Here is a 144,179-nt window from a genome sequence, read left to right on the forward strand (position 1 = left end):
AAGTGGGAGAAGAGGAGGGGGGAGGAAAGAATGAGGGATCAGAAAGACTGAGTCAGGGGAGGAACAGAGGAGAGCAAGAAAAGAGATATCTTAATAGATGGTGCCAATATGGGTGTAAAGAGAAATTTGGCACTAGGGAAATGTTCAGAGATCTACAAAGATGACCCAAAATAAGAATCTAGGCAATAGTTGAGAGGCTGCCTTTGATGCCCTTCCCATAGGAGATTGATGACTACCTTAATTGTCATCCTAGAGCCTTCATCCAGTAGCTGATGGAAGCAGAAGTAGAGATCCACAGCTAAGCACTCAGCTATATTCCTGGAATCCACCTTTAGAGAGGGAGGGGGAATGAGCAAAGCAGTCAAGACTGTTCTGGAAAAACCTACAGAAACAGCTGACCTGACCTAGTGAGAGCACACTGACCCCAGTCATAAAGCTTGGGAACCAGCATTAGACCGAAACAAGTCCTCTGAAGGTGGGTGCCAGTTAGGAGGCCTGGGCAGTCTATGGGAACTCTGATAGTTGAACCAGTGTTTATCCCTAATGCATAAATCGACTTTGGGTGCCCATTCCCTGTGGAAGGATACTATTTCAGTCCAGATACCCAGAGGAGAACCTAGACCCTCCCCCAAATGATGAGACACATTTTTATGATTCCCCCATCGAAGGCCTCACTATCCCTGGGGAGTGGGTGGGGGTGGGTTATCGGGGTCAGTGGAGGTATGGGAAGTTGGGAGGGAGAGGGAATGGGTGGATTGCTATATAAAATAAGATTGTTTCTAAATAAAAGAAAATCATAATAAAAAAATGAAAGCAGACTGAGCAAGTCAGTAAACATCACCACTATACATATTGCTCCATGTTCTCTAGATTAGCTCCTGCCTCCAGATTCCTGCACTGTTTGAGTTCCTGTCCTGACTTCCTTTGATGGTATAAACCAAATAATTGCTTTCCTTCCCAACTTACTTGTGATTATGGTGTTACATCATAATAATAGTAATAGTATCTATTAATAGGACAATAATTTTAGCACTTTTATAGAAATTGCCAAACTGTCTCCCAATGCCATCAATTCATACCATAAAAATTGCTTTAAACATGTTTCTTTTGTGAATAATTATAGGTTTGGAACACTAAGTTAAATCTTTCAAAATATATTTAAATATTGCACAAAGTTCATACACATCTGTTGATGGTATATTGTTATGAGTTGGGAAAAGAGCAATAAATATTTTTTTCTGAGAACAAAAATTCCTATCTCTACAAATCTTTCACATACCACTGTTTTTTCTTTATTATTAACAAGGAGGGCTGAAGGGTATTGGCCGGGATGGATGACTCTCTCTGGGAAGGGGAAATAGAACAGACATCTTAGGTGAATGGGTAGGGGGATTTGAACAGAAGGGATTTGGTACAGGGTTGGGGGAATCACTAGAAGACACCACTGAAAGGAGGGGGGGCATTTCAGGGTGAAGTATAAACCTAGTGCAATGGAAACTCCCAGGAATCTACAAAGGTGACCTTACCTAAGACTCCTAGCAAAAGGGGATACATAGACTGAACTGGCCATCTCCTATAACCAGACAAGACTTCCAGTGGAGGGCCTGGGACATCTACCAAGCCATATAACCTTCAACTGACAATCTGTCCTGCCTACAAGATGTGCTTGGGTAAAGGTCACACAAATTATAGGAGTGGCCCACCAAGGACTGGTTCAACCTGAGACCCATGCCATAAGAGGAAGCCTACCCCAGACACTGCCTGGAGAGCCAGGATCCAGAGGCTGGATATCCCAGACACCTAGGATAGAACCAGACACAACTGGCAAAAAAGTCAATATAATAATGCCTCATTATAGTCTGCTATACTAATAGATTGCTGTCTAGCACAATTGCCATCAAAAGGTTTCAGAATCAGAGAATCAGAGAAACACACAGCCAAACATTAGAAGAAGCCTGGGAAATCCTGTGGAAAAAGGGTGAAGAAGGATTGCAGGAGCCAGAGGGGTCAAGGACACAACAAGAAGTTACAGAATCAAATACTATGGGCTTAGAGATGACCCACAGAGACTGAACCACGAACAAGAGAGCCTTCATGGGACTGAATCTAGACCTTCTGCATATATGTTACAGTTGTATAGGTTGGTCTTCTTGTGGGACTCCTAACAGTAGGAGTAGGGTCTGTCTCTGACTCTTTTTGCCTGATTTGGGGACCCAATTCCTTCTATTGGGTTGTCTTGTCCAGCCATAACATGAAGGGACACATCTAGTCTTACTGTAGCTTAATATACCATGATTTGTTAATAATCATGACAGCCCTTCCCTCTTCTGGAGAGAAAGGAGGAGGAGGTGTGGGGAAGGGCAGAGGGGAGATTGGTGGGGATTGGAAGGAGAGAAGGGAGGGGAAACTGATCACTATGTAAAAAATATAAAAAACAAATAAAATAACAGGCAGGATAGGACTGTTAAGAAAAAAATAACACAGCCATGAGACAATTGCAAATTAAATTTGAATTTATTTTTTCCAGGGATAAGGATAGTAATTATAAATTTCATTGGTATAAGGCTTTTTATTTTCAAACTACCTTCATAAACATTATTTTCTCTATGAAGTTATATAACATTAGTCTATCACACTGCTAAGGAAGATCCCAATATTCATTGCAAAAAATAGAAAGAAAAAGAACACTACCAAGCTGATTCTATGAAGATATTACTGCAAAGGAAAAAAAAAAAAAAAAGGACAAGGACACACAGCAATAAACTACAGACAAATTTCCCCGACGAAAAAAACTACAAAAGCTTGAGCAAAGGGTTTGCTAAGTGATTTCTAGAACATGTTAAGAAGACCATACATCATGATCAAGTTTTATTATAGAAATCAAAAGATAGATCAATTATTGATTTTTGAATCAATTATTATTGAATGATTATTGAATTGATTGTGGAAATTTTGACTACAGTAAGATGAAATTTCAAAGTAGTTTTAATTTCCATCATAGCTAAGGATTTTGGGTATTTTTTAAATGGTTCTCAGTCATTTGTATTTTATTTTTTGAGAATTTTCTGTTTAGTCTGCATTCTATTTTTTAATTGGACTATTTGTTTTCTAGATGGTCAATTTTTTAGCTCTTCATGTATTCTAGATTTTAACCCCCTATCAATGCATAATTAGTAAAGATACTTACCCATTCTGCCACTTTGCCTAAATGATGGTGTCTTTTTCACGCATAAACTTTGATAAGGTTCTATTAATTAATTGTTGATCTTACTATCTATGCCTTGGTGTTCTATTTAGAAAGTCCTTTCTTGGCTATTCCCCATTTTTCTTCTATAAGATTCTAGGTATCAGGTCTTATGTTGAGGTCCTAGACATATCTGAGGATGACTGTTGTGCTCTGGATGTATTTTCATTATTCTACACGCAGTGACAAGAGTTAGACCAACACCAAATGATGAAGATGCTATCTTTTCTCCAATGCATATTTTTTATCTGTTTGTAAAAAATCAGGTGTCTGTAGGTGTTGGGAGCCATACAGCTTGGCATGAACCTTTAGGCCAAACTTGGCAAGCCACACATTTATAGAACTGTCTTTGATTATAAATGGCTTCTAGAAGCATGAGCACCCAGAAGGAACAATATTACCCAGATGTCAATTATTTGTTCCAACCACAGGCCCACTTACCTAAGCACCCCTCCCTCACCCCACCATCCATGAACTTTTTACCCTGCCAACATCCTCCTTCTATAGTTTTCTGACATCCTGCTTGAACCAACACCTGGCTCTTGGCCTCTTCTCCCCCTCCCCTTTACCCCACTCTATTGACTATATAAGCTAGCCTGGGAAACATAACTTGATCAGAATTCTGTCTTGTGGTCATTCTCCCCGTGTCTCTTGTCCCCATTCTCCTCCCTGGATATCTTGCCCTAGGTTGCTGTCCCGAAGGTTGGGACAACTACATGTTAGGTGTGTTGAATTACTTCTATGTCTTCAATTCGATTCCATTGATCAATGTGTTTGTTTTTATGTTAATATCTTAAATTCTTTTTTGTTATTTTTGTTTTTCAAGACAGGGTTTCTCTGCGGCTTTGGAGGCTGTCCTGGAACTAGCTGTTGTAGACCAGGCTGGTCTGGAACTCACAAGAGATCCACCTGCCTCTGACTCCTGAGTGCTGGGATTAAAGGTGTGCGCCACCACAGCCTGGCCAGTATTTTAAATTCTTAATACATGGTTGTTTTTAAAATCACTAAGCAAAACCAAAAGCACTTGCAAAGAAAATGTGGTAAAAGTATTACTTAAATCAAATATTCATAAAATTCTTAACTATACTTTCCATCTGGAAATATACACAAGAGGAAACATAACATTTAAAAGTCCATAAAATCAACTATATATTTTAAATTCCTTTATTGAGTTATTAATAAAACAACATTAAATAATTAATAAGACAATTAAAAAGAATGAAGTAGATCTGTCAACACTGAGTGTGATAATATTGAGAGACCTCTTATAAAATTAGGAAAATCAAATTACAAACTAAGAAATGTATACATTTACATAATATGTTTGCTGCATACATGGTTACATGCCTAGTGTGCAAATAGGTGAGAAGAAGGCATCAGATTCCATGGAACTTGAGTTATGTATGGTTGTGAGAACATGTAGGTGATGGGAACCACAGCTGGGTTCACTACAAAAGCATCTTTTATCTGCCGAGTCTCCTCGCCAGCCCCAATAAACTCTTTTAAAAGAGTAATTCATACTTTTTAATGTAGTTGCCAATTCCCTAAAAATGCAATAAAATGGCCATGAAGTGGGATGGAATGAGAAAGGGATTCAAGTCTGTCACTAGGAAAAAATATTCATAACAAAGATGAGTAAACTGTACTGTATGATCAGGTTTGGATTTGGAAGTAGTGGTGAACTTGCCATTTCTCTATATACTACCAACATAAAATAAGCACAGGAAAATATGCAAGGATCTAAATATGTGCAAGTACACACACACACACACACACACACACACACACACACACACACACACACACCAACATATACCCATATTCTTCTTATCTCTGTCTACTAATAGGACCTAAAGAAGAGAAACTCCAGTAGTAATAAACATAGCAGGTGCTCCAATCTTTACTTTTAAATACTTCTGTCAATTAAAGGGAATATCTCTGTAGAGAAGTAGTTATCAGGGCTGTGACAGGATAAGCAGATTGGAGAGCAGTGCATACTGTTGCATGGATGAAGAAGAAGGTTTTCAAACAATAATGTAGAGAGGCAAAAGAAAGTCTGTCTAATAAAAATTTCACTGGCTGAATAAGGGGCAATTTAATCCTCAGAATAAATGATGGTCACAGAATAAAATTGAAAAATTACATAAATAAATAACAATTTGATATTGTTATCAAATTGTTAACAAATAAAAATTTGATAAGAGAAATGCTTTATGGCATGCTGATCACACAATATAGTTTAATCTTTGTTATAGATTCGTTTTCCAGTGACAAACTTGAGTCCCATTAGCCAGGCAATGGTGGCGCACACTTTTAATCCCAGCACTCGGGAGGCAGAGGCAGGTGGATCTCTGTGAGTTCGAGGCCAGCCTGGTCTCCAGAGCGAGTGCCAGGATAGGCTCCAAAGCTACACAGAGAAACCCTGTCTCGAAAAACCAAAAAAAAAAAAAAACCAAAAAAAAAAAAAACCCAACACACACACACACACAGAGAGAGAGAGAGAGAGACAGAGAGACAGACAGAGACAGAGAGTCCCATTATCTTTAGCATATTTAGTTATTAATCATTTTCCCCAAGTGTAGTTAGTCTGTACTTTCTACCTTCTCCTGTTTAGTCATCAGTATTTTCCCATGAGCCCTTTTATCACTTTCTTTTTGTAGTAAAAGGATAAAAGGGTCCCTTACATCCCACTTACTTGGAAGGGTAAGGACATAAAAGTATAAACTGGTATTTAAAAATATTTTATTGAGGCTACAGAGGTGGCTCAGCAGGTAAAAGATGCTCTTATTGTAAACCCAGGTTTGGTTCCCAGTATCCACATGGCAACTCTTATTTTGTTCCTTAAAAAGATGCTTATCAGTTACAAGCAGATAAAAATGTAACATCACATTGCAGTTAGAAAACAGAAAATGTCACCTTAATGAAATGGTTAGAGTGAATATGATGTCATGGAGAGTGTGCCAACCAGATAGTATGCAGCATACACACTCACTTGTTTCATGTTCTTGCCAGTCAATCCTGTGCATAGTTTAGTCACAGGATCCGTGGGGGGGGGGGATCTAAGACTTTGATGATCATTCTTCAAAAGTGCTAAGATCATAAACATATAAGAAAAAGAAATCAAGTAAACTTTAGATCAAAGTATAACATGTGATGCCGAACTAGTACTTTTTCCATAAAAATCAGAGAAGCACTTGCGATTATATAGTGAGATAGGTAGTTTTATGTCAACTTGACTGGGCCATGGAATGCCCATAATATGGTTAAACATTTTTATGGGTGTTTTGATTTTGATAATTTGCCCCCACCAAATTTGTGTTGGGAGCTCAGTGCCTAGGGCTGTGCCAGTGGTAAGTGGTGATAGAAAATTTAATAGACAGGGCCTAGTGGAAGGTTGTCAGGCAACAAGGACATGTACTCAAAACATTTAGTTATTTCTTATGGGATCCTGGTTATTTCTCCAGTGGATTGTTATAGAAATTTCAATATGCCTTCACCCAGTCTGTCTGGTGATGTGATCATATATTCTTCCAAGTGTCCCTGTGCCATAATGTGCATGGTACAATGAGCCCTCAAAAAGATATGAAATGGTTCTCATGCAGTGAATACCCAAATCCAGAAGCTAAATGAATCTTGCTTAAGGTATTTTGTTAAAATGATGAAACCCTGCTTTATTCACTTTGTGTATCTAGGAGGGTGCTTTCTGAAGTGAAGGACTGAAGGAAGCAGATGGCCTCCCCCAAATAGGTAGGATTCACCAATCTGTTGAGGAACTAAATGGAACAGAAGGAAAACAGAATTTATTTTACATCTGACTGCTTGCAATAGAATCTTCTGTTCTTCATTCTCTTGATTCTCAGAAATTCCAACTCAAAGTAAAATACAAGAGAGCACACCAACAACTTTCCAGCTCCAACAATCAGGTACCCAAATTATGCCACTTGCTTTCTTCAGTTTCCAGCTTGTAGACAATGATTGATCATAATAAACTTAGATGATATTTTCAATATATATATATGCATATATATAATTGATACTATTTCTATGACTTAATACAGATAACTTTAGTAATTGATTTTGATTACGTGATTTAGCAACAAAAACTTTAACTAAGAAAAATATCTTCACTGAGTGGATAATACTCCCCCCCCCCCAGGTGCAAGAGCTTATTAAATAAAAATCTAGGTGCTAGATGTGGAAAATTCCCCTTTGAGTTATTCATCAAGAAGAGACAAGAGTTTCCCCAAACAATAGAGGCTGATGCTGTTGCTCTTGAAAATATGGAGTTTTAGATAATTAATAGTTGTATTTTGGAAGGATAGGTAATATCTTGTTTATGATTTAAAACATCTCTCTAATGAGTGAGGGAAAGAGAAAGAAGATAACATGGAAAAGGAGAAAAAGGGGGAGAGAGGAGAGGATAAGATAAAGAAGTATTAATGTAAAAACTTCAAGAAATAAAAAAGAATATCATTAACGCATAGAATTTCCTTTTGGTAACTTAAGGTTCTATGTCCTATATGTCCATATTGCTTGGAGGCAAGAGGATGGTTTGGGAGATCTTAGGCTAATTTGAAAAAGAATGTTATTAAGCTCGGGGGTACCCAAAGGCTTTGGCCAACATCTGCTCTAGCATACAGCTGACCCATTATGGTAAATTAAGTGTCGTACTTCATACTAAAAGCAAAAAAAAGTGAATTTCTGAGCTGTCCCATCTAAGCAATGACTCACTCCTACTTCGGCAAAAGGCTCACAGCTTTGCTATGAGGGAATTAATGCCCTTTCCCAGAAAAACTATTCTATTCTACCTTACTTCACTGCCAGGGACTGCCAACAGGTTTAATGAGTCTTATCAAGAAAAAAAGCAACTAAAAATAAATTTTGTTAGAAAGCAAACTGTAACACAAATGCTAATGGGTCTTACTAATAAAATACCCAGAGTCAGATATTAGGTGGGGAATGTTGAAAGATCAGAGAAGCAAAACTGCCAGCCACTAATTCTTACTGTTACTGAATCCTCTGACCAAAGGGGCAATAATAAAATCCCAGAGATAGGGGCTCAAGCTGAAAGATCAGAGAAGCAAAGCAGCCAACCACTAGAGAGCTCTTACCTCTAAGAAATCTTCAGACCGGAAAAAAAAAAGAAAGTCTGAGTTCCTGCGTCATCCCATCTTATATCCTTCTCTAGTGCTGGTATTAAAGGTGTGCACCAGCCCCAACCCACCCCTATGGCTAACTAGTGTGGCTACTTGGATTAAAGGTGTGAGCCACCACTGCCTGGCCTCTATGGCTGACTAGTGTGGCTAGCTTTGCACTCTGATATTCAGGAAGGTTTATATGTCAGATCATAAACAAAATACCACCGTATTTGAATGTTCATAATATTTCATCAGTCATAAGGGTATACATAAGAGTTAAGTATCAACTCCAAATCAAGACTAAAAAGTATAAAATACTTTCCTCATGTAGGTTATTTATTCATCGTTCTTGGCTTTATACGTTCACCATTTTGAACATGTTAAAAAGTTTACTGATACACTTATGACTTTTCTTCTTAATAACCAAATACAATTTGCTTATGAATAGCAGAAAACAACACACTACAATAAATAAGCCCCATTATATCACCTGAAGACATTATGCTTTTCATATTTCTCTCATGTATATTTTATTTGATATAGGTACATATATATGATTTGCTTACATCTCCTTTATGAATTATTCATCAGGATAATTTAATTAAAAATCTTTTCCCTTGCAGAATCCACATATTACAAGATAATTTCTACACTTTATTTTCTGCAAATGTGACTGGAGTATTCATTTCCATAAATGGTGTTTGCAGCTCATGTATCTCATGGATTCTCCCTAGATATTCTTACTGTTTTACCAACCCAGAATTAAATCTTGTTTCATTTATGACAACTGGGAAAAATTATATACAATAAATATAGGTCTTCTCTCCCAAAATTCTATTGCTTCTTTCATACATTCTACACCTTAAATAATAAACAATAGTTTCCTGAGTCTGATAGAATGTATTACTAAGGATATTTATTTTTATTTTATTTATTTATTTATTTATTTATTGGTTCTTGTATCAGACCAAAGGAAAAAAAGGACATTTATTGTATTTTTTTGGTCTATAAAGAATTCTTTCCTATACATGATTTGTAAAAAGGTTTCTTGTGAGAAATAAATATAGAATTTTTGTTCAATTAAATTAAATGATCATGGTGTTTAGGTTACCTTTTCGTGTGATATAGAACCATTATTCTAATGAGTTAGAATCCTCAGTTAATCTTTGGTTACTGTGGTGGTTTGAATGAGATGGACACCTATAGGATCAAAGATTTGATCACTATTTGAAATGATTAGGAAGTGTGGTCTTGTTGGAGGAAATGTGTCACTGAGGTTTCACTCTGAGGATTCAAAAGCCTAAGCAAAACCCAGAGTCTCTCTTCATACTTCCTGGGAATCCTGATGTAGAACTCTCAGCTCCCACTCCAGCACCATGTCTGTTTGTGTGCTACCATGCTCTTCACCATGATGATAACAGACTGGACCTCTGAAACAAGCTTCAGTGAAATGCTTTCTTTTATAAGAGTTGCTGTGGACACGGTGTCTCTTCACAGCAATAAAACACCAACTAACACAGCTAGCTACTAATTTTCTTCTTATTACAAATTTCAAGCTGTTAGCAATTTATTCAGGACCCTAATACTGAAGACAAAAGTCTATGAATCTCAGTTGTGAGGTATTCTCTTAGTTAAGCGGAAAAAGAGACTGGGAGCCAGTATTTATTAGGTAACTGATTTTGCTAGGACATTAAATGAGCATCTTCCACACACTTCACTTATAGCCATGCATTTCTCTGCACATTATCTAGTTATATGATCATTACCTAGTAATCTAATTCATATTAGTACTTGCTACCCTTATTTGTTTCAGTTCACCTGTTATATGAAACAACAGTCTAGAATGTTGGGGATAATCCCCACATAAGGTTATCCTACTTGTAGGCCTCTAAAAAAGAGTTATTTATTGCATATTTAATTTACAAACAATGTATTTCAATCATGTCCATTCAGTGTTCCCATACAGCTCTTCCTGTAACCTTTACTATTAGTCCCACCCCTTCCCAAATTCATTTTGTCTCATTTCTTTTAAAAAAATAACCCACTAAGTCCTATTTGTACTATCTTCATGATGCATGGGTAGAGGTTATCACTCACTGGAGAGTGGACAAACCGACTATGTGCAATAGTGCTGAAGAAAACTGTCCTGCTCCCAGTGGCTCATGACTCCACAGCTAGGATTGGGATCTTATCCCCAGCTGCTTTGAAGACTGAGATAAGAACTCCTTCAGGGGGAACTCCTGTTCTGGGGTCTGCAGGCAGGTTTTCTCAGCCCTGAGGACCACCAACCCTGAGTCTGCTGAGATTGCTGGTTTACTCCCGCCACCAATGGACCCAACATCCACCTACCCACTCTGGGAACTCCTTTCCTGGGGTCTGTAGGCAGGTCGACTTGGCCCCCGAGGACCAAGCAACCCTGAGCCTGCTGTGCTAGTTTTGCTCTCACCCACCTGGAGAGGGAGTGCCTCAGACACTCCTGCACCGACTGAGAGACCCATCAGAGTATCTGACCCTCTTGCACCAACCAGAATAGAACCTTGGATTCATACACACCAGGAGAAGAAGAGACACCACCTGTACCCACTGGAAGAAGAGATGGGAAGACGACAATATAAGAACATATCCAAAGCCAGAAAAACAAATATGTCACTACCAGAGTCTAGGGACTCTACATCAGCAACACCTCAACATCCCAACACAGATGAAGCAGAAGAGAATGACCTTAAAAACAACTTCATGCAGATGATAGAGACCATAGAGAGAGAGGAAATGAGAAAATCTTTCAAAGAAATGGAAGAAAAGACAAACCAAAAAATTGCAAAACACAATTCAAGCAGTGCAAGCTTTGAAAACTGAGACAGAGACAAAAACAAACAAACAAACAAACAAAAAAAACCCCACAGTCTGAGGGAATGCTGGAATTAGAAAAGATGAGTAAACTATCAAGAACTAGAGATGCAAGCATAAGCAAGAGAATACAACAGATGGAAGAAAGAATCTCAGGTGTTGTAGATACACTAGGAGAAATAGATTCTTGACCAAAGAAAATCTTAAGTCCAACAAATCCCTAACATGAAATATCCAGGAAATAAGGAACACTGTGAAAAGGTCAAACCTGAGAATAAAAGGTATAAAAGAAGGTGAAGAAACCCAACTCAAAGGTGCAGAAAACATATTCAACATAATCATAAAAAAACTTTATCAACTTAAAGAAAGACATGCCAATGAAAGTACTAGAAGCCTACAGAACACCAAAAGGAGTGAACCACAAAAAAGTTCCCTCGTCACATGATAATTAAAACACTAAACATACAGAATAAAGAAAGAATATTAAGAGCAGCAAAGGAAAAAGGCCAAGCAACATACAAAGGCAAATCTATCAGAATTACACCTGACTTTTCCATGGAAACTCTGAAAGCCAGAAAGTCCAGGATAGATATTCTACCTACAAAAAGAGACCACGGAAGCCAACCCAGACTATTATACCCAGCAAAGCTTTCAATCACTATAGATGGAGAAAACAAGATATTCCATGCCAAAACCAGATTTAAACAATATGAAATCACTAATCCAGCCCTACAGAAAGTACTGGAAGGAAAACAGCAACCTAAGGAAATTAACTACACTCACAAAAACATAGGCAATAGATAATCCCACTTTACCAAAAGCCTAAAGAAAAAGCAGGGTAAATCCACACACAATACCACCACCAACAGCAAATCCAAAACAAATAAGAATAAGCACTCAAGGATCCTCAATTTCCCTCAATATTAGTGGTCTTAACTCACCTATATAAAGACACAGGCTAACAGAATGGATAGGAAGACAGAATCCATCCTTCTGCTGCATACAAGAAACACACCTTAACGTCAAGACAGACATTACCTCAGGTTGAGATAAGATATTCTGATCAAATGGACCCAAGAAACAAGCTAGGGTAGCTATCCTAGTATCTAACAAATTAGACTTCAAACTAAAATCAATCAAAAGAGATAAAGAAGGTCATTTCATATTCATCACAGGAAAAATCCATTAGGAAGAAGTCTCAATTCTGAACATCTATGCCCCAACTACAAAGGCACACACATTTTAAAAGAAACATTGCTAAACTTCAAATCACACATAAGACCTCAAACACTTATAGTGTGAGACTTCAACATCACACTCTCATCACTGGACAGGAACACCAGACAGAAAAATAACAAAGAGACAAAAGAACTAACAGAAGTTATAACCCAATTGGGATTAACAGACATCCAAACACAAAAGAATATACCTTCTTTTCAGCACCACATGGAACTGTCTCTAAAATCGACGAAATACTCAGCAACATAGCAAACCTCAACAGGTACAAAAGTAAATTGGAATACCCCACTGGGTATTATCAGACCACCATACTTTAAAGTTGGAATTCAAAAACAACACAAATTACAGAAAACCAACCAACTCATGGAAACTGAAGAATGCACAATTGCACAATTGCTGGGTAAAGGAAGAAACAAAGAAAAAAATTAAAGACTTCCTAGAATTCAAAGAAAATGAAGTCACAACATACCCAAACTCATGGGACACTTTAAAAGCAGTACTAAGAGATCATAGCTCGCTTCCTTCCCTTTCCACCGACTCATCACAGACCAGACCAGGTGAGCGACCCCCTGCCTTTACCCAACTTCTGTCCTAAGCGCCATTCACCCAGATCCCTCCAGGTTTGTCCCTGCTTGAAACAGACACGCCCAGGCAGGGAGGAGCTCCCTGAATCTGGGTACAGGCCACTCTTCCTTCCATTCCTGGCGACTGATCCGCCAGGAGAGTAACAAGAGGAGATAGAGAGATCCTACCTGCATTCACTGGAAAAAGATATGGGAAGAAGACAGAATAAGAACTCGCTCAACAACAAAAAAGACCAATATGACACCACCAGAATCTAGGGACTCCACTCCAGCAAGACCTGAAAAGCCCAACATAGTGCATGAAGAAGAGATGGACCTCAAAAATTATCTCAGCAAGATGATAGAGACCTTCAAAGAGGAAACAAGAAAATCACTTAAAGAAATAGAAGAAAAAGCAAGCAAAAAATTACATGAAATGGAGGAAAAATTACATGAAATGGAGGAAATTAGGAGAAGAAATAAAGAAATCTCTTAAAGAAGCTAAAGAAACCCAAGATAAAACAACCAAACAAGTGAAGGAAGCTCTTGAAACAAAGCATGAAAGCTGAATTAGACACAATAAAGAAAACACAGAATGAGGCGATGCTGGAAATGGAAAGACTGGATAAACGATCAGGATCTATAGACGTGAGTGTAACGAATAGAATCCAAGAGACAGAAGAATCTCAGCTATTGAAGACTGGCTAGAGGATATACATTCATCAACCAAAGAAAACCTCAAGTCCAACAAATCCCTAACACAAAATATCCAGGAAATATGGGACACCGTGAAAAGACCAAACCTAAGAATAATAGGTGTAGAAGAAGATGAAGAAACACTGCTCAAAGGTACAGAAAACATATTCAACAAAATCATAGAAGAAAACTTCCCCAACCTGCAGAAGGATATGCCTATGAAAGTACAAGAAGCTTATAGGACACCAAACAGACTGGACCACAAAAAGAAGTCCCCCCGACACATAATAATCAAAACTCCAAATCTACAGAATAAAGAGAAAATATTAAGAGCTGCATAGGAAAAAGGCCAAATAACATTTAAAGGCAAACCAATTAGAATCACACCTGACTTCTCAATGGAAACTCTGAAAGCCAGAAGGTCTTGGATAGATACCCTACAAGCACTAAGGGGGCATGGATGTCAACCCAGACTACTGTACCCAGCAAAACTTTCAATCATTATAGATGGAGAAAACAAGATATTTCATGACAAAAACAGATTTAAACAATACATATCCACAAATCCAGCACTACAGAAGGTTCTGGAAGGAAAACTCCAACCCAAGGAACATAACTACATGCACAAAAACACAGGCAATAGATAATCTAATTGTGCCAAACACAAAAAGAAGCAGGAGGGCAAAATCCACACACAATGACACCACTAACAATAAATCCAAAACAAACAAGAACCAACGAACAATGGACATTAATATCCCTAAATGTCATAAAAAGATATAGGCTAACAGAATGGATACGAAGACAGAATCCATCCTTCTGCTGTTTACAAGAAACACACCTCAACTTCAAAGACAGGCGATACCTCAGTGTAAAAGGATGGGAAAAGATTTTCCAATCAAATGGCCTCAAGAAAAAAGCTGGTGTAGCAATCCTAATATGTAACAAATTGGACTTTAAACTAAAATCAATCAAAAGAGATGAAGAAGGGCATTTCTTACTCATCACAGGAAAAGTCCATCAAGATGAAATCTCAATCCTGAACATCTATGCTCCAAATACGAAGGCACCCACATTTGTGAAAGAAACATTACTAAAGCTCAAACCACACATAAAACCACACACACTTATAGTAGGAGACTTCAACACCCCCCTTACACCACTAGACAGGACCACCACACATAAACTTAACAAAGAAACAAAGGACCTGAAAGAAGTTATGACCCAACTGGGGTTAACGGATATCTATAGAGCATTCCATCCAAACTCAAAAGAATATACCTTCTTCTCAGCACCACATGGCACCTTCTCTAAAATTGACCACATACTTGGCAACAAAGCAAACCTCCACAGTTACAAAAGTATTGAAATACCCCCTGTATCTTATCAAACCACCATGCATTAAAGCTAGAATTCAGCAACAATACAAATGGCAGAAAACCTGCAACCTTTTGGAAAATGAATAACACCCAATTGCACCATTTCTGGGTTGAGGAAGAAATAAAAAAAACAAATTAAAGACTTCCTAGAATCTAATGAGAATGCAGACACAACATACCCAAACTTATGGGACACTCTGAAAGCAGTGCTAAGAGGGAAGTTCATGGCACTAAGTGCCCACTTGAAGAAACTAGAGAAAAGTCACATTAGAGAACTGACAGAACAACTGAAAGCACTAGAGCAAAAAGAAGCAAACTCACCAAGGAGGAGTAGACGCCAGGAAATAATCAACCTGAGAGCTGAAATCAATAAAGTAGAAACTAGGAAAACATTACAAAGAATCAATGAAACAAAGAGTTGGTTCTTTGAGAAGATCAACAAGATAGACAAACCTCTAGCCAAACTAACCAAAAGGCAGAGAGAGAGCACACTAATTAACAAAATCAGAAACGAAAAGGGGGATATAACAACGGACACTGTGGAAATCCAGAGAATCTTTAGGTCATACTTTGAAAATCTGTACTCCACAAAATTCGAAAACCTAATGGAAATGGACAGTTTCCTGGATAAATATCACTTACCAAAATTAAATCAAGGTCAGATAAACAGTTTAAATCGACCCATAACCCCTAATGAAATAGAAGAAGTCATCAAAAGCCTCCCAACCAAAAAAAGCCCAGGACCAGATGGCTTCACTACAGAATTCTACCAGAAATTCAAACAAGAGCTGATACCAGTACTCCTCAAACTGTTCCGCACAATAGAAGCAGATGGGATATTGCCAAACTCTTTCTACGAGGCTACAATCACTTTGATACCCAAGCCACACAAAGATAAGACTAAGAAAGAGAACTACAGACCGATATCCCTCATGAACATTGATGCTAAAATACTCAATAAAATATTGGCTAATCGAATCCAAGAACATATCAGAAAAATCATCCACCACGATCAAGTAGGCTTCATCCCAGGGATGCAAGAATGGTTCAACATACGAAAAACCATTAATGTAATCCACCAAATAAACAAACTGAAAAAGAAAAACCACATGATCATCTCACTAGATGCTGAAAAAGCCTTTGACAAAATCCAACATCCCTTCATGATAAAGATCTTGGAGAGAACAGGAATAACAGGAACATATCTAAACATGATAAACGCGATATACACCAAACCAATAGCCAACATCAAACTAAATGGAGAGAAACTCGAAGCTTTTCCTCTAAAATCAGGAACAAGACAAGGATGTCCACTCTCTCCATACCTCTTCAATATTGTACTTGAAGTTCTAGCTAGAGCAATAAGACAAGAACAGGGGATCAAAGGGATACAAATTGGAAAGGACGAAGTCAAACTTTCACTATTTGCAGATGACATGATAGTCTACATAAGTGACCCGAAAAACTCTACCAGGAAACTCCTACAGCTGATAAACACCTTCAGCAAGGTAGCAGGATACAAAATTAACTCAAAGAAATCAGTAGCCCTACTGTATACAGATGATAAACTCAATGAGAATGAAATCATGGAAACATCACCTTTCACAATATCCACCAGCAACATAAAATATCTGGGGGTAACACTAACCAAAAAAGTGAAAGACCTGTACAATAAGAACTTTGAGACTTAAAAGAAAGAAATTAAAGAAGATATCAGAAAGTGGAAAGATCGCCCATGCTCTTGGATAGGCAGAATTAACATAGTAAAAATGGCAATCCTACCAAAAGCAATCTACAGATTCAACGCAATCCCCATCAAAATTCCAACACAGTTTTTCATAGACATTGAAAGAACAATACTCAACTTTATATGGAAAAATAAACAACCCAGGATAGCCAAAACAACTCTTTACAATAAAAGATCTTCTGATCACCATCCCTGACTTCAAGCTCTACTATAGAGCCATAGTTCTGAAAACAGCTTGGTATTGGCACAAGAATAGACAGATAGACCAATGGAATCGAATTGAAGACCCAGATATTAACCCACGCACCCACAAACACCTTATTTTTGACAAAGGTGCTAAATCCATACAATGGAAAAAAGATAGCATCTTCAACAAATGGTGCTGGCACAACTGGATTCGGACATGCAGAAAATTTCAGATTGATCCATACCTGTCACCATGCACGAAACTTAAGTGCAAATGGATCAAAGATCTCTCCATAAATCCAGCCACACTGAATCTTCTAGAAGAGAAAGTGGGAATAACCCTTGAACAAATTGGCACAGGAGAACGATTCCTGAACATCACGCCAGAAGCACAGACACTGAGGTCTGCAATCAATAAATGGGACCTCCTGAAACTGAGAAGCTTCTGTAAGGCAAAGGACACAGTCAGTAAGACAAAACGACCACCCACAGAATGGGAAAAGATCTTCACCAGCCCCACATCTGACAGAGGACTGATTTCCAAAATATACAAGGAGCTCAAGAAGCTAGCCACCAAAACACCATACAATGAAATTAAAAAGTGGGGTGCAGAACTAAACAGAGATTTTTCAACAGAGGAATCTGAAATGGCTGAAAGACACTTAAGAAAGTGCTCAAAATCCTTGGCCATCAGAGAAATGCAACTCAAAACAACTCTGAGATACCACCTCACACCTGTCAGAATGGCTAAAATCAAAAATACCAATGACAACCTATGCTGGAGAGGTTGCGGAGAAGGAACACTCCTCCATTGCTGGTGGGAGTGTGAACTTGTAAGACCACTTTGGAAATCAGTATGGCGGTTGCTCAGAAAAATGGGAATCAGTCTACCTCAAGATCCAGCCATTCCTCTCTTGGGTATATACCCAAATACTTCATGTCCATACAACAAGGACATATGTTCAACCATGTTCATAGCAGCATTGTTTGTAATAGCCAGAACCTGGAAGCAACCTAGATTCCCCTCAACGGAAGAATGGAAAGAGAAAATGTGGTACATTTATACAATGGAGTACTACTCAGCAGAAAAATGCAATGGAATCTTGAAATTCGCAGGCAAATGGATGGAACTAGAAGAAACCATCCTGAGTGAGGTAACCCAATCACAAAAAGACAAACATGGTATGTACTCACTCATATATGATTTTTAGACATAGAGCAAAGGTTTACCAGCCTATAATCCTCTTCCCCAAAGAAACTAGAAATCATGAATGACTCTAAGGGATAAATGGTCCCCAGGAATGGGAAGTGGCATGAACTCCCGAGCTAATTGAGAGCATGAGGGTAGGGGAGTGGGTGCTGCCACAATAAGAGCACAAGAAGAAGAGGAGAAGAAATGGAGCAGCAGATATATTGAGTTGGGAGAAGAATAGAGGAGAGAGAGCAAGATGAGAGATACCATATCAGAGGGAGCCACTATAGGTCTGAGAAGAGATCTGGAACTAGGAAGATCTCCAGAGACCTACAAGGATGACACGATCTGACAGTCCAGGCAGTGGAGAAGAGGATGGCCTAGAAGCCCTTCCCCTAGAATGAGATTGATGACTACTCCCTATGCTATCCTAGAGTCCTCATCCAGTGGCTGATGGAAGCAGAGACAGACATCCACAGAAATACACTGAGCTGAAATCTGGAACCTCGTTGAAGAGAGGGAGGAATGAAGATCGAAGGGGTCTGTACCAGGTTGGAGAATCCCACAGAAACAGTTGGCGTGAAAAAGGGAAAGCACATCGACCCCAGACGCTATTTGGGAGGCCAGTACGGGACTAATCCAGCCCCCTGATCATGGATGCCAATGGGGAGGCCCCTGCACTCCTGGGAGCCTCCGGAGGTGGACTGGCGTTTTGCCCTGGTGTGTGTGGGGGACTTCGAGAGCCCATCCCACTTTAAGGGATGAACTCTGTCTCTGAACACATGGGGAGGGACCCAGGCCCAGCACAGGAAGATTTGGTGGACTTGGTAGAGCCCCAGTTGGGGGCCCTACCCTGCCTGGGGAGTGGTGGGTGGATGGGGTGGGGGGTAGGTTGGAGGTGGGGGAGAAGGAATGGGGGTAAGGGGAGGGAGAGGGAGAGGGGAATTACATGTGAAACAAGCCTGTTCCCTAACTTGAATTAATAATAATAATAATAATAAAAAGAAAAAAAAGGAGTTCATAGCTCTAAGTGCTCACATGAAGATACTAGAGAATAGTCACACCAGAGAATTGACAGCACAACTGAAAGCTCTAGAACAAATAGAAGCAAATTCACCCTGGAGGAGTAGACACCAGGAAATAATCAAACTGAGGGCAGAAATCAATAGAGTTGAAACAAAGGAAACAATTCAAATAATCAATGTAACAAAGAGTTGGTTCTTCAAGAAAGTCAAGATAGACAAACCTTTATCCAAACTAACCAAAAGGCAGGGAGAACATGTATATTAACAAAATCAGAAATGAAAAGGGGGATGTAACAACAGACACTGAGTAAATCCAGAGAATCTTCAGTTCCTTCTTTGAAAACCTGTACTCTACAAAATTCGAAAATTTAAAGAAAATGGACAAATTTCTGGACAGATATCACTTACCAAAATTGAATCAAGAACAGATAAGTGGTTTAAATAAACCTATAATTCCTAATTAAATAGAAGCAGTTATCAAAAGTCTCCCAACCAAAAAAACCCCAGGACCAGGAGGCTTCAGTGCAGAATTCTACCAGAAATTCAAAGAAGAGTTAGTATCAATACTCCTCAAATTGTTCTACATAATAGAAGGAGAAGGTTCATTGACAAACTCTTTTTATGAGGCTACAATTACTTTGGTACCCAAGCCACACAAAGACACAACTAAGAAAGAAAACTACAGACCAATATCCCTCAAGAACATTGATGTAAAAATACTCAATAAATACTGGCAAATCGAATCCAAGAACATATCAGAAAAATCATCCACCATGAGGAAATAGGCTTCATCCCAGGAATGCAGGGTTGGATCAACATATGAATTTCTATTAATGTAATCAAACTGCTAAAGAAAAACCACATGATAATCTCACTAGATGTTGAAAAAGCCTTTGGCAAAATCCAGCACCCCTTCATGAAAAAGGTCCTGGAGAGATCAGAGATAACAGGAACATACATGAATATAATAAAAATAATAGACAGTAAACCAACAACCAACATCAAACTAACTAGAGAGAAACTCAATGTGATTCCTGTAAAATCAGGAACAGGACAAGGCTGCCCACTCTCTCTCCATATCTTCAAAATTGTACTTGAAGTTCTAGCTAGAACAATAAGACAACAAAAGGAGATCAAAGGGATACTAATTGGAAAGGAAGAAGGATAAGATAGTTTATATAAGTAACCCCAAAAAACTCTACCAGGGAGCTCCTACAGCTGATAGTCACCTTCAGCAAAGTGGCAAGATACAAAATTAACTCCCCCAAACCAGTAGCCCTACTATATACAAATGATGAATGGGCTGAGGCGGCTATCAGGGAAACATCACCTTTTACAATAGCCACAAACAACAAGAAATACCTTGGGGTAACACTAACCAAACAAGTGAAAGACCTGTATAGCAGGAACTTTGAGTCTTTAAAGAAAGAAATTAAAGAAGATAACAGAAAATGGAAAGATCTCCCATGCTGTTGGATAGGTAGGATCAACGCAGTAAAAATGGTAACCTTGCCAAAAGCAATCTAAAGAGTCCATGTAATAATCCCCATCAAAATACCAGCACAATTCTTCACAGACCTTGGAAGAACAACACTCAACTTTATATGGAAAAACAAAAGACCCAGAATAGCAAAAACAACCCTATACAAGAACTTCTACGAACACCTGATTTCTGACAAAGAAGCTAAAGTTATACAATGGAATAAAGAAAGCATCTTCAACAAATGGTGCTGGCATAACTGGATGCTGGCATGTAGAAGACTGTAGATAGATCCATGTCTATCGCCATGTACAAAATGTAAATGGATCAAAGACCTCAACATAAATCCAGCCACACTGAACCTATTAAAAGAGAAAGGGGAAGTATCCTTGAATGAATTGGTACAGGAGACCACTTCCTGAACATTACACCAGTAGCACAGACACTGAGATCCACAATTAATAAATGGGACCTCCTGAAACTGAGAAGATTCTGTAAGGCAAAGGACACAGTCAACAAGACAAAATGACAGCCAATGGATTGGGAAAAGATATTCACCAACCCCACATCCGACAGAGGGCTGATCTCCAAAATTTACAAAGAACTCAAGAAGCTATTCTCCAAAACACCAAATAATCCAATTAAAAAGTGGGGTAGAGAACTAGAGAATTCTCCATAGAGGAGTCTAAAATGGCTGAAAGATACACAGGAAAGTGCTCAACATCCTTAGCCATCAGGGAAATGCAAATCAAAACAACTCCGAGATACTGTCTTACTCCTGTCATAATGGCTAAAATCAAAAACACCAATGACAGGTTATGCTGGAGAGGATGTGAAGAAAGCAGAACACTCATCCACTGCTTGTGGGAGTGCCAACTGCTTTGGAAATCAGTATGGCGATTCCTAAGGAAAATGGGAATCAGTTTACCACAAGATCCAACAATTCCACTCTTAGGCATATACCCAAAAGAAGCACATTCATACAATAAGGACATCTGTTCACTGATGTCCATAGCAGCATTATTTGTTATAGAACCTGGAAGCAACCTAGATGCCCCTCAAATGAAGAATGGGTAGAGAAAACATGGTACATTTATTTACACAATGGAGTACTACTCAGCAGAAAAAAACAAAAAAAGCAATAGAATCTTGAAATTCGTAGTCAAATGGATGGAACTACAAGAAACCATTCTGAGAGAGGTAACCCAGTCACAAATAGACAAACATGGCATGTACTCACTCTTACATGGATTTTAGGTATAGAGCAAAGGATGAACTGCCTATAATCCACACCTCCACAGAAGCTAGGAAACAAGGAGGACTCTTAAGAGAACAGGGGAATGGGACAAGATCTCCTGTACAAATTGGGAGCATGGGGGGAGGGGAGAAGGAGCTAGGAGAATGAGAAGGGGAGAAGAGGAGGGGTGAGGAAACATGAGGGAGCAGGGAGGTTGAGTTGGGGGAGCAATAGAGGAGAGCAAGATAAGAGATACAATAAAAGAGGGAGCCATTATAGGTTTAAAGAGAAATCAGGCAGTAGGGAAATGCCAGGAGATCTACAAAGATGACACCAACTAACAATCTAAGCAACAGAGGAGAGGCTACCTTAAATGCCCTCCCCTGATAATGAGATTGGTGACTAATTTATATGCCATCCTAGAGCCTTTATCCTGCAGCTGGTGGAAGTAGAAGCAGATACCCACAGCTAAACACTGAACTGAACTGAAATCCAAAGCAGGGAAGGAGTGATGAGCAAAGGGGTCCAGATCAGGCTGGTGAAACCCACAGAAACAGCTGACCTGAACAACGGGGAGCTCTTAGTCCCCAGACTGATCACTGAGAAACCAGTATGGAACTTATCCAGGCCCCATGAATGTGGGTGTGAGTATGGAGGCCTTGGAAATCTATGGGGCCTCTTGTAGTAGATCAATACTTATACCTAGCATAGGAATGGACTTCAGGAGCCCATTTCACATAGAGGGATACTCCTTTAGCCTAGACACACTGGGGAAGACCTAGGCCCTTTCCCAAAGGATATGACAGACTCTCAAGACCACCCCTATGGAAGGCCTCACCCTCCCTTGGGAGCAGAAAGGGTATGGGATCGGTAGGGTGTTAGTGGGAGGGGGGGAACTGGGATTGACAGGTAAAACAATCTCATTTCTAATTTAAATTAAAAAATGGAGAGAAAAAAAAAAAGAACTCCTTTAGACCAAGAGTTTGAAACTAACCTCTAACCTCAGCAACATAGCAATACTCTTGAGACCTCAACTCATAAAAGGAGTATCTCTCACACAAAAACATAGCTTATTGGAACCACTGTCTTCTTTTACCCCAGAGGCTTCACACTGCTCCACTTATGAACACTCTCTTCTCTGGCTAGCAATGAAACAATGTGATGTATATCCTATACCCTTACTTCACCATTCACCTATCTTACTTTATTTACATTCATCCGTTTTATATCTATTCCCCCAGACAGCTACAACATCTCATCAAGCATAGCTGAGTGGCTTTCTATTATTGTAGGTTTCATTTAACTTGTATACTGATTCTGCTAAATATTTGTTATCTATTCCTTGTCCATTTTTGTATTCATATTTTTCTCACATTGCTACACATACAACTGTAAGTGTCATGAACCAATGTTAAAGCTTGTGCTTTTAAGGTTATATGGGTCATTTAAGTTCTACCAATTGAGACTGAAGATTTATGATTAAAAATACTTACCAATTAAAACTCAGTTTAATAATTAGTAAGAAATTTTCATGACTATGCATAAAAAAGAAATGTGCATTTCTACTTCTGTCCTCTCTGTCTCCCTTTGTCCTTGCCTAGTTTCTTTCTAATAAATATTTATTTGTATTCTAATATCATAGTAAGCCAGCTTTCACTCCTGTAGTTTATTACTTACTGCCAGGTTTTTAAACAGTCAGTTTACTAAACTCAGATTCATTTTGATAAATTTAGACAAATTCTCAGTTTTTGGAACTATGATAATATCTTTAAAAATCCGTATCTACATAATAGGAGCAAATCATTAAATAAGAATTTTTGGATCATTTTTACCACATATATCCTCACATAGATACTGGTGAGATAGCAAGCTTATTTTTCTAACTCAAAAATCAATTATGTCTAGGTTTAGGTGTCCACAAATTCCATCTTTTCTCTATGAATATTCTCATTTCTAAAGTTCATTATAGAATTAATATGCCTACCCAATGAGAAATCACTCTGCACACTTAAGAGAATAAAGAAAAAAACTCTTTAACAATATTGCCCAATTAATAGCTTAGAGTTACCCTCATTCCACAAACACTGTAATCAATAAGTCTCCTACAGGTTCTGGCCTCCAGTTACACTCTGAACAATTTGAGATGGTAATTTGTCAAGCCTAGCCCTGTCATCACATGGCAGATTTACATAGCAATTATATTGCCAGAATTATTATTATTATTTTTTAAGCACAGCAGTGTTGTTCTTTTCAAACAGTTGTTACCTATGGTCAGTTTGCCTACCTGGCAGAACTATGCCTTTCCTGGTAAAAGCAGAGGGGACTTAATGGCAGGTCAGGATTTAATGATAGTTGTGACTCTGCACAGCCTCCTTGAGTTGCCCATTATAAGCATGTTCTCTGATATGAGATTGGGCCTAATGCAGCAGTTCTGAAGCTGTGGGTCATAACTCCTTTGAAGTCACATATCATATATCCTGCATACTAGATATTTACATTGATTCAAAACAGTAGCAAATTTACAGTCATGAAGTAGCAATGAAATAACTTTACGGTTTTGGGTTACCACAACATAATGTACTAAAAGGGTCATAGCATTAGGAAGATGGAAAACAACTGGCCAAAAGGTAGCCTAAAGTCAGGGTTGTCTCCTGTTGTTACTGGATTGGAGGTCAATCTTTATAAACAAACACTAGCAGAAGCTTTTCCTCAGAAATCCTAATCTTCAATTATTGTACAAAATTTTCTCTCTTACAGATTATAACAAGCTTGGTTAGAATACTAATCTTCTTGTCATATTGGAGGCAATGCTCCTTTCTGTAACTTAGTACACCCTAAGCAAGTTAATTAGTAAGTCCTTTATAGGAGCAATTTTATTACTTCAGTTTCTCCTGCATCACTATTCCAATTATTTCTTTGGAAATACCAATTATGAAAACAATAGATTTCAGCCGGACGTTGGTGGTGCATGCCTTTAATCCCAGCACTTGGGAGGCAGAGGCAGGAGGATCTCTGTGAGTTCGAGGCCAGCCTGGTCTCCAGAGCAAGTGCCAGGATAGGCTCCAAAGCTACACAGAGAAACCCTGTCTCAAAAAAACAAAAAAAGAATAGATTTCATCATCTGCAAACTCTTGGCCTCCAAATTCATGAGGCCACCCAGATTTTATTCTCTGCTATCAGTTACTTCTAAGTTTACTAAAATCTTCCAATTTAGCAAAATGTGGCAAAGACAAATCTTTTCCACTCCCAGCTTATATTAATCATTGTAATGGAGGAGCTGGAGAGGTGGCTCAGAGGTAATGAGCACTGACTGTTCTTCCAGAGGTCCTGAGTTCAATTCCCAGCAATCACATGGTGGCTGGCAACCATCTGTAATGAGACCTGGTGCCCTCTCCTGGCATGCAGGCATAAATGCAGGCATAATACTGTATACATAATAAATAAATCTTAAAAAAAATAAATAAAATTGTAATGGAACACGATCAAACCAACTATTCATGTATTGGCTATAAGCTGTATTCATGCTATCATGACATGGTTAAGCATGAGAGTCATCAAGCTTTAAAATGTTTACTGTCTTATCCTTTACAAAATAAGTTTGTTTACCTCTGCTTCAGACTTATCACCCATCCTTTGGCCCTGAACATACAATATCACGAGAGACATACATGATTAAAAAAGAGTCTAATACCAACTTGGTATCAAAAAACCAAAACCAAAAACAAAAACAAAAACCCAAAACTGCTTTTTCATCTATTTATTTGTTTAATGTGCTATAAGGCAATTTTTCTGTCTGGAACCTAACAGGGATATTTGAACTTTCAGTAGCAGTGGGATGATAGCCAAGTGCTTGCCTACAAGAGTGCTATCAGAAGTGCTACATTTACAGGTCAAAGGATTGGTGGCAATGGAGAGCAGCAGGAATGAGTTCTCATCTGAAGCTACAGTATAGAGTATAGGTTGTTGCAGGACCCAGAGGTCATATCTTGTAGACTAAAATAGTAGGTATCTGTCTGGAGGCAGCAGCTAAGAACATTCTTGTGGCATTTGAAGGCAGTCTTCCTATTCTTCCATCTCTGGTAAGCTATGAAATGGGTGTACCTATCTACAACTCACATACCTTGCTATATAGAGACAGGAGGACCTCCATTGGCTTAGTCTATGTAGATTTAAATGCAGTATAAAATTCAAATAATCAAGAAAGAGCTGCCAAATCTAAAGGGAAGAGAAGCTGATCCCATCCAAAGAATTTTATTCATGTCTGGGTTTCATTTCTCTTCCTGCAATGGTAGTAGAGGAGAGAAGCAGGTTGGCAGCTATCAAATGGACATAATAGGTTTGTAGGCACCCAGGAGTTTGTGCTGGTTACCAGTTGCTAAAGTGATGTTTTTATTACTTTTCCAACAGGAGCTATTGCTGTGTGATTTGATTGGAGCTGTCTTGCTGCTATCTTGGCCTACTCCAAAAGATGATCAATTTGGTCATCAATATGGCAGTCCAATCATTGATCACCATTGTAGGCTGATAAATGCAGGCTGGTCTGCCCTGATTGCATTCAGAATCTGCATCAATTTCAGTTCATCCTAGAGTTTTGTGACTCATTGCCAGCTGTGTTGTGATGACAACTAGTGCCCCTCCTATCTCAACTAACATCTATATCTTCCTGACTTTGTGTTACCACTTTCAAATCTCATCTAAAATATCAAAGCAGAGTGTTCCATTGGATGAAGGTTCATTCCAAATTGCTTTAAAGAAAAAGAAAATAATCCAAATCTAAACTGAGTCAATAGCAAGAAGCAATAAAAATCAGAGAAGTCAATGATATAGATACAAAGAAAATACTACAAATAGTTAACAAATGAAGAGCTGATTCTTTGAAAAGATAAACTAGAATGACAGACTCTTGGCCAAACCTTGGTGGTTTGAACAGAATGGCTCCTAAAGGTAATGGCACTATTAGGAGGTGTGGTCTTGTTGGAGAAAGTGTCACTTGGAGACAGGCTTTGAGGTCTAGTATATGCTCAAGGGAGAGAGATCACTTCCTGTTACCTGCAAGATGAAGGATTCTCAGCTACTTCTCCATGACCACATCTGCCTGCATACCACCACTTCCCACCACAATAATAATGAACTGAACCACTGAACTGTATGTAAGCATGCCAGCCCAATTATGTTTTCCATATAAGAGTTACTGCCATGTCATGGTGTCTCTTCATAACAATAGAAACACTAGGACAAGTTGGTACCAGGGACTAGGGTATTGCTGTGATAGGCCTAACAATGTTTTATTTGGAGGAATTTGGACTTTGGTACTTTGGATTAGGAAGCAGTGGGATGCTTTAAGTACTGATTAATGGGCCATATCAGTAGGAGCATGGAAGACTGTGGTGCTAAGAGTGACATGAATTTTAGGGGGCTGGCTCAAGAGGTTTCAGAGAAGAATTTTAGTATGATGCATAGAAACCATTCTTGTGATTTTTGTGGGAAAATGTGTCTGCTTTGGCCCTTGTCTGGCTGAGGCTAAAGTGGAGAGTTTCGGATTAATTCCATTGGCAGAGGAAATCTCAAAAGAGTATAATATTGACTTGGTTGTGTAGTTATTAGTGGTAACTCTAATGAAGACTTATAATGAAAAGGTGCAAGCTGAGCAAATAAGAATGAAAAATGTACAAATTGAGAAAAGAGGAACCAGGCAATGAAATAGAGCAAAATCCTGCATTCAGGGACATAAATGGATTAAGAAATAGAATAAAGGAAACAGTGATCTTAGGGCAAGATCCTACCCAGATAAATTTCCAACAAGCAAAAGGAAATTAAAAAAAAAAATCTTAGGCTGGAGGATCTCTGAGTTTGAAGCCAACCTGGTCTACAGATCCAGTTTCAGGTCAGGCAAGCTTAGGCAGTGATAGACAGAAAGCTGGTGAAGATGTAATTGAATGACAGAACCATGTTCCAGCCCCAGCAAGCAGCAGAACTTGGCAGGTTTGGCCAAGTTTTGAAGTTAAGGATAGAAGAAAGGAGTTACACAATCTGCCCCTACAACTAAGGAAAGCCACTGAGGCCAAGCATGTTTCAGGGGTGTCCTTGAATGAAGGCCTTGAGAGGCCATGGTATGTAGCTATGAAGGAGAAGCCTGGATTGCCATGGAGACCCCAAGATGTTGGAGAAGCCAGAGTCATGGGACATCTGCCAAGGACAGCTGCTAATCAGCCCAAGAGAAGTAAGTATATTACAATAAACAAAGCTGAAATGAGTTGGAAATCTGAAGAGCATTTTGGCATTTGACACTGAGATGCAGTTTCCAAATTGTTCAGATGGCTTTCGGTCTTGTTTTCTCACTTGCTCCTTTCCCTATGTTTTGGAACTGTAATGTATATCATGTGCCATTATATGTTGGAAGTATTTGGTCTGCTTTATGATTTTGATTTTATAGGGGATTAAAATTAAGAGGCTGTATAAATCTCAGAAGAGAAATTAAACTTTGGACTATAAAATAAGTTTGAGACTGTTGGATTATGGAGACTTTTGAAGTTGAACTGAATGTATTTTTGGAATATGATATAGCTACAAGCCTTTGGGGGCCAGCGAATGAAATGTGGTGCTTTGAAAGAAAATGGCCCCCAAAGGTGGTGGCACTATTAGGAGGTGTGGCCTTCTTGAATTACTTATGGCCTTGTTGGAGGAAGTATGTCATTGTGGAGGCAGGCTTTTGATGGGGGAGGTACTTCTGTGTATATGTTTGTCTTAGTAGTTAATAAACAAAGCACTGTTGGCCAATACGGAAGCAAGTTAGGTGGGACTAGGAATCAAGGAGGATTCTGGGAAATGTAGTAAAGAGAAGAGTCGCCATGTGATCCTGTGAAGAGAGGACACATGCCACTGGTGTCCTAGTTAAGTCTTTATAAAATATATAGATTAATGATTATAGTTGATACTTAAGACAGAGGTAGCAAATAAGAAATCCTAGTTATTGGCCAGCAACATGTAACCAATATTAATCTCTGTGTGTTATTTGGGGTCCCTAACGTGGCAGTGGAACTCAGGCAGCTGGCGGAAAGAATTACGGTTACAGGTTCTGAAATCTCAGAGATGGTGAAGCCATATCCAGTGTTTTAGTCTACTCCCTTATGCCTGGATATAAACATGTAGCAGCTCTTTCTCAAGCACCTGCAGGTCACCATGCTCCCCACTGTGATGATAATGGACTAAACCTCTGAAACTGTAATCTGCCACCTTATCTAAATGTTTTCCTTTATAAGTGTTCGCATGGTCATGGTGTCCCTTCACAACAACAGAAGCTCTAAGACACCAACTAACCAAAAGAAACAAAGAGAGGACTCAATCGAACAGAATCAGGAATAAATAGGGAAATATTACAGCTGATGTTGTGGCTTTCAAATCCACTGAGAGAAATCAGAAACTCAGACTCAATTCAGATTTAGATTAATTTATTCCTGCTACTAGAAGAAGGACAGCAGCTTTAAAGCCAAAGAGCATTCCCTGAGTAAGAGTAGTTAAGGTAGGATTTTAAGGCAGACATCAGAAAGGCTTCCATTATAACTTCCCATGGAATCCACAGCTGGGCAGGAAAACTGTTTTCACTCAGTTGTTTCTTACTTTCCCACTACATGTAATAAAAAGACCATTGCATCCCTTTTCTATAGCAATAGTGAGTGTACAGATTCAAAGGCAGATGGTAACACCTCACAGCCCATTATCAAATTCTTATATCACCTGCAGGCTACTAGGATCTCCCAGGCACCTGGCTCTATATTACATTTATTTAGTCTGAGCACTTGAATAGCTGGGATAGAGCAGTTCATTTCTAGGTAAAACACTGTGACATCAGGTTAAGGCTGGCTGTCATGTTCTCACATAGAGAAGAAAGGAATTCAGAAAGTGATAAGGAAATCCATTAAAAACCAGCACTCCATTAAGTTGGAAAACCAAAAAGTAATAGATAATTTTCTAAATTCAGTCAAATGATCAAAATGAAACTAAGCAGAAGCCAACAACCTATATAGACTCACAATAATAAGGAGATAGAAATACTAATAAAAAGCCTCCAAGTTAAAAAAAAAAAAGTTCAGGTCCAGATGGATTCGTGGAATTAGAGTAGACTTTCAAATATCTACAAGCACATACACACACACACACACACACACACACACACACACACACACACACACACACACACACACACTGGAGTATTCCCAAAGTCTTTCAATGAAGCCACTATTACTCTATCACCAAATGCATGTAAAGACACAACAACCACAAAAAACTAGAGGTAAACATTCCCAGTAAACAGATTTTAAAATGTTTAACATAATGCTTGCAAAAATATTACAGATATATATCAAAAAGATTCTCCACCATGACCAAGTGGGTTTTCTCTTGAAATTCAAGGATGGTTCATCAGATCAAGTCAATAAATGTAGTAAACCGGATAAACATACTTAAGGACAAAAAGCACTTGACCATCTCAACAGATGTAGAAAAAGTGTTTACAAAAGCCAACATGCTTTCATAATAAAAGTCCTAGAAAATGTAGGTACAGAAGAAACATACATCAACACAATAAAAGCCATATATGGGAAATTCACAGCCAACATCTTCCTAAATGGAGAAAAACTTGAATGAATCTTCTTAGGGTCAGGAACCTCAAAGAACTAGTTTGGAGCATTAGGAAAGAAAAAGAAATTGAAGATTTACAAAATAAGAAAAATTCAAACATTCTCTATTTGCAGATGGCATGATGTTACGCATTAGAGAACATAAAAATTCTACTAGAAAAATTCTATTAATGATACATTCAGCAATGTGGCAGGACATAAATCAACTTACACAAATCAATAGCTTTTCTATACACCAACAAGCATACAAAAAAAAAAAAAAAAAAAAGAGAGATCATGGGATATTCCCATTCACAGTAGCCACAAAGATAATAAGATATCTAGGGGAAAAAAAAAAAAAACTAACCAAGAAGTGAAAGATGTTTACAATAAAAATTTTATGAAAGAAAGAGAAATAAACTAGAAAATGGAAAGATATCCTATGGTCATGATTGGTAGAATTAATGTTGTGAAAATTATTATTTTACCAAATGCTATTTACAGAGTCACTGCAATTCCAATCAAAATTCTTATCTCACTTTTTGAAAGAAGTAGAAAAAAAAAAACTATCTTAAAATTCATAGGGAATTCCCAAAGACTCTGAATAGCCAAAACAATCCTGAACAAAAAGAACAATGCTAGAGTTACCATTTCACTTCTCAAGATTCATAAGAGATTCATAGTAACAAAACCAGTAAGGCATTGGCAGAAAAACAGGCATGTTGGCCAATGTGACAAAACAGAAGACTCAAACATGAGTACATATAATTTCAGCCATTTATTACTTGACACAGATGTCAAAAACATACACTTATGATAAACAATACCTTTCACAAATTATGCTAGGAAAACTGGCTATCCACATGCAGAAGTCTGACATTAGACCTGTACCTAACAGCCTGCACAAAAATTCAACTTCAAATGATCAAGTATCTCAATGTGAAATCTTTAATCCTGACAATGCCAGAAGGAAACACAGGCAGCTTTCTACATTATATATGAGTAGGAAAGGCCGGTCTGGGTCAGACTTCATTCGCCCAGGAATTAAGGTCATGAACCACAGGTGGGACTTCTTAAAATTTAAAAGCTTCTTCACAATTTAGGAAACAATAAACCAGATGAAGAGGAAACCCACAGGATGGGAAAGAATCTTTGTTACCTATGCATCTGACAGAGGATTAATATTCAAACTATAAAAAGAACTAAAAAAAAAAAAAAGTCAAAACAACACCAGAAACCAAAAATGTTTATCACCCCTAGCAAGCAGAGAAATACAAACAAAAATAACTTTGAGATTTCATCTTACCCCAGTCAGAATGACAGAGTTCAACACAACAACAAAACAAATGGTGGAGGATGATAGTGGAGGGGCAGGCACTGTTAGTGGGATTGCAAACAGGTCTAGACACTCTGGAAATCAGTGCGGAAAATTCTCAAAAAGTTAAAAGTAAATCTACCATATGACCCAGCTACTCCAATCCTTGGCATAAGCCTCAAAATTCTATAAACACTAATTCAGCCATCCTCACTGTTGGTCTAGACATAATACCTAGGACATGGAAACATCCTTAATGATCTTCAACCAAATGGATGATGAAAATGTGGCACATATATATTCTGAAATACTACTCAGCTATAAGGAAAACTAGTTCATGTAATTTGCATGTAAATGGATGGTTCTGTAATAGGTCATACTGAATGAGATAGGGAAGACCCAGAAAGAGGAAGGCACATGTTCTCTCATTTAACTGTGAGAATACATCTTGGAGTAACTGTTGCAACCAGGAAGGTTAAAAAGGGACCAGTGTTGTGGTAGGGGAGCAACAGAAACAGCAGTAGCATGGTACAAGTTATCCGATAGGGAAATGAGGCAGAGTTGGGAGGGGCTCTGATTAGGGAGTAGCAGGGAGATAAATACAAAATGAGGGAGAAAGGTAAAACAACAGCAAAGATATCTGAATAAACAATAATAATATTAACTACCTAAAAATACATTAACTATATATAAACACATATATATGGTTTAAAAGAGTTTATGTGAGCTGACAATTCTCTCTATCCAAGATCCAAAGACCCTCTTACAAAAAAAATTAGCACCTGGCATGAGAAGTCCTCTTTTGAGTTGTTCATCAGGGTTTTCCAATATACTCCCAAAACACTATAATACAGTAGTTTTCAACTCTCCTAATGCCACAGTCCTTTAACATAGTGCCACATGCTGTGGTGACCCTGAACTAACTGTAAATTCATTTTCTTTGCTACTTCACAATATAACAATTTGCTAATGTTATAAATCATAATGTAAATACCTGTGTGTTCTGATGATCTTAGGTGACCCTGGAAAGGGTTATTCTCCATCCCCAAAGCGGTTGTGATACACAGGTTGAAAACTACTGCTATATTACACACACTCTAATAGCCATTGCTATTGCCCTTGGTTATCCCCCAGAGTTGAAATTAAGTCTCTATTGTTGGTAACATCATTTACTCCAGACAAAGAGCCCAAAGGAACCTGAGCTGGAACTGACCTAGATAAATGCCTTCTTCCTGAGGAATAGTTTTCAAATTAGAAAACTTACACAACTGCTCAGGGTTAATGAGATAGATGTTGAAGAAAGTACAGTCATCACTTTATAAAACCAGCATAAACCATAACTACTTTCTAAACATTTGTCCTTATACCCACAGGTTAAGTGTAATCTTTACCTCTCATCAAGGAAACTTCTCTTTCAAACAGACTTGGAGACTCTTAAAGCAAACCACAACTAATACCCGCCCCCCCCCTGCCATAATAAGTTTCTCTACACAGTAAGGCAGATCAAACAGAATTGGAAAAATGTAACAACTCTTATATTGAGCAAAACTACACTGGAGAATAAGGCCAGAGAAGTTGTGCATGTGAGCCAAAGAATGAACATTTTTTCCCTTTCTTCCTCTCTTTTTTAAAATTTAAATTAGAAACAATCTTGTTTTACAATCCCAGTTCCCTCTCCCTGACCTCCTACCATGCACCCCACCAACCCTCTGTCCAGTCCCCTTTTTGCTCCACAGGGAGGGCGAGGCCTTCCATGGGGGATCTTCAAAGTCTGTCACATCTTTTGGAGCAGGGCCTACAGGGAATAGACATTTTATAGATTGCAGGTGAGGGGTAATGACTTGTCTGCCACAATCTGGGTTTGTGCCTATGTATGGTCAAAAGGCAAGTGCTTAGGCAGGGACTTGGGTGAATGGCCCCAACAAGGGATGAAGCTTCAATAGCTACCAATAATGTGGAACTGGGTTTTTGGTCTATCTCCATTGTCCAAAGACTCTCTAAGCAGGTCAGGTTTGGAAAAAGAGACAGAAATGGGGCTTCCTGGACAGTGCAAGGGTGAGCCAGAGACTCCAACTGAACAACAACCAATCAAGATGCAGTTGTAGATTCCAGTCTGAAGAGATACATCTACAATACAACTAGAGCATCTAAGGCTGAGGAATCGTGGTTCAAGAGGGAGGTGGAAAATTGTTACGAGCCAGAGGATCAAGGAAGTTGCTGTGAGATTGTATGTTCTAGAAATATCAGAAGTTAGAGCCACTAAATCTCACCAACAAGACTGCTTAGGCAAGAGCTGAAAAAGAACAGCAACAGACATGTTAATGTGGTTCATGTTGGATGGGATGGGGGTAGGAGTGGAGCCCTGAATGCCTCAACCCTAACACACACACACACACACACACACACACACACACACACACACACACACAGAAAAAAAACAAAACAAAACAAAAAACTACTGAAACTATGGAATGCTGAGAGCAGGAGAAATTTCTTCAACCAGGAAGAGCACTCCAATTGGTTATTCAAAACCAAATGGTCAGCCCTGAAAATGTCTATATCACATAGATGTAACATCATACAGATTAAGTAGGCTATTTTTATGTATTCATGAGACACCCCCCATTCCAACTAACCCCTCTCCCCCCCACACATATGTATCAACAATTCATGGAAAAGCAAGTCAGGAATTTGATAAACAGCAAGGAGATTTTTAAGTGACTAAAGGGAAGGGAAAGATGTAATAATAACTATAATCTCAAAAAACAAATGATTTTTAAAATAAGTGTGAACAAAGAAAATACTACTCTTGGTCCTTTAGGACTCCACTGAGGTAGCAGATAACAGAACATTAATCGCAACATTCTCAAGCAGGCTGACTGCAGCAGTGGATGAGTGAAAGGCTCTTTTGAGTTCATTTTTGAGTCTGCATTCCAACCTCTCTATATTATTTGATTATACTTGCACAGAAAAAGTTCTATTTTATAATCCTAATAAGAATTTGGTATATGTGCATATATCTGCACAGGTGTTGGGTATGTGGAGGTTTCCCATGGTGTCCTTCTAGCTGACACCATGACCACAACTATTAAGCACTTTCTTACTCTCAGTGAGTTGGTTTAGGAATGAATATGCTGCCTATGCCTGCCTTTTAACACAGTAAACATTTAAAACTGTCAAAAATACAAGCTTCCCTGTGTAGAAGACATATAGTATGTAAAATTTAAATTTTCATGTTAAAGCAGTACAATAAAGCAGACATTTTGAGAAGACTCGAATAAACCCAAACAACCAAATGAATTCTGAATAAGTAGTAACAATTTTATTTAAACTCAACGTGCTGAAACACAAAATCTATTTCCAACATCAAGACACAAATAGTATGTATCTCATCATAAAACACCAATTGATTAAATAAAGGCCGAAAAGTTAAATGTTTATATATCTGAATCTTGAAGTCAACTTCCTGCAGAACTAATAATTAAATAATTTTAGCAGAACTTTGTTTCCATAAATGGGCTCAACTTCATTTTTAAGCAATGCAAAATTAACTATATTATAGTATACAATAAGCTTTACTAACAGGAAAATATTTAAATATAAGTATTCCTTCTCAGACATAAAGTTCACATACAACATCAGAAGATACAGTGTGATTTCATTCCTAGTGAAGAAGTCTTGCATTTGAGGCACTCAGTATTTGTTCAGCTAGACCTAACATTTACATCATTTCATGAACACTTAAACTGGAGCTCACAATCTCTATATAAAAAGGTTTGCAAAATACTCGCATGTGTGCTGAAAGTGCTGTATTTATACTCTGAGAACACTGAAACAACTCACTCATCCACCCACCTAAGACTAGGCATGTCCAAGTCAGGCTAGTTTACCTCTTCATGAATGTGGCTTTTAGTAAATCTTGCTGGTTGGATTTTCATAAAACTTATAGTCTTTGCTATATTTTTTCTAACAATAAATACTATCTTTGATTCCCCATTTTTTGGTATGTTTTGGTGGATCCAACCTAGGAATCACAAATGTTGATAAGTACTCTATCACTGAGCCACTCTCAAAGCCCTTATCTCTAACTGTATATATATAAAAATTCATCTAGAATTTATATGAGAAATTATAAACGGGCAAATTAATATTTTTAACAATTTAAACTTTCAATTGGATCTAGTTAAAAATAAAACAATAATGCTCATGACACTTTTAAGATATTTAAAGCAATTATTTTAAAACTTAATTATACTTGATATCCTAAAACAGCACTGTTTTCCTATTTTATCATGCAGAATGCTGGTCACATTTTTGAGGATTACACTGTCTTCTGGCAATCCATTGTCTTCTCAAACAAAGCACACTTAAATGAGATACATCAATTAATCTGAACTTTCAGCACATTTAACTAATTCCTATTTTCATAAATTCATTCTTAAACAGATTACACACAGCCCAAGGGAATATAGACACAATCACATACATACCTCACACAAATGACATTTCATTCAAGGTTCTCCATAACTATTTGAAGACAGTGACACAGAAGTATTTAAGGAGGTAACATCAGCAAGCCATATTATGGCACCTTCATATTTGTGCTCAAATATCAAAACACATTAAAAGTAATAAATGAAAAAGGCACAAATAACAGTGTTTCTAAATCTCAGTCTAAAGAACAGTTTTCCAATGGCTACCTTTGTGAATTGTAATATTTAAAACCACTTCTTGTGTTGTGAGGAGAGCTTTCTTTAGGTGACTGGAAGGTAGTAAGAGCAAACTGGTAACTTAAAAGGCAGAGATTGAATCAGACAGAATTCGTACCTATTTGGACCAAGTTTTATATAGTTTAAAAATGGGGGGGTAGGTGGGGAAAATACTATTATGCTCTGCAATAAGAATGGGTTAACAGCCTTTTATCACTGACTCAAGAACCTATACTACTAAAATACACATAAAAAAATAAGACATTGTATGATTCTGTGAGTATAATGATGGGTATTGTATCATCAGAAAAAGTGGGCATTTCAGATAACACTGATAGTTTTAGAGATCAGCATTTTGGGTAGAAAATATGTTAGCAAAATAAAAACAAAAATCTTTATAGGAAAATCCTTAGGATTATCAATAAACATTAATAATGGCCACTATATATAACAAAATCAGGTATTACTACTGATTTCACTGTGTTTAGAAATGTAGACCAAATTAATGAGAATCAGTTTACAATGTGTGGTATATAGACCAGTGTTTTTATGATATGTGACAATGTATGCCACAGCTCAGTTGAAACTTTGTTTTATAGTAAGATCATGGGAAAATCTTGTATGAAAACGCATATAAGTGTATATATGTATATGTGTGTGTGTGTGCGTGTGCACATGCGTGCACTCGCATGAATGTTTTAAAATTTTACAATGTTAATGTAATGGGCTTCAAATAATGGTGAAATTAAGGGAATATTTCCTTGTCATGATTCTCTTATACAAGGTGAAGCCCACTGCCTGTTAAAAACTTTTCTTCTATCACAAATAATTCGTTCCATTTTAACTCAACACAACAAAAACTCAAAACTCAAATATTTAGAAATACAATCTTTGCTCTGCAGAACTATGCTTCTTTGACAGTATTTTCGCAATGTATTTATTTTAGGACTGCTTCATTTAACATCCAATAAAGCTATAGTAAAATTAAAGTCTATTTTAAAACCATAAGCTTAATTTTTTGTCCTGAATTTAAGACTAAATAAACATATTACACAAAATTGTAATCTGGGGATAAAGCTATATATGCAAACACACAGGCTTATGCACCTGTTTTTCCAGTAATGTGTTCTGTCTTTACCTGGAAAGCACACTTCTGCTTCTGTAGGACAATGAATCAAAATATATCTCACAACAACTATCAACTTCCAAACATTTGTGTGTTTAAAGCTAAACTCATAATAAAGAACTGGCTCATGAAAAACAGTTGATATCATTTATCCTGCTCACATTATGCAAAATTTCATCAGTCTACGGTTAGTTAGTAAATGAGCCACCAAGGAGAGAACAAGGGGAAATAAAGTTTCCTAGTGTGGCTGTCTCTTTCAGAAGGTTCTCTACTTTCTCATGCATCTCCCACAGGCTAATATTATCAACCCATTCTTTAAAAGGAAGCAGATTGTATAGGACTCATTTGTTGTTAGGTGCCTTTTCCAAGGTGTGATAAATCAGTAATAAATTCTATAATGACTATTTGAAATCCAAATCAATTTATCTATAACCAAGCATATTTTTATCTATTATTACAAACATCCAAGTTGGCTCCATGTGTCATATAAACTTTTTTAAAATGCTAAAACATAATTATACCTTATTAATCCCCTCAAAAGGAAGAAAATATATATGTACCATTCATCATAGAAAAATTACACATTAAAAGTGCATATATATGTGTGTGTATCTTTCTTAATTGGCCCACTCATGAAATGTACATTTGGTCATCTTGACTTTAACATCTACTGAATTATTCTTTCAAATGTAAGTCATTATAAATTTAAAACATTAGCAAAAACCATGCTTTCTTTTACTGAAATCTTAACTTCAAATCATTTCTCAATCATTGAAAATGAACATAAACCCAGTTTCTTGAGCAGATAATATACAGATAAACACCAAAAATTTTACGAAGTTTAGGCCAACTCATTGCTTATCTGCTCTATAAAATGAAAAATAAATTAATCAGAGCAGTGTATGGCCATCACTTACCTCAACAGTAACAGGCTCTTTAAGTATCTACAGAACTGAGACTAGAGCCACCTCTGGCAATCTCCAAATCCAGGAGAACCTAGTTTTAAACTTGGAGAATGCATAGAACAAAACCTATAAAATTCTTTTGTTTCCAAAATAATGGAAGATCCTTTTTAAACTCAGTATCTTCATTTATCAATATTACTGCATTGTGGAGCTAGTGCAATCCTGCATAGCCTTGGCAAACTGACAAGGCACAATAAAAAAATTAAACTACTATACGAACAAGAGAAGTCACTGAAGATAATTTAAGGCCTTAAAGTGAATTAATCAGTCTGATTTAAAGCTGAAGTATAAACCATAAATTTATCCACCTGAAAGCAATCAATATGCTTTTCTAGCTTCTGTTCTGTGGACAAGAGACAGAAACAACTGTTGCTTATGGTTTGTATTGGAATCCTTCTGGACCTGGGGAGTAAAGGCAATCAATTTTCCTACTGTCCATGGAAGACTCAAGACTGCTTTAGCCGTTTTCGTGGAATACCAAACTGTGGACACTGTGCAGATGCTAGTGCTCGGAAGGCTTCTGCCACTAAATGAGGATGAGACTGAATCATGGACTTCCAGCCTGATGTTTCCATGATGTCAGTTGCTTGACTGAAAAAGAAGATATTAAGTGATGTTTATTAGAATGCATCTCAACTACACTCTTGAGTTATCAGTTTGCTTTTTTTAATTTGAGGATTTTGAAGTTTTAGATACTGCTCTACCTCTTGCCATACATTCATTTGAAGTTTTTAAAAACCTTATCCTTATGATATTAGCATGTTTGTCAAAATTGTTCTGCAAGTTTGAACCTGGCACGTGTGCAGTTGTTCTCATAGCTCTCCTCTCACTATTCGGACTGAGTACTCCATCTGTTTTCCCTTCTTCCCTCCTACAGGGTTTCTCCAGAGTTCCAATTTTTCACTCACACTCTTCTTTCACTAGACTATGCATTTAATCTTACCTGTTTGTCACATTTCTAATCCTGGTGGCCAGTAGTTAGCTACTGATAAATTAAATCCTAGTGCTTCCCCACAAGATTCACCACGACTCATTTGCTCTTTTCATTTGAATGAGTCTCAAGTCTCACAAATACAGCCTCCATGACATGAGAACTTATCATCTTTCTCCTTAAGTCTCAAATTGTTTGTCTTTCATTTTGGCTGAAGCTTTCACCTTTGCCCAGTGACTTAATTTAAGTATCTGGAAGTCATGCTAGAACCAGCCCTCTAAGCATCAAAGTCCCATTTTAATTCTAAAAGTCAACAAAAACCCATAAATTAATCCTTATAATCTTAAAATTGGATCATTATCAAATTCTTCTAATTTGTCTTTAATCTTAGATGTTGTTTCTCTTACTGCAGCTTCTATGACGCTGCTGTAGTGACAGGAATATGACTATATTATACTGTACTCCACTTTTTCCTTTCCCTACATTTTAAAAACGAGAAATGTGGGTCCATCTTCTTTATTGCTTTCCATTCCCACTTCTATGTTCCAATTACTCTGCTACTATTTTTCTTACTGTGTCCTATATGTATAACATGCTCTCAATAAGCAATCAGAGTCATATTAGTTCTTTATCCTTTCTTCCTCTCCTCTGTACCTTCTATTTACCTGAATTTAATCTTGTTTCACAAATACCAACATTATTCCAGTTTTCCAGCTCCCATTTATCAGCCTGCTAAGAATGGAAGACTTGTCTTGTTCATTCAGAGGCTAATATTAACCACTACTGGAGAATCATTGTTCTTCACTTCATTGTCAAAAGTCCTAATGCTGCATGGTTTTCAGAATCTGATCTTTGCTTGCTTTCTCCAGCTTTTATGTGTTATCCATCTACTTTACACACCCTTTATTCTGCTTTTCTGTAATATAAATGAAACTAGATTCCCTAATTCATTGCAATTACTTGTTTAGTCAATCTTCTGTACACCATAAACTACTTGTATAGAGGGGAACCTGCTATGCTTATACTATATTCTCTGTACTGAGCAATAGTATTCTGCAAACTCAGTAAACAAATAACTATACACCTCTACACACTATGTATTGTTTCATGCAATCCCTTTCAGTCCATCATGTCTGCTATTTCCTTTTTACTACTTCTGCTCCCTCTTATTCATGTTTTGAAATGAAGTTCAGCCTGATCTGTGAAGCCATTCCTAAATTCCAGGGCTTAGTCAAGTACCTGTACATATCCTTTTCTATCGTCACCATTTTAAAATAAAAGGGTACATGGTATATCTATCTTCATTATATCAATTTCTTAAAAAGAAAGACAATTCATCAAATGTCATTTTATATGCAGTACCTTAGGGAAGTGCTCAAAATATAATGAAAGTTAAGTACAGTGAGCTAAATAGTAGATGATATTAACAAAATAATATTCTTTGCCCAGCATCACTACTATGCCATCATTGCTTAAAATTTTAACTATTGTTTAAGATCACATTGCCACTTATTAATTTACTTTAACCTTTTCTTTTACTGATTCAGTGGGTATTTATTGAATGTCTGCCCATATAACACACAAGTATAGAATTAAATCATATTTTAATACAAGAAAAGTTGTCTGAAGTATTTTCTTAACAGAGTAAATACATCTCAAAAAAAATAAATAAAACTAAAGCTAAAACTAAAGTTAAATTCACACCCTGATAACCCTGTGGCACTGGTCAATAAACAGGACTCCCACAGATTTAAAAGCAGTAAAATGCTTTAGTTTTAGATAACAAAGTTTACAAACAAATATAAAACCAACAGATAAATGCAATGGAAAGAAGTGAACAATTGTCTTTAATACTGCCTCCTTTTTAAATTTTCTTTTATCAACCATCCCCTGCCATACACAACAATGTGTTTTGTTTTAGACATCCCACAGTGACTTGTAACTCAATATGTCAACTTTTGATAATTTTCAAAAGCAGCAAAATTTAGAGGTTTATAGGTAAAACTAATCAAAATGTTACAAAAAATTATCATTTTACAAACAATTATAAACAATACTCTAAAACAGAAGGAAAAAGGTAGAAAATCACTTCCAATACTTTGAATATAAAGATCTAGAATCAGCAGGACTTAGCAATGTTCCAATCTCTTAGCAAATAGCACACTCTACAACATTAGGCATCTTAATGTATAATTCGAGGTGTTTCGCTGATCTAAATAGTAGTGAGTTAGCTCTTATGGTAGAACAGGAAGTCTCTGAGCTTGATGACAGTCTAGAATACACAGCAAGGCCTAGACTCAAAAACAAACAAACCAATAAGCTCAACAAGCAAAAATAAATGAGTTTCATGGATGTGTGAAGTCCTAGTTTGTAATCTTCACTATTTAAGAGACTAGGGGCAAGAAGAATCAAATCTGAAGCTATCCTAGAAAACCTACCAAGCTCTTGCCTCAAAATTAAGTTTCAAAAAGGGTTAAGATTCAGGTAGCTCTGTGGTAGAGTCTCTGCATAACACGTGAAATCCATGGTTCAATCAATAGACATTATCAAAATCAACAAGAACAAGAACAAAATTAGAGACTTCCAAGGCAAATCTTAACGACGTAGCCTTCTTTAATGTTTCTGAAGGGACAGAGGCCAGATTTGTAGCAACCTTTTAATGCCTTTACTCAGCTGTATACTATGAAATGAGTGCATGTATTGAAGAAATTCATAGCACCATCCCAGTTTGTATGAAAGGCCACACACTACAAGGAATCCACTAAAATCAGTCAAAATATTACTTTTTAAATAACTGGCAGTTAGCTTCATCAGGAGCTACACTTATTGTTCATGAGCAGAAGGCTTTACAAATACTTCTTTGAACTAATGCAGAGTAAAACTAATGCCATCTTACTTGTTATTCCAGTTTTTCCCATCCTTACACCCAAGTTGTCGAAGTACACTGCACCTGCATTGAAGATTTAAAAAGGGATTAAGAAAAGTCCAGTGAAAAACATGTTAAAGGTGTTATATCCAATGAAACGCAAGCATAGCTTACCTATTAATAAAGTCTATTGCCTGGGCTTTCAACTGTTCTGCACTGTGCAAATCTGCAAGGACAAGGGTATCAGCAACATTTTCTACTGAGAGGCTACTACACAAAGCTTCTTCACACATGACCTTCAGCCGTTCCAGTGCATACTACCCAAAAGAAAAACAATCATTAAATATTTATTCCAGTTATTTAGGATGTAAGTACCTGATATTTGTAACTTAGCGGATGAAGCTCAAGAAAATTTGTTTTGAACTAATGTTATCTTAAATCAATAAGCTGTTGCTTTAGCTAATGAAGAAACTGTAAATGAATGCATTTAGGAGAAATACTAATTTGCTTACAAAATCATTAAGTACAAAATATTGTGGATTTTAAAGTAGGATTTATGGAAGACAGCTATCTTATTACTCAGTTATCCTAAAAAGTACATTGTCAAGTAAATATTTATCTCAGTTCCTGTCTTTTCAAAAGGAATTCAGATGAGAAAAAATTTAAGCTGTATTTTATTTAGTAAAAGAAAGGGAAGTAATGAGCACATTTCAAAGAGAGACCTGAGTGGGCTTGTATTTAAGTAGTAGAAGCATAGCCAACAGTTTGCAGGATTTTGTATTATGCATTTTTTGATGTTTTTACAACCCTATCTCTTACAACATCCTTTTTAACTTTCTCCTTCTAAATAGCATCTTCATTTCATCTCACTGCAGTATTCATGGTCTGGAGTCAGGATGCCCTCGTTTTAAATTCCCTGCTTATTAAATCTTCACTGGCGAGTATGTGTACCATTGTGAAAAGCACCCTAAAATCTCAATTTCTCATTTGGTGGGAAGAACCCAAGCCCAGTTTCAAGAATGTCAGGCCACAGAAGGGCATCCAGACTACAAGGAGGCAATAGTTACCAAGCTACAGCTTAGCTAGGTCCCTGCCAACTCAGTGTAAATGTACCAAACTGCAGAAGTGGTGGTTAACCAGAACATTCTTCTCCCTCCTGCTCACATGTGCCACCAGTTACCTACTCTAACAATTCATTTGCTTTTCTACTATTTCATACTTAGGATTATCACACTGTATTTATTTTGTCACTATTCAATCTTGAGTGATTTAACTGAAAGCTAAGTAAATATTAATAATCAATAATTTTGCATTTATTAATATGAAGCTGCAATATCAGTAGCTGTACTAAGGTTTAATGACATAAAATAAACAGCATCCATTTAAAGATTTTACTTGGTGTTTTAATACCCACAGTAAACAAACCATCATACACCCAAAATAATAAATATACCTTTTAAAGTCTTTCTTCTCCATACCATTCCAAGCGATATTTGTGATGTGCTGCTGAGAAACTAGCTTGCATTTTCTGAAATTATTTTTACAAACATAATCACATAGTATGTATTCATCATCTAACACTGTTACTCGGTGTGACTATTTTCAGATTCATGCACATCATTGCTTATGGTTCAACCCTTCTTAATGCTAGGTAATAGGTCATTAACTATGAGTATTCCCCTGTCTCCCTCTCACTCTGAATATGTGTGTGCACGCACTCAGACACATGGGCATGCCAGCTACCTACCATAACAATTCATTTTCATTTCTAGTACTTTACAATTGGCATTTACCACACACTACATTTACTTTGCCAATATTTATTCTTGAATAATGACCATTGAAAGCTAAGTAAATGTTAATAACCACCAATTTTTTGCAGCTAAATATATATACATGAATGCATTCACCAATTGATGAATATATATACATGAATGCATTCACCAATTGATGAATATTTGTATTAGTTGAAAGTTCTTAGCTATTATAGTGGCAGATACTCAAATAAATCTCAAATTAGTATAATATGGGTTTCTTTTGGTAGGGGAATATAAGGGATACAATCCTCAAAGTAAGTTTAATGGAGTATATGGTAAGTTTATATTTAACTTCAAAAGAAACTGTTAATTTTCCAAGGTGGCTGTACCATTCCATACTCCTATTAGAAGTATCTGAGAAGACTAATTTTTCCACATCACTGGTAAGTCTTATATAATCCTTGTAATTTTAGCCATTATGATTGATGTGCAGTGGTTTATCATGCTGCTTTTAATCTCCATTTCTTTAAGGATACTGGGCATCTTTACTTAATGAACTTCATCGGTTTTACTTGGGAAGTATCTGTGTGTGTGTGTGTGTGTGTGTGTGTGTGTGTGTGTGTGTGTGTGTGTGTGTGTGTGTGTGTGTCATGAGAATGTCTTTAGGATTGAGAAGCATAGCATTCAAAACTTTTCTGACATTTCTGCAGTTTCTCTGTGTTCAAAAAGACAAAATCTATTTACAACAGAAAATAATAAAATTATGAATAATTTCCAATTCTATACTATCATTAAAAGAAATTGACTAAGAGAGTAAAATAAATTATGTTGGGTTTTTCATTTTGTTTTTTTGGTTTTTTTTCGAGACAGGGTTTCTCTGTGTAGCTTTGTAGCCTATCGTTGCACTCGCTCTGGAGACCGGGCTGGCCTCAAACTCACAGAGATCCGCCTGCCTCTGTCTCTGCCTCCCTAGTGCTGGGATTGCAGGTGTGTGCCACCAACACCTGGCTGTTTTTTTTTGTTTGTTTGTTTGTTTGTTTGTTTTTTAACATGAAAACTTTCCTCTTGAATAATATGTGCTGTAGACTTTTACTTCCCTGACCTCTACTCCATTTGTTGCAGGCTAGATCATTGTCCTCCAAAATTATACTGTTTCTAAAAAAACCAAAGAGTATGCAGTATATCTATTTTTTGTTTTGTTTTAGTTTTTAGTTTTTTGGTTTTGTTTTATTTTTTCGAGACAGGGTTTCTCTGTGTAGCTTTGGAGCCTATCCTGGCACTCACTCTGGAGACCAGGCTGGCCTCGAACTCACAGAGATCCACCTGCCTCTGCCTCCGAAGTGCTGGGATTAAAGGCGTGCACCACCAATGCCTGGTTTATGCAGTGTATCTTAAGACTAAGAACATCTGCAAGTTTCAATATGCTTTATATGCAGCTATATATTGTATTTACTCTAGAAATTATTAAACTTGTAATTTTATCTTCCATGAGAAAAATCTAAGCCCCTCATACTTTCCCATCATGTTGATCTTTTAGACAATTTTATTTTCATAGTATTCTACTTCATGTATGCTATTTCATAAAACTCTTTAAGCTATCTACAAATAGCATAAATTAAGCATAAATTATGTCAAAAGTTATTTGTAGTTTTTACATATGATAGTTTCTATAAATGTCAAGTTTGAGGGGTTGCATTTTGTTTTTGTCTGTTTCTTTTTCGGTCCTTTAAAACCCTATTACTTACTTTGTCTGCAGCTGCTAACAAGTTGTCAGCCATTTTATCAAGATTTGGTGCTTTTCCTGTGTAAACGAATCTCATCATTTCTTTAAAAACCTCAGGGTCTAAATCATTTATTTCCACTCGATTCTAATATAGAAAGTAACACACAAAAAAATTAGGAAGAGGTACATATATGTGAGTCTACAAAGTTTATTATTTTCACTCAATTCTATTATTGAAAACAACGCACACACAAATAGGAACAGGCACACACGTGAATCCACGACTCTTCGCCAGTAATTAAAAATATACATTAACATGTCCAAACTATTTTAAAATCACAGTTCAGTAAATCTGTACTAACTTAATCATCCAAACCACAGTATAGGTAATTCTGAGAATGAAAGCATACTTTTATACTTTTTTTTTTTTCTTGGTAAAAAGCTATGATCAACCAGAAAGTAAATACACGGATAATGAGACATGTTAAGTATTACCATGTATTACCATAATTTAAAGAGACAAATAAAATATTGTAGCCCAAATAAAATTCATCTGTGGTCAGTTTCTGATCACAGCTTCAGAGAACAGTTACTGACTTTTCCCTGGTTGAATTAGAACCTAATATAATACCTAAACCCTATAACCAACAAATTATATTCACAGTTATCAATTGTAAGAGTCTGTATGTAATTTTGATCAGAGCTCACTAGCCGAAAACACTTGCTTTTGCAAAAATGTCATGTAATATTATTTACTGGTCCTTCTATGCTTATTTGAGATATACTCCAGTTCAAGCAAGACCAGTTGCTTTCATACTTTGCAGCCTTATATCCAATTATCTTCTAAGATAAGGAAGCAAGTGTCAAAATCTCAGAAAGCATTTTGGGTCACTTTTGTGAAGTCAAGATGTTAGGAATATAAGTAAGATCATTTTGTGTAACTTAAAAACAATTTAGTGTGACCTGTTATAATGTGGTACCTAAACTTGCCCCTAGGCTGCTCTGATAGAGATAGGCTTCAGAAGACAGTTCAGATTAGTATGAAGCACAGGACAAGCCTTGATTTGCTAATGAACTAATCCCAAGGTGGTGGTGGTGATATGATGTCGAAGCAGCCCTAAATGAACAAAGCTACCATTCAATGAAATGATTCAAAAATTGGAATTTTGGGGGGAACGGTCTCTGGGATCCCACTATTATTCTCCAAAGAAAGGTTTCTCTAGCCTATGTTTATATTCATCTGCAAGAACATGTGAGACTGTGTGGCCCTGGCTTCAGCAAACATTGAACTTTCCAGTGCTGTCCAACATCCGGGCTGTTACTGGGCTCACATATGCCCGAAAGTCAGTTAATATAGCACTTGCCTATGCTCCTAAGGTCCTCCTGGGACCTCCACCACTGCCATTCTCCCAGCCTTTTTACCATGGATAAGGGCTGAGCCTCCAAGCTTCTGAAGCATCCCTACTGGAGAAGATTCCCCAGTGGAATCCCACAACATTTTCTTCCCAGTCAACTGTTCCCCACTTGGAGATAAGTCTGCTTCATTTTTAAATTAATATACTATCATAAGGAATGCTTATATGAATAAATGAGGCATACTTGAAAGAAAAATCTTGTGTGAATATCCTAATTGCTGATCACCTCACAGCCCATTGGCCACTGCTCTCCACATAAGGCATGGGCTGATATTCAGATCCCAGCCTGTTACCATTTCCAAACTTCAGGTCTAGAATCAGGTACACAACCTGTATGCTGACCTAGTCTGGTAACCAACCAAAAACCTGGTACACTTATGCCAACACAATCCCAGGTAGAGCTGAGGCAGCAGTTTCCATGCTATACCAATCAGAATTAGCCATTTTTTTTCTATCTGCATGTTTTTTTATCACTGAACTGTAATCATCCCCATTCCTCCAATCCAAAACCAACACTGAGCATATGGAGACTGACCTAGCAACTATGCAAACTGGATCTCAAGCAACAAAATGTGGGCACCAACAAAATCAAAATCAAACTTCTATTCAACAGAAGCAATCTACAATTCCATATCAGGCACACAACTAATCAAAGAAGCCCATATGCCCAGGTCTCCTCTCAAAATCACAAACAATATAAATGATCAAGACACTATTCTGTATCCACAAATCTACCATCCCTAGAGAAATTAGCTAGAAATACTTCACTAAACAAAACTCAAAGAAAAAATAATAAACTTTACCAAATAATTCAAAAAGTTTAATTAACCGACCAAATAATAAACAAAACTTATCAATGAACTTACAGAGAATAGCAACAGATGGTTGAATAATGCAAAAAAAACCCCACAAAGACATAACTGAACAAAATAATGAAGACAATCCAGAATTTGAAGATGGAATTCAGTAAGATACAATTATTGAAGAGAACTGAAGCTGAAACAAAGATGGAATTGAATTGAAAATCTCAACAACCCACTTAGAAAACTGATGGGAGTGTGTGTGTGTGTGGGGGGGGATCTTACAATAAGAACAGATAAAATACAAGGTAGAACATAAAGACCCAAAGATAAAGTAGAAAAATTAGAAAAAAAAAGCAAAAACTATGTATTAAAAAGAAAATCAGGAAAGGAGAGGTACTGTGGGACACCAGGAAAAGGCCAAATCTTCAAATTATGGGCATAGATGACTTAGAAGAACACTTGATTAGTGTCATAGGCCAGATGTTTTAAAATTGAGGAAAGCCTTACCCACAAAGTTGCAAGCAACACACAGAATACCAAATAGACTGAACAAGAAAAGAAACTCTCTCGTTGTTAAAAATTAAACATACAAAACAAAGGAAAAATACCGCATGCTGCAAGAGATAAAACATGATCACAAGAAAAGTCCATCTGACTAAAAGCTGTTTCTTAATGGAAACTTTAAAAGCTAGAAGCCTGGAGCAATGTACTCCAAGATCTAAAAGACCGCAGATGTCAACATAGAGTACTAACTGCCATAGATAAGGCAACGGAAAAACATTCCATGAATTAAATAGGCTAAAATAATCCATGCCACCCATACAAAGAATACTGGAAGTTACAAACAAAAATTAATCATTAGAAATAAAAGTGAACACTGTATTCCAAATCTAAGTCAACATTCCTATGTTAAACATGTTCATGAAACACTTGTACACTCAACTTCATAGAAAGTGTACTACAGAAATTAAAGACAAAAGCTAATATCAACCTATTAGATGATTTTATTTTTTTCTAGTATTATTTTTTATTTGAATTAGAAAAAAGATTGTTTAACATGACAATCCCAGTTCCCTTCTCCCTCCCGTCCTCCCCTACCACCCCGCCAACTAAAACCCGATGTATCACATAGCCTTTCTGCTCCCCATGGATGGTGAGGCCTTCCATGGGGGGGGGGGTCATCAGAGTCTATAGTATCTATTAAGTGATTTTAATACTCCATTTTCTGTAATAGAAAGGTCATCTGGACAAAAAACAAAACAAGAGAACTAAATGGCATCCCACATCATATGGGCCTAACAGAAGTCTACAGAACATTCCATCCCAGCACCAGAGAACATGCATTCTACTCAGCAGTCCAAGGAAGCATCTATGAAACCAACTACAAACTCCGACAGAAAACAAAGCTCAACAAACTTACAAAAACTAAAATAATACTGTGTATCAAATCTGACCAAATGGAATAAAATTTAATACCAACAGCAAGTAATTATAAACCTCATGAAGTAATTATAAAACTCATGGAGATGAAATAAACACAATCATGAATGATAAAAAACAAAGAAATCAAGAGAGGAATTTTAAATATATACAGAATTAAATGAAAGTGTAAGGAATACAACAAAACCTTCGAAATCCACTGTAAACTGTTTGAAGAGAAAACTTTATAGCTCTACATTCCTATATTAAATATTTAGAAAGAGCAGAAATCAAATGTTTCAGCAAAGTGACAGGATACAAAACTAACTTAAAAAATCTGAAGCCTTCCTTCCTATATACTAACAATAAACACACTTAAAAAGATCACAGGCATGCTCCCATTCACAGCCTCAAAGAAAAGAAAGTTCCCAGGAATAACCTAAACAAGTTGGAAAAAAGGCTGCTGCAATGAAAACTTGAGATCCCTGTAGAAATTGACAGAAGACACTAGATAATAGAAAGCCCTCCAATGCTCATGGGTTGGTAGAATTCATATTGTGAAAATGATCACTCTGCCAAAAGTAATTTACACATTTACTGTAATCCTTATCAGAATCTCCACAATATTTCTCTCAGAAATACTTTTAAAGACCCTAAAATACATAAAGAACGATAAAAGACCGAGGACAGCCAAAGCAATCTTGACAAAGAGGACACTACTAAAGGGATTATCATTTCAGATTTCAGGACACACATAATGCCATAGTAATATATACAATGTGATACCAGAACAAAAACAGACATTCAAACTAGTGGGACAAAACCCAAAACCTGAACACAAGGGTGTGTAACTACAGTCATCTGATATTTGGTAAAGATGGTAAGAACATACACTGGAGTACAGCATCTTCACAAAATGGCATCACAATAACTGGATGTTCACATGCAGAATAAAATTTACAATTGTGTCTACTACTCTTTACAAAAATAAACTCCAAAAAGATTCAAAGACCTTGATGTCAAATATTAAAATCTGAGAATACTAGAAGAAAACAAAAGATACAGGACACAAGAGTAGGAAATGCCTCCCTGAATAGGCTCTATCTGCTCAGGAATTAATATCAAGAGACATGGAAACTCATAAAACTAAAAAGATTCTAAACAGCAAAAGAAACAATCCAGTGAACATCCAGACCCAGAAAGACTGGGTTGTTGTATGCTGTCTCTTATCTATAGTTCCTACCTACAAATCTTACGATGTAAGTACATAGCTGGATCATCATCATAAAAAGGGATGCAAAAAGCAACCATGATGTCTGGGGCTCTAAAGGAGAAACAAGCAGGATACACATACTATGACAGAAGACACGGGAAAAATGCACGGGGCTTTAAATTGGAGAGAGGTAGGGAGCAAGAGGAAAAGGTGGACATAAGTAGCCCTAAGGATCTTTGAAAAAGCCACAGAAATACATTTTGTTACTTAAAAATGCCTTTAAAATATATGTGCATATACGTATGTGTGTGTGGGGGGGGCATTTTCTTTTTAGAGGTGTCATTCCACCAAATGGGTGGGTAATGTATAACACAGAAGCCAGAAGTTACCCAACAATAATCCCAGTGTGGTTCCTTTGCCTGCCTCTCTCTCACTAGGGATGAAACCCAAGACTTTCTGCATGGAGGCAAGCACTCTAGCAATGAGAACATCAAGATAGCTGTTATTTAGAATGTTCAGTGAGCATTCATATTGAAAGACACCTACTGTTTATTTCAGAACACAATTCCCCCCAGTTCTATGGTTTCTAAAGTTTTTCTCTGTTATAACTTGAGAACAAGAATATGAGCAGATATTTTAAATATGTGCATTCTATCTTTATACATGTATACAAATTAAATAATAGTAAGCCTTTTAACAACATTTACCTTTTTGCATTCTTCCATTTCATGTTCAAACATTGCATTAAAAACTGGGGATCGAGCTACAAGAAGAATAAGCACCATTACTTAATGTACAAATCTATTTTAAAAAATATTATATTATCCAAAGGAGAAGATACCTGCAAGCACAGACTTATGAGCTTTGAATTCTTTTCCTCTCACAAAAAAGCAGCAATCTGTAAATCTTGTGTTTTCCCAGAGATTCCCTAAGTCTTCTGCTAATCGACATTCTGGCACCTTCAAAGTGTTTGTATTAGTATGTCCTGATACATTTACTGAATCTTGAACCACACTCACCTAACAAAGAAGACAACAAGGAAAACATTTTCATACAGTATTCTAAATGAGCAGTTACTATGTGTACATTAAATTGTTTTTAACTTAAAATACCCTGGTTAATTCAATGTATTGCTGATCAAAAATCCTAGTACACTCCTAAACAAGTTAATGTGAGAGAAATAGCATAGAAACTTAGAAATTACCTAATCATTTTTGATAGTGACACTTTTTATAAACAAATGACTTATCAATTGATTAAAATGCTCAATTATCACAATCACAAAATTATTTCCTAAGAAACTCCACAATGTCAACAAACTTGAAAAGTTGACATTTCTGCAGAGTAATTTTTGCTGTTGTTCTTCACTTATAGTTCATACCTATTAACATTTCACTTTTATTACACATACAATTTGTATAGTTTTCAGAGACATAAAACTATTATCATATAAAATTGGAAACTTGAGGCTGGAGAAATAGCTCAAGAGTTAAGAGCACTACCTCCTTTTCCAAAGGACCTAGGTTTGGTTTCCAGCACTGACATGGGAGTTCTCAAACATTTGTAACTCCATGGGGGATCCAACACTGTTTTCTGGACTGCCTAGGCACTAGACACTCTGGTAGTACAGAGACATAGATGCAAAAATACCCACACAAATATAAAAAAGAAAATTTGGAACTTAATTATTATTCCTAGAAGTTTCAATATCAGTAGAATTTATGTAAATATCTGCCAAACTTGATTTACAATTTTAAGTACAAGAATTCCCACAAAGTGACTGCAATTATCAAAGTTTACAATATTTTACAGAAAGTCAAAAGTGAATTCACTACAAATGTACTTTGTTTCAATTAGCAGACACTTCATTTATCTGGGAAATGACAAGTAAGAGTTGGGATAACTATGACACTGCTTTTACATAGACTCCATTAAAGATTACTGTTTACTGAATCAAATCTTGTAACTTTCACATCATCTTTAAAAGAAAGCCCTCCATTACATTACATTGGAAATTTCATATTACAATAAACAGGAACAAAAAATAACTCAGAGCAAATGAACAATCTTTAAAAATTAAATTACATATGCTCTATTAGTTATGTTTTTGAGTGCTAAACATTGGGAACATCTGTTATAAAGCAATAGATAAATGAATTCACTCCGTGAAAGTATAATGAAAGGATACACACTGGGCTTGGGAGATGACTTAGTTGGTAAACTGCCTGCTGACAAACATGAGGACCAGAATTTTATCTCAGCACCCATGTGGAAAAAAACAATTATGGCAACAGGTATAATTGTAACACTGGGCAAGCAGAGAGGATTAATCCTGGTGTTTGTATTTCCTTATAACAATTATGATCACAAGTATTTATTGTAATAATCTTATGAGATGGTATTATAAATGTGGAGGCCAAGATATTATCATATAAAGCCATCAATAAAGGTTCTACCTTAAGATTTCCATCATTCAAATTATCTAAAATTCAGTAACTTCAAAGAGAAGAAAATACTTCCCTGATCTTTACTTGATGGTCCTATTTTACGATATATCAGAAGTCAATGATACACAAATGGGATGTGCTTATGTAAATAAATACTCAGGGTTTATTTAAGAACCATTTTTTAGTATATGATATATTTAATTGCTTATGTTAAGCATTATTCTTGAAATTTTTTATAGAGGGAACTGAATCTGTTTATTAACCTGCATAAAATACCTAGTAATTATAAAAAAGTATGGTATCTTAAATTATATGTGTTGTCTCTAAGCAAGATAATATATTCATGTGTGTGCATTTGCGTGTGTGTGCTGCAAATGCACAAGTGTCATACTACCAATGTGGAGGTCAGAGAAAACTTTGAGATGTCAGTTTTCTCCTTCCACCTTGTTTCTGAGGTTTTCTGTCTCATTGCTGTCATGTTATATCGAGCTAGACCACAAGTTTCTGTTTGATTCTTCTGTCTCAGACTCTCAATTTCATAGCAATGCTGGATTGCAGGTACTTGCTTTGGTGTTTGGCTTTTTACTTGGGTTCTGGTCATCAGGCATGTGCATGGCGAGTGATTTTACCCACTGAATCATCTCCTTGGGCCCCAAGAAAATATATTTAATGTAAAAACTTGGAAGAAAACACACAATAAATGAATGAATAAATAGATACATAAATGACAGTGGAAAAAATAAACATTTTCATTACAGTTGTGAAGCACAGCTGCATTCAGTATAAGCAATCATAATTTAAAGGACTTGTCTTCCTCTCATACCTATCTAGTGCTATCAAAGCAACCACACATTGCAATTCAGATGGAAATCAATCACCTAATTAAAACTGAGAAGTGATGGGTTCATTGTTTTGATATCTATAATTTGAGATGATAAAAATATTGAGAACAGGTAATGAACAACTTTTTTTTATGGAACCTAGAGAGAAAAATTCAGGAAGAAGGCTGAGATTTCCTGCTGACTTAACACACAGGACAGTTCTCTTATTAAACTTGCCACTGATTTACCCTATGGATGTAGCTTAAATGAAGAAGAACATTTCAGGGGTGTAACTGAACATGCATCTAGCTAACAAGTTTGGTTCTTGTCTTCTTGGGATTGAAGACGGCACTGGTTCTAACTCTTAAAAACCTCAACCCTCCAAAACCATCCTAAAACCACAAAGGATTACAATGTTATCTCTCTATAATCAACTACTTGATTAACTTCTCAACTAACTCCAAAGGCAGAAACCTTGAAAAGTCCAGCTTTTTGGATCTCCTAATAAAGGGAGTTAATGAGAGTTTGAAGCTTTCAATATACCATCTTAAAAGTTCTGGTGACATCAACAGGGTTGTCAAGTTTTCGTTTCCCATATTCCACTCATTACCATAAGTGTTTTAAATAGCCAAGTCAATCTGATACCTTATCAAAAGGAAAATGTTTTGTTGGTTTTTTTTTTTTTTTTTTTTTTTTGTATGTCCTTAAGAAAGAATGAGTTTAGCTTTATAAAAAGCTTCTCATATATTTTCTCTATACATATATAGTTTTCTGTTTATCAAGGAATGTCATAGAGCGGTAGACTATCAAGACTATTTAAAATTTTTAAGGTTTCAAAAGATGAGTGACTGACCAGTGTTCCCTTTCTCGAACTTATGCTCATTCTTGTTTGCTGCATCACTTTGGAGAAAGGAAGCAGAACTATTTGAACGGTTAGAAATTCTTATCTAACTCTTGCTACTTGAGCCACTACATAGACTGCAAGACTAAACTATGTCTTGCATAAAAAGGGTAACACCCAGCTGCCTTACCTGTCTACAGCACCACTTGCAGTGGAGGGGGAGGTGCCAGTTCCTTAGGGAGGGCAGTGCAATGCTTCCTCCTCTTCTGCAAGCAGTGTTGGAGATGCTGTAGAAGGAAGGGCATCCATGAGAGGAGTGGAAGAATGATGGAGGGCACAAAGAATGCTGTTTAAAGGTGATTTTTTGCCCACCTATGCTAAGGACAGTGTCCAAAAGATAATGTTTGGGCTAGTGAAAGGTACATTTCAAGTTCTAAAAATGGGTTCTGATCATTACCAACTTATAAACTTGTCATAATACATTCTGTGAGTCACGAGATGTATTATTTCACACATGGATACCAAACAAACTCCAAAACGCATATTTGAATAATCCTAAAATTAATTTCAGCCTTAATTCTGAATTTATTGATTGTCTAGGTTCCAGTACATATACCCAGGAGAATATCTATTAACAAACACTATTTCAGTTCTATAATGCAGATTATTTAGATTATTTTCTTAAAAAGACTCATTCACTACTCAAGACTGTCAGGTTGTTGTTTGTTTGTTTGTTTGTTTTTTTAATACATTACTCAAATAATCTTTAAGGGCTAATTAAACTCTAAGATGACAGATAAAAAACAAACATTTCAAATTAAGATAAATTCTAAACTTCTGGAAGAGTACACATTAAAGGTAAAAACTTAGTATAACCTCCTATCTATTTAAAATACTATTGAAATATCTGCTTATTGCAGACAAATGCTTCAGTTTTTTTCCCTTGAAATCATGAGAAACTAAACAAATAATTATATTAATAACAAATGAATTATACAGTTCATTTATGCAAGTATTTCTTAGTGGTCCTATTTCAGTCCAAAACATACTTCAGTATGATACAATACAATGGCATACAGTTGGTAATTTTAAAATGAATCTCATGATTTTATATAAATAAACCTACCCAATGATAAAAATGACAGAAGCAAACCCAAACCTGAAGATAACACAAATCATAAGAGTAAATTCCTGATAGAGGAAATACTCATAATTTTAAAAACAATGTTTTATGGGTAGAAATTAAGAATGTATATTTGCCAAAATATGTGGGCATATCATTAAAACCTCAGATTTGTTTCTTAGAATATTAGCACCTATTGACTATGCTAATCCAATAGCTTGAAGGACTAGGAGGTTTCCCATTTTTTCCCACATGCTTTTTCATTCAAACTAACAAACTATGAGTAATAAAATGGAATCAGATTTACCTAAAAAACTGGCTAGTTATATCAGAGTAACTTAGAATGAAGAGATTAAATAAACACAAAAATATACATATATATACATATATATCTAAATATATATATGTATATTCAGATTCTTCAGTAAGAATGATTTAGTATGTGATAGGTATAACTATGCAAAAAAAACTAGAGATATGATAAAAATATAGAACACCACATTGATTTGTAAGATACTTTTAGTCAGCTTTTTCTGCTGAATTTACAAAAGAACCTATGAAATATACCAATCACTTTAATTTTAAAAGTATATTCAATATTAATCTAGTTCATACTTTTGCCACATCACCAAATAAACTACGGAATTCTTTATTAGTAAAAACATACCCACCTCACAGAATAATGTAAGCTTGTCATCTGGTAAGAGACCATTGGCTTCATCAAGTAAAAAATCCCTTCTAATGAATTTTTTAAATCCCCAGTCCTTCCCCTGTACAAATCGATAAGCTCTTTGGCTTTCTGGTGGAAAACAGAAGTTCAAATAAAACAAGTATCAGAGATACTTTTTTTTTCTTAATGGTAAAAAATAATAGATGTACAGGATATAAACAGACTACCCACTGTGATGCATTTGCCATGTGTGTAAATAAGGTATCTGAAGAAATGTTTCAAGGGGAATCAAACCACTTATTGTTGCTCAAAAGTTTGTCCACAGTCAATGAACTTAAATTAAGATTTCTGACCCCCTTAAGCAAAGCCATTAAGTCAGCTAGAAAGACACATACAGACACACATTCTCATTCTCTCTCTCTCTCTCTCTCTCTCTCTCTCTCTCTCTCTCTCTCTCATACACACACAACACACACACACACACACACACACACACACACACACACACCTGCCCCTAAATGAAATAAATTCAAAACAAATTGACATAGGAGTAAGTAGTCATCATCTAATGTCACAACTTTATTAGAAAATATCTTATTTCCTCTTCTTCCCCTTAAAACTAAGTGCTGCAGTTCATAAGAAATTGTTTAAGCTCTGCTGGTGAATCCATCCGATTGGTGAGAATGCTAAAAGGCCGCTTATCATTCAAAAGATTTTAATAAATACCTAAGATGTTTCAAATATCTTGGTGCTCTACTGTATACTGTGAAATACACAAGATTCTCAAAGAAAGTATTCGTTATATATTATTATATATACAATCAGGATGTAACTTTAACTAAAATAGTCTATTTTAAATGTCACATAATATGAAAACGCAAATATTACAAAGTGTGTGTGTGTACTGAAGTCACTTTTAGAAAGTATTTACAATTCAGTGTGGCAGTTTACAGGCTATTACCCTATTAAACACATTGTAAGTATTCTCTAACATTCTTCTATTAATTATGAAGTGCTGATTAAAGCGTTTCCACTAGGGATAATAGACTCTGAATATAATAAAAGTTGATTTTCTTTCATTTAGTGCTAGTTAACTGGTTAAAAAAAATTCTAGCAACAAAGCATGAGGCCATTCCACCTCCTCTGCATTGCTGTGCAGCAAGAAGGCAAGGGAAGAGAAATTTTCTCATGACATATACCAGCAACCCTGTTTTAGCAGCAACTATTTTTCCAAGTGACAAGTGAAATGTCACTTTAGGACATGATGCAATTAAAATTTAATATTATTTTAAGTACTATGGAAGCTACAATGTATGAAAAGACTTTAGCTAGGAGAGACGCAAAATTAAATAATGGCAACATATAAAAATTTTGGACTAAGAAAATTTGAGGGAGGAAAATAATCCAAAACTTTTCTAGATAAAGTCACTGTATGTAGATAAAGAGACTTCTTCATCCAGTTTGCCAATCACTTACCCATTGCTTTTGTTTCTTCCCTTTTAGCATTCAGGAGGGAAAATTTGAATTTTGCTCGAACCTCACTTTTTGGGCAGCTGACTAAAAGCAAATATAAGGACAAGTAGTCTTTACTTTCATCATCTAATCCCTTTGGGTTTACCCTCAGGCACCTAAAATAAAACAATAGGTCACTTAGAGGAATTTAGTATTTGACATTAACAAAAAAGACAGGTGATAATAAAATCACCTGCAAATTAATATCACAATAGTACTCCTGCAATAACTGCATGGTTTTTTTCAATTTTTCCATTTTAGTGGTAACTAATTACTAATTTAATGTAAAATTATACTAACACCCATAGGACCAACAACAACAATAAACCCCAAGTAAGAAAAATTACAGTTAAAAATATAATAATAATGCTTACCATTTCATTTTATCATTTGGGCCGGAAGAAAATGTTGAACTCTTTAACACTTCACCCATTTCTTCTCGACAAAAACTGAAGTTATTAATAGTCCACATGTAGGAAAATTTCACTACTTTAACCTATGAGATCAGAAAGCCACTTTTTATACTCATGACTTAATAATCTCATTTTTCATAAGTCAAATATTCATTCTAATCCTCCTAGTGGTGGTGCCACACTGTTTTACAATTTTACAATAATAATTGTCATGACTAGAAGATTTATGAGAAAAGCATCAAATGCATTTGAAATAGCATGTACCTGTGTGTAGCACCAGCTTTCTGCAACAGGACTAGGAGACATCTCTCCAGGCAGAGGTGGAGTAGGTTCCCGAGACATTGCCACTTTACAGGCTTAAGATTCCTATAATATTCCACGGACTTGAGTAATTTAGCTAGAAGAAAAGAAAATAAATGCATCGATCAACCTTTGAGAAAATTAGGAGAGAGAATATATTTAAAGTAGAGGAAGGAAAATTACTACTAAAATTAGATTCGAGAGAATACATAGTGTTCAAATAATTTTAGAAATTTTTAAAAATTGAAACCATAAAAATCTATCAACCAAACATTTGAAATCCAAACAAGCTCAATATTTATATATGACACTATTTCTCAAAATACCACAAATCAAAAATATCCATATAGCATAACACAATATAGAAACTTAATGACATTCATGTCTTCTGACATCACTTTCTAAAATCCAATGGGCCATGAACAAGTTATCACAGTGACTACCTGTCATCACCTGCCAGTTCTCAATTCTTACCAAAGAACATAGACTTCAACAAAAGCCTACAGAGAATTCAGACAACCTGGCTGTGTCATAAGACTGTATCTCTGTCATAGTATCTCTTTCGCAGTTGTATTAAATCATATATTTCTTTTCTAGTTATATGTTCCTACACCAAATCAATATGGATGCATAATTAACAACCTATATGGATATTGTTGAACAGCATTTGTTTGAGATGCTCTCCTTTCTCCAATGAGTATTTCTGCAAAAATCAGTTGGTTGTAGTCACATGGGAGAACTTTAATATACTAAAGCAATATATTTTGTTATGTGGACTGTGTTCAGCTCTTCAGTATTCTCACTTTCTGTTCTCTTCTCCTTCTCTGACTGCCATTGTTGATGTTGTTGAATATACTGTACTTTGCAAGAGCAATGAGAATCTACTTTTGATTTAAGAACTGATAAAGAGATCACATAAATCCTATGGAGGGATAAACTTGGGAGAAGACAAATCGTTCAATAAAAAGAGACACAATTTTCTGTAAAACTACAGAACAGTAGTGTAAGATGAGAAAAGGAAGATTGAAGTAAGGCACCTGAAAGATAGAGAAAGAAATAAAGCTTTAATTCACAGCAAATAAAACTGTGAATGAGGAAGCACTTTAAAACTCTGCAACAGAGATATGAACAGGATCCAGGAGCCACTACGCAGACCTGGAGACCTAGGTAGAGAGCAGTAGGATGAGGGAAACATAGCCTGGTCTATGGAAAATTCACAAGGATCTACTGGAGATAGTAGGCCAGCCTAGTGTACAAGGCGAATTTCAGCCTCCTGTCTCAAAAGTAAAACAAAGAAAACAGAAAAGAGGAGAAAAGGGAGAAGTAGTAAGGGGGTGGTGGTGGTGGTAAGAGAGTGAGAGAGAAGAAAGTTGGGGGAAGAGGAGAGAACAATAGGAAGAAAGAAGGAGAATGGGAGGTAAGGAAACTGAAGAGAAGAACACAGTCAACAGTAATGAAAAATATTACTTTAGTATAGTAAAGTTCTCCTATTCAACCACAACCAGGGACTTTCCACCTTGCCCATATATTATAAAGACATATGGGTTACCTGAATTCCCCTTGCCAGCTCTCTTCCATCCATTCAGGTCACTTACAAGCCCCATAATGGATTTCCAGGAACATTACTTCCTCATAATCTCTCTTCCTTCCTTTGGGATTCCACAGTTCCAGCCTGCTCCCCACAAAGCATTGTCTAGTCATGGCTGGAGAAACCCAGTTAACCCCTTCCCTTCACAACAGAGCATTGGCAGCTGCCTGCCTGAGATCCTCAGCTGCCTTAACCAGCCTTGACACCCAGTACATACGACCAAGGGACACTTGTTCCAGTGACTTGATTTCACAAAAGGCCCCAGACTATAGCTGAGAAACAGATGAGCCATAGTCTCCAATATCAGACCAATGGGGAACATAAGACATCCCAACCTTGCTATGAACTTCCTTCTGAACACTATTAAATACTCATGCTGAAAGATGATCAGAACAAAAAAAGAAAGAAAATTTAACTAGCTATACAAACACACAAATCCAAACACAGAAATAAAAACATGAAAAAAAAAATCTCGTTCAAAAAGTAAAATTCCATAATGGTCCTTACTGGAAATAAGCTGGAAAAACTCCCAGACACAGAATTCAAAAGAATGATTGTAAATATGGTTAAACAACTCAAAGAATATAAGATAAAGAAATGGGTGAAATAAGGAGGTCAATGCAAAACAGGAAAATAGTCTTTGAGTCTATGAAGAAAACCCAAGCTTTAATAATGCTTGAAATGAAAAACCCAGTAAGCCAAATAAAAGCCTCAGTGGAAAAGCCTCATCAACAGAACTGATGACTTTAAAAACAGAAGAATGGAAACACCTGGTAAACACCAAGGAAAAGTTTGGAAAAAATGATAAACAGAACATGGAAAAATATTGTAACACCATGAAAAAAGTCTAATCCTGAATTATGGAGAACACCAAATGGAAAACATATAGAATATCTTGAGCAAAACAGAAGAAAATTCTCCTAAGAGAAAAAGATGTCCAACCAAAGAGACCTACAAAACAGCAAACAGACAAGAAAAGTAATTCTCCATCAGGTATTATAGTTAAAAATTTACGAACACATGATACAAAAAAAAAAAAAACCTAAAAGCTGCAAATGAAAAATGTCAAGTCATATACAAAGGCAGGCCGATGGGAATATACAATATTTGATAGAAATCTTCAAAGCCAATTGGGCCTGGAAAGATGTATTCCAAGTTCCCAAACACTACAATTGTCAAACAGACTATTATAGCAAGAAAAACTATTAAAATTGGGGGAGAAATAAAAACTTTCCATGATAAAAAAAGAGCTAAGTAGTTAACTACTAAAAATGTTCCACAGTGGATACTAGTGGGAATAGTTCCATCTGAAGAAAAACCAAACAAACCCAAGAAGTCAGAGGGATCAAGCAAACAATAGAAAAATCAAAACAAACAAACAATACCAGGACAGGTGGTTATCAAAAGAAACCAGGGGGGAAAAAAAAAAACACCACAAAAATCAACACACTGACATGAACTAGCACACATTGTTCAAATAGCTCTGAATACTAATGGTCTCAGTTCCTCAGTGAAAAGACACAGATTCACAGATTGAATTATAAATCCATCTTTTCCCTACCTCCAAGAAACATTGCCATCAATGATAGCTACCACCCAAGGGTAAAGGATAGGAAAAGGCATTCCAAGCAAATAAAACTAAGAACCAAAGAGAGATAGCTATTCTAGTATCTGACAAAATAGACTTTGCCTGAGCCCACCAAAGTTAGTTAGAAAAGATAAGGACACCAACATGATAGTATAGTCCTAAGCATATAAGCACCAAAAACAGAAGCACCAAATTCAATATAAGAAAAACTATTAGATATAAAGTCACAGACTGAATTTTGATAGTGATATCAAATTACCCACAGTGATAGTGGGTAATTCCAATACCCCACTTTCACAGATACAACAGTCATCTAGAAAAACAACAACAACAACAACAAAAAGAGCCTAGAGTTAATGACATCATAAATCAAATGGATGTAACAAATATCTATAGAATATTCCTCCCAAACAGAAAGAATACACATTCTTCTCAGCAGCCCATGGAGCTTTCTCCAAAATCAACCACATATAAGGGCACAAAGCAAGTCTTAATACTCACAAGAAAATTGAAATAACATTTTGCATTCTATCTGACCACAGTGGATATCAATAGCAATAGAAAGAAGAGAAATTACACAAATTCATGGAAAGAATACACTACTAAATGAGAATGACAAAGGAAGAAATGAAGAAGGCAAATTTAAAATCCCTAGAATTGAACAAAGATGAAAACACAATACTGCAATCTATGGGACAAAGTGAAGAAGAAGAAACTTCATAGAATTAAATACCTACATCAGTGGTTTTCAACCTGTAGGTCACTACCACTTTTGTAGGGGGGTCAGTGAGGGTTGGTATTAAATGACCCTTTCACAGGGCTCACTAAGACCACTGGAAAATACATATATTTACATTACAATTCATAACAGTAGCAAAATTACAGTTATGAAGTAGCAATGAAAATAACTATGGTTGGGTATCACCATAACATAAGGAACTCTATTAAAGGGTAACAGCATTAGGAACTAGAAGGAGTTAGATAAAGGGGTGTGCTAGCTAGTTGCATATCAACATGACCCATGCTAGAATTATCTAAGAAAAGAAAACAATAATTGAGAAAATTTCTCATGGAGATTGGCCTGTAGGTAAGACTGAGGTATATTGTCCTGACTAGTGATAGATGTGGGTGGTCCCATCCTTGGGCAAGTGATCGTGTTTTGTACAAACTCAGGCTGAGCAAACCATGAGGATAAGCAGTGTTCCTCCAAGACCTCTGCTTAAGTTTCTACTTTGAGTTCCTGCCCTGACTTGCTCCAGTGATTAAAATGTGGCCTGAAGTAGAAGGATGAAATAAACCTTATCTCCACAAGTAGCTTCGAGGTATTTTATCACAGTAACAGAAACCCTAATTAAGACAGGGGGTGAATATGATCAAAGCACATTCTACAAAATTCTCAATGAACAATAAAAATTAAATAAAAAGTGTCAAGTCAATATGCTACCATTATACCATACAGAATGAGAAAAAGAAAGGTTTATGAAATAAAATTTGTATAAGAAGATTTTAGGTCCACACTCCGCCCTCTGTCCTGCGGCCAGCGCCAGAGCCACAGATAAGTCTGGGCACTGCTCTGACCCCCCCAAACTCCCCCATCAACCACTGCTCCCTTCTTCCTGGAACCCCACCCCAGGAAAGAGTGGACCTGCCCAGACCGGAAGGCCCACCCTGAGTCTGTACACACCTCACGCCAGTACACTCTCCGCCTTCTGTCCTACAGCAAGCTCCCAAGCCTCAGGTGAGTCTGGGAGCTGCTCTGCTCCCCAAGCTCATCCATCAACTCCTGCTCACTTCTGCCTGAGCCCACCAGGGCAAGAGTGGACCTGCCCAGACCAAGAAGGCCCACCCTGAGTCAAGACACAACCCGCCCTTGCCCATCCACCACCCTCAGCCATCCAGCTGCCACCAGAAGCTGAGCCCTCCGCCCTCCACTGCAGAGAGGGAGATACCCCACCTGCATTCAATGGAAGAAGGGATGGGAAGAAGACAGAGTAAGAACACACTCAACAACAGAAAAACCAATATGACACCACCAGAATCTTGCTGGACTCCACACCAGCAAGACCTGAAAAGCCCAACACAGAGGATGAAGAAAAGATGGACATCAAAACTTATCTTAGAAAAATGATAGAGACCTTTAAAGAGGAAACAAGAATATCTCTTAAAGAAACAGAAGAAAAAACAAGCAAAAAATTACATGAAATGGAGGGAAAGACAAACCAAAAAATTTAAGAAGTAAACAAATCTTTTAAAGAATCTAAAGAAAGCCAAGAAAAAACAACCAAACAAGTGAAGGAAGCACTCGAAACAGTTTAAAGCATGAAAGCTGAAATATAACAATAAAGAAAACACAGAATGAAGCGATGTTGGAAATAGAAAGGGCTGGATAAACAATCAGGAACTAAAGATGTGAGTATAACAGATAGAATTCAAGAGATGGAAGACAGAATCTTAGTTGTCAAAGACTCACTAGAGGATATACAGTCATCGACCAAAGAAAATCTCAAGTCCAACAAAACCCTAACACAAAATATCTAGGAAATATGGGACACTGTGAAAAGGCCTAACGAAGAACAATAGGTATAGAAGAAGGTGAAGAAACAAGCTCAAAGGTCTGCAGAAAACATACTCAACAAAATCATAGAAGAAAACATCTCCAACCTACAGAAGGATATGCCTATGAAAGTATAAGAAGCTTACAGAACACCAAACAGACTGGGCCACAAAAAGAAGTCTCCTCGACACATAATAATCAAAATACCAAACTTACAGAATAAAGAGAAAATATTAAGAGCAGCAAAGGAAAAGAGCCAAATAACATATAAAGGCAGACCTATCAGAATCACAACCAACTTCTCAATGGAAACATTGAAAGCTAGAAGGTCCCGGACAGATATCATACAAACACGAAGGGAGCATGAAGAAATGGAGAAAAGTCACACTAGAGAACTGACAGAACAACTGAAAGCTTTAGAGCAAACAGAAGCAAACTCAACACGGAGTAGTAGATGCCAGAAAATAATCAAACTGAGGGCTGAGATCAATAAAGTAGAAATTAGGAAATCATTACAAAGAATCAATGAAACAAAGAGTTGGTTCTTTGAGATCAACAAGACAGACAAACCTCTTTCCAAACTAACCAAAAAGCAGAGAGAGAGCATGCTAATTAACAAAATCAGAAACAAAAAGGGAGATATAACCACGGACACAGAGGAAATCTAGAGAATCATCACGTCATACTTTGAAAACCTGTACTCCACAAAATCCAAAAATCTAAAGGAAATGGACTATTTTCTGGATAGATACCATTAACCAAAATTCAACCAAGAACAGATAAGCAGTTTAAATCGACCTAAATCCCCTAATGAAATAGAAGCAGTTATCAAAATCCTTCCAACCAAAAAAGCCCAGAGGCAGATGGCTTCACTGCAGAATTCTACCAGAAATTCAAACAAGAGCTAATACCAGTACTCAAATTATTCCACACAATAGAAGCAGAAAGGACATTGCCAAACTCTTTTTACAAGGCTACAATCACTTTGATACCCAAGCCACACAATGATACAACTAAAAAAGAGAATTACAGACCAATATCCCTCATGAACATCGATGCTAAAATACTCAACAAAATATTGACAAATAAATCCAAGAACACATCAGAAAAACCATCCACTATGGTCAAATAAACTTCATCCCAGGGATGCCAAAGATGGTTCAACATAAGAAAATCCATCAATATAATCCACCACATATACAAACTGAAAAAAGAAAAACCACATGATTATCTCACTAGATGCTAAAAAAGCCTTAGATAAAGATCTTGGAGAGAAGCAGGATAACAGGAACATATCTAAACATGATAAAAGCAATATACACCAAACCAACAGCCAACATCAAACTAAATGGAGAGAAACTCAAAGTGATTCCTCTAAAATCAGGAACAAGACAAAGCTGTCCACTCTCTCCATCTCTTCAATATTGTACTTGAAGTTCTAGCTAGAGCAATAAGACAAGAAAAGGAGATCAAAGGGATACAAATTGGAAAGAAAGAAGTCAAACTTTCACTATTTGCAGATGATATGATAGTCTACATAAGTGACTGGAAAAACACTACCAGGGAACTCCTACAGCTGATAAACACCTTCAGGAAAGTAGCAGGATACAAAATTAACTCAAAAAATCAGTAGCCCTACTATGTGCAGATGATAAATCCAATGAGAAAGAAATCAGAGAAACATCACCCTTCATAATATCTACAAGCAACATAAAATATCTTGGGGTAACTATAACCAAAAAATTGAAAGGCCGGTACAGTAAGAACTTTGAGTCTTTAAAGAAAGAAATTAAAGAAGATACCAGAAAATGGAAAGATCTCCCATGCTCTTGGATAGGTAGAATCAACATAGTAAAAATGGCAATCTTGCCAAAAGTAATCTACAGATTCAATGCAATCCCCATCAAAATCCCAACACACTACTCACAGATCTTGAAAGAGCAATACTCAACTTTATATGGAAAAACAAAAAACCCAGGATAGACAAAACAACTCAGTACAATAAAGGGTCTTCTGAAGGCATCACCATCCCTGACTTTAAGCTCTATTATAGAGCCATAGTTCTGAAAACAGCTTGGTATTGGCACAAAAATAGACAGATAGACCAATGGAAGTGAAGTGAAAATCCTGATATTAACCCACACACCAATGAACACCTTATTTTTGACAAAGATGCTAAGTCTATACAATGGAAGAAAAAAATAGCATCTGAAACAAATGGTGCTGGCACCACTGGATTCAGACATGCAGAAGATTGCAGATAGATCCATATCTGTCACAATGCACAAAACTTAAGTGCAAATGGATCAAAGATCTCAACATAACTCCAGCCACACAGAATCTTCTAGAAGAGAAAGTGGGAATTATGCTTGAACAAACTGGCACAGGAGACTGCTTCCTGACCATTACATCAGTAGCACAGACATTGAGATCAGCAATTAATAAATGGGACCTCCTGAAACTGAGAAGCTTCTGTAAGGCAAAGGACACAGTCAGTAAGAAAAAATGACAGTCCACAGAATGGGAAACGATCTACACCAACCCCACATCTGACAGAGAGCTGATTTGCAAAATATACAAGGAACTCAAGAAGCTAACCACCAAAACACCAAACAATGAAATTAAAAAGTGGGGGTGCAGAACTAAATAGAGAATTCTCAACAGAGGAATCTGAAATGGCTGAAAGACACTTAAGAAAGTGCTCAAAATCCTTGGCCAGGAGAGAAATGCAACTCAAAACAACTCTGAAGTACCACCTCACACCTGTCAGAATGGCTAAAATGAAAAACACCAATGACAATCTATGCTGGAGAGGATGTGGAAAAAAAGGAACACTCCTCCATTGCTGATGGGAGTGCAAACTTGTAAGACCACTTTGCAAATCAGCATGGCAGTTTCTCAGAAAAATGGGAATCACTCTACCTCAGGATCCAGCAATTTATCTCTTGGGCATATACCCAAATAATGCACGTCCATACAACAAGGACATCTGTTCAACCATGTTCATAGCAGCATTGTTTGTAATAGCCAGAACCTGGAAGCAACCTAGATGCCCCTCAACTAAAGAATGGATACTGTAAATGTGATACATTTATACAATGCAGTTCTACTCAGCAGAAAAAAAAAAAAAAAAAACAATAGATTCTTGAAATTCGCAGGCAAATGCATGGAACTAGAAGAAACAATCCTGAGTGAGGTAACCCAGACACAAAAAGACAAACATGGTATTTACTCACTCATATATGAATTTTAGACATAGAGCAAAGAATTACTAGCCAACAATCCTCTTCACCAAAGAAACTAGGAAACAAGAAGGACTCTAAGGGAAAAATGCATGGACCCCAGGAATGGGAAGGGGCAGGAACTCCTGAGCTAATTAGGAGCATGAGGATAGGGGTGAGGGAGCTGTCAGAATGAGAGGAGAAGAGGAGAGGAGAGGAGAGAAGGAAATGGAGGAGCAGAAATATTGAGTTGGGGGAAGAATAGAGGAGAGCAGGATGAGAGATACCATATTAGAGGGAGTCATTATGGTCCAAGGAGAGATCTGGTTCTAGGGAGATTTCTAGAGACCTATAAGGATGACACGAAATGACAATCTAGGTAATGGTGGAGAGGATAACCTAATGCCCTCCCCCATAATGAGACTGATGACTACTTTTTATGCCATTCTAGAGGCCTCAACCAGTGGCTGATGGAAGCAGAGGCACATACCCACAGATACACACTGAACTGAACTCTGGAACTTAGTTGCAGAGAGGGAGGAATGAAGATCAAAGGGGTCGAAACCAAGCTGGTGAAACCCACAGAAACTGCTGTCTGGGAGGCCAGTATAGGACTGATCCAGACCCCTGAACATGGATGTCAATTAGGAAGTCTCTGCACTCTAGGGGGCCCCTGGTAGTGGATTATAATTTTTCCCTGGTGTATGAAGGGACTTTGAGAGCCCATCCCACGTGAAGGGATGCACTCTCGCCGTGGACACATGGGGGCGGGCCTAGGCCTGGTTCAGGATGATGTGGTGGACTTTGGGGAGCCCCTGTCAAGGGCCCTACCCTGCCTGGGGAGTGGAGGGAAGATGGGGTGTGGGTTAGTTTGGGTGCAGGGTGCAAGGGGTGGGGGAGGGTGGGGGAGGGAGAAGGGATTGACTTGTGAAACAAGCTTGTTCCTAATTTGAACTAATAAAAAAATTAAGAAAGAAAGAAAGAAAGAAAGAAAGAAAGAAAGAAAGAAAGAAAGAAAGAAAGAAAGGAAAGAAAGGGAGAAAGGAAGGAAGGAAGGAAGGAAGGAAGGAAGGAAGGAGGAAAGAAAGAAAGAAAGAAAGAAAGAAAGAAAGAAAGTTAGTTCCTGACGTGATGGGTGTTTGACTCAGTTCAAGAATACTTGCCTGGCATGTAATGTTTTGTGTATAATTCCCTACATTGCCGAAAATAAATAAATAGATAAATAAATAAATAAATAAATAAATAAGTGAGATTTTTAAAAAGGTAAATACAACAGACCAAAAAACACTAAATAGAATCAAAATGTAAGTTTTGACTTAATAAAAGTGACACACGCCGGGCGTTGGTGGCTCACGCCTTTAATCCCAGCACTCGGGAGGCAGAGGCAGGCGGATCTCTGTGAGTTCGAGGCCAGCCTGGTCTCTAGAGCAAGTGCCAGGATAGGCTCTAAAGCTACACAGAGAAACCCTGTCTGGGAAAAAAAAAAAAAACAGCAACAAAAAAAAAGTGACACACAACAATTACACTGGTTAAGAGAAAAGAGGGAAGACTAAATTCATTTCAGTACTTCACAAATTCATTCTTCATCACCATTCTTAGCATTTAATTGACTTTTTTCTTCCTTAAGAATATTCATTGAAGGATAGCACCCTTCGTTTTGTATGTATCTGAACCGTAAGCACTGGTATTGTACAGTAGAGTACATTAAAAAGTAATTGGAAAATGATTATCACTAAAAGATTTCATTATAATTTAATACATTAACCATAAAAACAAAGTAAAAGCTCACTTTGATAATTGTAGAAAGCATCTAACAGTAACTAGCAGTGGTATTGGTGCATACCTGTAATCCAAAATACTCAAAAGTCAGAAGCAGAAGTTCTCCAAGTACAAGGTATTCATTAGCTACACACTGAGTTCAAGTTCGGCCTAGGTATCTGAGTGAGATCCTGTCAGAATAATTTGGCAGTGATTGCCTGTTTTCAGCAAAGGCTTATACTAGATACTTGAAGATGAATTCTTTCAAGCATGTTAGTAGCACAACATATTTAGTTAAAACAAAAAAAAGCAGTGAAAACAGAGTACATGATCTCAATTTATATATGAGAAAGATATAAGGACTTCTATCCAATCGTCCAAGATACTTCTTTACTTATGATGGAACTTTAAGCAGTACAGTTTAAGACAATAATGTGCATACTGTTTATCTGTCAGTTTATCCCCAATATATCAAGGAGATAAAAAATATTCATGAGAAAAATGGTAAGCAAGCTCTAATAGGGCTGAAAATTTAAAAGGAGGCATACAGGTGGAAAAAGATAAAATTTGAGATATTCAAGATAGACAAATATAAAAAAAATATCAAAGAAATGAGAAATATTACAATCCAGGGTACGAGAAATAATTCCTGGGGGCAGGGGAGGGCTCTTTTGGTAAGTACAAAGAGCCAGTGAAAGGCAAATGCAGCTATCAGGAGCATTATTTCATAAGTAGACTGGACTGGGCTGGCTGACACAGCAGGCGTTTCACAAAGATGAGACGAGTTTTTACCATCTTGACAAATTCTAAGAACTGTCCTTCAAAGGACATGGAACACTTAGCTACGTCTATTTTCTTCTAAGCATGTCAGTTCATGAGAAGCAAAGAGGACGCAAAGGACTTACAATGAGAGTGTACATAACATTTCTACTCAAAAGTGCACTGCTGAGGAAACAGACCTGTACAATTTGAGAGAAAAACATAGGCTGTCACAAATAATAAGTACTATTAAGATTTTTCTGAGAAAAAAAAATGAGCTTGGAATTCCACAATTAAATTTACTCACAACTGAATGTCAAATAAGAACAGTTTCAAACTACAAATACTTAAACAGTTCACTCATCTCCACTAACAATTACTCAATATTTTATTATCAACCCAATGAAACCTAAAAGTTTTCTATATCACACAGATGATTTCTTTTCTAACCTCCCCCCTTCACAGCATATTTGATATCCCTTATAATGTGGTTATCTCATTTTGAGGACTATTGCTCTAACCGTAAAAAAGAAACCTGAGAAAGAAAACACAAAAGATGAATAAACAAGAAAGCTATAGTTGCAGGGGGGAAGGAAGAACTAGACAGAGTTAAGAGAATCTACAAGAATTTGCTCTTTGTAATTTTTTCAGTGGGTAATGCTAATAGACATAAGAATATAGCTATCTTATGAGACCATTCAACTTTGATCCCCGAGTATGCATATATTCACATTTTTCTAGAATTAAATAATTTAGCACTGACTCAGAAAATACTGAAGAAAACATAGTGCATTATATAAATACTTTGATGATAAAAACTAGCAGAAGGACTGGGAGTTTGAAGGGTAGGGAAAGAAATGACTATTCTTCACAGAGGTAGGTACCACTGACTAGTGCTAAGGAAGAATATTTTCATATAAACCTATTACCTACAGGCAGGTACAGTTCAGGAACAGAACTAGGTGCTGGATAGCAATTTGGTTTTTTCTCTTAGTAACTGAAAGACTGATACAACTGAAACTTCTTTTTAAAGAAGTATATTTTAAGCAGGGGAAAGGGAAGCACATAATCCAATATGCTAATTTTATGAACCGAAACTCTATTTGGTTGCCAGGAAGTTCATATTAAACAGTCCTATCATCCATAGTCCCTGGAGTGTGCAGGTTGTGTGTGTGTGTGTGTTGTTGTTGTTGTTGTTGTACTCCATTGTTGTTTGGCTAAATGGCCTTCGAAATATTTATATTTATACTTATATTTATATATATAAATTTGCACTAATCTTAACTTTGGGCAGAAAAGTTTCTTTCCATAGAAGGAAGTATTCAATATGAGATTCATAACTGGTCAAAGTACTGAGAATGAGTGATCATGTGTGCTCAATATTAGATAGGACAACTCTATCAACCTCTCTTTCCCTAACCCCACACAGATCAGGGAAAGGTTCAAAAGAGGAGGCAGAAAGAATGTAAGAGCCAGAGAATAGGAAGAAGTGCTATGAAATGTTGCCTTCTAGACACAATGTGGTACTTACACAAGGACCTCACAACAGCTATCTGAGAAGAGTTAGGAGTTGATATAATCAGAATGTATTTTACACATTTATGAAAATTTCAAAGAATAAAAATACTTTAAAAGGCATTAGGTCCTATTCAGTTCTACCATAAATTAACAGAAAGATCATCAAAGTACACACTATTTACCTTAATTACACCACATAATATTCTCACAACTCTATGGTCTTTCCAAAAATCAGCTACAGGCCATCCAGAACATGACTTGGGCCTGGTAGAATAAGAAATTCATGTCACTAGATCTCTGGGTACCATTTTTAAAATTACCATTTGTAATGTAATAATATTTGTGTCAAGCTTGTAACAAATCAGCTCAATTGTTGTCTTATTACTTGTATAACCACACACATACAGGGCACAATGAGTATGCATCTATGTTTATAACTAATTACTCTTTAAAATAAATAAAGCAAAATGTTTCACCTTTAAAGATCACTTCCAAGAGACAGTTAATAAAATAGCAATTTTTAAAGTCGGCTTTACTTAGCATAGTCTATGCAGTGGCTAGTTTTGATTCAACTTGACACAAGGTAGAGTTATCTGAAAGGAAGGATCCTCAACTGATAAAATGCCACCATAAGCTCCATCTGTAAGGCATTTTGTTAGTGACTGAACCAGCCCACTTTGGTTGGTTCCTTCTCTGGGCTGGTGGTCCTGGATTCTATAGGAAAACAGGCTAAGCAAGCCATAAAGAAAAAAGCAGTAAGCAGCACCCTCTGTGGCCTCTGCATCAGCTCCTGCTTCCAGGTTCCTGCCTAGTTTTAGTTCCTGTCCTGACTTCCTTCAATGATAAACATCGATGTGGAATTATGAGTCAAATAAACCCTTTCCTCCCCAACTTGCTTTTTGGTCATAGTGTTTCATCACAGCAAGAGAAACCCTAAGACAGTCTGTAGGGAACATTTATTTTAAACAACTGTAGTATGTAAAGAGTACATTCAATCAGAGCAGTAGGCAGACTACTCACCATGCCAACCTCATAATCTCTTGGAATTATTTTCAAATCACTCATTCATTTATTGATCCACTTTCTCTTAATCAAACCCATGTGAGTATCTGTGGGGAGCCTACACTGATTTGGGCCCTATAGAAACGGGAAAGGACAAGAGAGTAGTACTCAGTTTCAATTTAATATAGCACTAAGGTATTTGAGATATAATTTTCTACAGTTCAATACTGCTTAAGAGAATAAGCAAGGTAATAGAAGTCTCCCCCTTTTTTGAGGAAGTATAAAATCACTAAAATGTACTTTTACTCAACCATATATACACATGTGTGTATCTGAAGATATATGTAAGTAGCACAAGCATAATAAAAAAAGGACAGGGTCATTGGAGGAGGCTCTTTGGTATCTGCTTACAACGTTTATGATTTAAAGCTCTGACAAGACAAAAATGACCCACACTGTAGCTAGCTTAGCAAACCATAGAAGAGGTAGATACAAGTTAACAAAATGAGCGGTACATTTATACAATTTTAAGTTTGTAAAGAGATTTCAATTGAAGAAACAAATTATAAATTGTAATTTAACCTTATATCTGCAAGTAACAACAAACTATGTGTGAGAGATTTTTTTTTAATCTATTGATTGTAACAAGATATTAGTTCCAATACAGAGATTGGCAAGGAATAGCTGTTGCAGAGGGCCAGAACTTAATGCAAGATAATCAACCTGTGGACCTAAAGCATTCTATCTCACAGGACTGAAAGTGTAATCACCCAGTGTCTGCAGACAGAGTCCTTTCAGAACTTTTTGTTCACAGCCAGATGCAACTTCTTTTCCTGAGTTTTTCATTCAGAGTTCAGTCTCTTGGCCAAATCACATTTTGTGCACTCACAGGTCACATGTTGTTTATTAACTATTATAAAGTCCCTCATAGCTAGGAATCTTATTCCTATGAGAGAATAGGAATAAATCTGAGTAATGGGCAGGATAGCAGTCTTCTGGAGAGAGGAACAGCCAGTAAAGGCCATTAAGAAGGAAACTCCTAGATCATATCAAAACTATTAGCCATTATGAACCGGGTCTGAATTCTTTTTACCTTCTGTATCTGACATAATATTTACATGGGACATAGATTATTGTGTCTAAAATTAAGTAACGAACAGCTTTGCCTAATGGAGTGAAGATTACAGATGAAATAAATGTCTAAAATAAAATTTACTGTAGTATATAGTTCTCTCTATTTACAGTTATTTGCATTTGATGAACTGTCTTACTTATAAAAAGTTAGAAATGGTAGTTTAAAAAGGAGTTACTATAGTATTGTCTCTCATTTATATAACTAAAATATTATTTGATTAATTTTTAATCTCAGCAAAATGTACTATGGAAAATTTTAGATAGTAATTAAATCAAGAAACATCAGTACTTAAAGTATAAAGCATCATTAATACTATTATTAGTCACTGAAGTCTTTTGTATAATTTGGATAAGAAGAATTAACCAAAATCTTTGTGGAGTTTATGGATGAGACGCTTGCTTTTCCTTGTGACCTTGCCAGGCCTTTAGCCCAATATCTTTATCATCAGGCCCTCACAGAAATTCTAAGCTAAAGACCGGCAAGGTCATGGGAGAAGAAACAAGAAAATGCAAAACTGTGCATTTAAGGAGGAATGTCTGGAGACAAAGGACAAATGATAAGAAATCAAAACATTTCAAAGACAGGAAAAACCAAGATAAAACAAATACTAAAATTCTTTCACAATTCCAAAATTGAGCAAAATACTAAAAACAAGGTAAAAAGCCAGAATCCAAAACAACCAAACCAAACATCTAGTCAAAAAGCTTACTTACAAAGCAACCACACCAGATACTGTAAACCAAATAATTTGAAAGCAGACAAAAATGGTAGTGATAAAGTAGAATCCTTCTTAACCAGCTCAGAATAAGGAAACGGATCCTTGATCAAACTAAGGGAGATCCAGAGCCCTGGAATGCACTAACAATCCACCTGAGGACTGAACACCAGATGCACTGTATTCAATGGGTCCATGCAGGTACTCAGCTTCCATTCATATGATCCACAGAATGAAAAGTGATCGTTCTCAGGGCCTGTGGCTGGGCACCATAACTGTCATTGTAATCAGTAGCTGGCCTCTTCCTGGAGGTAGTAAGGGTGCTTCCAGGGCCTAGCCTGGGCAACTGCTCCTAGATGGAACCCTGCAGGTATTACAGAGAGTCATGTATCTGCCCCTTCAGACATGGTCATTCTAGTCGGAGCCCTGAATGTAGCTCTTCTTTAGAGAAAGAGTGCCCAGTCTGGTGTTGTAGTTATGTCTCTGGATCCCTGGCCTTTCATACCTACTTGGCTAGAGGACCTGTTGTTCCCCATCTGAAGGATGGTGGGGGCAATCAATCCACAATAGTGATGGGGTTCTTGCGGCTGTAGAAGTATCACTTGGTACTATAGGCTACCATAAGGCATATTTGTTGGTGCACATATGCAGCCCAAGGGACATCAGCATGCCTTCTTAGCTATCATGATCCAAGATCAGCTCTTGCTTCTCCATTTGATGACATGTCCAGTTGCTCTAAGACATGCCCTTTCCCTGCCAGCTGCATCATGTTCCCACTCTCCACCAGGTACATGTCATAGCTGGCCATGGTGTTGAAGTTGGAGAGGGTTTCTAGCTTGTGTTTGTTACGCATGGAGCAATCCTGAAGACATGGTCTGGATGCAGCTTGCTCATGAGCATACACAGTCTAGTCACATCTTTCAGACCCTCAATCCACCTGGAGCTAGGCTTCATTCTAGAGGTTGTATGTTAACAGGAGCTGGTGGTTCATGATGCCAACACCCCCTTGGTCAAATGCCTGAAGCTCACTGTGTGAAGGACACTGGTACCAGACAGAAATGGACATGACTGGAAAGGAATGTGCATGAAAGCAGAGCTAATTTACTTTTCTCCAATATCACCTCTGTGATAAAACTTACCACCTTTCCCTTAGTAAGATAATTTGCCCACAAGGTACCTGACCATTACTGTAATGCTTCTTCAAGAATTCATGAAATATACTGCAGTTTATTATACAATGATCAGTAAGGTTTTGCTTCATACCTTAAGCATTATGTCTATACATATTATTTCATTTGATCTTCTAAAAATTCCCATGAAGGGGGTAAGGGGCTCAGCAGTTCAGAGCACTTGTTGCTCTGTGAGAGAAAGAGAGAAAGTGGTTTAGATCTTCAGCACCCACAACAGTCTTTAACACTTCCTAGAACATCATGCTGCAAGTGGTAACAAGAGATTCATGGATACAAAACACCTAAACACATAAAATAACATAGGAAAATTTATTAATGTAATCTATGCACATTTGAGTAAAAAGATTTAAAAAGTCATGTGACATGCCTATTTTGCAGATAACAAAAACTTAAATACAGAAAATGATATAAATTTGGGCATAGAGTTTTTCTAAAATGTCAGAAAATCAGAAATTAAACTCATAATTTTTAATTGAAAATACTACTTTTTCAATTCTAAGCTCCTTTTAATTACTGTATTTTCATCTATATACAACAACTGCTTGCTTGGTAAGTAACCCAAATTTATTATTAACTGGATTTGAAATTAGCCACTGCTGAAGAATAACATACTTAGAAAAAGCAATATATAATTTATTGCCTTCAAAAATAAAGCAAAAGGCTAGCCTACTATTAATAGAATAATTCAGAGAATATTATCAAAGTTGAGAATTTGGTTACAGATATTAGATTTGGGTTCAAAAGCAGTGTGAATTGTCTGAATCTCAATTTCCAAATGGGAATAATAATTCCAAAATACTAATGTATTCAAGGGCAACACATAGAAGATATTTAGTATGGTGTGTGGTACAGAGAAAGCACTTATCGTTTTATTTCTGTACTAATATAAAACTCAAAGATAGAATTAACTTAGAAAACTATATTATTAGGACTGATGAAAGAGGGAATTTTACCCAAATAAGGTTTGAGGCCTTATCCTTGCTTTTTGCTTTTTATCATTAGGCTCCCTATCCATTATTCTACCATATCCTCTCATGTTGTTTATCTGCTTTTTAATCTAAGTTAGGTGAAGGTAGTTAATACCCAAGCACTGTTTCAGGAATTATATAACCTGAGGGAACTTGGTCAAACAATGGAAGTGATTTATATCATCACTGAGTTGTTGAATACCTCTTACTGTAAGGTACTTTTAAAAATCTATGTATAAGACTTTGTTAACTTAAAAAAGAAAGGCTGGAGACTCTAAGAGGAGATGTAGCAGGAGAGGATGAGTCTGCAGAGCATGCAGTATCTTTGGAAAAACTAAATAAGGCAGGTACTATAGGAAGATGCTTTTAAAAAGTGGTCTCTTATTATTGAAAGAGAAGATGGTAGAGCAGAGCGGGAGAGAAGGAGGCTAGAGACCCAGTAGTAACCCGTATGGGAGTGTGGTTACAGCAAAGGAAATTGTCATTGGTTAGTATGGCTGATCCTCAATCTGCCAGCAGGGTCAGGCCAGCATGCCAGGCTGCAGCATGGAGCCACCTATGCTGGAGTTCAAGAGGCTGCAAGCACAATGGTTGTGCCCAGTGAGCAGCTGGTGCAGCCAGCACGGAGGGCAAAAAGGTATGCAGCAACCTAGAGATCCTGCACCTGGACACCCTGCCCAACTGAAACATCACCCTGACTCTGGGCAACAGGATATTCCAGATGAGTCTCAGCCACAATACAGTATTATTTAATGATGCTTCAGAGACCAGAAACCTTGAACCAGACACCAATGATTTGTTGCAATAAGTATTTACATTTACTGTTCCCAACAGTATCTTGTAAACAAGATATTGTTGTCACTGAAGTTTCCAATCCTACTTTGATGAATAAATGTGTTTTGTAGAGGTGAGAAAGATGGCAGAACAGAGTAGCATCTGTTGTTGAGAGAGGTGGACATAGGGTGGGAGCAGCAACAGGTGTGGGAGCATAGTTCCCGTGGACAAGAAAGCATGCCATTGTTGAGCTGGGCGAGCAGGGTGCAGTGCAGTGCAGCAGCCTGGAGCACCTGCAGGCTTGAATGTGCTGCCTGGCCCCAGGGTTACTCTGGCTCTGAGCAATGGCAGGATTGGGCCTCCTCAAAAGGCCTCTATGGTCCATGCTGTTGCTGAAGGGGGTCAAGTTGGTGTCTGCAGTCCATGTTGCTGCCAGAGGCCATATTGATGTCTGTGATCCATCTTGCCATTGAGGTCATGTTGGTGTCTATGGTCTGTGCTGTTGCATGAGATCATGTTGATGTTCCTGCCCCATAGTACCACCAGAGAACATGTGGATGTCTGTGGCCTGGGCTGCCACCAGGGGTCATGTTGGTGTCTGTGGACCATGATGCCACCTGAGACCGTGTAGATGTTGGTGGCCTTATTACAGCCAGAGGATATGTGGATCTCTGTGGCTCGGGCTGTCGCCAATGGTCATGTGCATGTCATTGGTCAATGCTGCCACTGGAAACCATGTGGAAGGTCATGACTCATGTTTCCATGGGCAGTTAATGGGCATGTAAGTTTCTTTTGCCATTGTATCAATGGTTGAAGACTCATAATTGAGAATGAGACATTGAAGGGTTCAGTGATACCATCATCCCTGCCCCCACCACCGCCAAAAAAGAAACAGTCTAGACAGGAAGCCATTGAAGAGAGTCCTTAAAAATTGTGATAAAGATACTGACATGTATGTAGTTCTTCACAGCTGATGGCTTCTGGCAGGGAAGGCTCAGTTAACTAAGTTAACTTTAAGGGGCTGGCCACTAGGAATTTGACCATATTCCAATGAGTCAACACAAATTGGACCTGGTGTAATTTTTTCCCTTCTTTTTTGGGGGGTGGGGATGACAAGGGTGAGAGGGTGGAACTGGGAAGAACAGGAAACAAGTGTGATTGAGGTGTACTGTATGAAATTCCCAAATAACCAATAAAAATATTATGTTGGGGGAAAAAAAGAAAGGGCTATTTTATGATGTTTAAATTGATTTCATTTTCTGGTCCTTAGTTTTCTCTCTTCAGAAAAGGATTACCTAATTTTCAACCTTCCTGAATAATTTCATCTACGTAACATTACTGATCTTTCTCAAACTTGTTGGATAGCTTTACGAACTCTAAAAATAAACCCTGATTTACCTTTTTATAACACAGATTAAAACCTTTAATACCTTACTACCAATACGTCCTCACTCTGTCACCAGTTTTTCTTACGATTATCTTGCATATCAAACCTGAAACTCTACATGCTATCATTTCAAACATTTTCTAGAGGGCATGCTTAACAATTCACTCTTTTGTTCCATTACTATAACCTCCAGGTAAATCCTCTATTCCACTTCAAGCTCACCACCTTTATTTGAGCTGATGAGTAAGGCACATAAAGGCTTCAAAAGAAGCAGAAGAGCAGCTTTGTAAGGGCATGGATTTCATTAATTAGTACTTCTTTTTAAAACTCATAGCTGTCAAAAGATTTGCTTCAAAATAAAAACCTTAGCAAATGGTGAAATAATTAGTGGAAGATTATATTTAAATATATCACAAGAGTTTTCAGGCTATTCATAATGGTAGGTCCTAGCCAAACATGTTATTTCAATTTAAATTATAAAATTACAAATCCAATTTGAAGGCCATTCTGCAGTAACGTTAACTTGTTCATTGAGCTACAAAAGCAATAGCTTTTTTTTTTTTCAAGACAGGGTTTCTCTGTGGCTTTGGAAGTTGTCCTGAAACTAGCTCTTGTAGACCACACTGGTCTCGAACTCACAGAGATCCAACTGCCTCTGCCTCCTGAGTACTGGGATTAAAGGCATGTGCCACCACCGCCCGGTAGCACACAGATTTATTAAACAGAGCCACTAAGCATGGTCTAAGATGAACTAGCCAGTATTTCAATTTATATACCCATCCCCACATGGCTATCCTTGGCTGTCAACTTGACTATATCTGGAATCAACTAAAACCCAAGCAGCTGGACACAACTGAGAGATTATTCTCCAATGGATCATTTGAGATGGGAAGACCTACCCTGAGTCTGGATCATTTGAGGTCAAAAGACCTACATTATAACTAAGCCACATATTCTGTTGGCAATACACATAAACGAACAAGTGAGAAGGAAACTTTGCTTTTAGCCTGTTTAAGCTCACTCTCACAGGTAAGTTGATTCCTTCACTGGCAATAGAATCTTCTTCAAAATTCCAATGTAGTCTAGAGTCCATCTGAGATATCCAGCCTTGTGGACTAAAGGGCTATTCCTGGTCCTTTTATCAGGAGAAGGCAGGCCACTGTTGGGCTAGTCAGACCACAGCCTGTAAGCTACTCAATTAAGTCCCCCTTTAATATATGTAAGATGTATCAGTTCTGTTCCTCTTAGACACTCCTGGATAATAACCGCAGTTGCCACTTACTCCTTCCCTGGCAATTCAAGAATATCAGAAGCTACAGAAATATACTCTTGTCTCAACTCAAAGTAGCCAGTAAAGGAGGACAATCAAGTATATGTTAGTACTCATGGCAAGAAAGAATTTGCTGCTCTTAATCCTCAGTGTTCTGGTAAGATTTTTGTTCTTGTTTTGTTTTTTTGGTTTTTTTTTTTTGGGGGGGGGGGGTTGTTGTTGTTTTGTTAATTTGACCCAAGCTAGAGTCATCTGGGATGAGGAACCTCAATTGAAAAAAAAATGCCTCCATTGGATTGCCTGTAACCAAGTCTGTAAAACATTTTCTTGTTTAGTAATTGATGTGGGAGGATTCTAAAATAACCTATATTCATTGAGAGTTTAGACCACCCCCAAACCAAAAAATAATACAAATAATACAGGCTGGGTTGCCCACCAACCTCCGTTGGGAAGATGCTGCACATTTTAATCTTGGGACATGGACTAGAAAGCATCCTTCCAGATGGCTAACTTGCATAGTACAACAGGGTACTATTTTGCTGAAAGAGAAACATAATCACCAATTTTACCTATCTGTGAAGCCCAGGAGCTACAATAACTACCCACCTGACATGATATGTCCATGGTGCAATAGTGACATGAATAAGGAAGTAAACAACTGCTTTCTGATTCAATTTAAGAACAGCTACACAGCAGAAAATGCATACCTGGTACTATAAATCTAGCCAAGAACTCATGGCAAGAGAGTTCATGGGTCCTAGGAGTGAACCTATGTGCTGACTAACTTTATGTCAATTTGACAGAAGCTATAGTCATCTGAAAGGAGAAACCATCAATTAAGGAAATTCCTCCAGAAGATTGGGCTTTAAACAGACAGTCCTGTAGGGCACTGTGGGTGGGGACATCCCTGGGCTAGTTGTCCTGAGTTCTGTAAAAAAAAAACAAGTTGAGCAAACCATGAAAAGCAAGCCATTAAGTAGTGCTGACTTATAACCCTTACAACAGCTCCTGCCTCCATGTTTCTGTCCTCCTAGCCTGAGTTCCTACCTTGGCTTCCCTCAATGGGCTGTGATATGTAAGCCAAATAAGCACTTTCCTCCCCAAGTTGCTTTGATCATGGTGTTTCATCACATCAATGATAATCCTAATTGAGACAACTGTTTAACTACTACTTTCTAAATGGCAAAATATTATATTGCCCTCTGAGTATGTATCTCTATAGCCATAGATGAATGCAGCTCTCAGACTCCTCAAAAAAGCTTAAGCAGTAGACTGCTGTTGAGCAAAGTGGGGTAAATATGAGCAAAATACACCATATGAATGTATGAAATTCCCAAAGAATAAAGCATATTAATAAAATAAGAGCTGAACTACGATATTCACAATCAAAGATACATACTAAGAAATATTTTATTCATGACTTTAATTCCATAACTCAATGATGAAAAATGAAACTTAGCAGCACTTCCTTCAGTGTAATTTAAGTTTTAAACACACAAAACATACAAATAACAAAAAAAATTATTAAAATAGGCATGCTATGAGTTCACAGTGAAGTTCAATTTCTCAAGATTTGTTCATTTCAACTTCTAGAAACTGAGTAAACTCATGTAGACAGTGTTTCTCTTATTAAAATGTAGCAAAATGCAACAGACGAACAAAAGAGACAATCATAACCTCGGCAGTAGGTCAAGGGCAAGTATATTATAATATTGTGTAACTAAAGCTGTAGGCAATGTCGAAAGTTAACTCAAGTGAGTGCCTAAAAAACTTGACTAGCTTGCAATGTTTGAAAGGCTGTTCCACGTGGAGCAAGTTACACAGAAATGTATTGTTTGCCAAAAGCTAATAAACTATACTGGAAGCTGTCGTCTTCATTTGTTTTAAATTCTGCATCTGATCAACCAAGACCATCTATCAGATTTTGTGAAAATATACAGGTCTCTATTTCATTTTCCATGAGTGTGTCCACAGGGAAAGAAATCATGTTTATTTTTAGAGAACAACCTATTCACAATGCAATACCATTCTACAGCCACCCAGATAGCCAGAAAATAAGATAGGACATAAAGTTAATGTGGCAAAATACATAAGAATCAGAATTTTTGCTCACTATTATAGATTGATAAACCACATAATGCTGCTCACAAGGCATGTGGAGTTAAACTAGAAATCAAAGATAGAGATGGTTGAGAAATCCCGAAACACTTAGATATTGAACAACACACTACAAAAGAGACCAAACTCAGTAAAAACTAAAAGACAACTTACTACAATTTGTAGATGTACCAAAAGAAAGTTAGGAACAATAAATGAGTATATAGTTGACTTCTGTTATGTATTTGTGGAGTCAACAAATGAAGTACAGATTAAAATTATTTTTTAAAGAAACAAGCTGCATGTATACTGAACATGACATTTGTTTTTACTTTTCCTTATTCTGTAAATGAGACAATATAGTGTAACAATAGCAAAGGATTTACATTACAGGTGATATAATAATCTACATATATAGTATACAACATAGGTAATATAGGGTTATATTGAATTAATCTAAACTATATAAGAAGATATGTCCTAGTTATATGAAAATACCTCCCCATTTTATAAGGTACTTGATCATCTATCCATCTAGGATCTTAAAGCCAATGCCCCAAAGACAGCAAAAGACAACTAACTACCAAAACAGCAGAAAGGGTTTAAAACATCACCTAAAATTCTGCCTTAGTAAATTAGAAAAAAAAAAAAAAAAAAAAAAAGGCAGGTAAATTAAACCCAAAGTTAATTTTTAAAAAGGTCAATAAAATTAAAAGAAAGTAATAATGAAAAATAATCAACAAAACCAAAAGAAGGTTACTTAGAAAGAGCTGTGACACTGATAAGCATCCAGCCCAGTTGGTAATCAGGGAAGAAAAAAAAAAAAAAAAGACACCAATTATTGAGAGAAAGGACACAAAGATTATAAAGGACTCCATGGATATGAAATGGAAAATAAGAAATAACATAGTCAACACTATTACCCACTACTTGATAGTCAAAATGTAATGGACCAATTTTCCTGAGACAAGATCTTCCAAGTTCTTAACGGGGAAAGGTTGGTTTGTTAAAGAAAGGAAATCAATAATAAAATAAACATCTAAAACAGAAAGTACCATGCCTATATAGCTGAACTAACAATTCTAGCAAAGATTAAAGAAGAAATTATAACAATTTAGGGCTGGAGGAATGGTTAAGAGTGCTTACTGAATTTGGAGACACCAAGGTTCTATTTCCAGAACCCACATGGCAGCTAACAATCACCTGTAACTACAGTTGCAGGTGGGCTACAGCCCTCTTGTGGCTTTCACAGGCACTTGTGCACATGTGATGCACATAAACTCACTAAGGCACACACACACACACACATACATACACATAAAAATAATAGATCATTAATGGTTAACAGTGCATACCACTCTTCCAGAGCACCCAAGTTTGGTTCCTAGCACCCATGTTGAACAGCTCACAACTGTCTATATAACTGCAATGCCATGGGATCCTGCACCTTTTTCTGCCCTTTGTGAGCATCTTCATATACCTAGCATATACAAAGAGAGATACACATATACATAAATAAAAGTAAATCTTAAAAAGAAACTTGGAACAATGTAAGTGCAATCCTCACCTCTCATCAAGGAAGCTTCTCTTTGCAACAAAGAGGGACCATTATAAAATACCACAACCAAAAGGTAGAGTTGTGGATACCAGTCCCAAGGGATACATATATAAAAGACCTCTCACACCCAAAGTTCAGGAACATTATAAAAGATGGAGCAGAAAAATTATGAAAGCTAGAAAGTTCAGGGAGTTTGCTGTGAAAGTTTGTCTCCCATAATGTCAAAAGCTATACTCATAAAGTCTCACCAATATGAGTGCCTAAACATGAGCTGTTCAAGGACAACAACAGACATGATTAAGTACACAGGGGAAAGACCACAAGGCCTCCACCTGTATGCAGAACTATAGATAACTAAGGAATGCTGAGAGTAAAATAAAGTCTTCCACAGGAAAGATGACACCAATTGGCTATCAATAGCAAATGTTCAGCCCTGAAGACATATATACAAGTACACACAGAATGAGCAGATTATATTCAAGGTGTGTGTGTGTGTGTGTGTGTGTGTGTGTGTGTGTGTGTGTGTGTGTGTGTGTAACAACAAAGAAAAAAGGGGAGGGATATATAGGAGGGTTTATAAGGAGAAAGAAATGGTGTAATGATAAGCTCAAAAATAAAAAGGAATTATAGCAATTCTCTGCAAACTGTTGGAAGGTCAAACCTATCATAACCTTAATACTAAATCTGACCAGAGCACTATGAGAAAAGTACAAATTAAGTATCTGCCATAAACAGAAAATTCCTCAAAACAATGTAGGCAAATCAAAACCAACAATAAATTGTCGGGTCCAAAGGAAACTCCATTTCCTGGTGGTAAGACAAAGACCAGCATTCCTCCAGAACATTCCCTTGCTACACTGGCAAGAGGGACAAATGGCTATCTGTGATACTATTAGCAAATCAAAATGCTGCTGCCCACCAGGCTACCTCAGTATCACAATTATCTGTGACAGATTTCAAGTCCATGCTGGCATCCCAGTTCTTCCCATTTCCTCCCCTACTCTAAACTCCTTCAGCTCATAGGCTTCCTTCCCCTTCCTTAGAACTCTGCTACTTCAGTTATGCTAACCCTCTTTGTCTTCTTCTTTGTCTTCCTTCCTTTCGCACCCTCCCCCAACACACACCTCTTCTCCAGTCCCACAGATCTGACAGTTCTTCCCTTGTCTCATTTTTTTCACTTTATTTGCATGCCTAACATTGTCATCTGGGATCACATGCACCTGATACCTTATAAATTCTGACTTCTGAACACAGGCAGAGAACTACAGCAGGTGTAGACAGAGCAAGAAGCCCTGTTCCTGACTAAGGCCATGAATCTGTCCCTAGATGTTCCTTATCTTTTCAGAAGCAAAGGAAGCCTGAATGAAGACTTTAGTGTCTGTCTCTCAGGTGGCTAGCTTACTCCCTGGAGAAAGATGAATAACTCAACACTCTGAGGACAGGCCCACTGAAGGCTGGAGCTTCTGCCCTGGTCAGGAAACTTGGTTGGGTCAGTCTCTAGGACTGAGCAAGAGGCACAGAGCAGGCTCATTCTTGCCTCAAATTCCGATACCACAAATTTCAGCTGTAGATGGGAATCCATTCCTGCAAACTCCAAAACTTGCTACACCTTTTCATGTATAGTTGTTGTACAAGCAACTGCTCTTCATTGGCACCCCCAAACCCGAGTTGTTTTGAGCTATCACATTTCTCAGAACCGCAACAGCTCTCTGCTGCTATAGTAGTTACTTTTCTATTGCTGTGATAAAATACCATGACCAAGGCAATTTACTGAAGGAAGGGCTTTTTTAGGGTTACCACTCCAGAAAGATACGAGTCTATTATGGTAGGAAAGGAGCAGACTTGATGACAGAAACAGCTATGCACTTACACACCAATGTCAAGCAGGAACCATACAGAGAAAATTAGCAATTGAATCTTTAAACTATCAAAGCCCATTCCCCAGTGATATACATCCTGTAGGGAGGACAGTCTTCCTAAACTGCCCAAATAGCTCTACCTGGGACCAGTATTCAAATGCTCCAAGCTATGAGAGACATCTCCTTCAAACCACTAGAGCTAGCATCCCACCCTATTCAAGCTCAAACCTGGTTCATTTAAATCTGCATGGCAGTATGTGCTCAGTTTGATTGTTTGTTTTTATCCCATTTAAGGTCATTAAGCCCAAATCAACAATACAGTACTTCACATTGATACTCTTCACAGTCTCCTTACTCCATTCTTAGAAGCTGGGAAACTGCCTCAATACAGTAAAAGATAACAGGAAAATCCCTAGATGGCCTTGGGTTTGATGATGACCTTAAAGATGAAACCAAAAGTACAATCCATTAAAGAATACAATTCATAAAAAATAACATAAATAATAACTATTCTGACTTGTTAAAGACACTGTTAAGAGAACAAAAAGACAAGCTAGACTGGTAGAAAATACTTCCAAATAATTACAGCTGGTAAGAAAACAAATAAAAACAAAACAAAACAAAAAAAGCCTGTAACAGAAAATAAGGACATCTTGAAACACAAGAAAACAAACACTTAAGGGCAGAGAGTACACGTTTAGTAAACATGTACAGGAAGAGGTACTACTCATTCTGTATTAGAGAAATATGTTATAGTACTGAACCATCACGTAGACACTTGATAAAATGCTCAAAGTCCCAAACAGTGACAACCCCAAATGCAAAAAAAAAAAAAAAATATGGAACAAAACTGTCTCAGTCACTGCTGGATCAAATTTGGACATAATTACTTTACAAGACAGCTGATCAATGTGTCATAAAATTAAACATAATCCTATACACAGCAATTATAATGCTTGCTATTTGCCCAGAGGAGTTGAAATTTTTTGTCTATTCAAGATGGTTTTCATAAAACAGCTACATTCATAATCGTCAAAACTTGAAGATATATCTTTTAATAGGACAAATAAACAAATGGTGGGACATCCATGCAGTGGAATACTACTCAGAATTAAAATCAATATTCTATGAAAGCCTCAGGAAGCTTCCATGCATAGTAAGTGAAAGAAGTTAGAATGAAATATGTTTACATTGTATGCCTCATTTATAGCACATTTTAAAAAGTCAAAGTCATTTTTTAAAATTTAGCAGTTTTTCTAGGGATTGAGGACAGGTGTTTAAATAGGTGGCACACAGAATTTCTATGACAGGGAAATACTCTGAATGACATTATCATGATAGGCAAAACTAATTAGGTGAAATTCATAAAATATATGGTAGGAGTAGTTCTTAGAGATATGTAGTAATAATGATCCATTAACTCAGATTAATCAACTGTAACAACTGAACCACTCTGGTAGAGGAGATTGACAATGGTGGAAACTATATGGTATGGGCACAGGAGAAATCTGAGATGTCTTGGTACCTTCTGTTCAACTTTATGTGAATTGAACAGAGAGCTTCAAAAAGTTTCTTCTTCTCTTTAAGTTATTTAATTACTTGGGGAGGAAAATCTGAGAAGTTTACAAATACACTTTCTATAAATTTTCAAAACTTACTTTGCTTCAGAAAGCATACCCATGCAGGAAGCAACAGTATCTTCTTTCTTTCCTCACTGGATGATGTGTGGGTGTTTTGCCTGTATGCCTGTCTATACACCACATGCATACAATGCCCCTGGAGGCCAGAAAGAGGTGATGGGTCCCCTGGGACTGGAGTTACAAACAGTTCTGAGTTGTGGGTGCCAGGAATTGAACCCAAGTCCTCTGGAAGAGCAGTCAGTCATCTTAACTACTGAGCCATCTCCCAAGCCTCAATATGTTCTTTTAAATAAATAACCAGAATATTTTAAAATCATGTTACAATGCTTTAGGTACATGGCATTTTCTATCTGTATTAGCTACTAAGAGAATAAAACTCTACTTTAGTTAGAATTTTCACTTCTGAATTATGCAATGTAAGCCAACACTAATCCCAAGATGGGGGGAGCATGTTTTCTCAATACGTTCCTGTTCTACTGGTATTATTAAAGGTGCTACTACCAGCACACTTTCAAGTCACCACCACAATCTGAGACAATACAACTTCAATCTGAAGACAATATTGACTTTATTTAGAGAAACTGTTTCACTCCCTAGTCCCTGTATCCCCAGAATTTAACAATCTTCCTATCTCAGCCTCTTGAATGATGAAATTAAAAGTGTGTGTCACCACACTTAGCACCTTACGTTTTAAATTTGGTAGTTTTTAGCTATGGAAAGTTCAGTTGTATATAATATGTTACACATTTCAGATATTATTTCAAATAACTAATAAATAATGACAACAACTCAAGAACATATGAAAATTGTTACTATGACTTACAAAACTGAAAAGCAGGGAGAATACAGGAGCAGCAGATATTAAGGGCAATAAGAAATTGTAAAAAGAAATTTCAAAAGTCATACCATAATAAAGGGAGACATTTTAGGTTTACAGAGAAATCAGGCACTAGGGAAAGGTCTGGAGATCTACAAAAATGACACCAGCTAACAATCTAAGCAACAGAGGAGAGGCTACCTTAAATGCCCTCCCCTGATAATGGGATTGATAACTGTCTTATATGCCATCCTACAGCCTTCATTCAGCAGCTGGTGGAAGTAGAAACAGACACCCACAACTAATCACTGAACTGAACTGGAATCCAGTTGCAGAGAGGAACGAGTGATGAGCAAAGGGGTCCAGACCAGGCTGGTGAACCCCACAGAAACAGCTGACCTGAACAATGGGGAGCTCTTGATCCCCAGACTGATAGCTGGGAAACCAGCCTGGGACTGATCCAGACCCCATGAAAGTGGGTGTCGGTAAGGAGACCTCGGAAATCTACAGGATTTTCCTGTAGATAAGTTCAGTACCTATCCCTAGCATAGGTGTGGACTTTGGGAGCCCAATCCACATACAGGGATACTCCCTGAGCCAAGACACATGGGGGTGGGCCTAGGTCCTATCCCAAAGGATATAATAGACTCTAATGATCCCCTATGGAAGGCCTCACCCTCCCTGGGGAGCAGAAAGGATATGTGATAGGTAGGGTTTTAGTTGGGGGAGGGTGGTAGGGGAGGAGGGGAGAAGGAACTTGGATTGACACATAAAACAATCTTGTTTCTAATTCAAATAAAAAAATGTAATACATCAAAAAATAAAATAAAATACTACTTTAACAAAAAAGTCACAACTATTTTAACATAAAATTTAAGGAGATTACCTTATAACATAGTGTTTCAGTGGCACACTTTATAGATTTATAGAGCCTCTCTCTCCTTTTCCTAGGCCTTTTGTTTTTAAAATGTGTATGTGTGAGAGAGCGCAGCAGTTAAGTACACATACATACAGCCAAGCCTAATGACATTTATTCAATCCCTAGAACCCACGGTGGAAGAAAAGCCACTCCCTCATATTATCCTCTGAGCTCTACATATGCACCATAGTGTGTATGTGTACAAGACACACACACACACACACACACACACACACACACACACACACACTGAGGATGGAAGAATGTAGAAACAATTTAAACCCCATTTTACTGGGCATACAATTCATGAACATATTCATTCCCTGCACTAGAGGGCTACAATTCAAGGCTAGCATGACCTACCAAAAGTGATTACCTCAAAACAATCTAAGTTCCTCTACCTTCTCATTACTGTTCTCTTTGACTGGGACCCTGCTCAATTAAGGCTTTGCCAACTACAGAATTAACAACCTCTGCCTATACATGCTGTCAAAACACCTGAAGGATTTCTTTATACTTCTCAGCTGCTATACTACCCACTTCCACCTAGTTCAACTTGCTGTTAAATATTCTGGCCCAATGTCACTCTTTTGCCAAGTCAACTTGAACAAGCTGCTTTGACAGCACTATTCACACCAGAATAACAAATATTCATCTACCTGTCTGTCCACTGTTAGCTACACTCCAAATTCTCAATTACATACCAAAATCTAGAAATCAGTATCTGATGGTGAAGAGTCTAAAAATTTGTAAAGATGGGGGGAGGGGGACGAGGGTGCAGATATGTAAAGCATCCAATTGTAAAAAAAAAAAAGACATAGGCCTGAGCTCAGGAAAGAAAACATGGTCCATGCTAAAGATTTTCCCCCTCTATGTTTATAGTGGTAACTTTGGCAATTATAACAATTTAATCATCAAATAGTAAATTTATAGATAGAGTCACTGAAAAATTCAAAATTGTCTGCATGTTGCTAAACCTATTCTTTGCCTCTGCATAGCTTACTCAACTGTGGAAGTAATACTGTTTCAAGTCCCTCATTTGCAAAAAGGGAATGGCAACAAAGTCTTCTTTAAAGGATTCCTAGTCTAAATAATATGTGAGTATTGTCTGACACAATGCTCTATGAACATTAGCCACTATCATTATCTTTAATATCACTACCAGTCCTCACTTCAATGGATCTGCTTACTTCCTGCCATCTATCAGTGCCATACTAGACTATAACTGGGGTGGTGGTGGGGAGGTTATCTTTATCATCATTATCTGATCCAATTCTCTGCAGAAATTAAATCCTAGAAATTTGATTGCAGTGAGTATTTTGTTCTCTGAACTAAACATTCTCTCAGGAATGGTTTGCAGCTAGTACCGTGAAAGATGCTCAGGAGATGAAATAATTCACTATAAATTCTCCAAGACATTAGAGTATTAAAACTTTGATTTTTGCTGGGACCATGGATAAAAGGGCTTCAATGGTTTCCAATGTGTGGCACACAACAGATACTCATTAAATATTTTTAAAGGAATGAACCTTTAAAAAATAAAGGAATAGTGCTAAGCAAGTGACAGACACGATATGCCAACTTCCTCCCCAATTCCCCTCAAAGAGTTTCTATGAGCTTTAATCATCAGATTGTATGTGACTTAATTTTCTTCTAAGTGTGCTGCCTATATTATTTTAAAGCTAAAAACCAAATGTAAATATAAGCAAACCCAAGAAACTAATATTAGCAATGACAATGTTGGGTGGGAGACAGATTCTGGATACCCAAAACTTAAGACTATTATAGGCCAAGGCATAATTTTAACAAAGGCAATGTCACCCAAAGCATAATGCACAACCCATAGGTAATACTAAAACCATTTCAGGTTCTAAATGGAAAAATGTTTTTATTTCAAAAGTTATGTATTATGGTGATTTGAATGAGAAATGTCCCCCATGGGTTAATGTGATTGAATACTTGGTCCAGCTGGCAGCACTGTTTTGGGAGGCTACAGAAAATTTGATTTAGGAGTTCCTAGCATCACCCCATTTCCAACTTATTCCAAGATATTTGATTACACTGTGCAAAGATGTGTCACTGCAATTGGTTTAATAAAAAGCTAAATGGCCAATAGCTAGGCAGGGAGAATACAGAGGACTTTCAGGCAAAAAGAGGAACTGGGGATGAGTCTAGGTACAGAGAGGAGACTGACAACAAGTCAGAGGTACAGAATGAAAGAAAGGTAAAAAGCCACATGGTAGAACATAGACTAAAAAATATGGGTTACTTTAAGATGTAAGAGCTTGTTAGGAACAAGCCTAAGCTATATGCCAAGCTTTCATAATTAATAAGTCTCTGTGTCATTATTTGGGAGCTGGCTGGTGGGACAGAGAAGGACACATTACACCAATTCTTGTTCTCTCTGGTTCCTGTGTATAGTAGATATACACTATTTTGGCTTCTTGCTCAGACTGCCTTCTGTGACACCTCCTCACCATTATGGACTCTCCCTCTCAGACTATACTTGAAAATAAATTCTTTATGCTGTATTTGGTTAATGGCATTTTATCACAGCAATGGGAAAATAACTAACACATGTACATACATACTTTTGTGTAATTCGGAGAGCAAATAGTTCAAATCTTTATTACTTAGAATAATGAAGTGAATCAAGACTATTTTACAGTTCATAGAAAATAAAAAAAAAAGTCACCACTTAGAAGTGAGTAAATTTTAGTAATTAGGCAAAAGCCTGGGAATATGAATGAACCTAACAGGTGAGAGGAAAAGAGCTGCAGTCGTATTCTAGATGAAGGCAGCGCTTTGCCTCATGTAATGATTCAATATAAAAGTCATTTATAAAGACTACCATCTCAGCTCTGAGTATCTAACTTGAAATATTAAAATCATCATGTAATTTTCCCACAGTGAAAAATCTGCTACATACTTCACTTCATTTGTTCTCAAAACAATGTAAAAATCGTACATGTTCCAAGCAAATATTTGAAATAGGAACTCCCCAATTTTCCTATGCAAAAAATGGGAAACCCAAAGCTAAAACATTTTTAAAGAAGAAATACTGACATAATAATGCAGTCCAAATCATACATACATTTTTAAAGGATGATAAGAAAAAAAAAAAAAACAGAAAAGCAACTCTCAACTACCTTCCTTTCCTATCATCAACTTACCAACAACCACATCAAGTCAGGCTAAGAAGTGATGATAAAGGTAATGTTTCAGAAGCATTTACCATATCCTAGGCACTTTCAAATACTTTAACTGGATTACCTTGTGCAAGCACTACCACCAAACAGTTTTATCACCACCCCCTTTATACTAACGGCTGGAAAAGTTAAATGACTTTCTCAAACCCAGAACAGAGGTAGGAAGTTTGGCAATTCAACTACACTCTCTGAGCTCCTAACCAAGAGACAATATTTCTCTCAAGAATGATGGAATAATAAGTTAAAATATTCTGCCACTCTTATTATCAGAGGGAGGGGGAAATGCTATTTTCTGAGTTATACGCCTTTTACTACTTCAGTTTCCAGCCCAATATAAACAGTGGATTTCAACAACAGAGAAAAATAAGAAAAGTCTCTTAATGGGACAAACTAAGACCAGAATTATTCAAATATAGATGAAGTGTCTGTCAGAAACGTGGGAAGACTGGGCAGGCAACTTAGCCATAGTAGGCAGTTGTGGAAATAGAGGGTAGTGGCTTTTATTTCTACAGGGACAATCAATTTCTTCGAAGGAGAAAATTCTGCCATCCCTTTCGGCACAGAAATGTACATACTTAAGAAGAGGGTGAATTGGGAGGCAAAACAGCAGCAAAAGATCAAAGGGGGAAGGCAAATTGTAGATATTCAACAGTTAGACTCTGAATCACGGGGTTAGCTTGTCACCTCCTGGTAAATAATAGCAGTTAGGGGCAAGTCTATGATTGGAGACATGAAAAGTCGCCCTAAAATGAGCTAACAGGGACGACAGCTTTCAACACCCAGGCTTGAGATGAGGGGGTGGGGGGTGAAGACGACAGAGGGGTGCAGCTGCCTGCTTTGGGGAGAAAGGGAAAAGCCATAACGGTGCCGGCGTGGATACGCGGATGAAGGTGAGGAAGGAGTTAAGACTCTAAAGAGAGAGAAGGGACCTAGGGGCAAAGCAGCGGACTCCCTGAGGGCCGGGGACGTCCTGGGGAAGCAGAACCGCCAGAGGGAGGGCCCCGGGGACAGGGCCCGAGGGCACGAGCCGGAGCGGCGGCGGCTGGCGAGGCAAGCGGAGCCGGCCCAGCAGCGGGCAGCGGCGGGGGCACCTACCCGGACACGCGGGGGCGGCGGGCGGACCCTCGGCGGCCCGGGGGCCGAGGCTGAGGCGGCGGCGAGCTCCTGCAGCGGGCGCCCCGGCCAAGCCGCATCCTCCTCCCGGCCTCCCTCCTCGCTCTCTCGGGCTACTAAACTTCCTCCACACCGTAAACACACGCAGCCGCCACAGGCTGCGCTCAGCCCAGGCCCCCTCCCGGCCTCGGGGCTCGGGAGTCCAGTTTCCGCCCCGCTAGTCACCAGGGCGCGTGCGCCGCAGAACTCTTCCTGCTCTGCGGCTGGGAACTTCCGGCGGCCAGTGTTCCTGCTGGGCTTCCGACCTGAAAGTGTTAGGGCAGCAGGGTGCTGCGACCTTCACCCTTGCCAACAGAAAACTGCCCTGGAATCTCCCCCCCTCCGCCCCCAACTCAGAAAATTCCACACAGTGAGAAAAAAGGAGGACTCAGTGCCCTTTAGGATGCAACCGGGTGTAACACGGAATCACCTCACATCCTGAGCCCCAAACTACTAGTAGCTGAAAAATAAATCAGTGTGGGTAAATCCTTCAAGATGAGAGGGGACTTTTCGTGTAAGAGAAAAGTCTGTAAAGCCTCTTTCTACAAAACCAGTGTGTAGGGGAAAAGGGCCAGCCAAAGAAACACACCCAGAGGAGAGCCAAAGAAACACAATTTGGCCCTGGAATCAGAGCCAAAGAAATGAACCCTGACCCTGAAACCAGTGCCAAAGAAACACATTTTATCCCTGGAATCAGAGCCAGTGAAAGAAATACACCTGGCCCTAAAATTAGAGCCAGAAGGCTAAAAAGGCCCAGTGAAAGAAACACACTTTGACCCTGAAACCAGAGCCAAATCTGACCCTAAACCTGTGCAGAAAACTAACCAATCCCTGAGCCGGACATCTCGCTATTCTGAGCTCAGGAATTGAAATCTGACCAATTACTGCCCTGGAAATATCCCTGGAAAAAAACTCCAACCCCTAAGGATCTCTATATAAACCCTGTGTTCGCCTTTTGGCTGTTTGGGCTGCCTGGCTGTCTTATATCATCCTGGCATTCTTCCCTCCCAATAAATCTATGAAATGAAGTTTGGGTGAGACCCTCTTTCTCTAGCTAGAGGGTGAAGAAGAAGCTGTTCATCTTGGAAATCTGGAACCTTTATTACCTAGCCATGGTATCTATTTTTCTGCCTACCAGGAAATATTTTTAACTCTTGGGTCTCTAGTTGCCCCCTCTCAGAGATCACCCAAACTGCTCTTAAGAGGTTTGGAGGTCATGAATGTTTAGCTGCTTTGAGCTGGCACAGGGATGATGATGTGGGAGCATCAATCAGAGTAACTCAGAGGAGGATCTATCTAAGCAACCACAATAACTTAACTGTTGATAATCATCCAGAGCACAAGACAGCTATTTGGTGATTTAGGGTCTTTCTGTTACTTCGAAGAGACACCATGACCACAGCAACTTTTATAAAGGAATCGTTTAATTGGGTTGGCTTGCTTACAATTTCAGAGGTTCATTCTATTATCATCAGGGCAGGAGTGTGATAGCCTACAGGCAGACATTGCACTGGAGCTGAGAGTGCTACATCTTGACTCAGAGGCAACAGGAAGTCAACTGACTATCACACGGAAGGAAGCTTGAGAAAGAGAGACCTCAAAGCACACCCCCACAATGACACATTCCCTACAACAAACCACCACAGTGAGGTGATGATGTGTATATTAGAACTTGTCATACAAATGGGATACCATCTGTAACATATAAAAAGGGAGACTTCTTAGTACTACAATTCCTACTCAAAGCACAGTTACAAAAATAGCCGAGGAGGTTTTGCCCTTTCGATTCGAAGAGAGCAGGCAAGAAAATCATCCCAAGAGTTCTTGGCAGAATTTGTTATAGGTAACAATGACAATGATGATTTCTCTGCAATCATTACCTACTATAATGTGTATATTGGAGCCAGACATTTGTCTAGTTCAGGAGTTCAATAAACCTTTCGTCAGCCAATTTAAGTCCAGAAGTCAGCCTCTATTACAAACCTCGGGGGAACATTAAAGGATAAGGTTAATGAGGAAAGATATGGACAGCATGATTACCGTAAATTTTGTTTAGTAAGGTGAACTGTCACTGTATGATCAGCAGAGCAGTGCACCAGAGCCCTGTAGGATTGAAAGACTGTTTGGAAACCTCACATGAGAAATTGATGAGAGTAACTTTATTATTAATTAGTCCCTCCCAACAATATATATTATACTTCATTTTTGATGGGAGTGGACAATAGAGGACAAGTTTGGGTGAAGTCTGGGTCTCATCCCATCATCCATTGAAGGAAAAATCAAATACCATATTCTTTTTGAAAATATGTATTCATTTATTTTACATCCCAACTGCAGTTTCCCCTCCATCGTCTACTTCTATCTGCCCCCCAATCCACTCCTCCTCTGTTTCTGTTCAGAAAGGGGCAGGCCTCCCATTGGTGTTAACAAAGCATACCATATCAAGTTGAGGTAGGGCTAAGCACTCCCAGCCACCCCAACACACACACACACACACACACACACACACACACACACACACACACACACACACACAATACACCATATTAAGGCTGTGCAAAGCAATCCCAGTATGAGGAATAGATTCCCAACAGCCAGCCAAAGTGTTAGGGACAGGCTCTGCTCCCACTGCTAGGAGTTCTACAAGTAGACCAAGCTACACAATTGTCAGGCATATGTATATACCATAGGTCAGTCCCAATTAACACTCAGAAAGGAAAATATAGTATCATTGTATTTTGCTTAATAGAATTTTCCATCAAAGTTCCATACTACAACATTCGTATTTTGAACAATTTCTCCTAACCCTGTGATTTTGACAATAGCATATTTAATTGGCTCATTTAATCAAAGAACATAAGTAGTTAGTAAAGATATGGTTGATTTTAACCTCAGCATTTAGAAGGGTAAGCCAATAGCCCATAGGTCAGATATTATTTGCAGTAGAATGACCAGTAGATCCTGTTGGGCTTATTATGTACAAGCTCCCTCTCAGGACATATTAAAAACATACCTCTAAAAAATTTGTTCTGTGGCCTTCATCCCTTCTTTTAACCCTAATTTTATTTTGTTAATGTACCCCACCCTCCTTCATTCTTCTTGTAATAATATTCTGACTCAGTGTACACTTTATATAGTGAGGCCTTTTCTAATAAGCGACTCTTCTGTGAAGTGGCTCATTGTAATTGTCCCACAACCCCTAAGACTGTGACAATTTCCCCTGGTAAGTCTCTCCTTTTATGATGGGTAGCTGTAGCCATAGGGCATTCTCAGTCTGTCATTTCTTTCAGCCAAGTTTAGGATAGCCACCTGAGGAATTGAGTGTGTTGGAGGACTGTGGTTTGGGTACAATCAGTATAAATCAATGAATCTAGAACCTAGACATAGCCCATTGATGGATTAGAGTAGCTGGGACCACTCCTAGGTAAGCAAAGGTTTATGTATGCCACAGGGCTGTCAGATCCATCCAACCCACAGGGTATTAGAGGACCTTTGGGTATTTTTGGTCATGCCAGACTCAGCCTGAAAACTGAGAATAGCTCTGTAAGGCCTGTGGAGAACTTTTACTGGATTTTGGGCCCAAATGAGCATACTTTCAAAAATGATTTCCTCTTACGTAGGTCCAAGGTAGTCTTGTTCCATCTCAGAGCAAGAGGCCCTGCTGAAGAGTGAGAAATGACAGACCTGTATGAGCCCTTTTCCAGATGTTGATACTGGAATATATCTTTAAATTTTACCAGAATCAGTGGTGGTACAATGAACCTCATTTCCATCTGTCCATTTCTTGGAATCTGGTTCAAAGAACTCAAGTCCAAGAGGGACACTTGAGCAAAGAGGGCTCCACCAAGGTTGTTAAAAGAGTCACCATTCAAGAAGTGGCCACAAAAACATTTTAGTCATCAAGAGGGGCACCCCCAACAGGGTGCTTCCCTTATGGGGACTTGTTCTAGAGTGTTGACACTTGAAGACCTGCCTAGGGTACTCTAATGGCTTGCATGTATACCTAGAACCCACAGCTTCTGAGGAGTGTGTTGTAGTCTTGGGGGTTTCAGTAGCTGTGTAGGGCTTGGCACAAATGTGATGGATCCAGACACCTAATTCTGCAACTTAAACTGCCATGGGAGTAGACAGGAAACTAGGATCTGGTGTTTTGACTAGAACCAAATATCTAGAGCAAAAGAGGAAGGGCCTGTTTATTCTTCTGATGGGGGAAGTACTTCTGTGTATGTTTATCTTATTGATTGTTAAATAAAATACTATTTGGCCAATGAGACAGAAAGTTAGACGGGACTAGGAATCAAAGAGGATTCTGGAAAATGTAGTAGAGAAGTGGTGATCCAGGCAGGAAGTGACTTAGCAAGGAGACTCATATTTAAGCAAAGGAAACAGGAAGGGTTCCCCTTTTCACCTCAGCGCCTCCTCCAGCGGCGCCATGTGAGCCACTAGCAAGAGAGGGTGCCAGAGAAAGGCATCCTCTATAAGTCTTATAAAATATATAGATTTAAGATAATTAAGACTGAGCTAACAGATGAGAATCTTAGTCATTGGCCAAGCAGCATTGTACCTAATATAAGTCTCTCTGTGCATTATTTGGGGCCCTAACTCGGGCGGCTGGCTGGCTTAAAGCGCACATGTGGCGGTGGGGCTCAGGTGGCTTTTGGCGGAAAGATTTATCGTAACATTCTTTCTCGAGAAATCCTGTTTGCAGCTCTGATATAGGTCACATGTTTGGTGGCTTCATGCTCCTGTACGAGATCATTAGTGAAGAAAGACCTGCCATACAGAGCCTCAGAGGTTGTGAGGACCTAGTAACTAGGCATATTCCTAGGTCTGAACAGGGCTAGGGACCAACAGTTTGACCCAGGGAGATTGAGTCTCCTGAATAAGATTTCTTTTTCTTTTTTATGTACATTGGTGTTTTTGCCTGCATGTTCGTCTGTGTGAGGGTGTCATAAGCCCTGGAATTGGAGATATAAACAGGTGTGAACTGCCATGTGGGTGCTGGGAATTGAACCTGGGGCCTCTGGGAGAGCAGGCAGTGCTCTTAACCACTGAGCCATCTCTCCAGCCCTCCTGAATTAAGTTTTTTTTTTATGTTTTTCTGGTTTATCTTCAGGGGAACATTAGCCTTTTCTGCTTTTCCTAAGGACAGGGGTTACCACATACAACACAGATTGTATTGAATTCCTGAAGTTAGACCCTGAGTTAAGAGCTGGCTTTGGAGATTTGGAGGTGGCCCAAACCTGGGAATTATTTCAGAAAGCAGCACCTTAATTGCTTCAGTGGCCTTTTCTGTTTTACATGGGAAATCTCCATCTATCATGTGAAAGTGTTTACCAAGACTAGGAGATGTTTGAAGTTGAGCCCACCAGGAATCGAGTGGATCCTGGTTGCCACTCTTGCTCAGGATAAGTGCCTTGGATCTATGTTCCTGGGGGCTGCAGGAGTCTGTTTGAAGAATATTTTTTACACATTTTGTACCTTATACTACCTATTGAACTCTCTCTTTCTTCAGCCTTGTCCTGTAAACATTATCTTTGCCCAAATAAGTGTGTTTTCCTGTTCCAGGTGATACATATGATATCGAGACTTTGATATTTTTCAATTGTAGGGCCTTTGTCAACAACAGTTTGTCCTTGGATGTTAATCACCATTCCTGAGCAAAGGCATTTTCCTCAGAGGAATACTTGGATCTCTCTAGAGGCATCAGGAACTCTGCAGAGCATGGGACATACAAGGTGTCCCAATGAAGCTCTCTTGACCTAAGAGTCAGCCATCCTCTTTCCCCTTGCTATTGGGTCATCTCTTCCCTGCTGCCCAGGAAGTTGATCACAGCCACCTGGGTGAATAAAAGGACTGCATCCAGAAGCCTTGGAATATCTTGATGATGTTTTACAGGGGTCTCAGCTGCAGTTAGGAAGCCTTTCTGATATCCTTTATAGATAGCAGCATGAGCATGAAGGATGAAGAAGACGTATTTAGAGTCTTGTGACAATTCTAGAGCTCCTCTGAGGGCTATTATCTCAGCTAACTCATCCTTGAGTTTCTAGGAATAGGTCTTAAATTGAATACCCCAAAATTAGTGACTATTGCATATACTGCACTTCATATTCTCTTTTTTAAAAAAGAACTTCCATGTGTATGTAGAGGACTAAAGCAGGGTTTTCTAAAGATTGGTCTGAGAAAACAGGGTGAACTCCATAGCTATCTATCCGTGAGGACCTCCTCACAATAGTGGATAATCTTTCCTTCCTCTTCTGGTAAATAAGTGGGTGGGTTTGGGTATTGACAAGTCTTGAGGGTGATTTTTGGATCCCTCCAACATGAAGTCCCAACATTTAAGAAGTTTCTATCAGTCACCCAGAGGTTTCCCTTTGGAATTTAGAATAGTTCCTTTGTTAGGAGACATATGGACCATAAGGGGATGGTTGAGAGTAAACCCTTGGGCTTTGAGACAGCTGTTAGAAAAAGCTTGTTTAGTAAAGTAGCAGCTGTGAGTTCTCTTCTAAGATCCATGATTACAACTACCCTTGGGTAGTTGGATAGATTTCCTGTACCAGTAATGATTTCCATCTTGTTGGCTGGACCTCAACTCTAATTAGAGAGCTGTTGGTTACCACCAAGTTGTGCATGGTGCCTATGAAGCACAACAACAACCAGCATAATCCTAAATGTGAAATAGTACTATATTGAGTAAGTATGGAGGAAAGGTACATTCTGATAATTTCTGTGGAAATACTTTTCATTTCTCTCTGTTTAAGATCATGTTGTTGTGTTTTTTTATGCCTCATTTTCATAAGGTGTAATTTCTCTATAACTCTTCTCATCACTCATACATGATCTAGAACACATACAGGAAAGCCAAAACATCCCCAAGCAACTAATTTATAATATCCCTCATCTAACTCCAAAGTATTGCTTAGGGGAAATAGACATTCACATTTGACATTACAAGATTTCTGAGTTTTGAATTAGTGATTCTACAATTTCCGAATACTACTTAAAATTGAACTACACATATTCAGCATACACAATAAGAGGGTGAAGTAAGAAAGCTTTTTAACAATTTTTAATGTCTCAATATTTTTCCCAGAAAAAAATTATGCAATCCAATTTACATGGGGAAAAAGTTCATTCTAATTTGACAGCCTTAGAATTGCCAGTCTATAGTCCACTGGCCCTGTTGATCATGGGCCTGAATTGCCATAGTACATCATGGTGTTTGGTAGAAGAGGTCTATTAGGCTCCCTGGATTGGATGATTACTTTTTCTTCATCTTTTATTAGTTTATGAGAATTTTATATAATGAGTTTTGTATATGTTCATCTCCTCTCCCAACTCCTCCCAGATTTGTTCTCCTTGCCTACCCACCCCACTTTGTGTCCTTTTAAAAAATGATTTTAAATGCAGTTGGTACTGACCATACACCTTTTGGGCACGTGGCCTTCATTGGAGGGTGGTCAGTGCATCATGGAATCCTTAGAAAATTGACTTTACTTCTCCCAGCATTGGATAATAGCTCCTTATCAATGTGTGGGACTTCATAGCCATCTTCCTTCTCAATGCCAGCATCCTGTCTTCTCTGAGCCTATGTAGGAACCTAATGCATGCTGTTTATATTCCTGTTAATTCACTGTTCTGCTGTGTCCAGACACCATTTCCTTAGTTATCCATTGCCTATGGCTCTTGGAATGTTTCTGCCCTTCTTTTGAAGTTATCGACAAGCCTGGGAAAAGGAGATGTGATATAGATATGCCAGTTAGCACTAAATGTTCCTTAGTCTCTTTTACTTGGAACCTTGATCAGTTGTGGGTCTCTGTGTCAATCAGCACCTACTGTAAAATGGTGTTTCTCTGATGAAGGTTGACCTTATCTATGGGTATAATGTGATCTGATTAATATAGTGTCCAGCTACCATAGTAAAAGTAGTAAGTTTTCTCCTAAGATCTATAACATGTCTAGCCATGTGTTCTTGGCCCCAGCAATGATGCTGGATGCAGGTTTCAATTTTCAGAGAGTGCTTAAATCAAATATGAAAGTGGTTTATTACTCCTGTAACATTTTGTGACATGGTTGCACAAATGGACATGTCTTACAGACCACTTATTGTATCTCAAAGTGTGTACAGCTGGTTAAGACCTCTTGGTGATTGGTTTTCTCCTTCTTCAAGGTGAGTACCAGTTTGATTTCTCTATGACTTTATTTCTCTATAACTCAAGTGTGTGGTATATTCAGCAATAGGGAATTACTGTCAAGTTCTTGGGGATAACCAAGAACACTTGCAATAATTATTAATGTTTGATGGTCTGTGGGGCATCACTTACCAACAATTCTGCAAGAAGTGGAATGCTCCTGTTATTTAGCTTATTATTTGCTAAGTTCCAGTGTCTAGAAGTGTCAGGAGGCCCTACTGGTCAGGGATTGCAGTCTACAATAGCTCGGTTGCTGTCTCTGAGCTCACCAAAATGGAGGACTCCCTCTCCCTGGCAGAGGGCTTCCTGCTCTCTAGCTAACCTTATTTGGAGAACCTCTCTAGGCCCAAGTACCTGACTTATTTCAAGGATAACCCTTGACACAGTTCCTGGCAAACGTTCTTCCCCTGCTGTCCATATGGTAATGAGGTAACATGCTCCAGCTATTTTGAGAGGGCTATGTTGCTACTAATCCAGCTAAATGATGGGAGTATGCCACTTAATGCAAATTAGATGATTCCCCAGCTACCATCCCTAATCCTGTATATACCCTATACTCTGGAATATAACTATGCTGCCTCATGGAGCTGTTTTCCCGGAAGGTTATTTCCATTGTGTTCACAGGCTGTACAAAGATTGCTGTCGCCACTTCAGCCCCATTGTCCTTGAATGGTGGCCAATAGACTGAAAGGAAACAGGATAACCCACACAGGAGTGTTGTTACCCTGTTATAGGATGAGTCCATTTAAACTCTTTTTTATATGCATATTTGTATAATCTTAGGATGCTTCTACAGTAGGTTCTCACATGACTTTTTCAAAGTATCTTTAGTATTAGCTATGCCTTCCTGTAGTCCCTCATCCATTCTTTCCTCCCATCCTCTTTTCTCATTTGTAAGTGTTAGCCTTGAATCTTGAGATATGTGTACTCCATTTGAAATGCCCAGAAAAGCCAGGGAATTACTAAGGGATTATTGGGGAAGGAATTCTATGAAGGGGAAATAGAGTGAAATTGTCTGAAGGTATAAAGGGGAATGGTGGTATATGATAGCATTTTAAATTTATTTTCAGATGTAGTCTACAATTCTGACAAGAAAGGGGGTAAATTATTTTATTTTCATGTTGTGAAGACTTCAAAATTTGCCTCTTACTTTGAGGTTTACTATATGCAAACAGATATAACAAAAATATCATAATCCCTGAACAAATACTTTATCTGTATCATTTTATTCTTTCCTCTCCCCCCTTTTGAGACAATATCACTCAATAGTCTATTCTGGCCTCAAAATGTAGTAACCATCCTATTTCACCACTCCCAACTTCGTAAAAAGCATATATAAGTGCTTATACATATATGTGCACATATACTATTTCTTTTCATTCTAACCATTTAACACTAGTAGAGCTGCATGTTTACATAAAATCATATTGTGCTTCATTTCCAAATGTCCTTTATTTTCTAAGTTTGATTTTTTCATTTATTTATGTGTTTGGTCTAGTATAGACTAACAACATTTTCTTACCTTGAAAGAAAACATGACTAAACCCCTGAATATTACTTGATGCTTTAAACCAATTTGTGACTTCCTTCTTTCCACTGGCATCTATGTGTAGGACAGGTGCTTGTTTCTCTCCCTGTCTTCACCTCCTCTGTTCTTTATCTCTCCTCTTATGTAGAGACCTGTGTCAGCTAGATGCCTGCTCTATTGGGTCAATAAGGAACATGTCAAGTGACTGGAGAATGGGAGAAACTAGTGTATTTTCCTCTTCTCTTCCTGCTTTTGGAACAGTTCCCTCAAGCAACTTTGTCTCTTATGGAACAGGCCCACTAGGGAATTAGCCATTGGATCTGGATATATCGCCTCCTCAGTCTTGAATTCTGAAAATACCAGCTTCTCCATCCTATCTGTTTAATAGTACAAAGGCTTCCTCTGGTGGCTAATCCCTGAACTCTTTAGAGTTCTCCCATCACCCATGCAGTAGATTCCTTGTACCAAATTCTTTGAAGAAATTGTTACAGTCTCTGTTTTGAGCTTTGCACATGTTTCCATGGGGGTCTTAATGTTTCATAAGAAGAGTGATTATTTTTCCATAGGAAATTAATCACATTGAATATAAATGTCTGCTCTCTAGTTGGGTAACTGAAGTCATTTTTCCACTCTATATTCAACATATTTGTCCCCACTCTACACTTTCTAGCTTCAGAATGTTTTTAATAACTGCCTTTTGGAGTCCCATATTTAAAGGTTTGGAGTCACATATTTAAAGGTGTGCAATGATTTGTTTTTATATTTATTTTGATTTTTCAGATAGAGTTTTCCACATAGACCAAAGAAGCTTTGAATTTGTGATCCTCAACCCTTCACCCTCTATTTCTTGAATGCTGGCCTTATTTCAGTTACAAATATGTGCTAGTATATGCAAGCCGTTCAGCTAGCTTTTTGTTGTTTATTTCGAAATCCATCTTCATACATTTTATATTTCTTTTATTTGTTTCTAAAAGTTTTCACTTATGTTTGTATTTCCATTTGATCTCTTAAAAATTGTTAATAGTTTGTTCTTTGGCAACTTCATATATGTATATAATCACTTTTAATTACTTTTTTTCCCAGTCCTCTTCTATCTCCCTCCCAACCCTATCAATTGTCCCCTTTTCTTACAGTCCCTTTCCCATACTCATGACCTTGGGTTTTGTTTTGTGATCAGTTTAATTTACTCAGCACCGTTTGTGTGACCATTGGATCAGAAATCAATTGAAGCCCAGTATCCCAGCCTCCAACACCAGCAGGCATTCCTTTTGAACTAATCAGCTAAGCAGACCAGGCTAACAGGTAAGCTAACTGAAGATTTTGAACACTCCCTCCTCTCTTGCAAACTCAATCTTCAAGTCTTAATTGTGTTTCTGCTGCAGAACACCTGATGCAGTCTTCCTTCATCGTCTGCCACATCTCCTGTGAATTTCACAGAGCTTCTCCTCTTAACCTCCCTTTCCCTGCTTGTTCCTTTATCCCAGGCGAAACTCCAGCAGGCAGCCACGGCTAACCCAAAGGCCACAGACTCTCTGTGTAGCTCCAGAACCTGTCCTGGAACCTGCTCTGTAGACCAGGCTAACCTCAAACTCACAGAGATCTTCCTGCCTCTGCCTCCCAAGTGCTGGGGTTAAAGGTATGTGGTGCCACTGCCTGAACTTGTGCTGGAATTTTAATGGGGATTGTGTTAAATCCATAGATTGCTTTTGGTAAGATGGCCATTTTTACTATGTTCCTTCTACCAATCCATGAGCATGGGTGAGCTTTCCATCTTATGATGTCTTCTCCAATTTCTTTTTTAAAACACTTCAAGGTCTTGTTATACAGGTCTCTCACTTGCTTGGTTAGAGTTACACCAAGGTATTGTATATTACTTGTGGCTTTTGTGAAGGGTGTTGTTTCCCTTATTTTTTTAACCAGCCCATGTATCATTGTATAGAGGAAGTTTACTGTTTTTGTTTGTTTGTTTTTGAGTTAATCTTATATATAACTTCTTCACTGATGTTGTGTATCAGTTGTAAGAGTTCCCTGGTAGAATTTTGGGGAATGCCTATGTTTACTATCATATCATCTGCAAATATCAACACTTTGACTTTTTACCTTCCAATTGGTATCCCCTTAATCTCCTTCAGTTGTCTTATTGCTCTAGTTGGAAATTCAAGTACTATATTGAACAGATATTGAGATAGGGGAAAGCCTTGTCTTGTCCCTGATTTTAGTGGAATATCTTTCAATTTCTCTCCATTTAATTTGGTGTTGGTTATCAACTTATTGTATATTGCCTTTATTATGTTTAGGTATGTCCCTTGTATACCTGATCTCTCCAAGACTTTTATCATGAAGGGGTGTTCGATTCTGGTAAAAGCATTTTCAATACCTAATAAGATGATCGTGTGGGTTTTCTCTTTCAGTTTGTTTATATGGTACATTGACAGATTTTCATGTGTTGAACCATTCTTGCATCTCTGAGATGAAGCCTACTTCATCATGGTGGATGATCTTTCTGATGTATCACAATAGTGTTTTCCTAAACAACATGATAAACTCACTGTCTCTCTCTGTGCTAAACAGGACCTGACTTCATCAATTCATCCATGGTGTATAGCTTAATCATTTAACAGTCATCTCAATCATCAAATATACTCTTACTTCATTGTAATGATGATGTCAAAAGCAGCCCTTATTTTATATAAAAATGGTTCTAAAATATGAGTATTGGTACTGGCTTTTCAGATATGACAAAGAGAAACAGTAAAATGTTTCCTGCAAGTGAACACTTAAAAGCATTCAACATATGGAATAAAAATAACATATTCTGAGTTTGTTAAGATAAAAATAAACAACAGCAGCAAATTGGGGTATTGTAAGGCTCTATCAGAAAAGGTAAATAGACATGGACTATATCCCTATTCTGGTTATTATTTTCCTGACTCTCTGGTAGGTTTCTCCAGTAAACTATTACTAAGATCATGGTCTTGTCATTGTGAATGAGTAACTGTTAAGTAAATGTGAAAGTCCTTTTCACTAGCTTGCTCATGAGCATTGTTCTTGGAAGGTTATGGCAGTGAACTTCCACAACAATACCCGTTAAATACATGTTTCCTCACTTAGAAAAGTTCCTTGAGCTCTCTGAGCTATGTAACAGATTTCAAGAAAGACTCAAATGTTACTCCTTTTCATATAGGTACTGTCCTTAGGGAACTCATTTCCTGCTTTGTCTTCCCAAAGTCCAAACTGCTATCTTTCTCATGGTGGATAAGGCCGACTACAGGTTTCCAGCAGAGCTGACATGGTAAGGGAATAAACAGTTTTATTAGCATTACATAGAATTGCTTTGCCTGATTTGTAATTGACATTGCTATGCCAAGCTCTTAGCACATGTAAGTCTGTTGTTGCAGGAGTTCTCCCTTCTCTGTTCCCTGATGTATTATCTACACAATGCATGATCTCTCGTTGTTGGGCTGGGATATTCCTCAGCTGCATTTCATTGGGCTGTTACTCTAGTTGCATCTGGCTTGTACCAAACCTTCCTGTGGACTTCTGAGGCTCTAGCAAGAAACTTATTGTGAAGATAGTTGTAATCAGTGTCATGAAGATTCATCTATTCCCCTCCAGCCACTGGCCTTGAGCTGTTGTATATTTTGACTTTGGAATAGTAGGCTTCCTGCTTGAGCTAGCTGCTCAAGATTTACTGTTATAATCTTGTCTTTACAGCATGATATTAGCTTCTCCTTCTTGCTAATGCAGTTTGCTAAGGTATAGCATGTTTCAGGTGTCAGTCTGCCCAACTGGTACTAAGTTTCTTTTTTGCCCTTAAGTACACACACATGCATTTCTTTCCATTATTTTAATACAAATGCACCAAAATGATATATTTATTAAGATTTGAACATGTCCCTCAAATTTCATGTGTTATAAACTTAATCCCCAAAGCCATGCACTTGTGGTATTTGTCAGTGAATTCTTCAAAGATAATTAGATTTAGGTAAGTTCATCCCATTATTAGGCTGGTGACTTTATAAGACAAAGAAGGGTCTGACCTGACATACTGTCACACTGTTCAGAGCTTTTAGCCTAGTCATGATGTAGCTTTTTCATTTTTTTTCTTTTCTTTTTTCCTAAGGACACCACACATTTTGACATTTCGACCACAATACTTAGAGGAATGGAGTTGGTACTGATCTGGAAGCCTCCTCCCTGTAATATCAGAAGGTCCTATGTAATATGTCAAAGGAGAAAGTAAACCAATAGCCTACTCACCGGTAAAGCCTGTGAACTACAGCAATCACTAGCCCTCACATACATCCTAGTGGTGCAGTCCTGGTACTGGATCTAAGACTCCTCATTGAAAACGAACTAATACCTGGTCTTGTAAACTTAAATACTTGTGATGAGAGTGGTGATAGCCCCAAGAGCAGAGCCTACTATTGTGATTTTCTTACGTGAATATAGTTCCTAAATATAATTTAAGTACGCACTTTTATGCATACAGATAATTGTAGCTCTTCTCAGCAAATAAACTTCTCTTTGCAGCAGATACAGCCTACTACAGAGATTCATACTAAGAGAAAACACAAAGAACAAATGATGTTGGGATGCCTAGCCCTCATTGATATAGCTACAATCCAACCTCTACACCTAAACATCAGACATCATCAAGGAAGAGGAAGCATAAAAGTTATAAGACCCAAATAACCATGATGCTTGCTGGGTGAGTTTCTTTTAGACATAATATAGGTGCTGCATCCAGGAAATCTCAACAATATGGTCACCTAACAATCCCTATATATCTCTACCAGTCAACGTGCCAAATGGATGGGGGAAATTTCACACAGTCAAACAAGAGCTACAGGTAATCAATGGTTGCTGCTAAAGGGAGACTCAGTCTTTTTAGGGATGAGCCCATTATAGGTGGTCAGTCCTAAACGCATATACATAGAAAACACCAAATGATTATACATACACATATACATATATAGCCACATATATGTTGTAATTATAGAACAATAGGTCATTAATTTGATAGGGATGGGGGAATAAGAAAAGTTGAAGATGGGAGGGAGGGTGGAGATGATGTCAGTAGAGGACTTATATGTGAAAATTAAAAAATGAGACAATGAAATGGTTGCACAGGTATACTAAAATCATGATTCATGTGTAGGGTATCTGAAAATTAAACAGTACTTTTAGATCTACTGCTTTATGAAATATTAACAATTATCTAGTGAGGGATGGTAAATCTCTGCTTGACAAGACAACTAAGAAACTGAGGCATAAAGATTAAGTGACATCTTTGAAGTCTGACAAAAGCAGATTTCGGTAAGTTCCTTAGACTCTTAAATTCTTTTTTTTTTAAATTGTCAAGTCTCACTATCATTCCTGGAACATAAACCTCAACAGAAGTCTTGGATTTTAACATCCCTTTAAGTACTGGATTTTGCATAATACATAATCCTGAGTGGACTTAGTTAGCACTGCTTGGCTCACCCGAAATATCGAAAAGATGTGAGAAGGAAACCATCAGACCAATTTTATTTATGATGCTGATACAAGCTAATATGATCTTGGGTTCGCCTTCCTAGCAGTTTATACTGGAATTCAGCTTTTATCACAGATAACAGTGAGTACACTTCTAAAGGCCACTGCAGTTCAGTTCCTAACAATATACAAAGAGAGTGCCTCAGAGCAACATAGTGTGTCTGTGGGTCTATGGTTAAGACTTTAATTTCAGATCACAAAACAGATCTTAAAAAGGGATCATGAATCACATTTTACAAGTGAGGACACAGGTAAAACCAAATGACCAATTCTGCTAGGATATGGCACCAGTTGTGCTTCTTTATTCACTAGCTGATTCATTTGAAAAACCTTTGTTTCATTTTTGTTTTAATTCTGACTACTAAAAAAGAACAGTAGAAAGGTAAAAGGAAAGCATACAAATAAAAGAAGGGAAGAAGAAAACCAAAAATTATTGCTCTGATGAGTTTAAATTCTGTGAGAATGGGCAGATATTAAGTAAAAACAAAAGGGTAAATTGTAGAATATGTGAAAAGTAATGACACATATGACAAAAAGTGAGCAAGAATGACAGGTAAGAAACTCTTTGGGGACTAGGCACATTTTAAATAAAGGGATTGGAAGTTACTAAGTAGGTGACCCTTTGAACAATAATTTGAAGGAAGTGAAAGAGTGTATGAGAATGTTGGGAAAGCCTGTGCCAAGATCTTAAATTTGCATTCTAATGATAGCTTTGGGTGTGCAGAGACAGTGTGATTGGGACAGAATGAAATGGGATGCAAAAACAGTAGAGTACAAGGCCTTACAATCAGGTCTACACAGGCCCTTGCATGGTCTTTGGTTTCTACTCTGAGTGAAATGATTGAAGAATTTAAAGCCATAGAGTGTTAACTTTGGGCTTAGATTTTCTTCATCTTTATTTTTAAAGAATGTTTATTTATAGCCGGGCGTTGGTGGCTCACGCCTTTAATGCCAGCACCTGGGAGGCAGAGGCAGGCGGATCTCTGTGAGTTCGAGGCCAGCCTGGTCTCCAGAGCGAGTATCAGGAGAGGCTCCAAAGCTACACAGAGAAACCCTGTCTCGAAAAGTCAAAAAAAAAAAAGAATATTTATTTAATGTTTGTGTGCATGCCTGAGTATATGTGCAGGAGTCATCTGAGCCACCTAGGGTACTGGATTCCCTAGAACCAGAGTTATAGGAAGTTGTAAGCTGCTGTGTGGGTGCCAGGAAATGAACTTAGGTCTAGTGCAATAGTAGTAAGTCCCTTTAACTGCTGGGCCATCTATCTACTGCTGGGCTTAGTAATCAATCTTAGTTTTATAGTTAATTTTAACATTTTAGATTACTCTTTGGGTTTGGGGAAGAATCGATTAGAGTGAGGCAGGGTAGAACCAGGGAAACCAGTTAGGAGGCTATCCCAACCAATGTTTCATGAGAGAAGAGATGTTGCTTTAGAGTAGTTAATGATTACAGAAATGGTTTGATGTGGGATAGATTATGGATGTATTTGGGGGATGGATTCAAGAAGCCTTGATGTATTACATTTGGGATGAAAAATAAACTGCAACAATTTCAAACTTTTTAGAGTGAGCAATTCAAAAGATAGCTTTTCTGTTAATGAGAAGCATATTTGCAAGAGTAAGAGCATATATGGAGAAAGATGAAAGCTTACCCTCAGAAGTATTTCCTCTGAGATGTCTGCCCGAAACAGGCAGTAATGTCACATAGGCACTGGGTATGAATCTAAACATTAGATAAAAATAATCAAACTAGAAAATATAGTGAACATCAGAGTCTAGGTGATATTTAAAGCTATAATAAGATTACAGGAAGTGGGACACAGATGCCAGGACAAGGAGAAATCCAGAGACTGAGTCCTACAATACAGTCCATCTTTAATTCTTAAAATATAAGCTAGAGCACTGATTCATGGCCATTGGATTTAATTCTACATTAGGACACTAAACTCAATTTTTCCAAATCCTCTCGAAAACTAAACGTCTATTATAGAATATGCTTGATTTTATGTGTCAGTGGAATTGGAGCATTGTTCAAAGTCTTGGGATAAGATGAAGGTAACATCTTGCAGGGTTAGCCTCTGCCCATAACCACCTGAGTTCTGATGCTGGTTTACAGCTTTTTGTTTCTGAGCATTCCCTCCACATATGCTATTACTCCCTGAGTGGTCAACCTCAACCTCCCACACATGATGTAGTATCACAGTACTAGGTGTGTGTGTGTGTGTGTGTGTGTGTGTGTGTGTGTGTGTGTGTGTGTGTGTGTGTGTGTAATGCTTTACGGGACTTTGGAACTTTCAGGTAACTGTGGAACTGTGAGAGCTCTTGATAATTGAGATTTTCTGCTAGTGTGTTTAAATGTAGATCAGTCCACAAAAGCCTTTTATTCTCTTAGGGAATAGTTCAAGGATTTAAGTAAATCATAGGATGCTTATTTACTATGTGACTTCTCTAGGAATTCTGAATCACCGTAATTGGAGGTGAGCCTAAGAACTTGCACAGCAAATAATTGTGAAGCTGATTCAGAGTCAACATAAGTCACTTTTGACAGACAGGGTGTCAGTTATTCAGTCTGACAAAGTTATAGACAGATTGTGACCTTGAAAGGAGCTTAAAGTGTTGTGTTAAGGTAAACAAAACACTCCTTCAAGAATAGTCTATATGAATCTCTTGAAAGCAATTTTTCTGGTCTTTGGCTTTATCGCATCACAAGGAAGCCACCTGTGAAGTATATTTTGTTATTGAAGAAAATAAAGTAGCAGTTTGAGATGGTATGCATGACATTCTTCTCCAAGAAGCAGGATTTTGCTAGTTGACTTCTAAAGACACAATAATTTATGTTTTTAAAGCCAAACAAGGAATACACAAAGAAGTAGATTTTAAAGTAAACAAAAGTCAGAAGAGTAGCTCAGATTTTTAAAATTTCTCCTGCTTTAATCCTGAGCCATCCATCCTACTTTAATAAAACATAAAAAAGAAAACAACAACAAAACAATAAAAAAAAAACCTCTTTTGACACATTTTTTGGTAAAATTTCCTAAACCTGAACCCTAAACCTTTGGGACAGCTATATGAAAAAGTGGATTTAGAGCCTGGAATGGAAGAACTCTAAGGTATCTTAAATCCTAAGCTCTGCAATTGCAGTCCTAAAAATACAGGAGTTTACAGAGGACTAACATATTCTTATGACAAATTGAACTTGTTTGCTCCATTTCATACCTCTATACTTCATTTCTGGAATAAAGGCAGAGGCAAACATCAGTAACACTACAGCATTATTCCATTTTAAAATCATTTATGGATTCCAAATACTTATCAAATGCCTATATTGCAATTGGAGAAAACAGTACAGCATTTTGGAACTAATAGCTTTAGTTTCTGTGAATATATTTTCCAAACACCTACTGTTTTGTCTTGAATTTTTAGTGTGAATTTGTCTGATAATTTAATATGCAGTGATTGGTCAATGGCATACCTGAGTGTATGTCATTGTTCTAATTGCAAAAGCCCATCAGCCATGATGAGACAAAACTCTGAGGTAGGCATATTTTACTGCAAGACTGCAAGCATTCCCCCTTCAGGCAGTGCTTGCTAGCATCCCTGAACCACCTAGAAACTACATTATCTTACCGTAGCACAAGGCAGAGTGTTTACTAATTGCAAATAGTGACAGAAGTTCCTGTCCAAATTTTGACTCTCAGAGGGAGTTGTATAAAGGTGTAAAACAAAACAAAACAAAAACCTTCATCACATAGGATTGGCCTAATAGAACCAGGGACTGCTTCTTTCTACCAAATTCTTAGCACCTGCCTCTCTGTGACCTTTTTCAAGACTACCTCTGAAATTATTTGTTTATTTCTATAATCTGCCAATATGCTTTCAATAAGTCCCCTTTATTTCTTAAAATTTCCAGGGCTAACCTTAGTTGTTGGTTTTTAATTGACATGTAAGACCCTGTACTTTTTAATATGTATTTCCTTTCTAACGAGTTACATAGTATTTAGCATTTTTAACTGTTATCAGCCATTACTCCACTGATGTATGTTTATGTATCTACCTGCTTGTATTCATGTGTCATATGAAGGACACATACAAATAACAAGTTTTCACCATAATTTTTATGAGGCCCTGACCTTTCCCAATTAAGGACTAATACTGCATTTGTAATAGGGAACTTGTGCATTATAAGGAGTTCCCTTAAATATTCTATCTTCAATTCATTCTGAGCTTTTGAATTCCACTTTAGTTGAATAAAAAGGGAAAAAAACTTTTACAGGCAGAATACAAAACTAAATACATGCTGACCTCATTACAAATTTATGCTTGGGATGCGATGAAAACACATTAATTTCTCTAATCATTATAAATTTCATTCAATACGTAAAACATTGTAAAAACAGAAAAATAACAATTTGAGAATGTATATTTAAAGACTGAATATGACTTTTAAAAGGTATTTCTATAGTTTTGTAGCCTGATGAACGGAATTTTGGACTAGTCTTGTCTCTACCATTGTATAACCTAATAAATTCATTTAATATTCCATGGCCTTAACTTTCCTGTGTGTGACTATTTCCTGGGAGGATGTGAACAAATGCTTGCTTATCCCCAAAAGGGCACCAATGACAGATGAAAGAAATAATTTCACCTAAGTCTAATTTGGTGAACTGATGTGTTTATTGGGATGACCTACAGGAACATGGACAACTTAAGGGAGTTTACACCGTCTAAGTCTCTCTTCCCATGTAACCTGAAATTGTTTGAAAAGGGGCAGAGCTCTGTGATCCCCTCCCTTCTAGGCTGGATGAAGAGACTCCATTTCTACTATATTTCCATATGCACACATCACTCACAGGCTTGGATAACTGGCATGAGCTTGGTCTTTCCCCCTGAAAATTTTATTGTTGATGTCTTCCATCAACTGCAATTGAGGGCTTTAAAGTCTCCCAAAGGTTCACAAGCACTGAATTTCCCATTCTGTTCATTTCTTCCATGGGAACTGTGGCTTAATCCAAATCCTGTCATATTTGATTTTGAACAGGTCTCTTATCTACTTCTTTTCTTTTCCTCATACTCTGCTGATTGAGTTCATGTTGGCGGCACAGAGGTCTTGTCCTCACAGAGAAGTACTAATACAACCTGGTATGTTAATCATGCAGGGGTGTCTCCTCAATGGAGGAGACAGAAATCAAATACCTACATTCCATCCAGAAAGCTGACAGTGGATTTAGTCCTTTTTTGCTGTCTGTGGAGGCAGACCTCACCCACCTTTTACTATGGAAGCAGACCACACCCACCTAATTCCTCAGAATGATTATCCCAGACTCTTCCCTCCCTAGAGTATTACCAATCCTTAGGGGGATGTCACATGTACCTTATGGCCTGCTGATCTCTATGCTGTCTATGATGTCAGTCAGAGACCATGCTAGATTCTAGGTCTCTTTGCTGGAGAACCCACCCTCATGGTCACACACACTTTGTAAAAGAGGTTCTATGTAGTCATACCTTAAGCTTTATTGTTCACCTGGAATTGGACTGTTTGATGGTTGCCTGAGAAAATTTTCTCAAATTGCACTGCGCTTTAGATATGCTGACAATGAACCACCTACCATTAGACCCGGAAAAGTCAATCTGCATTGAGTTTTCATTTTTATCTCTTCCTTGTATGACACCTAGAGGGACCCCCCCTAAGTTCCCATTTTATAAACTTCATTTACATAGTGGTATAAGTATTGAGATCTGTTAGAGTTTCTCTAATTTTGTATAGATCACACATCACTATGGACCTCAGCAAAGCCACTAAAGCCCTAGAACAAACAGTCCCAGTGTCCTCACTGAATCAACTTGTTTCTTAATTTATCTGGGAACAGTTCTATCAGTGGACTGAAATTGTAAGAAATGCAGCCAGGCGTTGGTGGTGCACACCTTTAATTCCAGTACTCAAGAGGCAGAGGCAAGTGGATCTCTGTGAGCTCAAGACCAGCCTGGTCTACAAGAGCTAGTTCCAGGACAGCCTCCAAAGCCACAGAGAAACCCTGCCTTGAAAAACAAAAAAAAAAAGAAAAGAAAGAAAGGAAGGAAGGAGGGAGGAAGGGAGGAAGGAAGAAAGGAAAGAAAGAGAGAGAGAGAGAGAGAGAGGAAGGAAGGAAGGAAGGAAGGAAGGAAGGAAGGAAGGAAGGAAGGAAGGAAGAAAGAAAAAGAAATGCCCACTGGTGCAATAGTAGCATAGGGGTTATGGGGTAACCAACCACTTTCTGATTGGTTATGAAGTCAGGTCTACAGGAGGGATTTTCTGCCTGGTATCATAAACTTGGTCAAAAGTCCATGATTGACAAGCTCATAAGCCCTAGGGTCTAATCTACATGTGGTTTTCTGTTTATTTATTTGTGTTTACTAAACACATATATATATGGAGAGCGAGATGGATAGCAGGGTAAAGATGATCTGAAGGGGGAAATTAAAAAATGGATTCTAATTAGGTAGGAAGGAAGGAGATAAACACAGAAAAAGTAAAGAGGACGTAAAATAACAGTAAGGACACATGAAAATGTCATAAGGAATCATACTATTCACTACCACTGAAAATACCTATAATACAAGTAAGTCGGTATATAAATACACATATATAATTTAGTTGAAATGTTCTCATTTTGGCTAACAATGATAATAGAATATAGCCATAGACTATCTAACAAAAACTCAGTGCCAGGCATGAAAAGCCTTTTTTGTTTTTTTTCAAGGTGTTCATCATAGATGTCCTAGAGATGCCTGAAACATTAGGCTATTGCTATTGCAACCTTGGTTGACCCCCAAAGGTGGATGTAATTCCCTGTTCTTGTAGACACCACAGATTTTAGACACTGGGAAAGAGGTCCCTGAATTGGAACTGCCTTAAAAGCCTCTTCAATGAGGTTTAGTTTCATGGTACCAGAAGGCACTATGCAAGCTTCCAAAGGAGGAAAACTTTGGAAATCTTACTAACCTATGTTGCCTCTGAACCACAACAACATAAGCATGGCACAATAACCCCAAGTTTTCAGTAGTGGTAGCCAACTCTGATTGAATTTACAACCCACTCAACAAGATGGAAATCATGCTGGTACTAGAAACCTTGCCAACTGTCTAGGGTTAGTGAAGTCATGGATCTTGAAACAGAATCCACAATTCCTATTTTACTAAGCCAGCATAATGTCTAACTACATTTTAAATATCTGTCCTTATATATACAGACAAGTGTGATCCTCACACCTCATTAAGGAAACTTCTATTTTCAACAGATGGAGTATACTACAGAAAACCAAAACCAATAAAAGTACAGCATTGTGGCCGGGTGTTGTGGCTCACACTTTTAATCCCAGCACTCGGGAGGCAGAGGCAGGCGGATCTCTGTGAGTTTGAGGCCAGCCTGATCCCCAGAGCTAGTGTCAGGATAGGCTCCAAAGCTACATAGAGAAACCCTGTCTTGAAAAAACAAAAAAAGAAAAAGAAAAAAAGAAAAAAAAGTACAACATTGTGAAACACACTTCCAATGAATATATCTACAATACAACTTTTACTACTAAGGCTTAGGGAACATTTTAGAAAATGGGGTAGAAAGAGTGTAAGAGTCAGAGGTATGGGGAGTTGGTTGTAAGATTATGTCTCCTAAAAACATCAGAAGCCACACCCATAAATTTTGTCAATATGAACAAGGATGACTCCAATACACATGTTATTATGGGTTGGGGAAAGACCACAAAACCTTAACACAACACAAATAACTACTGGCAACTAAAGAATGCAGAGAGAAGGATAAAAAGTCTTCCCCAGGAATGAACACTTCAATTGGTACTACTATTATTTTGCTAAAGAGTCTTGTTGTCAAACTGACTTCTAAATATTCATATTTATACCCATAGATTAATGCTATGTCCAGCTTTCGTCAGAAAAGCCCCTTACTATAGCAGCCTGTGGTTAATGTAGGAATCCATAACTGGCCAAGGTGCTGAGAATAAATGAAGATGAAGTGCTCTGCTCCAAGTGGAACAATATAAAATCCCCTCTAAGTCTTAGGAACCATATTGAAATTGAGAAAAGAAAGAATATAAGAACTGAGATTAACAAGATGTAAAAAGATGTCTTTACAGACACTACGTAGCCATTACACTCATGACATCACTGCAGCATTTGTTATCATCACAGACCTTTCACAAGATCATGCCCATCAATATTTCCCCAGAAGGACTATCAACATTTAATGCTTGTGGGGTGAGAGGTGTCACTTTCTCAGTGGTGTAGCTACAGATAAATTGCCTTTGCTCCAGTGTATAACTTTCCATTCTTGCTTGGCCAAGTATCTCTAAATCTAGTGATCACCCACAAAAAGAAGACTTGAAAGTGGGTGGGAACTAATTGAAAAGAGGGGCGAAAATAGAGAGGGAAAGACACGAGGAAGAGTAAACAGAAATGAAAATGCTTAAAATTCATAATATAAATCTGAGACTGTCAAGAAATAAAAGGGAAAATATTAAAAATTTCTGATGGTTTCATTTCTCACTCATTCTTTTCTACCAGGAAACATCTCTATAATTCAACATCTGTCATACACTTCCCGGTAGTTCTATGTGATTCAGTCCCTGCTCAAGGCCCCCTCCTTCCTGACTCTTGTATGGTTTGCTAAATCCATCTCTAATTTAGGAAGCTGACAAAGAGTGGAAAAGGTGGAAAGGCAGCAGATGGATAGAGGAAGTAGGGAATCTGAAAACAGCCAAAGACAGCTACAAACCAAGCCCACAGACACGTTGCTTAGTTCTGAAGAATGCTATGTATAAGTTCTCATGAATAATCTCATATGATGGTAATATCTTACAGATGTGTAACACTTGCCATCAGCCTATGAGGCAAGCTAATAAGGCAAGGAACAACTGACTCTGTGAATTGGGCTTTTAATTGGAATAATTTATTGTAAAATTAGCTGCAAATTTTTTGGCAAATCTATTTAACCTCTCTGAAGCACAGTTTCTTTATCTATAAAGTGGACTAGATTCTACAGCTTTTTAGGATGCCTTGAGGCAATAATTCAACATGGTTTGTCAGCTCTGACTTACTATTAAATGAAGAATTTGGCATGTTGCAGTAAAAACGTTGTAAGTCATTTTTAATTTCTTTTTTTGAGATTATGATATAATTACATCATTTATCCCTCCCCTCTCCTCCCTCCAAATCTTTCCACATACCCTTCTTGCCACCTTCTTTCTGTAGGTAGTGGGATCTAGGAGAATGGAGCCAATAAAAGAGGTGGACTACATTTTCATGCAATGGGCAACTTCATTCAGAACATCAGACAATTTGTATTCAGAGGGCTAAGAAGAGTCACATGAGTGGGCAAGCCACATGCGGCAGGCAAGCTGCATGTGAAAAAAAATGTTGTTAACATAGAGGCATACAAACAAATAGCAATATCCAGTCATAATGAATAATCTGAAGTAAACTCGCTCTTATCTGATATACCTGGGAAGAACACCAAAACACAGTTCAAGAATGACTCTGTGCTTTGAAGAAAGCTAGTCACAAGACTCTTGTCTTGTTTTCTTGGCATTTTCTCATAAGTACTCAGAATTGTCTTCAGATGACTCCATTCTTGAACCAAGTTCTGGCTCTTTCTTGCTCTTTCAGATCTAGGGCCTCTTTTCCTATTCATTGTTATTTCATACATCCCTCAAGTCCCACCAACATGACTGCCTAAACATGAGCTGCACAAGGACAACAATGGACATGTATGGGGAGGGGGAGATGTCGGGGCCCCAACCCAACACAAAGAACTACAGGTAACTAAGGAATGTTAAGAATGGGAGAAACTCATCCAGTGGCTGATGGAAGCAGAGACAGACATCCACAGATATACACTGAGCTGAAATCGGGAATTTAGTTGAAGAGAGGGAGGAATGAAGAGCGAAGGGGTCTGTACCAGGTTGGAGAAACCTACAGGAACAGTTGGCCTGAACAAGGGAGAGCACATCGACCCCAGATGCTGTAGGGGAGGCCAGTACAAGACTGATCCAGACCCCTGAACATGGATGTCAGTAAGGAGGCCTCTGCACTCCAGGGAGCCTCTGGTGGTGGATTAGTATTTTTCCTTGGTGCAAGAAGGGACTTTGAGAGTCCATCCCATGTGAAGGGTTACACTCTGGCCCTGGACACATGGGGAAGGACCCAGGCCCAGCACAAGAAGATTTGGTGGACTTTGCAGAGCCCCTGTTGAAGGCCCTACCCTGCCTGGGGAGTGGTGGGTGGATGGGGTGGGGGGTAGGCTGGGGGTGAGGCAGGAGGGATGGGGGTGAGGGGAGGGAGAGGGAGAAGGGACTTCTTCTTGTTCCCTAACTAGTACTAATAAATAAATTAAAAAAAAAGAATAGGAGAAACTCTTCCTTGAATTCTTATTCTTAAATGCCAGAAGTTATATGGCTCTCAGAGCAGTGTACATGTTCAGTTTCATAGATTTGTTATAGGGTGGTGAGGATTAAATACACACATTAGAGTACCTCTAGATATTATAACATATATGTTTCCTCTTTGTAATTTATGGCTCTCCTAAGTGAAACTTATCTCCCAGTCTCGGTTATGTATGGTATATATGAAGGGATGGGATGTAAGCAGACATTGAGCAGCCTTACAGTGATGAATTGTACTCCGTGTTTTGTTGTAGAAAGAAAGATTTCAGTAACATAAGGACAAGACTAAAGGGACCTTGAAAACCCACCTATCTTTTCTAAGATCCAGTACTGAAATGAAGCAGAAACAGGAGTTACGAGACCTGGAGGGCAAAATGAGTAAATTCAAGACTTATAAACATTGTGATCTGACAGTCGAGGAAACAGATAAAAATGACAGACATTTCAAAGGCTCCATGTAGAAAAGAGGCATCTATGATTGAATCAGTCAAGAGCATAGCAGAAAAAGCTGGCACCATCCCAGTAGAATACTTGCAGAGTGTTTATTGCAAAGGAGCAGATTGCAAGGTGCTGGCACAATGTAGAGTACAAAGTTCCAAAGCTAGCCACAGTAGAGATGTTGCCACAAATAGACCCAATGGAAAGTGGAGAGGGCATGGATTTGGAAGCCGGAAAAGAAATGAAATAATTCAGAAAAAAAAAACTGATGCATCTGAAAGCAAGAGAAAAGAGAACCCTATTGGTATGGTTCATTTCCATCTCCATGACTGAGTGTTTGATGAAGATGACTTTAGTAAAGATCTGGAGTGAATTATTAGATTATTTTGAAGCCTTTACCCAAACATGTGGCATGGTATGAACCTCTAAAACACTGGTATAATCCTGCTACTAGGAAGAGGATGGGCATGAACTGATTAACATTGAATTTTTATCACTGCTGTGCAGAAAGAGGACTTAAAATGGAAACTAAGCTTAGTTACGAAAAAAAAGACATATGTTATCCTTCTTGCAAAATATAAGTTATGGACTGAGAATTATATCTACATATATCCATATCATATAATATGTTGATTATATGAGCCATGACAAGGATCTGCATGTACAGTCTTATGTATTTATTACACATGCATGTATATGCACACATACATACAACACATAGACATCAATGGGTTTCACCATTAAAATGACAATGTAGTATAACATGGAGAAACAAGTGTTAATGGGGGGAAAGAAAGAATGAGATGATTAAGAAACTGGTAGGAATACATTAAGTTGGATCTGTCAGATAAGGAATGGGGATATATGGTTTGTGATGGTAGGAGTCACCCTTACTGGGAGTTACAGTCTTCTTAAAATATACTATACTTTTACAAAGAGCAGTAGAACAGATCTTTGTGTATTGTTGTCCAAGATGAGTACAATAGAAAAAAACAGTAAATAGTCACTGAGGAGAAGAAAAACAAGAAATCTGCAGTCTCCTCAGAATCTTTGAAGATGCCTGTTTTCATGTCCTGCTATCTAGCTCTCAATTTCTTTCCCCAGTCATCTCTTTTAACCTAGACTGAGGAATACTCAGTGTCACAGTGTCTATTGTAAGTTCTAGAATCATAGTATAAAGCTTACTTAAATTTGTGAAGTTCAACTTAAGTTCTTTATGGCAGAAAATGAATCTTATCTGAGTGTGGTTACAGTCTCCAGTAATGTCAGACACTGAGGCATGAGGACAGTGAGATTAAGGTTAACTTGGGCAATGCTATGAAATCTCTATTTCAAACAGGAAAGAAAGAAATCTAAAACTTGAGTCTTATAATTATTCTGTCTTTCTTTTCTTTTCATCTTTCTGTTTCATTTTTTGAGCCCACGTTGGTTTCAAACTGACTTCATAGTAAAGGATGCCAATGAATTCCCACCTCTACCTACCAAGGGCTAGAGTTACAAGTGTGTGCCACCATACCCAGCTTACACTTTGAGTTAAACATAGTATGTCTGGTCTTAATGTAGCTCTCATTTGGCCTTCCATGGCACAGTCCATGTCCTTTGGTACAGTTTTCCTTATCTCAAATATGAGATCATCTGTACTCATCCTTCCAACTTTAAATAAAATTCAGATAGAAAATACTGCTGTAGAATGTTTAATGGCAAAAATGTAATAATCTGAGATTAATACAGCACTCTAGGAAAGGACATAATTTCTCTTGAGTGTGAACATGTGTGTATTAACTTAAGGTTTTTTATTGCTATGAAGGCCGTGGAAACTTTTATAAATGAAACATTTAATTGAGGGCTGGCTTACAGTTCAGAGGTTTAGTACATTGTCATTTTGGTCGGAAGCATGGTAGCAAACAAGCAGACATGGTACCAGAGAAGGAGATGAGAGTTCTACATTTGCATAAACAGGTAGCAGGAAGAGAGAGTGACACTGGACCTGGCTTGAGCATCTGAAACTTCAAATCCCACCCCCAGTGACGTCCTTCCTTCAGCAAGGCCACAGCTTTTTATAATGCCACTCTTATGGGGGCCATTTTCATTCAAACTACAACAGATACATATATATGTACATATCTTTTCCTTCCCATTTCAGTTTTTACCAAACATGATTTTTTTGTTCATTCAGAATAAGCTAATTTCAAATCCTGTTTGGCTACTTATTAACAATCTGTCACTGGGAAGTTTGGTTAAAATTTCAAAACCAGCTTCCATTTCAAACAATTAGAAAAGGAGTATCTATTTCATTATGGTTTGAGGAGAAAAAGCATCTGCAGCACAGTAGATACTTGATATATGTCACTTATACTCTATCAAGGATATAGATTTATTTTAAGAAAAGTCAGAGAAAAAATGTGAATTATAATTTTGGAAAAATATTACTTTTATTTTCTGTTGTGTGTCCTCCTTTATGGTCTTAAAAGCCATTTAATCTCAAGAGCTCTCACCAAGAATATAACCATCAAACAAACAAATCACAACAACAAAACAATAATTCCTTCTCTGAGAGGCCATGGGAGTACAGAATCCTAAATTTGATCATTCATAGTCAACAAATGCATCTGGCCTGTTCTCATTGACAACAAATAACCTTGTGCATGTGTAAGTTCTCTGGCTTTGAGCTTCTGTATGCTGTCTTATTGTGTTTTACAAACACTAATTCTGGAAGTTAAACAGCAGAGCTGTGTGCCATCAGTCTTGAGATAGTGTAACTATTGTTGACTACTCTTCACTGGGGCCTGTACAGATTTCCATTGGATGACATTTTGATGTCAGGTTGGCAGGCCAAAACTGCTACTCTTAGGTAGTGCTACTATTTTCAGAACATGCATCCTATGAACAGCCATGTTGATTATTCATGTGAAGACCACTGGTCACTTTTAATCACCTTTCTTTATCCATTTATTGGTGCTGTTTCTTTATCCTCAACACTTCGATCAGGGAAGCTGACTTCAAATTTGAGTCTCCATACTGTACATTTAGTCACCCTGAATAAATCTTCTTTTGCCAAACTTACCGTTTTAGTGAATGGCCTACAGAATGGCAGAAAAACATTTTTATTTGCTCACAATTGTATATGATATATAACATACACTATGTAACATATAATGTGTAATACATAATATATAACATATAATATTGTATATGTATCATACAATTATATCTACAAAATGTTATATATTATACATAACATAATTTTATATTATATGTAATATCCTATGTTAAATATAACAATATTGATGATTGAATGCCATTGTGAGAAGAAATTTGGTAATATGGAATCTTCTTAATCATCATATTTTTTAAGTTTTTTATTTTTATTTCTTTTCTGTGTTTGAGGGTTTTGCCTGCAACTATGTTCCTAATGTCCAGGAAGTCAGGATTGGGTATCAGATTCCCTGGAATTGGAGTTATAGATGGTTATCAGACACGATGTGAGAGCTGAGAATGGAACCTGGATCCCCTTCAAGAACAGCAAGTGCTCTTAACATCTTCCCAGTCCTAATATCAATTTAAAAAAAAAAAAATGCTTGTGCTACTTAACTGAGAAATTCAATCTCAACCCTTTTTTTGATAAAACATTTGTTCTAGTTAGAAGATTTCTATTGCTCTAATAAACATCATGACCAAAAAGCAACTTGGGGAGGAAAGGGTTTATCTCATCTGATAGCTCCACATCACAGGACATCATTGAAAGAAGTCAGGACAAGGAACTCAAGGCAGAAGTCTGGAGGCAGCAACTGAAGCAGAACCATGAAGGAACACTGCTTACTGGCTTGCTCTGCCTGCTTTCTTTTAGTACTACCTGTTCAGCTGTAGTGCCACCACAATGGTCTGGGTCCTCTCATATTAATCACTACTTAAGAAAACATACCACGGGCTTGTCCAAGGGCAATCTTATGAGAGCATTTTCTCAGTTAAAGTTTATTTTTCCCAAAGGACTTTAGCTTGTGTCAAGTTGACCTAAAACCATCCACAACTATATTCCACAATAAAGGAAGAACTCACTGTAACAAAGGTTACAGCTGAATCACTTGTTTAACCTATGACAGAGTTTATTCAAATTATGAATTTATCACCCCCAACTCTGAATGAGATGTTGAGATTTTAAGTTTCATCTCATTGTTCAAACCTACTCACCCAGACAGTGTAAGGTAGCAATTCTGTAAAAGGAAGTACTGTATTTTGAGCTCCATTTAACTTTAGAAAATGAGTTTTCTACAGCACAATAAATGCAAAAGCAATGGTTTTATATTTATTCCTATTTCACAGTATGATTCTCTTAGTTCCGTAATTAACATTGTTGAAATGCTTTGATTAGGAACAGTTTCTGGGATTATTAGCCACTCTTGGTTTCTTCTCACCTCATTAGGTAAGGAACTCAGTATTGTCCATTGATAACAAACAGCTTCTCACAGCCTGTTGCTCAATATTACCAAATCTTTGCAGTATGCTCAAGCTATTTTCACCCAAAAGTGAACAGTTTTTCTATTGATTTCCTTTTAAATGAGTCATGCTCACATAAAATACGTGTCTGCATTACTTAGATACCAATTATTGCTTCCTAAGAAGAAGCAGTGTCAGGTTAAAAATTGTTTTCTCCCTTAATTTTGTAAACAATTTAAAATTAGCTTAGTTAAGATGGTACCACTCAATTTATTTGGTATCTTTCTAGCACAGATGCAACGATAATAAACTTGGAATTTAAAAAACAATAATTGTAAGCTTGCTTTCATTACTGAGGGCTAGTGATATTGACTTTTAATTTACGTGTTGGGTAAGGTGTGTGGAAACATATCAAATCCAATATATTTGAAGTATACTTGTCTTCAAGTGCCTGTTAAGTATTTCTGATTGCCATGAAGTAAATTGGCATACACTCCTTCTTTGCATAAGAAAGAAAATAAAGCTTGGGTCAAGAGCTTAGTGGTACAGTGATTACCGAGCATGAGCCACAAACGCAAAACACACACACACACACACACACACACACACACACACACACACACACACGAAATTTTAAAATTAATAAATACAATTGATAATTACTCCCTCTGAATAAGCATCTTCAAATAATTCCCTTTTTATTAATGTTATGATATCTTTTATTATTGTCTGTGGAAGCTTTTTAAACAATGCAGCTATTTTTAAAATATATATATATATATATGTGTGTGTGTGTGCACATATATTATATATAGCATATAATATACATATGTTATATATATTTATATACATATTACAACATGTTTTAAAACAAGTGTACTTAGTGGAATGGCTAAAATAAGCTAATTAACAGACAAATACACTTAGTTTTGTGGTGACTACTCTTTTTTAAGTATATACAAAGTTTTATTGAAAATTCTGATTATAGAAAAACAAAGGAGCCAGGTGTTGGTGGGGCACGCCTTTAATCCCAGTCCTCGGGAGGCAGAGGCAGGCAGATCTCTGTGAGTTCGAAGACAGCCTGGTCTCCAGAGCGAGTGCCAGGATAGGCTCCAAAGCTACACAGAGAAGCCCTGTCTCAAAAAACCAAAAAAAAAAAAAAAAGAAAAGAAAGAAAGAAAGAAAGAAAGAAAGAAAGAAAGAAAGAAAGAAAGACAAAGGAATGGATGGATATTGCTTCTTTCATGTAAAAATCTGGGCAGCTTACATGATTACCAGATGTCATCCAATTCTTCGTGGAAACTTTCATCCTTGTTACTAACAGTCAATGTGTCCACTAGTGAGCATTCTGTCTGACTTTTGTGAGCTCTAATCTGCTGTTGCTTTTGTCTGCTATAAAGGATTTTCCCCATGACCCGAGTTGTTTTTCTATTCTTGAACACTCTTCTAACTCTTCCTTTTCAAACTACCGTCATCCTCCTCTCCTGCTCCATCCATCTTTCCTAACTTCTTTCTCTGCCTGTCTCTGTTCTTTCACGCCATTTTCCCATAGCTGTTGCCCTTCTGTTTGTTCTCCAGTTTGGCTCTATCAACACATCTGAAAAATGATTCATATTCCTCAAATCATTCAAGGACTGCTTGTCTACATTTGAAACTTCCCTCCCATTTTGAGTCTCAGTTTTTCTCTGACAGAAGCTGGCACTCTTCTCTGGAGCACTGGAAAAAGAGGGCCCAGAGAGCTGTGTCTGGGTAGAACAGCTGATAGCTGCACTGTTGTTCTGATAAGGCCTGAAGGAAGCAGTGTTTAATCTGCCCAGACCTTCCATTATCTCTATTTTGGATGGAGTGTGGAGAAGAGGGATGTGGAAAAAGAGGTTCTGTGTGGCCTCAAATTGCCAAGAATGCCTTGGACACATTACCCCTTTCTTCCTTCATCATACCCCAAAGAGGCTGCTGAGAGACAGCTCTGTCCTTTGCAGAAAAAATACCTTCCTATGGAACTGGATGCTCTGCCTCTGATAACTCTACTCAATACACAGACGATGGACTCCACTGGCTGGAGACTCAGTAGTAATTACTGAACACTTTTTCCAACTGTTGTGCCTCTTGCTGTAGCCTTAGTACTGGCTACAAATTCAAGAACCTGTGGAGCTAGCCTCTGTCACTGCATTTGCCTAAGCTGGGACCCTTGACTTGGCTCCACCTGCCATAACTTTGTTCTGTTCAAGAGGTGCACTCAGGAAATACCCACTTGTATCCGGATCGTGAGACTCCATCTTGACTCACTAGACCACTCAGAGAATGACATCAGAGACTGCTTTGGTTTGTAGAACATTCCTTCTCCAGGGCTTTTTGAGGGCTTTTTTTTTTTTAGTTATATTTTACATGAGAAACCAAAATAGTTAACCTTTTATGAAAAGATCATGTCCTAACATCTGGACCTTTAGCCACGTAGAATGTTCAATTTCACTTTACAGCTCTGTTCTACCACATTTGCCTATAAGTTTCAACTGCCTTGTTCTAAAGCCGTATTGCATTTTCTCCTTTCTGCAATTCTATCTGGAAAAAAACAGTCAGGAGGTGGCCGAGTTATATAATCTAGGAATTTTTGTTCCTATTCTCTTCCAGCTGCTGTTTAAGTAATTTATTTTGTACCTGAAGTTCCACTTTCTCTTTTATCTATTCATTCAAAAATGACTTTTTTAAAGTGGGGGAGGCTTTGACAAACTAGCTACAGCTCAGCATCTTTCATAGGATTTTCAGATTTCCTGCGTTCTGTTTTTGAATGAATAATGTGAGGTTCTCTTGCCGATGAAGTGTTTCTTTAATCTTCCTTTTCTCTTCTAGTAGGCTATTAGTTCTAGGGACATAATCATCCTTTACTTCCATCTGGCATTGGCAGTTCCATTTTGAGCTTTTGATCATAGATCTCTTTCTTCATGTTCTTTAGATTCTATTCCTGACTCCTCTGTGCCTCAGCTGCACTTGTAGATTTTTCTTCTTGGAGCTTCTGGGTCAAGTCCAAAGCTTCAGTTCTTTTCTTCAGCTCTGCTTTTCTTCTCTGAACAAAATCTATCATTTAGTAGAGCTGTCTTTGAGCTTGTATTTTGTTTCAATCTCTCAGTGATTTTTCTTTCCATACAGAATGTTTTTGCCCTGAGAAATGAGAGAACCCAGCCAATTCCTTTTCATACTTTCTTTTCTCTTCCATCTTAAGGTTTGTTGTTGTAGCTTCTCTAAAATATTTCACCTTTTGAAGGTTTTCCTACCCTAAGTTGTCATTGTATTGGTTTAACTTTGTCTCCGAAGATTCTAGAACAGTAAGGATAAACATTTGCAAGTCGTCATATGATGGGGGAAGTACTTCTGTGTATGTTTATCTTATTGATTGTTGAATAAAGTTCTGTTTGGCCAATGAAACAGCAAGTTAGACAGGACTAGGAGTCAAAGCAGATTCTGGGAAATGTAGTAGAGAAGTGGTGATCCAGGCTGGAAGTGACTCATATTTAAGCAAGGAGAAACAGGAAGTGTCCCCTTTCCCCTTCACCTCCTCCAGTGGCTGGATGTGAGCCACTGGCAAGAGGGGGTGCCAGCAAAAGGCATGCTCTATAAGATAAGTCTTATAAAATATTTAGATTTATGATAATTAAGACTGAGCTAACAGATGAGAATCCTAGTCATTGGCCAACAGCATTTGACCCTAATACAAATTTCTGTGTATTAATTTGGGCCCTAACTTGGGCGGGCAGCTGGCATAAAGCACACACGTGGTAGTGGGGCTCTGCGGCTTTTGGTGGAAAGATTTATTGTAACAGTCATAAGCTGAAACATCTCACTGAGAGACACTTTGCTAGCAAATGTAGATAGAGATGGTCTTTGCTTCCATGTCACAGCTCTCTGGAGCTCAAAGGTATTCAGCCAATTCCTTTAAGAAATTCCTAAGAAAATCTTTTTGGTTTTCTTTATGAAATGCTGAACTCAGTGATTCAGAAAGACTATTTGAGGGTTGATTGAATGAGATGTAATAGATCCTTCATAGTAAGTACCCTTTCTTTATCAAACCACTTACTGGAAAGAAAACAGAAAACAGATGACTGTAATTGATCTACCACCAGCAAGTTAGAAGCACCTTTTAGGAAGGCACTGCCTACCACTGAGATGATCAGAGGCTTCATTTCCCCATTCAATACATGGTGCATCAGTCCATGAATTAGGTGGCTTTGGAGTTACTCAGATACTCACTATTGGGCAACAACCATTGTACTGTCTACTTCAATGAGTTAAACAATTTATAGTTCATGTTGAGATGTTTGTTTGTCTTTCATTACTTGGCCTATGTTCTAGTGCCTCCTGTTGCTGTGATGACCTCACAAGAGAGAAGTTTAGGGAAGAAATGGGTGAGGGCTGTTAGCAGGAACATGGGTGATTTTAAACAGACACACTAGAAGGTGCACTCAGCATGATGCTTGCCAGCACACCTACACTCATCCTGCCATACTCGCATGGATGGAGGCTCCTCTCTACTCCTTCCCCAGCCAGGTGAGAACTCTTGCATCTTCTCTTACCAATTTTCAAGGACACAATACATACTTATTAACCATAATCATAAGCCCCAGCCTCCGCCATGCTGGGTATGGAAGTTAGTAGTATACCACTAAACTACAATACCAGCTGTTATTTTATTATTTTATTTCAGACAGAGATTCCCTGACTATGTAATTCAGCCTGTTCTCAAGCTCATAATATGAAATGCATTTAATCAGACTTCAAAAGTCCCATAGTTTATCACAGTCTCAGCAACATTTAAAAGTCCAAATTCAAAGTCTCTTCTGAGATTCATTCAATCTATTAACTGCAAATCCCCTAGAAAAAACTGAACAAATAAACAAAAAAACAGATCATGTACTTCCAACATAAAATGGCACAGGGTATACTTTACTGTTCCAAAATAGAGGAAAGTGGGGATAGTGAGGAAATACTGGATTGAAGCAAGACCGAAAAGCAGCTGATCAAACTTCAAGTTCTGCATCTCTATATCTGATGTCAAAGCACACTTCAGATATTTAACTCCTTTTAGCTTTGTTAGTGGCAACACATTCTTTTTCTTGGGCTGTATCCACTTCCTGTTAGAAGCTCTTCTTGAGAGGTTATGCCATACCTCTAGCATTGCCAGCATCTTGGGTTCTCAAAGACAATCCTGGCTTCACCTTCCCAGTTTCATATAATGGCCAACTAGGTCTGCATTCAGGGACACTCCCCACCCCAAATAACCCTGGCCTCAGCAGCTTTCCTTGGATTTAAGAGGAAGATTCCATATCTCTCTCTTGACTCTAAAGCCAGAACCACGGGACTAAATCTGCCAAGTTCTGCTGCTTGCTGGGGCTAGAACATTACCCCATTGTTCCATTACATCTTCACCAGTGTTCTGTTTTTTGATGGTTACCATCATTGCCTTCCTCTGACTGGGCTGGAACTCATTCTGTAGAACAGGCTAGCACTGAATTTAGAAATCCACGTGCCTCTGTCTCCAGAGTGTTGGAATTAAAGGCATGTATCATGCATGTTGCCTATAATAGAAGCTCATTACTTCTTATTGACAAATAGTATTCTACTGAGAAGTTGTAGTTTTTTTATTCATTTGCCAGTTGATAGACATTTAAATTACTTCAACTTTGATTTGTTGTTTTAGAAATTGAAAATAGGGATTATTTTGTGTATACATTTTGAGAAGATACAAGTTTTCATTTGTCTTGAGCAAATACCTAGGTGTAACATTGTTAACTCTTTTGATAATTGTAAGTTGGTGATGAGGACAGACAGTGGTGGCAAAAAAGAGAGATTGCAGATTTTGATAACCTGATATAGGAGAGTCTCTCAGCCTTCCCCAATGAGAATGGCATACCTTGGACAACAATATTGAGTCCAGGACTGGACTCATATTTTTTTCCTCACCATTCTTAAGGGGTAGAAGGTTTTTTCTACATTATTCCATTAACAATAAACTTTATGTATCCCTGAGATAGATGGATTTTTTGTCTCTCTTCAAAACAAACACATCTGCTCTTTAAGAACAGAGTGTGCAAGTTGCTGAAGTAGGTGAGCTTGCCCCAGGGATGCAAGTCTTCTCTTGATAGTCACTACTAGGAAGACTGTCCAGTTGTTTACTGTGATTTGTTTTTTGTGAGTAACTCTTCAAACCCCTAGAAAAGAGCTGGAGTGCATGCCTGGCTGTAATTCTATGTATTGTCACATTGGCTAACATTTAAAATTTTTGAAATGTCTTTATAATAATAAATTGTATAATAGCTGGGCGTTGGTGGGACACGCCTTTAATCCCAGGACTTGGGAAGCAGAGGCAGGTGAATCTCTGTGAGTTCGAGGCCAGACTGGTCTACAAAGTGAGTGCCAGGATAGGCTCCAAAATTACACAGAGAAACCCTGTCTCAAAAAATAAAACAAACAAAAAAATGAAACTATAATAACAAATAAATTGTATCATGGCTATCACTTTGCTCTGTCATCCATGAGCCAACCATCTGAAGCTTGACTTAATTTCATTCAAATGCAAAACAAAATTAGGATCACTTTTACAGTTTCATTGCTTGTATGGCAATTTCTGTACATTCTGTTGTGAGACAATTGGAGATACTGTGATTGAGGACATTCAGATCTATGGTCACTGAAATATACTACTCACACTAGCCTGTCATGGAACACTAGGCAGTAATGTAAACATTTACCAAGTTGGTATTTTCAAAAATACTCAGACATATGCTTTTAATGTAAAATTTTCTGAATTACCATTACTGCAAAACAGTAACGGTAAAAGAAACTGAAGAACAATAAATACAAAGATAGGGAGTTGGGCAGTTAAGAAAGTCCTTTCATAATGTGAATAGTTAGGTTCTTTTGGTAAAGTATTTTTTTCTGAACATTTTATTTACTTTGGAACTGTGGAGACACAGAACAGAGATATTTGACAGTGTTTGTAGTTCCTCTAGAACTTAAGAATGGTCTTTTTGATACATACTACAAAACAAGTGGGTCAATATGCCCAAAATTACAGCCTACAAGTAGTCTTTTGATTCCAATCTTATATTATCTGTTGCTGTCATATCTCATGTAACATATTTCATGTCACTGAAAGGCAAATATTTCAACACATTCCATTTGAAGACACGAGGAAAAGATACGTTGAACATAAATAGAAAACTTACATCTAATTATGAGAGCAGGTTCAATAAACTTCACTTCTTGTCAAATTTTATCTTGTAAATGGGTCAAAGAGAAATTTCAGGACTGTATTGGAAATAGTTGAAACATATCCTCAAGGATTTTCAACTTCTCTAAATTTGGTAAGCAAATGCCAATGTTGTAAGGCAGCAGAGATCTATCTATTTTATCAGATATGAAAGCATTCCAGAATGTAAGATTTAAGATTTGTTTTCAAACCTGGAGACTACATATTTTTTATATTTAAATATGCACAAAATGAATATAATTAAGTTATGGAAAACACCTTGTATGAATTATCTAGTAAAATTTTCTCTTAAAATTATTTCTAGTTCAGATACATGGGGGAGCACCCAGGCCTAGCCCCAAATGATCCCCATGGGAGGCCTCACCCTCCCTAGGGAGTGGATGGGGAGTGGGATGGGGAGTTGGTGGAGGGGGATGGGAAGGCAGGAGGGAGAGGGAACTGGGACTGGTATGTAAAATAAGACTGTTTTAAATTTAAATAAAAATAGTATAATAAAAATATTTCTAGTTCATAAATTAAGCTAAGTATTGTTAGGTCCAAACTGAAACTCCAGTTCCCCAAACTCCAAAAGGCAGTTCTCATGTGCTACACCTGAACTACAAGAGGATTTCTGGAAGTTGGGTAGAAGCCAGGATTCCTCAGGAGTTTGTGAAGCCAGTTTCCCTCTTCCAAAAAGAGATATTTCTTTATCTCATCCAGAAGGGACATATGGCTACCAGTGGCCCCAGACGCCTTCAGTATCACAAGCATCTGTTACACAGTTCAAAGCTCACACTAGCATCCTCACACTTCTCATCTCCTTCCCTCCCTTAAACTCTCTCCAGCTCATGGGCTTTCCTTCCCCTAGCTACTCATTCTCCTTATAACCCTGCTATTTTGGTTCTTTGTCTCTGTCTCTGACTAGGTCTCTGCTCTCTCTCTCTCTCTCTCTCTCTCTCTCTCTCTCTCTCTCTCTCTCTCTCCTCTCTCTCTCTCTCTCTCTTCTCACTCTCACTCTCTCTCTCTCTCTCATGCTTCTTTGCTCCTGTTTCTCTCACTGTTTTCCCTATTCTCTGTTCCCTGCTATTCTCCCCTTAACCCCCAGCAAACCCAGTGTTCCGGCCAATCTGCTTCTTTCTCTCTCTGCTCTGGACACTTCCCAATGCCTCTGGCTATGTTCTTTCTTATATCTCCAATAAAAACATCTTCCCCATCACTCTACCATAAAGCAGTCTTGTCAGAAGTTTATATAAATATATCAGCATTTCATGACATTACATAAAAGTCCTAAAATTTCCAAGCAATTTAGTTACTGTGTTTGTGTTGGTATCATTGATATTTCATTAATTTATCCTTGATCTATTCAGAAATCTGAATAGTAATCTTATTTGATAAATGGTACTGCCTTAATTTAATTTCTTCATCTTAAAATGGGGACGATCACAGTGCATTATAGAGTTATAAAAATTAAATGAGATATTGTCAACTGCTTGTGATTACCAGACAAAAGAGGTATTTGTTGATGTAGCTATTAATATCTGTGGACATGGGATTGTTATTATAGGAACTATAGAGGATTAGAGCAGCATATTTGGTGATTCTTCATTTTAAAACAAAGACAACATAGTTTCAACATCTTTGTGGCTTATTAACTTCAAAGATTTATCAGGACTGTCAAGTAAGACAAAGCTTTATGTCTGTATCACACATCTAAAATGCTCTGAATGCAATATTTTGAAGTTACAAAGTTAAAGATATTTTGTGAAAAAAATGTCATTATTTTATACATTCATAACTTCAAAAAAGCTATTAGGTTTTTTGTTGTTACGTTACTATTTCATTCTCCTAGGTCTTTTTCTTTTTCTTTTTTATTCAGTAACAGATTTCCTAACTTTACATCTCAGGCAAGTTTTCCTTTTGTTTTGCATATGACAACCATGGGTGCTGTTTCATTGTTTTAGATCAATCCAGGCTGAACAGAAATGCATTATCTCCAACACTAAACTTTTCTTCTGGTGGGAAGCCCATTCAAGACCTAGAACATCACTGTGACTGAAAAGATTTTAGGTTGTCTTTTCCCACACAACCAGTAGAGGGGGCATAGTTTTCTTCCATCTTAATAATAAAGGCTTTTACACATATTGTGAAACTGTTTATGATTAAAACTTAAAGATAGAATTTAAATGAAGATATAAAACTCAAACTATAAATGCTAGTTAGTTACCTTAATAATGTTGGCAAATTGTAACTGTCTCAAAGTAAATATATATATATATATATATATATATATATATATATATATATCTTCAGGATATCTACTTTTGGGGGGGTAAATAAGGACCCATTCAATCAATAACTAGAACACAACACAGTTAGGAAAAATAACTTGTTAGAAGCAGTCAATAATTGAAAGTTGAAAGTAATCAGACTAATTAAATATTTATTGATTACTTGCTATATTTCAGATCAGGATCTAAATTATGAAGCTATAGAGGTAAATTAAATTTAATCTGGAGAGGTAAGCAGGATAAAAGAAAAGCCATTTGAAAAAGGCTTATTTTTAAATAAGAATTTGAGTAAAATATTTGTTGCATAGTTGCAAGTAAATGATGTCTTCATTAGCAATAGAAAGTGGTATGTTGTGTGATGCTTCAGCATACTACTTACTCATTGACCCTTAGGAAAAATGTAAGATCTCAGAGATAGTGAATTACAAAGGCAGGTGGTCCTTGGTTGTTTGTCATTCCACTTGGCACTTACCATGAATGATGTTTATAGTTTCTCTTTTAAAATAGGAAAACTTTCTTACAAATAAATTCTCATGAATATAATGATTTAGCAGTAGGAAATCTTAAAAGCAAGTTTTATAGTTAGTTGAAAATAATTTACAACTATTAAGTGCCTATATTTAGAAATATAGGCTAGCTTGGGAATATGTGTATTCTACCTAAGAAAAAGTCTTCATGGTAACTTAAGTGAATCCAGGACATATACATTAATACACTGATGGGGGATGTCCTTCTGTATGTTGTGAATATATGTTTCTCTTATTGGTTGATGATAAAACTGTTTTAGCCAATGGACAAACAGGATGTAGCCAGGCAGAAAGTATAGGTAGAGCTACCAGACTAGGAGAATACTGGAAAGAGTACAGAGAGGAAGTCAAGGAGAGATGCCATGTAGCTACCAAGGAAGAAAGAGGCTCAGGCATCACCATCAGTCAAAACCACATGAAAATACACAGATTAATACAAATAGGTTAATAATTTAGAGAGAGCTAGCCAATAAGAAGCCTCAGTCACGGGCCAAACAGTTTATAATTAATATAAGCCACTGTGTGTTTATTTGGGACTGAATGGCTGCAGGACTGGAAGGGACAGAAACTTCCATCTACAATACAAATTTCACACAGCCATACATATATATGTCTGTGTATATATGTATGTATGCATGTGCATATGTATATATCTATGTACTTATATACACACATATATTATTCAAAGAAAATTTTCTTGAGATCACTAGACAAGTCTTAATTGAAACATTATGAGGTTTTTCTTTTTTTTCTCTATTTTAGATAGAAAGAGTCTTTATTTCTATATTATTTACATTTTCCCCCTCTTATCTTAAACAAGCCCTTCTAGACAAATCCCTCTGGAAAGGGGAAGCTGAGTGAGTAATTTGCATTTGAAGTTTTTTCTCAAATCAGGAAATTAAGACATTGATAATTAATTGACAACAAAAAAGTTCGAAGAAATTTTTGGATAGTGCAAAGGTTTTGGATTAATATCTAAAATTTTAGATTAAAAGCTACACAAAGGTTTATCTTTGAATTCATTAACCTTTTTGCAGCTATAGTAAGCTTTTCTACATAGAAAGTAAAGAATATTGCTATCATGATACCTTTTGCTGACTCTAAATATGTACTAAATGCAAAGTCAGCTTATGAAGTTAATAAAGTTTTAATTCAGAATAGAAAACTACAGCTAATGCAATTTTATGTTAAATGTAGACAATTTACACTAATTCAAGATTAGACTTAGACTTCAGTCTTAACCATCTTGAATTAAAACTTAAAGGGTTTTGAATGTGATGTGAATGTGAACACCGATTTTAATAATATGAACCAAATAATACTTTTCATGGTTGGGATAGACATTAAATAAGTAAAGTTATTTGTGTTTTGAAATAAGTTGAAAAACATTTCCTGAGTAAACAAATGAGCGAATGTCACTAACAAAACATGGGCTTGCAGACGTTTTCTTTTTGGTGATGGTATCTCAATGGTTTCTTGACAATATAGGTCCAACAAAGATGACCTTTTTCTTGCAGGAATACTTATCTAAAATGCACAGATCTCAGAATTTACTTTAGTCATCATGGCAAATTTTTCTTAGACAAAAAAGTGCCATTGTTGCCTATATATGCATTATTAAAAAGACGATGATAGCTGAGGACCTTCAAAACCATCCTAGTAAGTCAGCCATTGAAAGTTTCACCTTTGCAATATAAGACAAAATGAGAATTCATTGTTGCAGATTCTTTTAAATGTGTCGTGTCATAAAAATTATTTACGATAGTTTAGCCTGATGGCATAAACTCAGTTATAAGAGGTAAAAGCTCCTAATGTGGAGGACAATTCAGAAGAAAGCTAATGAAAACAGGGAGGAAAGAACATATGAACCATCCCTTCGATTAATTCTGTTTCTATTTAACTAATTTTTATCTTTTTCATTTTTCTTATTGGATTTGTGTTTTACTTACACTTATTTTTCAAAAATTTTGAGTGGCATCATTAAGTCATTTGTTTTCTTATTTTTTAGTCACTTTGAGCTATCAATTTCCCTAGTAAAACATTTTTTTTTTTTTGGTTTTTTGAGACAGGGTTTCTCTGTGTGGCTTTGGAGCCTATCCTGGCACTCGCTCTGGAGACCAGGCTGGCCTCGAACTCACAGAGATCCGCCTGCCTCTGCCTCCCGAGTGCTGGCATTAAAGGCGTGTACCACCAACACCTGGCCTCCCTAGTAAAACTTTTAATGTGTCCCAGTGCTTTTTGTTGTATTGTGTTTCCATTTTCATTTAGTCTTAGAAATCTTTGATTTATTTATTCTTTGACCCATTCACTGTTCAGCAGTAAGTTCTTTAATCTCTGTGAGGTGTGTACTTACTAGAGATTTTAAGATTTATTGTATCATCATCAGAATGGATACATGGAATTATCTCACTTTTTCTAGTTTTATTACATGTTTTATATGTTGTAGGATGTCAATTTTAGAGAATCTCATATTGGCTGTTAAGTAGAATGCATATATTTCAGGTTTGGGGTGGAATATTCTGTAAAATTTCTGTTAAATTCATTTGATGTATACTGTCATTTAATGCTGATATTTCCATCTATTTTATTCAACTGGTCCCCATATTAGAGAAAGTGAGGTGCTGAAACCACTATTATTAGGTTGATATTAATCTGTTCTTTAATTTTAGTAGCATGATATTCATTAAACTTTGCTAGAATTTGGTACATGTTTGTTTAGTATTATAATGGGTTTTTAGTTAATTTTTCCCTCAATTAGAATGAAATGTTCTTTATCTCTTATGATTAGTTTTACTCTGAAGTTTGTAATGTCATATATTAAGAAAGCAATCCTGCTTGCTTCCTGGTCCCATTTGAATGTAGTACTTTTTCCCTATCCTTGTATGTTAAGGTGATGTATATCTATTTTATTTTTCATTTAATCAATTTATTTATTTTACATCTCAACCAGTTTCCCCTCCCTCCCTCTATCTTTAAAGCTAAGGTGAAATTCTTATAGACAATAGTCAGATGAGTTTATTTTTTTCATCCATTCTGATAGCCTGCATATTTTGATTACAGAATTTACACAATTTGTATTCAAAGTTGATTATAGTTATTCTGTTGTTCGTGTGTGTGTGTGTGTGTGTGTGTGTGTGTGTGTGTGTGTGTGTGTGTGTGTGTGTGTGTGAATTCTTAACTGTGGTATGTGGTTTGTTTTTCATTAATTATGGCTTCATTTGTGTTGTGTCTAGAGTTCCATTTCTGGGATTATTTCTGTCTTTAGTTTCAAGTATTGCCTCTAGGATTCTCTTTAGTGGTGTTTTGGTGGCCATGAACTTTTTAAAGGTTGTTTGTCTGATAGAAAGTTATTTTTTCTCCTTCAACTATGACAAGTAATTTGGCTGGATATACTAGTCTAGTTTGGCAGTCCTAATCTTTTATAACCTGGAGTGTATTGCTTCAAACTCCTCTGTCTTTCTTAGTTTCCATTGAAATAGGTTGCAATTCTTGTGAACTTTACTTTATATGTGAGCTTTCTTTTTTTCCTTGAAGCTTTTGAAACACTTTCTTTGTTATGTATAAACTTAATGTTTTAACTAGGTTGTGCCATGGGGCACTCAATTTCCAGTTTTGTCTCTTTGGTGTTCTCTGTTCTTCTAGTTTCTATGTGAGTGTATTTCCTTAGTTTGATGATATTTTGGTCTGCATCACTGACCTGGGTTTTTCTCCCTCATTTATGCCTATAATTTGAAGAGTTGGTCTTTTCATAGTATCTCAGTGTTTATGCACATTCTTTGTCTCTATGTTTGTTTTTTTCTATTATTTGCTTGTGTGGTCTAATTCCTAGCTTTATATTTAAGACTTAACATTCTAAGTTCTACTTCATCCATTCTACTTGAAAGGATTTCCCTTGAATTTTCTTGTTGGTTTAAATGAGTTTTTCAATTCCACCTTCATTTTAGGTTGAGTTCTTTTCAATGTTTCTATCTTTTTATTTAATTAAGGGTTTTTATTCTCTCTCTTTATTTTTCTTTTTTGGTTTTTCAAGACAGAATTTCTCTGTGGCTTTGGAGGCTGTTCTGGAACTAGGCTGGTCTCAAACTCACAGAGATTTGCCCGCCTCTACCTCCCGAGTGCTGGGACTAAAGGCGTGTGCCACCATCTTCATCATTTTATTCACCCTTATGTTTTTGTTTTTTTAATATTTTTATTTTTTAGTTTTATAATTACATCATTTCCTCATTGCCTTTCATTCCTCTAAAATTTTCCATGAACACCCCTTGCTTTGTTTCAAATCTATGGCATTCATTTTTAATTTCATACACATACATATTTTAAGTATTAGAAACAAATGTATATTTATTATATATATGTGTGTGTGTGTGTGTGTGTGTGTGTGTGTGTGTGTGTGTGTGTGTGTGTGTGTGTGTGTGGTTCTTATTCCTAAATATAGTGAGTGACACAACCTGATTAGTCTGTATAATCAATCTATATACTAGTATGTATACATTTTCAGAGCTGATCATTTGATGTTAGGTAACCAATTGGAGTGCTTTTCCCTGAAGAAGATGATATCCTTGACTCTTGTCATTTCTTGGTTACCTGTAGTTCTTTGTTTGGGGTTGAGAATTTTCGCCCGTCTACATTAGCATATCTATTGGTGTCCTTGCTCCACCCATGTTTAGACTGTCATGTTCCTGACTTCCTGGCTTTGTCTTACAACATTTCTAGGAAACACAATCTCACAGCATACTTCCTTTTTCTCTGAGTCTTAGATTATTTCTCCCTGCTCTTTTGCAATTATCCCTGAGACTTAGGTGCAGAAGTTGTGTATGTATTAGTTGGGATTAGGCCACACAACTCTGTTTTCACTGGATTGATTTTTTTTATAATGTTCTGCATTTGTTGCAAAAAGAAGTTTCCTTGACGAAGGATGAGAAAAACATTTATTTTTCGACAAAAATTTAGAATATAGTTAGGGATTATTATGTTGGTTTAATAAAGTGTGATTTTACATTCTCCTCCAAGATCCATCACATTAGCACTGGAGAGTTGGCTTGGTTTTCAGTACCAGGCATGGTTTCTCTCTCTTGTTGAATGGGCCTTAAGTTAGAGGCAACTCCCAAGGTAGGTGTGACATTGTTGTACTATTAAAGTTCTTGTGTTATCATGATTGTTGTTGTGCTTGATAGGTTTCATAGCTGAGTAGGGCTATTGACTGCTTCCCTTCTTTGGAGGCTTTCATGGAAATGTCTAGTACCAAGATACCTAATTTTCAATGGGGTGTCTTCAGCAATGGAAGCTTATCTTCTATCTCTGTGATGTAGCCAGGGGCAAGAGCTTACACAGTTCTGGCTAACAACCTGAAAGTGGGTTTTTTTCTTCTTTTAATGGATGATACTGGGAGTTTTGTTAGACAGTTTATGGCTCCTGGGGGAATCATTGAGCTGATGTTCAGATGATAAAGCCTCTATTAAACTATGTGTGCATATTATTATATAGTTTATGACTCTTGAGGGAGGCATTGAGCTGATGTTCAGATGAGAAAACCTCTATTAAACTATGTGTGTATAGATATACATCTACTTACATGAATAATAGGTGTTACAGCTAGTTACTATTATGATTCTTTATGAGTTTTCCGGCATATTTACTGTTATTTTGCCTTTCCCTCCTTCTGAATTTCTTTCCCTCCTTAGTTAGACTCCTCTCCCTGTGGCCCCCCTTCATATTACTTATACACTGTCTTTCCTCTCTTTTACTTTTATTCCCCAGATCTGCCCCCTTTGGCTTTCTGACTTCTAGTTACTCCAGGTAATGTACTCACATCTGGAGAGTTGGAGCTTAAGACCTCAGATGAGAAAGAATAAGTGATGCTTGTATTTTCTTGGGTATCCTGAGTGACATTTATTCTCTTTATGTTAAGTCTCCTTAAGTTACTTGACCTGGCTTTGTGTGTGCATGTTCTTTGAATTCCTTCAGTTCTTGGATGAAGTTTCTGATCTTTTCAATTCTATGTCTTGTGATCATCTTCAAAATTCTCATTAGAGAAATCTCTGTAAGGATGTTAGATTTTTGGAGGGGAAATATCATCTTGATATTTCACATTATTAGCATGTTTGCAGCAAGATCTGGTAATGTGGATTTCTTTTGTTAGTTCTGTGGATGATATGGACACAGCAGGCTGGGACAGAGTACAGGATGATGTGTGAGCCACATTGGGCTTCAAGTGGAATATAGCAATCATAGGATGAAATCAGATAAAAGCGGTGAGCTGTTCTGATGTGAGTGATGTGCCTTTTTTGTCACAGACTGTAGGTTATAGACTGTAGGAGTTCTGTCAGAAGCTTGGTGATTGTTGGCTGTGGGACCATAGATGAGGCTGTGGCATACGGTATGGGACTCAGGTTAGATCCGGGGACTGAGGATTGTGTGTAGATGATAGGATCAGGTTTCGTCCCTAGGCTGGACCCTGGTACATGCAAGACATGCAAGACCTGTCTGGATGTAAAGGTTGGTGGTGGAGTTCAGTAATGTTGTCAGGGGGTAGGAGTGGTGCTTTTGGACAAGATGTACCTTTTTATGGAAGCTTACAAGTTGGGAGTGGTGGGAGCACTAAGTTGACTAAGTTGGAGCATTGGATCTAGACCTGAGCATGATCTGAGAGTTGTTGGTGGTTAGAGGATAAGGATCTAGTAAACTCACCAGACTGGATGCTGGACTGGATGCTATCATAAGATTTATAGTACCTACCAAGATGAAGATATCAACTATGGTGAGCAAGAGATAAAGTCGGATATTAGGGTGGGGTTTTGTGCTTGACAGATGTATATGCCACCTGGCTAAAGGCTGGGGGTTTGAGGTAGTGGCAGCATGGACTAGGCTTGGGTTCTTGATATGGGTACCTAGGCTAGATCTGGATATAGGGGATGGTACACAGAGGGGAGTACCAGGAGGACTCCCTTGACTAGGCCCATGAACAGGATATTCATGATATGAATGGTTTGAAGGGTAGATATCTTTCTTGCCTTTCTTGAACTTATTATGTTTTCAGAATGCTGATCAGATATTTGTGGCACATCTTTCAGTTACCCTATGTCTAATAGTTCTTCCTGTGTCAGTAGAAGATGTACATTTTGGAAGAAAATGCCATTCTCATTGGAACTTGTAAGAAAATAGGTGATCTTAATACATTTAATGCTATAACTTATCTACTTTGCCATTAGGATCTTTCCCCTTTAAAAAATATTTTATTAGTTCTTTGAGAAATTTATGCAATATGTTTGATTATATCCACCCCCATTGCTCCCAGCTTTTCCAAGACCTACTCCCTTCCTCACCTACCCAACTTTATACATACATACATACATACATACATACATACATACATATATTTCCTCCAATAAAGGCCAATTTGTACTCTTTAAATATTCTTATATGTGTGACCTTCCACTGCAGCACACACTCATCAGTGGCTATAATCGTAGAGAAAAATGGGCTTTACTCTCCAAGCAGCTAGTAATTGCCAATAGTTCCTTTACTAGCTATTAGATTTCCTGCCCAACTCCCCTCTCCATGCTGGGATATGGTCTGGTTTGGATTTGCACAGGACTTGTGCCACAACCACTATGAGAAAAGGAACTCCCCACATCATACTGTAGACAAAACACTACACAAGAAGGGAAAGGTATTGAAAGCTGAAAGAAGATTAAGTTACATGTAACACGAAGCCTATCAGAATAATAGCCAACTTTTCTATCATTTTTAAAATTTTTAAAACAATCTTTTCTCATTTTACATACCAATCCACGTCCCACTCCCTCCCCACCTCCTACTTCCCCCACTCCTCAGAGAGGGTAAGGCTTCCCATTGGGAGTCTAATAGCCAGCTTTTCAATGGAGACTATTGAAGGCAGAAGAAATTGGATTTAAGTTCTACAATTTTTGAAAAGGCACAGTTGCCAAACCTTTACAACTCTACCCATAATAACTATAAGCTGTTTTCAAAGATGAAAGAAAACCTCTCCATGACAGAAACATATTTGAGGAGCTTGTGACCACTAAGCAGCTTTTACAGAGGACACTAAAAGTGTACCTTAGTCTGAAGATACTAAACATGCCCAAGAAGTTAGAAGGAAGACAGAAATAATTCCAGAATATTGAATCAAAAGATGTCTAACAAAACACCACAAAACATCAAAAGGACAGGAATTGAACATTTTTCAAAGATAACTTAATGATCCCATTTCTACAATGACGGCACAAAGACAAACAATTTGGGTCAGAATTCATCTTTTTGCTGCCTCCAAGAAACACACCTCACAACCATTAGCATATTTTTCTATTCAAGTGTCATATTTGTCTGGAAATTCAGACATCTCTTGTAATTCTGGTGTGAGTCTAATGATTTGAATGCCTTGTATGTTCAGAGTTTGTTGTCATTTTGCTGCTCATTCCTCCTTATTTATTATTCATTCTTTGATGATTTTGTGCATGTACATGAAGTATTTTGACCATATAGTGCCCCATTATCCTCTTTTATCTCATTTCCTCTCCCATTGAAACTGTTCTTCCCAACAAGCTCCCCCTTGACTTTCATGTCTTTGTATGTGGCATGTGAATCACTAGTCATAATTAAGGTTGTTTGTATGAGCATGAATGTGAGTTATTTATTAGAGCATGGTCAGCCAAGCATCGGCAGCTATAAAACTGATAGAAATGACTCGTTCTTCCCTAGCACCAGTTAAATTGGTCTTCAGGGAGGTTAAGGATTTCCAAATACCTCCTTTATCAATAATGTAAGGTGGAAGAGCTCAGTCTCACTCATATCTTGTGCACATAACTAAAGCTACTATAATTTTGAGAGAATAACCACCATGTTTTGTCCAGGAGACAGCCTTTTATATTCCTTCCCATCTTCTAGCTCTTACATTCAGTCTGTCCAGTTTTCTGTGATGTATGTTTCTCTCTGGTGTGAAAAGCTTCTTTTCACAGAGACTTGTGATTATATCAGAGGCTCATAATTGGTCAATGTGTTAAAAAATAAGGGATTGGTTAGTGTTCATTCCTATACAGAAAAATCACTTATTCTCAATTCTTTGACCGATATAGTATTTAAGAGGCAGTTTGGCAAAATACCCATTTGAAAAAAAAATGGCAATTCCCTTCTACATCCATTTGAAAAATGACAGTCGCCTTCTCTGGCCTATGACTTCCCCAGCAACAGGATCTATCTGTTTGTCTGTCTGTCTGTCTATCTATCTATCACCAGAATTAGCATTGCAAAGCACAAATTACCTTTTGTTCAGTGGGGTTCAAACCCAATTGGGCAGCAACTTCCAGTACTGTGAAAGCTACCTATCAGGAGAAATGTTATAGCGCAATTCTACCTTGATGTCTTTTCTAGGTCTTGCAACCAAAGAGTGTTATGTCTTCAGCAATAACACCTAGGCCTCATGTCCCTGGGTAGTGGATGGGGGATGGGATGAGGGGGTCAGTGGAAGGCATAGGAGGATGAAAGGGATTGGGAACTGGGATTGATACGTAAAATAAGATGGTTTCTAATTTAAATAAAATGAATTTTTAAAAAGGTGTTCATCATCATGAGTACTTATGGAACTAAAATCTACATCTCAAAAAATTAAAAAAAAAAAAAGCCTTTACCACTTGGGAGTCTCCTTGATCAATAACTTTTAGGGATTTTTTCACATCTGGTCTGGTATTTTCATTAATAACCTATGATTTTTAGTAGAAAGAGCATTCTTCCATGCAGAGTAAATTTCCATAAAGCTTTGAATAGATCCTTAGTATTAGTTAACCCACCTTCTTCCTCTACCTTTCCTCCATGACCAGCATAGATTAAACTTTTATGTACTGAATAATCCATCTTACCTCCTTCTGCCCCTTACCTCTCTACATTCATCTTTACTTAAATCTTTCCACCCATAGTAAC

The 144,179-nt window shown here is 37.5% G+C and overlaps 1 protein-coding gene across 2 annotated transcripts; it reads right to left on the reverse strand.

Moving 5' to 3' along the window:
* Positions 1-35,199: 35,199 nt before the first annotated feature.
* Spopl (speckle type BTB/POZ protein like) lies at positions 35,200-93,828 on the reverse strand. 2 transcript variants are annotated; one of them, XM_027422774.2, is made up of 11 exons: positions 93,579-93,828; positions 58,922-59,054; positions 58,619-58,740; positions 58,209-58,360; positions 56,734-56,861; positions 51,672-51,849; positions 51,538-51,593; positions 46,003-46,125; positions 42,675-42,817; positions 42,531-42,584; positions 35,200-39,294 (listed from the first exon to the last, which is right to left on the reverse strand). In XM_027422774.2, exons 2-11 carry the CDS (start codon positions 58,997-58,999, stop codon positions 39,150-39,152), a joined length of 1,179 nt encoding a protein of 392 aa, XP_027278575.1. In that variant the 5' UTR covers positions 59,000-59,054; positions 93,579-93,828; the 3' UTR covers positions 35,200-39,149. The 2 variants fall into 2 exon arrangements, with proteins under 2 accessions (XP_027278575.1, XP_027278576.1); XM_027422775.2 differs by lacking the exons at positions 58,922-59,054; positions 93,579-93,828 and adding an exon at positions 55,130-55,226.
* Between the last annotated feature and the right edge of the window lie 50,351 nt (positions 93,829-144,179).

Source organism: Cricetulus griseus, chromosome 6 (assembly GCF_003668045.3).
Source record: "Cricetulus griseus strain 17A/GY chromosome 6, alternate assembly CriGri-PICRH-1.0, whole genome shotgun sequence".
Classification (NCBI taxonomy): Eukaryota; Metazoa; Chordata; class Mammalia; order Rodentia; family Cricetidae; genus Cricetulus; species Cricetulus griseus.

Coding starts and splice junctions, on each gene's coding strand:
- Spopl (XM_027422774.2), bottom strand. CDS start 58,999: ATGTCTCGGGAACCTACTCCACCTCTGCCTGGAGAGATGTCTCCTAGT. Junction 51,850..56,733: donor AGCTTACATTATTCTGTGAG/GTGGGTATGTTT, acceptor CTTCTTTGTTAG/GTGAGTGTGGTTCAAGATTC. Junction 39,295..42,530: donor GGGAAAAACTGGAATAACAA/GTAAGATGGCAT, acceptor CTTCTTTTTCAG/TCAAGCAACTGACATCATGG.